This window comes from Odocoileus virginianus, chromosome 8 (genome assembly GCF_023699985.2).
Source record: "Odocoileus virginianus isolate 20LAN1187 ecotype Illinois chromosome 8, Ovbor_1.2, whole genome shotgun sequence".
Lineage (NCBI taxonomy): Eukaryota > Metazoa > Chordata > Mammalia > Artiodactyla > Cervidae > Odocoileus > Odocoileus virginianus.
The window spans coordinates 3904584-4048762 of record NC_069681.1 but is presented as its reverse complement, the minus strand read 5'-3'; positions in this window follow the sequence as shown (position 1 = coordinate 4048762).

Here is a 144179-nt window from a genome sequence, read left to right as displayed (position 1 = left end):
ATAGTTTCCAGCGAATCACTTAACTTCTGCACTCCCTAGGTTTCTCATTTACGTGAAGAGAGAACTATATCATCTCCAGGCACTATTTCAGTCCTAAATGAAGTCTGTGTCACAGTTCAACCCAAGGGCTGGTCCTATGTCTCAGAAACCATATTTCATTTGTTAACATCCCCTGTTAAATAAATTGCTTAATGGGAGAGATTGTGACATACCTACTTCTTATATCCACAGTTCCTGGCACAAGGTAGGCCTTAGAAAACACATTTACTGAAAAAGGCAAAATAAATAAATAGCATTAAATTGAAAAAAATAATTTTTTAAGTAAATAATTATATAACATATTTTCAACTTCAAAAATTTTACATTTTGAGGGAGGTAACAATAAATGACAGTGAGAAATACAAGGGGTGTTAATAAATAATAGGCAGGTTTTACTAAAAAGTAAAAAGTAGAATGACCTGTATCACAAAGCCTGTGAGGAAGAAAAGGCAATTTTATAAAAGAAAACTAGTCCACAATGGCCTCAGCTGCTGTCCTAAACTGCAGAATGCAGTTTAGTCTGTGTTTAATGGTCCACAAGTGGCAAATTATCATTTTTCATTTGTTTTTATTTCTTCCTGGTAATTGGAAAGATAATATAATAGCATCAAAAATAGCATTTATGACTTCTGACAATAAGAACTCAACGGAAAGCAACTATTTTGAGACTTAATGAAATATCCATGGGCAGTTCTAAGAAGAATGAGATAATCACTAAACAGAGCTGTTTGATGAAATATCCAATTTAGTTGTTTTGTATAGATGTTATCTCCTGCCACATAAGGAGGAGATTTTCATACAAAATGACTAATCAGCATTAATTTTGGCTGCCAAATTAGTCTACCCCTCCAGCTTCTTGCGTTAACTTTATAAATGGCACTCAATACAAAGTAACTTACCTACAACAGACTATTTCACATTCTTTCCTTAACTCTCTAGAATTTGTCTTTTTGTTTTTTATTTGTGTGTGTGTGTGTGTGTGTGTTTTAAATTCTTTCCTTCTTATCTGGTTTTTCTATTTCTTATATTCAAAATAGCATCATCTTCTTTCCCTATTTTCCTCTTGCTTCTGTTTACCTCTTCCTCCACTAAATCAATTTATTAATCTTTTCTACCTTTCTCTTCTTATCTGACAACCAATAGTCATGAATTTGATCTTAACACATTATGGCGTCAACTTTCCTGGTCTAGTTAAAGAATAATTTTCAATCTGTTACTGGTTGCCTTTGAATGTAACTGAAAAAAAAATATATCTTAAATGGATAATTTAAAATACAAGCTGGTCTTACATTTAGATCTTTAATCTATTTTGAGTTTACTTTTGTGTATGGTGTTAGAAAGTGTTCTAGTTTCATTCTTTTACAAGTGGTTGACCAGTTTCCCCAGCACCACTTGTTAAAGAGGTAGTCTTTTTTCCATTGTATATTCTTGCCTCCTTTGTCAAGATAAGGTGTCCATAGGTATGTGGATTTATCTCTGGGCTTTCTATTTTGTTCCATTGATCTACATTTCTGTCTTTGTGCCAGGACTATACTCTCTTGATAACTGTGGCTTTGTAGTAGAGACTGAAGTCAGGCAGGTTGATTCCTCCAGTTCCATTCTTCTTTCTCAAGATTACTTTGGCTATTCGAGGTTTTTTGTATTTCCATACAAATTGTGAAATTATTTGTTCTAGTTCTGTGAAAAATACCATTGGTAGCTTGATAGGGATTGCATTGAATCTATAGATTGCTTTGGGTAGTCATTTTGACAATATTGATTCTTTCAGTCCATGAACATGGTGTATTTCTCCATCTATTTGTGTCCTCTTTGATTTCTTTCATCAGTGTTTTATAGTTTTCTATGTATAGGTCTTTTGTTTCTTTAGGTAGATATATTCCTAAGTATTTCATTATTTGCATTGCAACGGTGAATGGTATTGTTTCCTTAATTTCTCTTTCTGTTTTCTCATTGTTAGTGTATAGGAATGCAAGGGATTTCTGTGTGTTAATTTTATATCCTTCAACTTTACTATAATCATTGATTAGCTCTAGTAATTTTCTGCTGGAGTCTTCAGGGTTTTCTATGTAGAGGATCATGTCATCTGCAAACAGTGAGCATTTTACTTCTTCTTTTCTTATCTGGATTCCATTTATTCCTTTTTCTGCTTTGATTGCTGTGGCCAAAACTTCCAAAACTATGTTGAATAGTAGCAGTGAGAGTGGGCATCTTTGCCTTGTTTCTGACTTTAGGGGAAATGTTTTCAATTTTTCACCATTGAGGATATTGTTTGCTGTGGGTTTGTCACATATATATAGCTTTTATTATATTGAGGTATGTTCCTTCCATTCCTGCTTTCTGGAGAGTTTTTATCATAAACAGATGTTGAATTTTGTCAAAGGCTTTTTCTGCATCTATTGAGATAATCATATGGTTTTTATCAATGGATTAAAGATCTAAATGTAAGACCAGAAATTATAAAACTCCTAGAGGAGAACACAAGCAAAACACTCTCTTACATAAATCACAGCAAGATCCTCTATGACCAACCTCCCAGAATATTGGAAATAAAAGCAAAAATAAACAAATGGGACCTAATTATACCTAAAAGCTTTTGCCCAACAAGGGAAACTATAACCAAGGTGAAAATACAGCCTTCAGAATGGGAGAAAATAATAGCAAATGAAGCAACAGACAAAGATTTAACCTCAAAAATATACAAGCAACTCCTGCAGCTCAATTCCAGAAAAAATAAATGAGCCAGTCAAAAATGGACCAAAGAACTAAACAGACATTTCTCCAAAGGAGACATACAGATGGCTAACAAACACATGAAAAGATGCTCAACATCGCTCATTATTAGAGAAATGCAAATCAAAACCACAAAGGGAACCCTCTTACATTGTTGGTGGGAATGCAAACTAGTACAGCCACTATAGAGAACAGTGTGGAGATTCCTTAAAAAACTGGAAATAGAACTGCCATATGACCCACAATCCCACTCCTGGGCATACACCCTGAGGAAACCAGAACTGAAAGAGACACGTGCACCCCAATGTTCATCGCAGCACTGTTTATAATAGACAGGACATGGAAGCAACCTAGATGTCCATCAGCAGACGAATGGATAAGAAAGCTGTGGTACATATACACAATGGAATATTACCAGCCATTAAAAAGAATACATTTGAATCAATTCTAATGAGGTGGATGAAACTGGAGCCCATTACATAGAGTGAAGCAAGCCAGAAAGAAAAACACCAATATGGTATACTAATGCATATATATGAAATTTAGAAAGATGGTAATGATAAAAGTATACGCAAGACAGAAGAAGGGATACAGATGTATAGAACAGACTTTTGGACTCTGTGGGAGAAGGCGAGGGTGGGATGATCTGAGAGAGTAGCATTGAAACATATATATTATCAATTGTGAAACATATCACCAATCCAGGTTGGATGCATGAGACAAGTACTTGGGGCTGGTGTACTGGGATGACCCAGAGGGGTGGGATGGGTAGGGAGGTGGAAGGGGGGCTCAGGATGGGGAACACATGTAAATCCATGGCTGATTCATATCAATGTATGGCAAAAAACACTACAGTATTGTAAAGTAATTAGCCTCCAACTAATATAAAATGAAAAAAAAAAAAAGACAAGCTAAATTTTATTACTGTTTAAGGACAAATAGTCACAATAAATATATATGATCATATCATATTAACTTAGCCCCTCACAGAATCACTTTCTCTAGGTTGAGTTGCAGTGTTAAGTCTTTGGGTTTATCTAAGGATGTTTAAAAAAGAAAAAAAAAAAAAAGGCTTGTGACAATGATGACAATCAAAATCCACTAAATACTTATACTTCTGGGAGAGATGAAGAGAAAGAAAGTCATTGCTTTTTCTCACAAATTGTTATTCTTCCTTTGCTTTTTCCCTTTTTTTCTTTTTTCTCTTTGACAGCTAGGAAACTCAACATCAAATTTTATATTCACTTCTAGCAACTGGTAACAAAACAATATAACCAGCTTAAGCCTGTAAACAGAATGCAGTTCTAAGTATGTCTGTTTTCTATTATTTAATTTTGTTATCATGCCTTCTAGACTGAGAAATGAACTTTGTGCTGAATCCAAAGTCTGATGAAGTATCCAACAAAGCTATTTTACAGAAATACTCTCTCCTGGCATGTCAGGAGGAGATCCTTATACAAAATGATTAATCAGCCTTACCTGTGTATAACACTTCCATTTGCTAACACCTATGAAGTATGATGTCACCCAATGTTACAGAGTTGATTCTATATTTAGAGAGATGCAAGTTGGTATTTGTACATGCTACTTACAAATATAGAATTTGAGTCCAGCTCAATAAAATACACAGTTGAGTTTTTAATGGTTAATTGATGGGCTTTATTTGAAATAAAATAGATATAGAGAATTTCTAAATTCAGTTTCAAAATTATGCTCTTAGTATGTGTAAGTTTAACCATATTAAGCTGCACTGGAAATATATTCCAATAAGGAAATTTGTAAGGAGGTGATATAGGTGCTTGAGAATCTCTTTGACAAATATTTTAATCAGTAAGCTAGATAATAGTTGCAATGAGATCAATGTACACTTTAGCTTTCTACTCTTATGGAATCAGTATGTTTGCATTTTAATCAACTTTCTTCTAAATAGACCACATAATGGTTACCTAATGCCTTCAAGTTGGCAAAAAATATCCTTCAGGAGAAAAACTGAATATACTCTTTGTTCATCTTTTTCAATCTCCACTAGTAATGTCAGAAAAAAGTACTGACACTGGGAGCCGTTATTCTATTACTGTTAAATGTTATTGATATTGTTCTAACCAGGTGTTCTATGGATTATACACAACCTCCTTCTCTAACTGCTGTGGATAGGACGTCTGGGAAAAGAATTGCCAGGGGACTCTCATTTTCTCTGTTACAATGATTCATACACCAATCTCATCTGATATCTTTAACCCTATTTCAAAAATCTTGATAAAAGTGCAAGCAGAGGGCCATAGTCAATGACTGTTTGCTTCACAGATTCAGAGTATAGTCGTGGGAAAACTAAATGAGGGTGAGAGATTAATGTGACAGTTTTGGCCATCATATCAGCTTAGCAATCTGTATAGTGAGGACACTTGTTGCTGTAGTGATGAGAAGATTGTTTGACATAGTTCTAATTCATATGCAAGCCAAACTCTACTGGACTTTAAATGTTTAAAAAGAAGTTAATTGCACATATTCAGGAATGACATAATAACATATAGAAGAATTTTTTTTTTTTTTTAAGCCACAGAATCCAAGTTTCTCTATTTCCTCTAGCTCAGGACCTGGTGTTTCTAAGAGCAAGTGAAGCAAATACCATAGGGATAACCAAGAATGAATTTGCTGTCATTTTATTTAAATTAACATTCTCACACTTCAGCTGCGTATTATTTGTGGTATAGTTCCTGTGACACAGCTCACAAACATTTGTGTCACAGTAGTGAGCACTACTGATCTAGATGCAGTTCAGAGAGGATGACTAACATCCCCCTCAGGTCTTTTTCAATTTGCACAGTTGCATAGAGTTTATTAAACATCACTTACTCTCTATCTTTCCCAACTAAATATCTGCTAGTACACAAAAGCCTCAAGTACTAGAAGGCAGTCTATTAAGAAATGAGTGTTTGACTAGGAGTTTCCTCATTGAATATCTTTTCTTATTCAGGTCACAAAAGTCATATGAAAAGAAAAGGAATACTTATTTTTTTCATATTGTGAGAAACACAGGTGACTAGATAAGAAAGAAAAAGTTCAATTTAGCATATCCGCATCCATCATTTCTATTTTTTTCTAAATAATAAGATATTTTTTTCTATCATTCAGCAAATCATTTCTGATTACCTCTGAATCAAATTCTGTTCTCAGAATTATATAGAATGACTGCTGATTTTTTTATTATCTGGACTAAGTGTCAATATACGGATTTGAATTTAACCACAATAGATTAGTTCAAATAGAAGGCTAACTCTTGCAAATTTGAAGAAAAAAAAAAAAAAAGAATTTTGTTCTATGCTCCATAAAGGCAATATGTTGAATTCACTTTCATGGGAGGTCACTGAGCCTGATACCATGGCTATATAGTTTTATGACTCTTAATAACATTTGTTGTATGCAAAGTATAGATAATGACAGAAGGAAGTGAACCTTATGCTTTGGTGCATATACTATTGTTCTTTGTGGTTCATGGAGAATAAAACAATATATTGAAAACCACAGCTAACTGCCAAAGGAAGAAATTGAGAAATAATATTAATAGATTTAATTTTTAGTTAAATTTCTAAGCCTGATGTATCATAATCTATTCTGCTATATTCTAATGTCTCCCTTGTATTTTTAAAAACAAATGTTAAGAAGTGTTAGTTGAGAAATGTGTTTGTGCCAAAATTGTACAAGAGAAGCTCTTTTTCCTGTCTGTAGTCTAATCTTATTTTTACTTTTTCTTTTTTCTACCTAACAAGGTACTCTCTAAGGTTGAAAGCATCTTCTCTAGTAAAATAATGAAAAAAGAAAATCATGTTAGATATAAATGGAACTCAGATACAAATGATTTGACACATTTTAACTTTTATTATAAGATAAACTCCATTTACCTTGGTTCGCATTATGCAAACCAAAAGCTTCTAGATGTCCAAGCTGGGTTTTCAAAAGGAAGAGGAACTAGAGATCAAATTGCCAACATTTTGTTGCATTATAGAGAAAGCAAGGTAACTTCAGAAAAACATCTATCTCTGTTTCATTGACTACGCTTAAACCTTTGACTGTGTAGATCATGACAAACTGTGGAAAGCTCTTAGAGAGATGGGAATACCAGACCATCTTACCTGTCTCCTGAGAAGCCTTTATGCAGGTCAAGAAGCAATAGTTAGAACACTGTATGGAACAACTGATTGGTTCAAGATCAAGAAAGGAGTATAACAGGGCTGTCTGTTGTTACCCTGTTTGTTTAACCTACACACTGAGCACATCATGAGAAATGTTGGTCTGGATGAATTATAAACTGGAGTCAAGATAAGTGAGAGAAACATCACCAACCTCATACATGAGGATGGTACCATTCTAATGGCAGAAATAGAAGACGGTGCCTTGCCTTTTGATGAGGGTGCAGCAGGAGGGTGAAAGTTCTGGGTTAAAAGTAATATTAAAACTAAGTTCATGGCATCTGGTCCCATTACTTCATGATAAATAGAAGGGGGAAAGGTGGAAGTAGTGATGGATTTCCTCTTCTTGGGCTCCAAAATCACTGATGATGCTGACTACAGACATGAAATCAGAAGATGATTGCTTCTTGGCAGGAAGATGATGACAAACCTAGACAGTGTGTTGAAAAGCAGACATTACTTTGCTGACAAAGGTCCGTATAGTCAAGGATATGGTCTACCTAGTGGTCATGAATGTTTGTGAGATCTGGATTGTAAAAAAGGCAGAATGTCAAAGAATTGATGCTTTCAAACTGTGGTGCTGGAAAAGACGCCTGAAAGTCCCTTGGACAGCAATGAGATCCAACCAGTCAATTTTAAGAGAGATCAGCCCTGAATATTCACTCTAAGGACTGATTCTGAAGCTGAAACTTTAGTATTTTAGTTATGTGATATGAACAAACTACTCATTAGAAAAGTCCCTGACGCTGCAAAAGATTGAGGGAAGAAGCAGAGGGCATCAGAGGAGGAGATGGCTGCACAGTATCACCTATGCAATGAACATGAACTTGAGCAAAATCCGGGAAATGGTGAGGGAAAGGGAAGCCTGGCGTGGTTCCCTGTCCATGGAGTATTAAAGAGTCAGACAGGACTGGGCGACTGAACAGCAACAAATTCCACTTATAAGGAAATCATGATTAAACGAGGTTTCAGGAGTTTCCAAGACTTTATTCTTAGGACAACTTTTTGCGGGATTCGTCAAGACCTTTTAGCGTGCCATGAGGATCACCCTCTATCCAGAATATATTTACTTTAGAATGATTATATATTATTAAATACTTTCAAGATAGAAGAGAATTTAATTAGAAAAGTCCCCACTTACAAATGATTGAAAGACATCTCAGAACTAGTGAGTGACAAAGCAGATCCTAGAAATCAGTTCCTATGATGGTTAAGAAGGACATTTGGAAAATAAAATTCCTCTTCAAAAGAATAAAATACTATTTTCGTTGTACAGTGAGATAAACTGTGAATTCATTCTTTGTGAGCTCAGACAAATGAAGCTCAAATGAAAAAGCAAAACTAGATTGGAAAATCCATTGACTTAATGTACAATGTCCATCCTCTTGACACTTTAGTTTAAAAATGAAAAGAGGTAAAAAAAAAAAAAAAAAAGTAGTCTATGGAGAGTGCTCATTTATAACACAAAGAAAGATTTGCATGCTGCAGAAACTGATGGGGACTTTTGATTTGTTGAATGGAGCTTATTAATTTCCTTCTTTAGATAATTAAACATTTGGTAGTCAAAATAATTGAAATCATTGAAAATAAAAGATTTAACCTTGACAGTACATTCAGTCTGATGGGTGAAGCTCATCTCAGTAAGGAAAAAAGTATTCTCTTAAATTTTATAATGATACTTATGATGATTTCTGGGTGCATAATACACTTTCTATTTAAACAAATCAGCTATGCTACTCAGTATGACTCCTTTGGTTTTGAGTTCAGTAAAAGCAACACAGAGTGGCAATGTCCTCCTTTGTTTAAACTTTAGGTAATGAATCAGACACAAAAACTGAGGGAAAATACATTGTTTAAGTCCATGTGTTGGAATGTGTGGCAATGGCAGTGGAATTGGGGTTAAGAAAATGGATTTTAATGTAGAATAAATTCTTACTGATTTTTTTTTTAAGAAAATTAAGTGCTAACTTGAAGAATTGTGAGCGTACTGGAAATTCGAACATTTATTTACTACACATTTTTTCTTATATGTGTTCAATAAATGGAAAAATAAGGAAATTTTTTAGATAAAATATCTAATGCCTGAAAATCTCAATTCAGTGGTAGGTATTGATACATTTTAACTTTATATCAGAAACAATTGAAGGCTTCTGTATAAAGCAACTACTTCATTTTCTAAAATAATCCTCAGTTAGTTTCAGTGAAAGTCTTGGTTGAATTTGTTCTGAGCCCATTTGTGCCCAGGTATGTAGATTAACCACATAGCTGGTCACAAATTTTTGAAATGAAGATAAATCCTTACTTTTTGTGAAGAATGTTCAAACCATGAAACAAAATTATTGCATTTTAATCCCTGAGTTCTTAAGACCTGGTTTCAAGTTTTAACTTTAGAAATTGTCAGGTGTATGACATTAACTGGTAAATTGCCTCTCATTTTTTACATGTAGGAAATGAGAATAAGTATGGCTGCTTACTTACATAACATCTTGTTGTGAAGATCAGGCTACATTGATGCCCATAGAAGTACAGTAGGAAATCATAGTGGAAATTGTATTTGTTATCTTTTGAATGATAAAGAAGAGATAAGAATGAATTTGAATGAGAAACAGAGGAACGTGTCTATAAATAACTCTATTTAGAAACTACACAAAGAAAAAGAAAACCTGAGAAGACAACAGAAAACTGGCTAGCACAAATGCTAAAGTCTCTGAATGTCTATTATAACTGTATTTATTTTGCATTGTTTCCAATATTCCTATAGCTCCTGCTTTCAGGTTCCTCTGCTGTTTCTCAAGACAATTCTTGATTTAAAATAAATATAGGGTTTTCTATGTAGAGGATCATAGAAAACCCTAAAGACTCTACCAGAAAATTACTAGAGCTAATCAACGAATATAGTAAAGTTGCAGGATATAAAATTAACACACAGAAATCCCTTGCATTCCTATACACTAACAATGAGAAAACAGAAAGAGAAATTAAGGAAACAATATCATTCACCATTGCAACAAAAAGAATAAAATACTTAGGAGTATATCTACCTAAAGAAACAAAAGACCTATACATAGAAAACTATAAAACACTGATGAAAGAAATCAAAGAGGACACAAATAGATGGAGAAATATACCATGTTCATGGATTGGAAGAATCAATATTGTCAAAATGACTACCCAAAGCAATCTATAGATTCAATGCAATCCCTATCAAACTACCAATGGTATTTTTCACAGAACTAGAACAAATAATTTCACAATTTGTATGGAAATACAAAAAACCTCGAATAGCCAAAGTAATCTTGAGAAAGAAGAATGGAACTGGAGGAATCAACCTGCCTGACTTCAGTCTCTACTACAAAGCCACAGTCATCAAGACAGTATGATACTGGCACAAAGACAGAAATATAGATCAATAGAACAGAATAGAAATCCCAGAGATAAATCCACGAACCTATGGATACCTTATCTTTGACAAAGGAGGCAAGGATATACAATGGAAAAAAAGACAACCTCTTTAACAAGTGGTGCTGGGAAAACTGGTCAACCACTTGTAAAAGAATGAAACTAGAACACTTTCTAACACCATACACAAAAATAAACTCAAAATGGATTAAAGATCTAAATGTAAGACCAGAAACTATAAAACTCCTAGAAGAGAACATAGGCAAAACATTCTCTGACATGAATCACAGCAGGATCCTCTATGACCCACCTCCCAGAATATTGGAAATAAAAGCAAAAATAAACAAATGGGACCTAATGAAACTTAAAAGCATTTGCACAACAAAGGAAACTATAAGCAAGGTGAAAAGACAGCCCTCAGATTGGGAGAAAATAATAGCAAATGAAGCAACAGACAAAGGATTAATCTCAAAAATATACAAGCAACTCCTGAAGCTCAATTCCAGAAAAATAAATGACCCCATCAAAAAATGGGCCAAAGAACTAAAAAGACATTTCTCCAAAGAAGACATACAGATGGCTAACAAACACATGAAAAGATGCTCAACATCACTCATTATCAGAGAAATGCAAATCAAAACCACAATGTGGTACCATTACACGCCAGTCAGGATGGCTGCTATTCAAATGTCTACAAGCAATAAATGCTGGAGAGGGTGTGGAGAAAAGGGAACCCTCTTACAATGTTGGTGGGAATGCAAACTAGTACAGCCACTATGGAGAACACTGTGGAGATTCCTTAAAAAACTGGAAATAGAACTGCCATATGACCAGCAATACCACTTCTGGGCATACACACCAAGGAAACCAGATCTGAAAGAGACATGTGCACCCCAATGTTCATCGCAGCACTGTTTATAATAGCCAGGACATGGAAGCAACCTAGATGCCCATCAGCAGATGAATGTATAAGGAAGCTGTGGTACATATACACCATGGAATATTATTCAGCCAATAAACAGAATTCATTTGAATCAGTTCTAATGAGAGGGATGAAACTGGAGCCCATTATATAGAGTGAAGTGAGCCAGAAAGATAAAGAACATTACAGCATACTAACACATACATACGGAATTTAGAAAGATGGTAATGATAACCCTATATGCAAAACAGAAAAAGAGACACAGATGTACAGAATAGACTTTTGGACTCTGTGGGAGAAGGCGAGGGTGGGATGTTTCAAAAGAACAGCATCAAAACATGTATATTATCTATGGTGAAACAGATCGCCAGCCCAGGTTGGATGCATAAGACAAGTGCTCGGGCCTGGTGCACTGGGAAGACCCAGAAGAATCGGGTGGAGAGGGAGGTGGGAGGGGGGATCGGGATCGGGAATACATGTAACTCCATGGCTGATTCACGTCAATGTGTGACAAAACCCACTTCAATATTGTAAAGTAATTAGCCTCCAACTAATAAAAATAAATGAAAAATAAATAAATAAATAAATGAAAGTACTTTGATCTTCTCTCTTTGGCTTCCACATCTTCTGTTCCTTCTTTAGACTCCCTTGCTTTCCCCTGGACCTCTGTTAGGAAACGATCTGAAGCAAGATCTATAAGTGATGCTTACATCCACAAAGACACACGTTTTCACTTTCTGACCAAACTGAAGACCGAGACTGTGCAGAACTTTGCAATTCGAAAAGTACGTTTCAAAGAAAGTTTAAATTTGGTATTTTATTTACAATGTGAGTGGCCTTTATCTAAAATAATCATGATTTCTCATGTGGATTCATTTTTTTAAATGTTGACATTTATTTTAATAAAGTGATCTTCATTTCAATACGAGTTTTTACTAAAATTATTTACTGCTTCATACTTTTAATTCAAAATGTTTGAAAAACAAAGTTAAATATTTTAGTATTTGATAATGATACACTAATTTCATTTCATGTTCTCTGGGAATTAAGACCTCAGTATGCTAGCAAGATTGATTCATTGAACCTTTCTTTTTAGTGTTTTAGGCAAATCATCCAGAGAAGGCAATGGCATCCCACTCCAGTACTCTTGCCTGGAAAATCCCATAGACGGAGGAGCCTGGTAGGCTGCAGTCCATGGGGTCGCAAACAGCCAGACACAACTGAGTGACTTCACTTTCACTTTTCACTTTCCTGCATTGGAGAAGGAAATGGAAACCCACTCCAGTGTTCTTGCCTGGAGAATCCCAGGGACGGGGGAGCCTGGTGGGCTGCCGTCTATGGGGTCACACAGAGTCAGACACGACTGAAGTGACTTAGCAGCAGCAGCAGCAGCAGCAGCAAGCAAATCATCTAATCATTTCATAAATCTTTATTTCATAGGTAAAATCAATCATGTTTATAACAATCAAACCCAAAAGGATAATACTAACTGAATTTTTGGTCTACCTATTTTTAATTAGCTTTATGGGGGTATAATTTTTTTTGAAGTGTAAGTTTTATGATACAATTCACTCATTTTAAGTGTTGAATATTCAAATACTGAATATTTCAGTTGAACATTTTCAATTGACTATTTATTTATTTATTTATTTTAATTTTCAGTGGTGTGCTCACCAACATAATGCAATTTGGAGCATTTCTATAACCTTCATGTCCATTTTCAATTACAATTCTCACTTCTAGCCCCTTGCAATCACTAATTTACTTTCTTATTTTATGGATTTGTCTTTTGTGGATATTTCATATAAATGGAATTATATAATACCTGGTTTCTTTCTCATGTTGCTTCAAAACTTATTCATGTTTGAGTGCATATTAATATTTCATACTTCAACTGATTAATAGTATTTCAATGTTTCAATATACACCATTTTGCTTAGCTATTCATCTGATGTTAAAAATTGTGTTGCTTATACTTTTTTTTGGCTATTGGAAATAATGTTGCTATGAACATCATATATGTGTCTTGTGTGGCCGTATGTTTTCCTTTATCTTAGATAGTTACCCAGAAGTAGCATTGCTGGATTACATGATAAGTGTATATTAACTTTTTAAGAAACTGTTAAATTTCTTTCAAAGCGACTGCATTATTTTGCATTTCTACTAATGGTGTATGAGATTCTAATTTATCCACATTCCTACCAGTAGAATTGTAGGTGTGAGGTGGTATCTCATTTTGTTTTAAATTTACCTTTCTCTAATGTGAAATAATGTCAAGCATTAAGTTATGTGTTTATTGATCATTCATATATCTCCTCTGTTGAAATATTTTCACTGGTGAAACTGGATATTTGTCTTTTTATTATTGAGTAATAGCTTGTTTAATCTTCTGGCTATATATTGTTTATTAAGGACTTATTATAAGGTATACAATTTGCAAATATTCTCTTCTAATCTGTGATATGAATTTTAATTTTCTTAATGGTGTCCTGTGTGGTGTAGAGATATCTTATGTCTGTCATTTTACTATTTGTTTTCTATTTATTTTCCATAAAACAATCAAGAAATTTATCAAAATGAGAAATATTTAGCAGATGTTATTGTCAAATATATCAGAAAATTAATGTGTAGTTTAAACGCTAGCTATAAAGCCTGAACGAACATTTAGGATAAATCAGACTGTAAATATTCAGTCAACAAATGAAAAGAATATCCAATCTCAATATTTAAATAAATGTAAACCCTAAAGTCATGATCACGTATTTTGCTTATTATATCAGTAAAATGAAAAAACCAATTAATCATGACATCTCTTGAAGAGGTTAAGAAGAGGGCAATTGATAGCACACCTATTATCTCATCCTCAATCTTTAGCAACTGAGACTGACAAGTCCACAGATGGAGAACAAATGTCACCTTTTACAGACAAAAAACTGCCTGGTGAACACAGCTTAGTGTGAGAACCAACATGGGTTTGCTGATGCAATGTTCAACTCCTAAGGAGGGAAGTTGGATTTTTCAGAGTACCAACACTTACCCAAGTTACTGTCTCTCATTGATCCATGTGGAGAGAGAAAGAATCAAGCAAGGTTTAGCGGGGAGGAGTTATCAGTCAAGGGATCTATTATAGAAACGAAACATCACCCAACTGTTGAAAATGCTGAGAAGATGAATGTCCAAAATGGAGGAGTATCAGAGAAGTTACTAACCAACAGATCTGAGAAACCATGTATGTCTAGCCAATAATGAGGGACCGTTAAGGGGTGCTAGCAAAGTGTTTCTTCTGTGGTTGTGCAACCAAATATTCTATATTCTGTGAAAGTGTGATGACTGTCTCACTCAGAAAGGCCAACAATTTGGAAGAGAGCTGGTCATGAAGTAAAAGTCAATAAGAGGCACCTCTGTGATCACTGGCATGGTCTCCAACTGCATGATTTTAAATAGGAAATAGATTCTGAATTTAGTTTTAAAATCTCACCTAAACTTTCTGTTGGACAACTATAGCCTGGAATCTACAGGAAAGAGTGTTCTGAGAAATGTAATTCTAGTTTAACTAATTAGCAGTACAAAGCATCAAAGGATCCCTTTGCCCCCACATTATCTTCTCTTCAAGAAAGACAGCCCAGTGACTGTTAGCTTCAAACTGAACTCACGTCTCTGTGGGATAGAGTAGGAAGTTGGTCAAGAGTTCAAAGTGCTTATGGAAAACACTTATTAATAAACATAAAGAGTGGGTAAAAGAACTTCCCTTGGCTATTTCCAGTACATTGATGAAGATATTTGAAAAGTGACATTCTCCTATGCTATTGGGGAAAACATGTTGCATTTCTAAAATGTAATTTCAAAATATGTATTAAATATGTATTCAATGAAACATGTATTAAAAAGTTTAAAATATGAATGGTCTTTAATACACTATTTTCATTTATAAGCATGTATCCAAAAGGAGTAATTGGAAATGTGTGAAAAGATATATTTATAATATTTGCAGCCTTGTTTATAATAGGAGAAATCTAAAAGGCAACTTCAAGTTCCATTAGTATGTAATTGCTTAAAAATCATGATGCTAACATCGTTGTCGTTAAGAATTTTTAGGTCTACCATATGTGATTATATGTATAAGAAGAATATGATTTTATAATGATGAATAATGGCAATGTGTAGTGTGTAAATATGTTAATAAGATTATTTAATAGAGTCATAGGAATTCAGCTAATATTATTTCTTCATATTATTAAAAGCTATTTGAATTTTTGCAATGGATATGCATACACTATAAAGGAAAATATAGTGATAGTATAACATTCTGAGAGGAAACAATTATGTAAACACTATCCATTCAAGTAAATACTCTGGACAAGCTCAAGGGTTTTGTTTTTGCTTTTGTTTTATTCTAAGAGAATTGAATTTATTTTGGATGACTACAGTAAAATACTGGTTCAAAGACCTACCCTTGTCATGCTTGTTTGAAAATTTTGAATTATGAAACTGAAAAACGTGGATGCATTTAAACCTCCTGAAATTTTAATGAAATTGAGAATTGTATTATTTCTTTATGCCTATTGAAATATTTTCAATGTAATTCTTTTCGTAAAAGTTTACTACATTTAATGGGAACATCAGAAACACTTTCACTTCCTTTCCATACAAGACTATAAGAAGATACAGCTTTATGTTGCTATTCTACTCTTCATTCTTCCTTTGGTTTTGAATGTAAAGACAGAACACCCTTTTCTTCTTGCTACAGATATGACTGCATAAATCTCGAAGGAGAGCTCTCTATGCAGGAAATGATATGGTGAAAAATGTTCTTCGTCCTTTCTATATAATTTTTCCCTCTGTGAGCTTGTGGTCTGACCCTGAGTTTTACTATGAAAACCCAGTCGCCGACCAACTTCCTTTTGTGAATTATAATCACTGACTTCTCTTTGTTAGAGGCATAGACATTTAAACTTTAAGGGCTCCCTTGTATAAGCATTCCTGCCATACTCTTGTGTCTTCTCTCAGCTATTTCCTGTGAATAAAAAGGCTTTTAGAGTGAAGCTAAAAGTCACATTTGTGGACAAATATTTTCTTTGAGCTGACTGAAGGTCAAACTCTCTGATTTACATTGGTTAAATACCATTAAGACACAAGTGCATTAGCTAGTGGAGAGAAGAATATAAGTATGGAATTAAGCTTGATAAAAGCCTTCACATCAAATGAATGAGTGACAAAGCATATCTTGAGAAATCCACAGAGTGATGGACATCTTAACAACAGGACTGTGGCTTAAGGTCATGACCGCAGATTCTGGTCATGACCAGACTTACTAAACAGCAACATTCAGCTCCACTCTGTATCCTTATGCAGGTTTCTAAGCCTCTCTGGGTTTCAGTTTTCCACTGATAAGACAAAATAATAATAACAGCTACCATGTGAAACAGTTGTAAGGATTCAATTAGTTAATATATGTCACATGTTGAGAAAATGCCAGTTGCTATCAAGTACTAGCATCTATACAATGATTATTACTTTTGATATTTTTATAAAAGTAACAGAAGAATCAGTAGTGTGGGTTAGTATTGTAGTCCCAATGTTAGAGAGCTTTTGCACTCTGTGTATATATGGCTGTCATTTTCATAATAATATAATAACTATAGCATCAAGGGCTTACTATGAGATATACTTTAGTGTATTATCTCATTTAGATTGGCTTAATGTAGATTGGATTGGTCAACATAGATTGGATTGGCTTGAGGTCAGTTAATGAATGATAGAACTGATTTGCCTGATGGTTTTTAAAGTCCCTGCTTTTAAACCTATGCTATATGCCTCCAGAACTAAAGTTGAAGGTAAGAGACAGACATGGTTTTTATATCTAACTTCTTTAAACCTTGTTGATAAATTATTTTAAGCCTTATTTAACAATCTCTATGGGTGGGGTGGAGAGGAAGAAGGGATGTTCAAATGGGAAGGGACATGGGTAAACCTATGGCTGATTCATGCTGATGTTTGGTAGAAACTGATGCAATACTGTAAAGCAATTATCCTTCAATTAAAAATGAATTTTAAAAAAATCCAGCCATAAACATGATCTACCCTTATCCAATAAATTATTTATGTGTTATTTATAACCAACTTTTAAAAAATACATTTCCTGAATTGATTCAAGATACACTTATTGTTTACCCAATTAAAATAAATCAAAGATTCTTAGGGTTCTAAAGGGCATATTTTATATAAACTTTGATTAAAGTGAATATGAACAAAACTATCCAGAGTTAACATGGTAAGATTTAATAAGCAAGGTTTAATCCATCAACATTTTTATCAACAATTTTTATCAACATAAAACAAGGTTTAATCCATCAACATTTTTATAGTCATGCATTTTATCAGTTCCCCAGTAAGATAGAATCTGACATTATATGTTATCTTAGGGATCTGAAATTTTAAACAAGTATATTTTCCCTTACTTTGTATCTTGCATTTGATGTCATCTTATTTATTTTTTTCCTCGCAACTCTGAGAATTATAGCAATCTAAATTCCATTCTTATTTTTTTTCTTCAGATACTGAAGAATCTCTGAAGGCTCAGAACTGGAAATCTTGAATTTGTCTAAGTCAAAGAAAAATAGGTAAACAGTGGCTAATGGAAGGGAGTAGATTTTCTAAACAGGATTTTCAGTTTACGTCTTAAGCTGCCCTTCCTCTGTCTTTTCTCTCCAGGTCCAAACAAGGTCTAAATCAAAACTGAGAAAACAGCCCTGTTCTGGTGAGGTGTTATTGGTATCTTAACATAAATCAAAAGAGACCTATTTTTCTTGAGGAATTTTACTGTCTGTTGACCACAAAAGTGTCATAACACATATGCAAATTTAAAAGTACTTTGTTGTAAATAGAACCTGCTACAGTTGCCCATTTCCCAACCACACATGCAATCCTGCCCCTTTCTCATATCCATCATGTCTAAGGGTGGATAAGGACTCAAGTGGCTCAAATGGAACTGCTCTATAAATGAAGAACCAGCATTCAAAATGAAGACATCATATTTTAAGGTAAAAACACATTTCACATTTTTTTTTTTTCTAAATTGTCTTGACACTAGCCTTGAAGTCTGTTGAGTGCTGGTCAATATCGCATTAATTTCACTCATCAATTTCAGGATTATGAACGATTCCAACATCACTGTTCTATTTGTGTGTAAGTTGTACCCCAAGATACATAGTTAATGAGGTTGAATATTATTGAATTATTTGCAAATTTACCATTATCTTATTATTTAATGAGATGGATATTTAGATGCCAGGTATATTCATTTCCTAGGGCTGTTATAACGAAGTACCACAAGCTCTATGGCTTAAACCAACTGAAATCTACTGTCTCCCAGATTGGGAGGCCAGCAGTTCACAATCAGCCCCCGTGTCTCTAGTCATGTCTGAAATCCACAGGGGAGGAGTCTTTCTTTTTCTCCTTCTTTGGTGGGTTTGGTTTGCTTGTAATTTTGGTGTCTCTTGGCTTGTAACTGCAACACTTGGGTCTCAGCCTTTATCATCACATGGTGTTCTCCTCTCTCGTGACTGGGTCTCAGAGTCTCTTTCTAGAAGAACATCAGTCATATTAAATTAGAGACTGTGCTATTTCTTCTTAACTTGATTACATTTGTAAGGTCCCTATTTCCAAATAAGGTCACTTCTGAGATCCTGGAAATTAGTTTGACAGTTATGCTCTGCTATCCTCACTTATCACTGTTTTCACATGGTTGCTTCTGTCTCAAACAGAGTTCTGCTAAATTAAGAGCATGCAAATTGGAACAATTTTTCAGGTATTATGACTTCGGAGCTGGGCCATACTTCAACAGATTAACTGATCATTTCGACCAGCCCCTGACTTTATGTAGTATGTTAGCTTTATTCCAATTTCTGATTAGGTTACCATGCAATTAATTATTTTATGCAGTTATATGGCTAGGAATGCATCAAAACTCCACGCCAAATTAGTAAAAGTAATGAAGCCAGATCCATCTTCTGTTACTCCAACTCCAAATTAAATCTTAGAGGCAGAGTTTTGGATGAAGTAGAAAAGGATAGCTTTATTGCTTTGCCAGGTAAAGGGAGTGACAGTGGGCTAATTGTCTTCAAAACCATGTGTCCCAATGCTGGGCATTCAAAAGGAGTTTTATAATCAAGTGGATGGGGGTGCTAATACCAATCAGAGTGTGTCCAGGGCACTCATTTTTTCCAATCCAGAGATCATCTGGCGTTAGATGATGATGGGTAAACTGTGACCTTCTCTGGAATGATGAGTGTTTCATCTAGTAGTTAGCATCTTCCATTTGATGAAGTTTTAGTTCTGCAGAACAGCTCAAAGATATCATTGCATGTATCCTTTAAGGGAGAACCAGGATTTTGTCCCAAGGCTGAACTAGTGTTTCTCCTCTGCTCCTCCTTTATACCTGCATGCCTTCCCTTCTCTGATTAGCAGCTGTTTCAACCTGCCCTTTGGAATCCTGGGTAAAGGCCACAAAAGGCTTTTGGGCCTAGGAGCCCCACAGGGTCCTGCTTGGTTTCACTGTTAATCTTACATTGTTCTTAATATCTATATTTAAAATCTTATGATTCCTTTTTAAAGTATAAACCCCAGTGTGAGTAATTAAAATTAAAAACAGAAAAAAAAAAGAACAGTTTTAAGGCAATAAATTTTGCTGCAGATAAGCACCTAGCTCAGGCTTCCTTCCGAGTCTGAAAATACTACAAAACAAGAATTTTGTAATAAATCTATTCATTAGCAGTGTTTGGTACTCTCTCTCTGTTAGAACTCCTTCTGTACCTGAACTTTCTGGGGTTTAGTTTCAGTTATGTTCACTATTCTAGGAAGTTCCTTGCTGGGTATTTCTTACTTGTCTGATGAAGCTTGATCCTTCTTCCTGACCTTGTTTTAGAAGTAGTTGCTTAAAAGTGGTGAATCCCTCCATGTATCACTAAAAAGTTTTCCCTGACAAAACTGAGCTAAATTCACTTCCTTTGGGACTGCATCCATTGTGTTAAGTAAGGTAAGCCCCCAAGCAAAATTGTGTTCCTTCTCCAGGGTGGTCTGCTGGGGAAACACGCACGCCTTCCTTCAGTGTAGCGGAGACCGCTTCAGGCGGCCAGCTCCTCGTGTGCACCTTTCAGCCTCGCTTCCTGTGTCTTCCTCTCTATAAAACCGCTGCTGCCCAATGTGCCTGCGGGCCTTACGCTCGGCCTCTGGTTGAAGCCCAGAATGCTGTCTCCTCGTATTGACATCTCTTTCTTGCTCCCAATACAAATACTTAAATATTTTCAGTGTCAGAGTTTTGTTGTTAATATGGTGCTCGTGTGCTTGCAAAGTCTCTTCAATCATGTCTGACTCTGTGCAACCCTATGAACTGTAGCCCACCAGGCTTCTCTGTCCATGGGATTCTCCAGGCAAGAATACTGGGGTGAATTACCATGCCCTCATCCAGGGGATCTTCCCAACCCAGGAAATGAACCCATGTCTCCTGAGTCTCCTGCATTGCAGGGAAATTCTTTACTGCTGAGCCACCAGGGAAACCCAGTAAGGTACTTGCAAAGGTTCTATCTATCTCTATATATCTATCTATAGTACATATATATATCTATCTATAGTACAGCAAAGTTAAAAATTGAAAACTGCCGTCATACTATGATATTTGTCTTTGACCAGAAGCTTCTGATCTACTTTCTGCTAAATGCTGCAGCAGGGGTCCTATTTTCCTCCTGTCTGACCCCTGCTTTGTATTATAACATGCTGGTTAAAAAAAAAAAAAAGCTTGAAATTTCAATTAAGATTAAGTAATATTTAATTTTTAATAGGCTCTCACACTGACACAGTTAACATAGAAAAAAAATCAACACATTCAAAAATTTGGAACAATAAATCAGAAAGTGAAAATATTTTTCAGATAAAGGGCCATCTTTCTATATTAAGAAGCTACTCAATGTATTAAATGTTTTGGTAACTGTTATTTGAAACAGCCCCCTTGCCCCCAACACAAGCACGTCTTACCCTTCATCTTCTTCCCAGTATTCTGCACTCCAGATTTGTTGTAAAAATGAAAATGCAACTGAAAATGAAAATATTTTTTCACGTTCATATGACCATTCTATAGTATATATCTTCAAGTGGCTGAGCCAAATATAGGAGACAGAGTAAACCAATGGCTTTCTTTCTTTCTTTTAATTTTTTTTTTTTTGTGTGTGTGTGTGTGTTTAATAGATTTCAAATATTGTAATGGTGATTCCATACTTACACACACATTATCTGGGAAAACTTGGAAACAACGTCACTGAAAATTTTTGATCTTAGTTTCTAATTTGTCAAAGTAAAGTTAAAGAGAATTTGGGTAGATAATAGTAAATTAATTGTACAGTTTTTAAATAGTATGTTTCAATATATAATTCACTTGAGAATTAAACTTTATAGTTATTACTCACAGAAGACTTTCTTCACTATAAAGTTGAGCAAGAGAGAAGGCAAGTTACAGATTCTTGGTAAATTTAGAGTAACTTTAGCAACACTGTTTTTTCATCTGAGATCCCCTAGAACTCATCCACTCATTACTCACTCATAATCTTGTCCATTTATAAACTATGCAAACTACTAGAACCTACCTCTTAACTCTGAAATCAGACAACAATAAATCTTGTAGTTGATTACCAGGTGACTTTGGATAAGCTGCTAAATCTCTCTGAACCCCAGCTTTCTCCACAAGTTGAAAACTGTAGCTAAAACAAAAGAGGAATATAGGAACAAAATAAGGAATAAATACCAATGAAAATGTAAGAATATATGTTAGAAACTGTAAAAAATGTATTGATTACTGTAAGAGCACCGGAGTATTAAGAGGCTTTATTGGGCAATTGCTCCCGGGCAGAGCTCGCCAGGCGCCAGGAGGGGGAAAGTGGGAGTCTGCAACCTGCGGGAAGGGGGGCGACACTTATATACCCTGGCGGATGCGGAATTGGCGGGACCTTTCCATATATGGTTAGAATTGGGCTCCAGGATGCTGATTGGACTTTTCGGTCTCGTGTCAGTTTTTGATTGGCTGTAGTCTTGGCGCCTTCGCGTCCATCAGTCTGCCTGGCAACGGGCTGTTGATTGGTGGATGTCTGTCCCTGGGACTTATCGGGACTTTCCGGCGGGGGCTTCTCTGTCAACATTTTCCGGCTGGCGTTTTCCAGCCTGTGGTCAGCGTGACCTTTCATCTACTAGTACCTTTTCCATTGACTAAAAAAGCAAAAATAAAAACCTGCGGAATGAATTATGATTTTGTTTACCTAAATTACCTATTCAATAAAGAGTCTGAAGTCTTTAAGTAACAATGAAGTGGACAATACAGTGCCTACATCATTCAACTTGCAATAGTGTAAAGGATGTGTTTTAATTAACAAAATATATAAGTTAAAGTAAAATGTGTGGTAATCCCCACCAACATATCTGTCTATATTGATACTGATAGCAGTACAGATGTACATATGTATTTATTCATGTAGATAATACTCTAGATGGATATACTGCAAAAGCCACATGATAGTTATATATAAAATTTATGTATTTTGATTATTTAAATTTTTTTACTAAATAAAATGCACCAATTTCATAATAAAAGGAAAATCACATTTGAAACAAAAAACTATGTCTGAAAGACAAAAAATAAAAAAATACACCCTCTTGAAAATGGGAGCCAAATGATGGTTCTGAGAAACTAATCCAATAAGAAATAAAGCCAATCCAAACAATCAAAATATTTGAGAGAGAAACATTTTTAAATTATACATGTAATTGACAACAGCTCCCTTTCCTTTTGGATTTGCAGCTGAGGAAAGGGAGAAATGAATTCAGCTACAGGTGATTCATAATTCATATAAATTCATTTTTAGGGAACTGAGCTCTAGCAGTTATTAATTATTAGAAGATTTACAGTATATTTAAGAATGATGCATAGCCATGTCTGCTAGAAAAGAATGGATCCTCTCCAAAGAGCATGGAAATAAGTGTTGCATTTATACATAGGAAAGAGGATTTAATTCCATCATTATTATTGCCATTTTTAACCACGATACAACTCTGCAGCAGCCATCATAATTGTTGTCATAGGTTGGGAGGTTGTGGGAGGGCATGATTTTTAGAGATTAATGATCTCTTGAGGTTGTGATGCACCTAATGTGTTTCTTCTCCACTAAGAGGAGGGGCAAGCAAGGGATCTGAGTCTGATTAAATATGAGATCCTTGGATTTCTGTATGAAGATCTTAATAAGGAAATGAGATCGAGCAGCTTTAAAACTCATCCCATTCAACTACAGTAAATACTGTTTGGTGGCAGTGAAATCTTAATTAGTATTCCCCTCCTGTTAAATAATTTCAGTGGCTTAGAGACACTGAAATAGTGGTGGTGCTTCTCCTGAAATGTCCTTCTTTTTCAAATATATTTTTTCATCTCATATTTTCAGAGGAAAGACAGTCTATAAACTGACCCTGCATTTTAATGCCTTTTACCATTGCCTTATATCCACCTGCCTATTTTTTTTTCATTTCCCATTTAAAATTTACTTTGTTAAACACAGCATAAGAAGCTACTTCTCTAAGGTCAGGTCAGTCATCTCAGTTTTTATTACAACAAAGATATCTCCGCAAAAAAAGGCTAAGCTGAAAAGTGAATTATGTAAGTAGTTCGCCTATTTTTAGAGACAAATAATTTCAGATGGTTTTGTGAATTCTTATTACTAGAATAATGTCATAACTCTCATATTTAATTATGATACAACATAATTTAAAGAAAATGAAGTTGCTCAGTCATGTCCCACTCTTTGCAACCCCATGGACTGTATAGTCTACCATGCTCCTCCGTCCTTGGAATTTTCTAGGCCAGGGTACTGGACCTGGTTGCCATTTCCTTCTCCAGGGGATCTTGCCAACCCAGGAATTGAACCCGGGTCTTCCACATTGCAGGCAGACACGTTACCATCTGAACGACCAGGGCAGCCCCAATATAATTTAAAAACACGGACAACTCTTATGAAGCTGAGACTGATTTTTTTTCCGGATTTTACTAAATTTCTAATAAAATTTTCACTCATTTTTCATTCATCTTCATTCATTGATTTACTGTTCATTTAGAAAATATAAATGTGTTGAGAGGTTTAAATATGGATCTTATCCTCAGAGAAATATCAAACTATTTGGTGAAGATATATTATGTACAAGAGAAATAAATATGTTTCTAAAAGTTTAGTTGATTTATATGGTGAAACTTTTACAAGTGTTCATAAAACAAAATTTAAAAAAATTAAACTAATTTTGGTAGATAAATTTCTTCAACTAGTTTAATTTTTTTTTCTTTCCTATAAATTGACCAAGCAATATATTCTTTGAACATCTTAATCCCAAATCAGTATAATTCTGTTAAGTCAAAAAGATATACAATGTTGGAACAATACTGTAAAATAAGACTGTCTCCAATAAAATAGGACACATAGTTTTTTTAGACTCAAGAATATTAATGTCTGCTCTATTCTGCTTACTATTGTTTCTACAGATTGACAACAGAAGTACTTAAGTCTTATCAGATAAGAAAAGTGGTGTGGCTAAGATAGAGTTGACTAGTCTTTACATTTAAAGTTGATAGAGTTGAATAGCCTTTACATTTTCAAACAAGAAATGATATGCAAAATGGATAAAATGGTAAACTTAGATCAGAATAGTTTCTTCTGTTAATCTAGTATTGCAGCTCTCTTATCACTTAGCAAGCTCATGGAAATCTGCACAAATATTAAGCAAATGAAATGAAATCTAGTTCTCTCTGCTCTTTGGTTAATGTAAATTCAGATCAGTTCAGTCACTCAGTCGTGTCCGACTGTTTGAGACCCCATGGATCACAGCACCCTAGGCCTCCCTGTCCATCACCAACTCCCGGAGTTCACTCAAACTCATGTCCATCGAGTCGGTGATGCCATCCAGCCATCTCATCCTCTGTCATCCCCTTCTCCTCCTGCCCTCAATCTTTGCAAATATCAGGGTCTTCTCCAGTGAATCAACTCTTCGTATGAGGTGGCCAAAGTATTGGAGTTTCAGCTTCAGCATTAGTCCTTCCAATGAACACTCAGGACTGATCTCCTTTAGGATGGGCTGGCTGGATCTCCTTGCAGTCCAAGGGACTCTCAAGAGTTTTCTCCAACACCACAGTTCAAAAGCATCCATTCTTTGGCACACAGCTTTCTTTATAGTCCAACTCTCACATCCATACATGACCACTGGAAAAACCATAGCCTTGACCAGACAGACCTTTGTTGGCAAATAATGTCTCTGCTTTTTAATATGTTGTCTAGGTTGGTCATAACTTTCCTTCCAAGGAGTAAGCGTCTTTTAATTTCATAGCTGCAATCACCATCTGCTGTGATTTTGGAGCACAAAAAAATAAAATCTGACACTGTTTTCACTGTCTCCCCATCTGTTTGCCATGAAGTGATGCGACCAGATGCCATGATCTTAGTTTTCTGAATGTTGAGCTTTAAGCCATCTTTTTCACTCTCTTCTTTCATTTTCATCAAGAGGCTCTTTAGTTCCTCTTCACTTTCTGCCATAAGAGTGGTGTCATCTGCATATCTGAGGTTATTGATATTTCTCCTGGCAATCTTGATTCCAGCTTGTGCTTCTTCCAGCCCAGCATTTCTCATGATGTACTCTGCATATAAGTTTAATAAGCAGGGTGACAATATACAGCCTTGATGTTCTCCTTTTCCTATTTGGAACCAGTCTGTTGTTCCATGTCCAGTTCTAACTGTTGCTTCCTGATCTGCATACAGGTTTCTCAAGAGGCAGGTCAGGTGGTCTGGTACTCCCATCTCTTGAAGAATTTTCCACAGTTTATTGTGATCCACACAGTCAAAGGCTTTGGCATAGTCAATAAAGCAGAAATAGATTTTTTTCTGGAACTCTCTAGCTTTTTCTATAATCCAGCAGATGTTGGCAGTTTGATCTCTGGTTCCTCTGCCTTTTCTAATACCAGCTTGAATATCTGGAATATCACGGTTCACCTATTGCTGAAGCCTGGCTTGGAGAATTTTGAGCAGTACTTTACTAGCATGTGAGATGAGTGCAATTGTGCAGTAGTTTGAGTACTCTTTTGCATTCCCTTCCTTTGGGATTGGAATGAAAACTGACATTTTCAAGTCCTGAGTTTTCCAAATTTTCTGGCATATTGAGTGTAGCGCTTTCACTGCATCATCTTTCAGGATTTGAAATAGTTCAACTGGGATTCCATCACCTCCATTAGCTTTCTTCATAGTGATGCTTTCTAAGGCCCACTTGCCTTCACATTCTAGGATGTCTGACTCTAGGTGAGTGATCACACCATCGTGATTATCTGGGTCGTGAAGATCTTTTTTGTATAGTTCTTCTGTGTATTCTTGCCACCTCTTCTAAATATCTTCTGCTTCTGTTAGGCCCTTACCATTTCTGTCCTTTATCAAACCCATCTTTGTATGGAATGTTCCCTTGGTATCTCTAATTTTCTTGAAGAGATTGCTAGTCTTTCCCATTCTGTTGTTTTCCTCTATTTCTTTGCATTGATCGCTGAGGAAGGCTTTCTTATCTCTCCTTGCTATTCTTTGGAACTCTGCATTCAAATGGGAATATCTTTCTTTTTCTCCTTTGCTTCTCACTGCTCTTCTTTTCACAGCTATTTGTAAGGACTCCTCAGACAGCCATTTCACTCTTTTGCATTTCTTTTCCCTGGGATGGTCTTAATCCCTGCCTCCTGTACAATGTCAGGAACCTCCATCCACAGTTCATCAGGCACTTTGTCTACCAGATCTAGTCCCTTAAATCTATTTCTCACTTCCACTGTATAATCATAAGGGATTTGATTTAGGTCATACCTCTATGGTCTAGTGGTTTTCCCTACTTTCTTCAATTTAATTCTGAATTTGGCAAAAAGGAGTTCATGATCTGAGCCACAATCAGCTACTGGTCTTGCTTTTGCTGACTCTATAGAGCTTCTCCATCTTTGGCTGCAAAGAATATAAACTCAATGTTTTTCAATTGGTAGTTTGAAGAGAATCATCCCATTATATATGGTTTGACATTGTCTCAATCGCTATCCAGGGAGGGCAATGGCAACCCACTCCAGTACTCTTGCCTGTAAAATCCCATGGCTGGAAGAGCCTGTAGACTGCAGTCCATGGAATAGCGAAGAGTCGGACATGACTGAAGCTACTTAGCCCCAGCAGCAGCAATCACTATCGAATACTAGATTTACTTTGTTAAACTTCTTGGCCACAGGTGAATAATACAAATATAAATATGTATTTTCTTAATTGAGAGAGAGGGTCCCAAAATTCTCACTCACGATGCATTGATATTTTGCAAAACATTCAGCTGCAGGAAATATATGAAATTTGCTAATTTAAATCTTTTTTTATGAGATGATTAAGCAGCAAAACTAGCAGTTGCAAAACTATAAGTTTCTAAAACATGTGATATTTTAAGATTCTGTCTTAATATACTATCTGTTTTGGCTTTAAAATAATCTGAAAAGGATGCTAGGTATATACTATCCTCTTTTTGTATGTGAAAAATTAAATTCGAAGAGGGTGAATAACTTTATTCAAAGAATAGATTCACAGACTTTTATATTTGGAAAAAAATCTTTTGGGTATTGTGGCTATATTTTTATTTTATTATAAGAATTCTTTTGAAAATGAAAGGAAAGCTAAAACATCCTTGGATAACTGAGGTATATGTTTTAAAGTTCATGGGTTAATTACATTCTTCCAATTCCATCCATGACAATTTAATTTTGGCTTGAATGGTTCCAATGATGGGGAAAAAAATACTTTGTGTGACAGGTTATTCCTTAACAGACATTTTTTTCTTATTAGATATTTTATTTATAGTCATCCAAAATCTTCACCCATTTATCTTTTACTCATTGATTTTAATTTGAACTTGGAAAATGATCTATCTTCCACATAAGAATACTTTAAATATCTGAGTACATTAATCATGTCCCTCCTTCCATTATCTGTCAATCTTTTCCCCACCATCAATTTTTTCCATTGTCAGTTATTAAGCATGGTTTTCTATAGTTCTTTCTAAAATATATAATTTGGAAATGAATGTATAGTATATAGTATAGTGTTGGTCACTCAATCCTGTCCTACTCTTTGTGAGTCCATAGATTATAGCCCGATGGGCTCCTCTGTTCATGGGATTCTCCAGGCAAGAATACTGGAGTTGGTTGCCATTCCCTTCTCCAGGGGATCTTCCAGACCCAGGGATTGAATTCGGGTGTTCTGCATTACACACATTTTCTTTACTGTTTCAGGCACCAGGGAAGCCAAGAAATTAGCATAGACCATGGTTAAAAATAACCAACTGGTGGATTAGAACCAAGTGTATTTAAGCTTTGTTAGATTTAGGGCTGCTTCTAATTTCATGTTAGCTGATAATGACTGACATCAAGCTACATCCAAAGTCTGGTTCTTCTATGGGAGACATTGTGGACTGTAGAGACCCACCCTCAGTCATAATCATACTACAGTAACTCTCTCCCTCACAGGAGAAGCACTTCCCTGTTGCCTCCTAACTTCCACTCCTTCTGACTCTGAGGCAAATTTTCTTATTTCCTAGATTACTTGTCCTGTATAGTCAAAAAAATCTCAAGATAAGTTGATGGCTTTGATAGCCCCACAAGATCTCATGCATCTTTGGCTCAGCAAGTGGGAAAATTTCTATCTCCCTTATAGCACTTTTGTCTTGATTTCCTCAGCCACACCCCTGTCTTAAATCTCTGGCAAAAGAGAGCAGGCATCAGTTTCTATGTTCACCTGTGTGCCAATCCCTACTGAGCCCACATAAGTCTGCTATAAGGATTATCTGCTGCAAAACTTTGAAGTTGCAATGCCATGGCATAGTCAAAATCCTGACAGGCAGGGAGACATCAGCCTTACCCTCCTGCAAGAAATCCCCATCTCTACTCTAAAAATTCACTTGAAAGAATCTCTTTTACTTCCATCTTATAATTCTTTTGAAATTGGATTTTTGACCAGTTGTGCTCAGTTCAGTTCAGTTCAATTCAGTCGCTCAGTTGTGTCCGACTCTTTGCGACCCCATGAATTGCAACATGCCAGGCCTCCCTGTCCATCACCAACTCCCGGAGTTTACTCAAACTCATTCCCATCGAGTCAGTGATGCCATCCAGCCATCTCATCCTTTGCCATCCCCTTCTCCTCCTGCCCCCAATCCCTCCCAGCATCAGGGTCTTTTCCAATGAGTCAGCTCTTTGCATGAGGTGGCCAATGTATTGGAGTTTCAGCTTCAGCATCAGTCCTTCCAATGTTCAACCAGGACTGGTCTCCTTTAGGATGGACTAGTTGGATCTCCTTTCAGTCCAAGGGACTCTCAAGAGTCTTCTCCAACACCACAGTTCAAAAGCATCAATTTGTAGGCACTCAGCTTTCTTCACAGTCCAACTCTCACATTCATACATGACCACTGGAAAAACAGTAGCCTTGACCAGACAGACCTTTGTTGGCAAAGTAATGTCCCTGCTCTGTAATATGCTATCTAGGTTGGTCATAACTTTCCTTCCAATGAGTAAGCGTCTTTAAATTTCATGGCTGCAGTCACCATCTGCACTGATTTTGGAGCCCGAAAAAATAAAGTCTGATACTGTTTCCACTGTCTCCCCATCTATTTCCCATGAGGTGGTGGGACCAGCTGCCATGATCTTAGTTTTCTGAATGTTGAGCTTTAAGCCAAATTTTTCACTCTCTTCTTTCACTTTCATCAAGAGGCTTCTTAGTTCCTCTTCACTTTCTGCCATAAGGGTGGTGTCATCTGCATATCTGAGGTTATTGATATTTCTCCTGGCAATCTTGATTCCAGCTTGTGCTTCTTCCAGCACAGCGTTTCTCATGATGTACTCTGCATATAAGTTAAATAAGTAGGGTGACAATATACAGTCTTGATGTACTCCCCCCCACCCCCACCCCTGCCCAGGTCGGTAGGTGCCCAATATGCTACTGGAGATCAGTGGAGAAATAACTTCAGAAAGAATGAAGGAATGGAGCCAAAGCAAAAACAATACCCAGTTGTGGATGGGACTGGTGATAGAAGCAAGGTCCGATGCTGTAAAGAGCAATGTTACATAGGAACCTACAATGTTAGGTCCATGAATCAAGGCAAATTGGAAGTGGTCAAACAGGAGATGGCAAGAGTGAATGTCGACACTCTAGGAATCAGTGAACTAAAATGGACTGGAATGGTGAATTTAACTCAGATAACCATTATATCTACTACTGTGGGCAGGAATCCCATAGAAGAAATGGAGTAGCCATTATGGTCAACAAGAGAGTCCAAAATGCAGTACTTGGGTGCAATCTTAAAAATGACAGAATGATCTCTGTTCATTTCCAAGGCAAACCATTCAATATCACGGTAATCCAAGCCTATGCCCCAACCAGTAACGCTGAAGAAGCCAAAGTTGAACAGTTCTATGAAGACCTACAAGACCTTTTCAAATTAACACCCAAAAAAGATGTCCTTTTCATTATAGGGGACTGGAATGCAAAAGTAGGAAGTCAAGAAACACCTTGAGTAACAGGCAAATTTGGCCTTGGTGTACGGAATGTAGCAGGGCAAAGGCTAATAAAGTTTTGCCACTGATTATAGCAAACACCCTCTTCCAACAACACAAGAGAGGACTTTACTCATGGACATCACCAGATGGCCAACACCAAAATCAGATTGATCTTTTACTAGAGGATCTTTTTGGGGGTGAATAAACAGCCAATCTCTCCTTAACTCCACTTTTACAGTTAAGATTTTCTTAAATTGCCCATACCTGCTTATGTGTATGAACATGCCTTGTTAATGCAGAGGGAGCATAAAAAGAGAGCAGGAGCCCTGGAGATCCATTTATTTTTGCATAGATATTAAGGGACTTCTTGGAAAGAAACCACCCATTTAAAATCTGGTCATTCTTGCAATTCCATTTTCTTGTCCCTGATATTTAGCATTTTCCATATAGTTTCCTTTATTTTTAAAATTGATGAACAAACATATTCTGTGCTTTTGGGTGATGGCTATGAACTCTGCAATAATACGTAACAGTAATTTTGAACAGCTGTTAACCTCACTCATGACATTAGAAACACTGGAAAGCCATTGGCTGTGCTGTATGATGTGTGTGTGTGTGTGTGCGTGTGTTAAGTTGTATCTGACCCTTTGAGACTGCATGGGTCTCTAGGATCCTCTGTCCATGGAATTTTCCAGGAAAAAAATTCTAGAACTGGTTGTCATTTCTTACTCCAGGAGATTGTCCTGACCCAGAGATTGTACCTGCATCTCTTGCATCTGTGATACCCAGGAAGCCCACTATATATGATCTAGTCATCATCATATGATCTATTCATCATTACATCCTAGCACCTAGCATTCATAGCATTCATTTACTAACAACACATATCTATCAAATACTTGCATGTGTCTAAGGTTACAAAACAAAAATGCTTCCCCTCAAGGAGTTTGCATTCCAACTGTATGATACATGGAAATACTCAATAATCAATAGGTTTCTTGATTGAATAAATGAATAAGTAAATGAATTAGTGCTTCCAGAAACGATTCTCATGTTTATAAAATAATAGTTTAAAATAGCTACATATATTTAATCAATAAAGACAATCACTAATTAGTGGCATAAGGTCTCTGTGAGGATTTTATACTGCTTTTTTTTAGTGTTTCCCTCATTTAACTCATTTTCCTTTCTTTATGTGGCCATTGAAAGGTGCAATTAATTATGATCTTAATAATTTGAGATCTCAACAATTTAATAATTTGAGATTTTGTAACATATGTTAAATATATGTAAATGAGAGGCTTATATAGAGCACCTATTTCACTAAACTGACATTTACTTTGTTTTGGTTTATATTCATTTTCATTCCTTAACTTGTTCTCCCCTTTTTTTTAAACATATATATTTCTTTTCCAATTTATCTATGTCACACTAATCTCTGTCCGTGAAGTGTGTTCAAACATAGAGGAAAATATTCATTAAAATAACAGCTATTGTTAATAGGGTCAACAGCAGTTTCCTTTGTGACGAATGTGCTAAACTCAATATAAATTATTCACTTTTCGTATTTACTTATATTTTAATATGTAGCTTTCACTTTTATGTAATTGGAATATTTTTGTATTAATTGGAATTAATATTCTTTGGAATACTTAATTCCAATTTAAGTATAAATTGAAAATTTTGTATTATTATAAATTATTTAATATAACTATAAAATTGTTTTATTAATTGTATAGATTTATTAACATTTAGGGTTATAAATACTAGAAAAATTTAGTCAGGAAGATGTATGAAGGCTGTCATTAAGTCTAGCTATTTTATTTTTAGGTGAAATCTCACTCATTAGTATAACTAAACATCCAGTTGCTTTTAGTTACATAAGCTTTGATAAAGTAAAGGGTATATTATGGATTTGTTTCTATGTAATTATTCACTAGTTTGCAAATTAGAATTTTCAAACTTTATAAATATCACTAATGTCTTTATAGCCTCTTTCTTTAACAATCCAAATTTCAGATTATTCACATGTTATACAGGGTTTTAGTAGCTTCATGTTATAAATCAAAACCCTTGAGATACCTTTCTGTAGATATAATGAGGGTCAGAATTATTTATAGCCTATGCTACATATAGCACAACAAGTGATTTAAGATTGACCTACAGTTCTTTACTGAAGAGTAGACTTTTGAAATAACAGAAAAGTCAGCTTCCAATCATCCAGTACATATATTTTCACGAGTGCTCTCATGTTCAACATATAAACTGTCAAGGGTGATCATTTAGCATGGACGATTCTGATGGATGAATTACTTGTTTCTGCCTAATGGACCACTCAACATTTCAATAGAATGAAAACTAAGCATATTCTTTATAGTTTTCAATCATCAAATGCCTAGTATATAGCTAAGTCCTTGGGAGTACTCAGTGGTTCTTTGATGACCATTTTACTTTTGAGTCAAGTGGATTAGGGAACCAGAAAAAAGAAAAACAATCAATGGAAAAATCTTACATATTTTAGTACTCCATTGTTAACTTTGAAATCAGTGAGCACATTTGTCTTCTAAAAGTGAAAGGAAAGTGAAAGTGTTAGTAACTCATTCATGTCCAACTCTTTGCCACCCCATGGACTGTAGCTTGTCCTGATCCTCTGTCCATGGAATTCTCCAGGCAAGAATACTGGAGTAGGTAGCCATTTCCTACTCCAATGGGTCTTCTTGACCCAGGGACTGAACCCCCTGCATTGCAGGTGGATTCTTCATTGTCTGAGCTATCAGGGAAACTTGTGACTGTAATAAAAAACTGTTCAAAGTAAATTAATTGATATAGTTATCTGTGTGTACAATATATGGTTAAATTCCACCGTTTGCCTATGTTAAATATGTCAGGGAGAGAGAAGGGCAAATATCTCTTCAGTTTCTTCTTAATGGTAGATTATTAATCATATCTACTCATAACCAACTTTGACATGGTATAGACCTAATCAGGCTGGTGAATATATAAGCAATGTCACTTTTAATTAGCAAATGTCATTCTTGAGTGGGGCTTTTCAGGTGGAAAAGATCCCCCTGCCAGTGCAGGAGGCATAAGAGATGCTGGTTTGATCCCTGGGTAGGGAAAATACCCTGGAGGAGGGCATGACAACCCACTCCTATATTCTTGCCTGAAAATTCCTGTGGACAGAGGAGCCTGGTGGGCTACAGTCCATGGAGTCACCAAGAGTCGTACACAACTGAAGTGACTTAGTACACTCACATTCTTGAGTAGAAAATTGTGAAAATTTAAAGATATGAAGATATCTTTAAGTTCTCTATATTTCTTTAGTCCTTATTTTCATTGTACACATAGAATAACACAGAATTCTATTTTGTCCATTTAATTCCATGAGTTAGCTTTATATATTTTGCACTTGTGAATATATACTTTACATTTTATAGAAGCAGAACTAACCTATAGTGTAATATGAAACACTGAAATGCAAAAATAAGTAAATAAATAAAATAACATTGCCAAGAAATATTCCCTACAGCCTGCTATTTACATCACTTCACCCATATTATAGACTGTAAATTCTTGGCAACACACAAATTGGCTACACAATTTGTGCACACATTTTTTTTTTTAATACTTGTAAAGTTTCTATTCCTTCACATATTATAATATAACTATATTGTTTTTTTTCTAGATAGTGACTAAACCCATATAACTAAAAATGAAGCCTAATATATACTTTACCATAAAAGCAACTAAGGCATTTATACATTCAATATATTGTAAATGATGTGAAAATTATAATTTAATATTAATTTCTAGTTTTTCTATACTACTAAAATAAATATATGAAAATTCTTAGTCAGTGGTGGAACATATACCCATTCTGGATTTTGCTTTCACTTTTTTCAGGTGTCTTTTGGGTCTACACCCAAAAATATTGATTTGTTACAGAGACCTATTGCCATATGAAATTTTGTTGCAGTATCAGCTGAAGGCAGTATTTAAAATGTGTTTCATATACCACCTTTGTATGGGTTGCTCTTTGTATGGTGTCTATCTATGCTGATGGCCTGGGTTATACACTATATAGATTTATTTTGACAGCCTTAACAAAATACCATAAACTGAGTGGATAAAACAATAGAAATATATCAGTCTTACAGTTTTAGAGGCTGAAAGTCTGAAATATGGCCCTGCTGACAGTTTAGTCAGGACTAGATTTTCTCTGAGAATGGTTAGAATTCTTCCCTGTCTCCTGCTATCTTCTAATGATGCCTTTCAATTCTTGGTGTTCCTTGGCCATTTTACTTCTATTGCAGCCACTATCATCACATTTGCCACCTCCCCTTTATGTGTCTTTGTCTCTTTTTCTTATTTTTATAGGGACACCAATCATATAGGATTATATATAGAGTTTGGGCAAAACTTAGTTGAATTATCTCATCTTGATTATATTTATAAATACCCTATTTTAAAATAAGTTCATATTTATAGGTAAGAGTCTTTAGGACTTCAACACCTTTTTTTTTTGGAGCGGGGAGGGCAGGGGCGCTTGTGAGAACAAAGCTCAATCAACAAGACTTGACTCCTCTTGTGTTAAGCTAAGAGGCTCTGACTCCACATTGGATGCTATGTATCTTCATGTTGTATCTTGATGAGGGTGAAAGAAGAGAGTGAAAAAGCTGGCTAGAAACTAAACATTCAAAAAACTGAGATCATGGCATCTGGTCCCATCACTTCATGGCACATAGAAAGGGAAAATGTGGAAGCAGTGACAGATTTTATTTAATATTACTGGATTCCAAAATTACTGCAGATGGTGACTGCAGCCATGAAATTAAAAGACCTTTGCTCCTTGTAAGAAAACTATGACAAACCTAGATAGCATGTTAAAAAACAGAGACATCACTTTGCTAAAAAAAAAAGCATGGATAGTCAAAGCTATGCTTTTTCCAGTAGTCATGTATGGATGTGAGAGTTGGACTATAAAGAAGACTGAGCACGGAAGAATTGATGCTTTCAAATCGTGGTGCTGAAGACTCTAGAGAGCATCTTGGACTGCAAGGAGATCAAACCAGTCAGTTCTAAAGGGAATCAACCCTAAATATTCACTGGAAGGACTATTACTGAAGCTGAAACTCCAATATGTTAGCCTCCTGATGCCAAGAACATTGGAAAAGACCCTGATGCCAGGAAAGATTGAAGGCAAAATGAGAGAGAGGCTGCAAAGGATGACATGGTTAGATAGCATCACCAACTCAATGGACATGACTTTGAGCAAACTCTGGGAGATAGTGGACAGAGGAGCCTAATGTGCTGCAGTTCATAGGAGTCTGAGTCTGACATGGTTTAGTGACTCAACAATAACAACAAAACCTTCATTCTGCCTTCTGTTTCATGGAATCATTTCCCAATTTGAGAACAACCTGAAGATGTGGTGCTATGGTCTGTCTGGAATTTTCCAAGCAAGAATACTGAGGAGGGTTACCATTTGCTGCTCCTGAGTATCTTCCTGACCCAGGGATTGAACCTGTGTCTCTTGCTTCTCCCATATTAGCAGGCAGATTCTTTACCACTGCACCACCTGGGAAGTCCTTAATGGGATTAGTGTCTTTAGAGGATCCAGAAAGATGTCTTACTGAAAAGTTAAAATTTTACATAATCTCCTTCTCCTTCTGTAACTCATCTTGCCCCTTGCAAAGTTTAGATAACATAGGTCATGTGGTCTCAGAAGGTGGGGACTTGCAATACTAGGAACTGGAGTTTATCTCACTCACCTTTGTCCTGCTCTTTGCAATCGCCCAGCCCCTGAAAACTGCTTCATCATACCTGTCCAGGCCAGGCATCCCCCTCCGCATCCTGACCACTGTTCTCACATGTGAAACCCCTTTGTTAAAACCAGCCTATTAACAGCTAGTCTTGCCCACTGCAGCCTGTCTATAAAAACTCTGTAATCCCTTTGTTAGGGCTCAGAGCTTGGAGTGTTAACTCTCTGGGCCCGCCAGCATAACAAACCTGAGTTCTCCAACTCTCCCAGTGTGGTGCTTTGTTTGCCGAGTACTGGTTTCTGCAACATTTCTGGAGACCCCAGCGAGATTCCAACCACACCGGCCCCTTGAGCTGCCAGACTGGTGGCTCTGTCCGGCTGGAGTGAAGGAACCCCGAGATAAACGAGGAGGTGGGCCACCTGACGGTGTTCAGGGTTCCCTTTCGGACTGGTGTTCCGACTCCCCAGATGGCCGAGCCCCGACTGGACTCATTGGAGGGATGGACCATCTCACCACGAGTGGCCACAGGATAAGGTAAGGCCCTGGGGCTGGTCCCCAGGCAGGAACCTACCCCGGCTGGCAGAAGAGGAGACTGATCACCTCCCTGGGCTCCCAAGGAAGGGAGCATCAGATAAGGAGACCTGGGGACTCGGGTAGAAGGGAGGCATCGTGAATGATAACTTCCTTGAGGTTCTCAGGAAGGGAGCAACAGTTAAGGAAACCTGGGGACTCGGGAGAAGCGAGGCATTGTGATACCCTCTGAATGATTGTGAGTGCATAATTGCTGACTGAACGGAGTGAGATAAATTTTTCTTTTTGGAAACTACAAAATCAATTTGTTTTACATATGCAATTAAAAACAACTAACTTGTTAAAAAGACCTGCCCAGGAAAAAGCTTAACGTTAACCCTTTCCTTGTCCTTGAAATACAAAGCCAGCTTCGTCTGAGACCTCAGCCTTGGGCAAATTAGAACTTCAGGAGAAAGAAATAAACGAGGTCAAAGAGACATTTTAAATCTCAGACAGAAAACTGTAAGATCTCTGTCAGTCTCTCTGTATGTATTTATGGATTTATGTATATCTCAGTATATGTTTTTTTTTTCTTCTGATAACATTGTTGAAGTTGTAAATGAGTTTCTAATTTAATTAGCCTAAAGAAAAGTAAGTGCTTATAAACCAAACAATTCTAAATACAATAAAAATTAACCTAAACAAATTTCAGATTCAAGTGAACTGGGAAATAGTCAATATCAAATATCTAGTATTAATGTTTGTTTGCTAATCTAATAAGAAAGTAGGATGTATGTTTTTAATAAAGAAGATATAAAAATAAAATTACATTTTATAAAGGGAAAAGAAAGTAGGTCTGACTTACAGGTAATGGTACAGAAAGTGACTACAAGGTTTGCGGAAGGAGGACCCTGAAAAAGTTGTGTGCATGGTTAGGACTAAGTTTAAAATAATTTAATTAAGTTTACCAAAATGGGTTTAAAGTAAACTGGTGCAAAAACTTAAATTCAGCCTTTCTCGCTGTTAAGAGGACATACTTTCTTCAAATGTTGAACTGCTTTTAATAATAAATTTGTTTCTTTTCTTTTTTTTTAAACTCTTAATTGATCTGTTTTATATTTACCTTTGAAATCTTTTGTTAACTTTGGCTAAGTAAATGACTATTATTTCACAGTAACTTATATGATCCTCTTTGACTTATAAACCTTCTTGATATTTATTGACAAAACTTCCTAAATAACGACTTCTAGCCAACTTTGGGATGTTCAGAGGGCCCCTGAGACATCCCAAAGAGTTATTAAGCTACCTGAGTTCATTGGACTTGTTAAATTACATGGGAAGTACTGTTAAAGGGGTGAAAAGTCTTTTCAGGTTATACTATATTGTTGATGTTACTAATATAGTATTCTAAAATTATGTGAAATTCATATAGATCTGATATGCGCTGATATAATATGGTCGATTATAATTCTAGTTATTATACTAAAGTGTTATGATCAGGTTTCTTTGTCAATTGCAATAGAATCAGATTTTAAACATGCCTTCTATGGTTTTACTCATGCCTTTAGAAGAATACTGCTGGTTCTTTAAGATTTATGGAAAAAACTTTCTAAGATTAAACAGATAAACAAATTTTGCTATTAACAGTAAGTTTGTACCAGACTGGAATTTGGTCTTCTCTCTCTAAAGAGAACAAAGTTTTCTTAAAATGCAGCTTTTGATAACAGATTATAAGTTTATTTGCCTGTAAGTTATTTATATTTGTTTTAAAATATTTTCGTTACTTTGATGAAGTAAATAAACATTATTTAGGATTATGGTATATGTAGACAAAGCTCATTCTGCTTCTACAAAAAATAACCCCTCGTGGTTATACTTTTGCTATCTTAATGTCCTTAAAACATGGTGATAGTCTTCTCTTAAACCAGGAAATTAAAAATAAATAGACAACAGCTAAAAATCAAAGAGCCAGGGCTATGGAAGATCCAAGACAGCTGCTTGGCTTTTCCTGGCTCCCTCACGGACCTCATTTTTATTTGATGGGTTAAAGCCTTCCCTGGCTACAGTGTTAATGCCTTCACAATGAGTTCTCAAAAAAAAAAAAAAAAAAAAAGAGAGAGAGAGAAAGAAAAAATTATGTTTCACTAAATATTAAGTTCTAGTTTTAATTAAGTTCTGTGCTTACTTAGACTCACCTCTGAGATAGATCCTTGTTATGTTTTATTGCTAAAAGGTTTAATTAAGTTATTAAAAAGGACACTCTAAGATTGTTTCCGAAGCTTATCTCAGTAACCAATCTTTGCATAAAAGGTCAGATGCTCCATGATGTACAACCAGGAGATTAACACTTGGCTATAATCATTTAACTGAGTCAGGTGACCTAGGGTATACTGGGCTATACCCAATGAAAGTTCTTGACTTAAATTCTTGCTTGTGACCTTACTAATAACTACTAGCTGTATTATTTTCTATGTAGCTTGCTTTAGATAATTATTTCTTATGTTACCAAATGTGTGACTGGGCCTGTGATAAAATGTTGATATGCAGTTCCATATGAGATCAATAACTGTAATAATGTAACTCTAGATATGGCAAGAAGCAATAAGAGGAAATATTTTCCTGGACCAAGAGGCTAGACAGGTATGGTCCAGAGGCTTTTGCCACTTGCAAGGCCTGGTCTAGTAATAGCACATTGAGTGGCCTGTCAGTGGAATCTTTGTTAGACCTGGGAATGAGCCTTCCCAGCACCATAGGACAGAATGACCATAAAGTGCCCCCAAAACATGGTCAAATATGACTATGAAGGGGCCCTGCTGACTGGAAGTTGGCCCTTGCCAGCTGCCTCTACAAAGATTAAGTCATGACTGCTATAAGATGCTGACCTTCAACACTCCCTTGAAAGGAGTTCAGGGTGGAAACAAAAAATAAGGTGCTCTGTGCTCTGGGAAAACCCAGAAAAACAGGCCTTCAGATGTTTTCAGGTAAAGATTTTTATGAGTCCAAATTCTTGCATCTTCTCATACCTAGAGCAGCAATAATGTCACAAACCAATGTATGGACCTGGTTCTCCTAGCCAGCGCCTGAGAAGCTTTCCTACTTCTATTAATCTTTAGGCCATATATCTTTAACTTGTTAAGTTTGTTTCTCCAAGTAGTAGTACAATAAGAATATTCTCCAGCCAACACACAGACAGTGCTGGAACAAGCTGCCTTTTCATTCTGTGGACGTCACTTCCCTCCGTAAATGCACCCTGAGGTCCTCAGGCTATTCTTCCTTTGAGATCTTATATGGGAGACCACCCCAGTGATAAAAAAGCTCAAGGGAGACCACCAACAACTAGCTGACCTGGAATGTCCCAACACCTCCAAGCCCTGGGAACAGTCTTCCGCCATATTGCCTGGGAAACTTGAAAAAGGACACCCATTCCAGTGGGCATTTGGGTTCATCCCTATCAGCCAGGAGATGAGGTATGGGAAAAGGAACCACTTCAGCCAGTTTGGACAGGCCCTCACATGGTTGTCCTGGCAACTCCTACTGCTGTTAGAGTTATAGGTGTCATCCCTTGGATCCAGCACACCAGAGTCAAGAAGGCAGTGACTTCCTGTGATGAGGACACCTGGAAAGCAGTTCAGGACCCCTAAAACCCCCTCAAGGTCTGGTTCCAAAAACAACGACCCTCACCCTTGAAGGAGGCTAAGCCCTACTCTAGTCATTCTGGACTGACTAGTCCACACATGGCAGAAGCTTAAGGATTCTTCAGCCTCACTCTAGCCATACTGTGGCAGCTGGCTGCTCAATGCACAGCAGAAGCTTCAGGATCTGGCTATCAAAATATCGGTGGATTTTCATTGTCAACCCTGGACCCTATCCCTGATTGCTATGATCAATTCTCACTACTAACTAAACTGCTCCACAGTATGGCTGACCCCCTTTCATGATGGGCTCAGTTGCCACAGCCGTGACAATGCAAAGACGGGGAGAAAGCCTTTTGCTGGTGTTCAGTTATCTCTTATGTGCAGGCTGTTTGCAGCCTTTCAGTGTCCCTTGCTGTAACAGATGGTGCCACCCCCATCAAGGCCTTTTCTTTGTTTGTGGGACAGATGCTTACTTATGTCTACCTGTCAATTAGATGGGGTCTGCGCGTTAGCTTTCCTCACTCCCCAGATGAACATTGTCCCTAACAACCAGACTCTCACCGTACCTCTCACAGCACATAAGCGGTCAAAAAGAGCCATCCAGTTTATACCCCTACTAGTTGGTCTGGGAATCATGGCTGGGATAGGTATGGGAGAGGGAGGAGGTTGCTTCATCAACCACCTTCTACCATACACTATCCAAGGACTTCACAGACAACATTGAGAGAGTGGCCAAACCTTTAGTGGCCTCACAGGACCAACTTGACTCCCTGGCTGAGGTGGTTTTACAGAATAGGAGAGGGCTAGACCTACTGACTTCCCTGGTGGCTCAGAGGTTAAAGCATCTGCCTCCAATGCCAGAGACCCGGGTTCAATCCCTGGGTTCGATCCCTGGGTCGGAAAGATCCCCTGGAGAAGGAAATGGCAACCCACTCCAGTATTCTTGCCTGGAGAATCCCATGGTCGGAGGAGCCTAGTCGGCTACAGTCCACAGGGTCGCAAAGAGTCGGACACGACTGAGCAACTTCACTTCACTTCAGACCTGCTGACAGTTGAAAAAGGAGGACTCCACCTCTTCTCGAATGAAAATACTGCTTTAATGTAAACCAATCAGGAATGGTCAGGGACATGGCCCAACAATTAAGGGAACAAATCATAAAAAGGAGAGAAAAACTAGTTTATTCCTGGGTAACTGGAACAAAACTTGGAGCTGGGCATCGTGGCTTCTCCCTTTACCAGGTCCTCCCTTCATGCTCTTTGCAGCGCTCTTGTTTGGCCCTTGTATTCTCAGTACTGTTACCCAGTTCATAAAGTTACAAGTGGTAATAGTTCAATGTAGCCCCCTAAATGAGAGGGAGCTCTGAATGTCCTACCAAAAACATGAGGTGATGCTTTCTACAAAGGGCAATAGAAGTATCAAGAGGGAGGGAATGAAGAGGAAAAGTTAAAATTTTACAAAACCTCCTTCTCCTTCTGCCTCTGTAACTCAGCTTGCCCCTTGCAAAGTCTAGATTACATAGTCAGGTAGTCTCAGAAGGTGGGGACTTGCAATACTAGGAACTGGAGTTTATCTCACTCACCCTTGTCCTGCTCTTTGCAGTCACCCAACCCCTGCAAACTGCTTCATCATACCTGTCCAGGCCAGGCATCCCCCTCTGCATCTTGACCTCTGTTCCTGCATGCACAAAACCCCGTTGTTAAAACCAGCCTGCCAGCAGCTAGTGTTGCCCACCAGAGTTTGTCTATAAAAACCCTGTAAGCCCTTTGTCGGGACTCAGAGCTTGGAGTGTTAACCCTCTGGGTTAACAAACCTGAATTCTCGAGCTCTCCGAGTGTGGTATTTGGTTTCTCGAGTACTGGTTTCTGCAACATTACCATTTCTGCCATGTGAGGACACAGCAAAAGATGACTGACCATGAACCAGAAAGTCCTCACAGACAGGATTCTATTGACCACATGACTTTGAATTTCCAACCTCCAGCACTATAAGAAATAAATATTTATTGTTTATAAGTAACAAAACTCAGTCAGTATCTGTTAAAGCAGCTGGAATAAACTAAGACAGCTGTCTTCCATCTTACTATGTCATTGCACTTCCTATAAGATTTACAGTCCATCAAATTTGGAAGTGCCATGCCTTACTGACACCTTGATTTTTAAAATTACACTGAAATATAAGGTCCACAGCTTTAAGAAAGAATATGGTCAAAGGGATTCACATATCCTTTTACTTCCTTAAAAAAATAAAAAAAATAAAAAATCTAGACAATAGCCACATCATCGGCCTTGTTTTTTAGCGTTGTAAGATCAGAAACTTCAATGACTTGATGGAATTTAGGAACAGGAGCTGACATTGCTAAAAGATTGGTGATGTCTGCAATAGAAAATATCTTAAACAAAGCTCCAGTAAGGAACCTTCCATACACCATTCTATCAAGAAGGAATTTGTGTTCTGACCTTTCTATTATATTCTCAAGGCAGGGATGTCAGCTCTTATATTTTTTCCCTAGGGCAAGTTGGCGGGTCTCTGGTGAAATTTAATTACAAACCCTGCCTTATCATCGTGAAAACCAATCTGGTTGAAGAGTTACTCTTTAATGGATTTAGGAATACATACATATCAAAAAGAGCTACACAAAGTGCCTCAAGCAGGGAATGTCTAGGCTATTCATTCTCCTTTATCTGGATATGCATATACTTAGGTTAAGAGCAGCACACTTAGGTTGCTCAAGAAGTTATGCTGAACTCTTTTTCCTGGCACTGTTATGTGACTGGAAGTGTACTATTCAGGAGATGTTCGCAGTTGTTTTCCCGGTGTAATTCCTTCTTATCATATCACATGTTGTGGTAGTAGGAGCTATTTCTACTTATCCATTTTGATATAGACTAAAAAGGCTTGCATGGCTTCCCTCCTGGCTCAGTGATAAAGAATCTGCCTCCCAGTGCAGGACATGAGATTTCAATCCCTGGGTCAGGAAGACCCCCTGGAGAAGGAAATGGCAACGCAATCAATTATCCTTGCCTGGGAAATCCCATGGACAGGAGAGGTGGAGGGCTACAGTTTCTGGGGTTGCAAAAGAATCAGACACCACTGAGTGACTAAACAATAAGTATGAGCTGCAGTGTATCCTAAAATGAGGCCCACTGTTTTAAATGTCTGTAGATAAAAAGTTTCAATTTTGGAATTCATGAGTTTAATGCTGAAAATTAAATGAATTTAAATGCAACACAGTGATATTTGTATGAACTTCAGAGCTGGACAAACTGTGTTAGAATTCTTGTTTTAATACTTATTAGAGGAGAGATTTGAGGCAGATTAATTGAGTCGAATTAAGAGAAGTACCTCACATACATGGAACTCATTTCAGCAGTCCTATTAAAGGCCTTGACTTCTACTTTTTAAAATGTGAACTTAGAATCCTATTGAAGAAGGAATTCATAGGGCCTGGACTCCATCTCAGGCCTGTCCATGCTGATCCTGATCTTGCTAGGCCGCCTCTCCCATGGACTCTGAACTCTGTGCTTAGCACCTGTGGGAATGACAATGGAAGGATAAGAACCCCTCCGGACAGGGGAATCTTGAAGATCACATCCAGGTTACTCAATGCCTAAGAGAAAACAGACACTAATCACGCCTGCCTCCGGACAGTATCTATGGGAATGTAACCACAGGCTTATCGGTTATTAACTGGTTGGAATGTAACCCCAGGCTTATTGATTATTAACTGTTTGAACACATAACACGTGAATGATGGGGTTATTGTGATTGTATTTACCCTTCCTTTGTAAGCCTCAGGGATTTGGGCTGGTGGGTTTGGACACGTACACATGGGGTATAAAAGATTTTCAAAAATGCTGGTCGGGGTCCTTGGCTAAGAGGAGACTCTGCCTTGGGCCCACCTGTGTAAACTGCACTCCACTATCTGCATTGTCCTTCTGAGTGAGTTTGTTTTCCAGAAAGCATGGCTATAACATTATAAGAAATACAATTTGGGCTGTACATGTATATTCTCGAAAAGAAGATATGCCAGAAAACTAATTGTAACAAAAGTCAAAGGATGTGTGAAAATAGAACATGAGATTCTTAATCCAAAAGCCACTTGCCTTTCTTAATCTTTCTCTGCGTCTAGAAAATACTTGACAGTCCTACAGCTTTTTCACATACCAAACGTTACAGATTACATTGGCATAAACTGTTTACAAATTTTAAATAAAATTAATTTTAAAAATTAAATATTTTATTTAATTTTAATTAAACTTAAATTCTTAAAATATGTAATAAATATATATAATCAATAATATACAATACAATATATAATATATGTAAATTTGATATTATATATCTATATAACATATATAATAGTCTATTATATATATGATTTATATAAATATAATATATAAATATAAAATTAATATAATATATGTATATATTAAAACATATAATGTTATAATATATTATAATATTACAAATAATATATAAAAAAATATATTGGATAAAATATATAATTACACTGATATATAAATATGTAGAAAATAATATATTAAATGATATATACATTGACTTAATTATATTTATATATTAAATAATACATAAAACATGTAACATATAATGTATAATTACTATATATTTTAACTGTATAATATATATTATATATGATACATATTAATATAATATTAGTATATATTATATTTATTATATATATGATATATATTACATAATTATTAACACACATAAACTGAGAGAGATAGAAAAACACACACTTTGAGAGAGATAAATATGATATATATTATATACATTATATGTATACATATAGCAATTATATAATATATGATTATATATATAATTATATATTATTGTATAAATATTGTATCATTATTATATAATTACAGAATTATATATTATTATATATGTCAACTATAATATAATATATTATATATTATATAATATATATTTATATAATAAATATATACATGTATTATATAATTATTATATATATTATGCATAATTTACATATAAAACATATCATAAGTGAATGTATATATTTGTATTTTGTTTATATCAATATCTATTATGAATATATATAAATATATAATAAATATATGTATATTCAATATATCTAATTGATTTATATATATTATACATTCACTATATTATAGAATATATTATATAATATATATAATATTATCATATAATATATATGAAAATATAATACACCATACCATATATATCATATAACATATCATGCTATATCAAATCATATGATAATATATATTACATAATATCAACTATGATATAATGGAGGCTATAATATAATAATCTTTTAACATACTTATATATTAACATATTCTATATTATTTACATATTATAATTATACAATTATGTTTATTCTATATTATAGGAAATTATAATTATAAAATTATTCTAATTAGCCATTGATTGATTATTAAGTATTACGATAATTTGGGCTTCCCTGGTGGCTCAGATGGTAAACTGTCTGTCTGCAATGTAGGAGACCTGGGTTCCATCCCTGGGTAGGGAAAGTTCCCTGGAGAAGAAAATGGCAATCCACTCCAGTACTCTTGCCTGGAGCTTGCTGCAGGCTACAGTCCATGGGGTGGCAAAGAGTCGGGCATGATGGAGTGACTTCACTTTCTTTCACTATTATGATAATTAATGTTATATTTTAATAATTATAAATAATAATAATAATATTCAAATGATACATTAAAATTATAATATAAATTTAAAATCATACAAAATTATAAGTGATATATAATTGTATATAATTATAATCATAGTTATATAATTATAAAATGATTATATATAATTATATTTATATAATAAATATAATCAGATTATAAAATAATAATTATATAATTATGTTTATGGTTATGAAATATATACAATTATATATTTTACATGTTATATAGATCATATATTGATATATATTATATATTTATGTGTATGTAAATATAATAATTAATTACTTATATAATTATACAATATAATGTATCATTATATATTTTAGTTATAGTTATATATATTTATATAAAGACATTTATGTATTTATATATGGTCATATATTTATATATATTTAATTATATCATATGTGCATATAGCTAAATGGTACAGCATTTGACTGCAAATCAAGATATAATATATAATATAAACTATATAATTTATAATGATCATACAATAATATAATACATTAAATTATATTATTATAGATTATAAAGTAGGTATATATGATAATATTTATATACATTATATATATTATACTTATATATATGTATCAATTATATTTATAGATAATATAAACATATACAATATATAATATGCAATATACACATATAATATATAAAATATATATGTACTATATACGCATGTATTGAAATCAATTATGCATTATATATAATATATATACATATGTATGTATCTAAATATATATATGTAAATACCTGTGTGTATATACATATATTTGATACATATATATTATTATAAGGTAATTTTACATTTTATAAAATATTACATATATAAGTATATATTATGTGTATTATATATTAATATATAACTTAAAATTATATATGAATATACAACAGATATATATTTATACATATATGTGTTATTTATATATTATACTATATCCTATATTATAGATTATTGTATATTGTATATAATGTATTATGTATTATATTATATATAGTATGTTATATATGTATTCTATATATAATTTTATATATTAAATGCATCGTGTTATAAAATATTGTGTAATATATAGTGTAATACATATTATATATTATATATTATATATTATATAATACATAAACATATAGTATAAATTATATATTAAGATATAATTTTATATATTATATAAACAGTGAGATGTAACTCGCTATTACATAACTACTCCGCAGAGTTGGAAATTGGAGTTCCAGTACACCCTGTGGTAGAACTGTTTGAGCTTTGCCAGCTGCAACTGGTACTCATGTTGGTATCATGCTGGATTATTTATAGATATATTTATATTATTTTAATATGCATATTTCTGGATATATTATATATTATTATAGTATATATGTTAATATTACACTATATTTTAATATATAATACAGAAAATATATATTTAACATATAATATGAATATAATATATTGTATATTATATATAAACAAATATGTGTTAATATTTATCTCTACATGTTTAAATATTAATATATATTCACATATATATGCATATATATTAATAGACACAGAAAATTAATTATATTATATATTTATAAATATATAAAATATGTAAATATACTTTGTACATTATACACAATTATTTATATATATTCATACACTTTTATATAAATATATATATATTTACTGATTCATAATTTATATATATTTTAAGTTATATATATTAAAAATTGTGTATATATATGTTTATATATGTACATATGTATATATGAACAGATATATATGACACATCTACACATATATTATGCAAATATACATATGAATATGTATATGTATTAATTATATATTTATATATTTATTTTGTATGTATATTAATAATGTATCATATTTAATATATAATATTATGTTTAGTATATGTTATATGTATTAATATATAAATATTTACTGATAAATATACATTGCACATAAATATAAATTTATATATTATGTTACTTATTAGTAACATATATATGGATATATTTATATAATATGTAATATAATATAAATAAAAATATATAAACTATGTTTATATCATTTTATTATATTATTATATTATAATATATTATTATTTATTATCATAATGATATATATATTGTATGTGATATATATTGTATGTGATATGTATTATATTAATATATTAATGGAATTTAGATATAATTATATTAATATAATGTAATATATAAATATAAAAATTATATAAAACTTCTATATATAGTTGCATATATTATATTATTTATATATTATATATATTATTTATAGATATATATTTTTTTGGATTCTTTTACATTATAGGTTGTCACAACATATTGAAAATAGTTTCTTGTTCTGTGAAGTATGCCCCTGATTATCTATTTTATGGATTATAAAGTTTATCGGTTAATCCTCATGTTCTAATTTATCCCTCTCCCCATTTTCCACTGTGGTAACCATATGTTTTTTTTCAATGTCTGTGAGTGTATTTCTTCTTTGTAAATAAGTTTGGTTATACCATTCGTTTAATTCCACATATATGTGATATCATGATTTTTTCTTTATTTACTTCACTTAGTACAGTAATGTCTAGGTCCAATTTTGCTGCTGCAAATAAAATATTTTTATCTAAATGTAAGATTTTGATATTACAAATTATGCTTACTCTAAATAAACTGCTTTAAAAGTGAAGTATAACTAACACTCATTAGGGCAAAATCATATGCATAGACTTTCACAAAATACAAAAAAGAAATCTGTGTAATCATGTAAATGAATAAGGTTTAGAATCCGTTTTTTCACTTTTTCTTAGTAACAATATCCCTTGGCTCACCGAAGGTTAGCATTTGTCTGACTTCTTTCATCAATAATTATTTTTGCTTATTTCTGAAATTCATGCAAATAGAATCCTGTGAATGGTGCCATTTTGTTTCTTTTGATGAACATTGTGTGTTCTAGACACACAAAATTGTGTGTAATAGTCCACAATTTTCATTGCTATATATTTTTCCATTATATGACAAAACCAGTATGTATCCAGTGTATTTTTAATGGATATTTAAGTTATTACCATTTGGGAAAGAGTATAAATAAATAATGCTGCAAGAGCCTCTTTTGTTTACAGCTCTTGCATTTTTATTGGCATTTTGTTGCATATGTAAAGGTACTACAGTTTTCTATTCTAGACTAGGGTTATTTTGGATATTACAAATAATCATTTGGGCATGTATATTTATTCCATTTTTGTTAGGACTATAACAAACATTCTAATTTGCACTAAACACTTTAGTAGGTACTGCCAAACAAATTTTTTTGAGTATTTCAATTATTCTGTAACCTCATCAGGACCCTTGTCATCAGTTTTTTTGACTTTCACCATGTTGGTTGTCCTTATTGTAATTTAAAGTTTCATCACCTTTTGCTTAAGAAAGCTGAGAACATTTCATGTGTTTATTAGCCCTTTGTACATCCCCTTTTATAATTTTTTTGAAGTAAGATTTTAGTAACTTTTTAATATCTACATTATTCATACTATTCTGAAAGTAAATATGAGGTTTCTGGAGCAGGAAAGGATTATTATTACTTCCAGCAATAATTGAAGCAATACTCATTGCCCTATTTTTCTACAACAATGCAGATCCAGACAGACAAATCTGTTTGTAAATCAGGGACTTTTATTTTATTTTTATTTATTTTTTTAAGGGAAAGATTTATTCATTCATTTATTTATTTGCTTGTTTATTTAGCTTTCTTAATTTTATTGTAATTAGGCCACTTAATATAAGATATATGCTCCACAAATTTCAAATGCACATTATTGTTGACTAAAAGTACAATGTTGTGCAGCAGATCTCTGGAAGTTATTCATCTTACTTGAATATTCCCTGGAAGAGGAAGCGGCAACCCACTCCAGTGTTCTTGCCTGGAAAATTCCATGGACGGAGGAGCCTGGCGGGCTACAAGTCATGGGGTCGCAAAGGGCCAAACATTGCTGAGCAACTTCACTTTCATTTTTGTTCATGGTCATTTGTTTCCACATCTTAGCTACTGTGAATAGTGCGATAGTGAAAATGGGAGTGGTACTATCTCTTCAGGATAAAAGAGAGTTTCTAAAGTCACAGGAAGGAACACCGAAGTTAGGAACCTCGTGTAGTTTATATGTATGCTTTCCAGCTTTTACCGTCCTCTTCTGAGAGATAAAAGGAATCTCATCTCCTTAATGTGGAGCTTCCCAGGTGGCACTACCGGTAAAGAACCTGCCTGCCAGTGCGGGAGTCCTAAGAGATGCAGGTTTGATCCCTGGGGTTGGGAAGATACCCTGGAGGAATGCATGCAACCCACTCTGGTATTCCTGCCTGGAGAATCCGATAGGCAGAGGGGCCTGGTGGGCTAGAGTCCACAGGGTCACAAAGAGCCAGACAGGACTGAAGCAACTTGGCAAAGCACACAGCACATCACTTTAACGTAAAACACTTCCTCTGAGAACAAAACGGGAGGTGTCTGGATTTTCATCTTCTGGAACATAAATAAATGTCTATTTATATTGGGAGAGGGAAATAAATCAAACAATGTTTCCAAAGTTTTAGATTTTAATCCTACTTTGAAATGCAAATAACATGCTAGAGTGGTTATGTCTCAGTATTTATTGTTATTTTTTAACTTTTAAGAAATGTCCATTAGCCCAAGTTGTAGGGTTTTTTGCTTAAAAAGCTCTTTCTGAAATATGAAAATATTTATGTTACTTCCAGCTTTTTTTTGTCCAATTTTTTAAATTTTTTTAATATGGATATATTCTTCATATACATATGTTCTTCACATACTGTTCTTCATATGTTCTTCATATATTCATATATATGTTCATATATTTTGAAAACAGTTGTTATGTTTTGTGTCTCTTTTGTCAATTTTCAAAATCTTATTGTTTTATATATTTGTATTTCTGTGGTTTAATATACTTTATTGTAACATCTTCTGTTTACTAATCCTTTCAACATCAGTGTATAATCTATTACTAAATTTGTTTACTGCAATCCTAGTGATACTTTTTATATCATTAGATTATAGCATTTCCACCTCATTATTATTTTCTATTATTGATCTGTGGTGATATTCTCTACCTTGTCATTCATTTTCTTGAGGATATTAATCACAGTTAGGTGGGTCAGTGGTAAAGAATCCACCTGCCAATGCAGGAGACATGGGAGATGTGGGTTCTATCCTTGGGTTGGGAAGGTCCCCTGGAGGAAGAGATGACAATTCCCTCCAGTATTGTTGCCTGGGAAATCCCATGGACAGAGGAGCCTAGCAGCTTACAGTGCATGAGGTTGCAGAGTCAGACAGGACTTAGTGACTGAGCGCTCACATCAGTGTAAAGATAGCATCTGAACCCTTTGATGGCTGAGTCTTCCGTGGGCCTATGTCAATTGTCTCTTTCCTCTTGGTTGTGTTTCTCGATCTTTTTTGACTGAATGCTCTAAACTATGTAAGGAAATTGTGGATGCTTGATGTGATGGTATCTTCTCCACAGAGAATTTAATTTTGCTTTTGACAAAGAGTTAGAATAAAGGCAGATCGCGTTGTATCTTAATCCTCTCTCAGATGGGGGTGTTTGGACACTGTGATCTTTTCTCGTTCCATCATACCCCTCTCCTAGAAGTTAGCAAGTCAGGGTTCTCTTCTGACATCCTAGGTCATAAAAATATCCGTTCTTCCCCTGAAATCCAAATTTTGTGTCCCAGGACTCTTTGACAGGGGATACTGAAAATTCTACTACAGAAAACTTTGTCAAGACTCTCAGTCTCTAGGCATCATGCTATTTATAAATAAGCAAGTATCAGTTTCCCCTCAGTGAACTGTCTCATCTCTCTAGGATCATTGTCCCCCAAAATCTGGGTGTCTTTGTAGCTCCCTAGTACTTTAAGAATATATTTTGGTGTTTTGTTTTGTTTTTATTTCTTTTGCTTCTTTTGTTTTGATATTTAAATCCATGCTTCCAGTTATTCTTGGAAAGAAAATTCCTTCTCCAAAACTTGGTCCATTATAGCCACAGTGTAAGTTCTATTTAAACTATAATGATTCCTAATGCCTACTTATAATTTAATACTGAGTAAAATTTTTATTTTTTATAAAATATTTTTCTGACATCACATATTGTCATGTTTCATTGTTTAACATTCTCAGAGCTCCAATATTTATCAAAACTTGTAATGAAGTAAATTTTTATTAATTTGATTTATGTCTTTATTTATCACTAAATTCTAAAAATGGAGGAGATATGCCAATTTGCTTACCAAGTTATCTCTAGTACCTAACATCCAGTAGATACAATAAATACTTTTAAATCCTAAATAAGCAAGTAAAAATTATTTGACATATATAAAAAGAAGTCTCCAAAATTCAGCCAACATTCAAATAATGGTTAAACTGGTCTAATTTCAATAGGTTATCATAGGTTAGTTTAACATATTTCATAGGAAAATGATTCTCCAGAATTAAAATGCAAATAAGCCTAAAATTTTACTTGAGATATTTTCTTTGTAATACTTATTTAAATTCCAAGTACATAATGTGTATACAGTAGTTTTAGAAAGACTTTAAAAAACAAAAACAAAAAATAAAACAGCATACTCTCTATTTCTAAAAATACTTGAAAGCTCCTGTGTGGGAAACAAACTCAAAAGTAAGTAATAAATACACATGGTTTTAATAAGTACTGATATCAGAGACTAATGCAATAAAGCTCTTTAAAATATTAGAAATGCAGTTAAATAAAACTTGCTTTTAAGAGGCATGTTCAATAGCAGTGCATTTTATGGATAATCTTTTAATAAATGAACACATTATAAAACTGAATTCACCATCCTAAGTTCTCAATTCAGTATATAATATTAGTTCTCTGGCAAAGTTTTCATCTTTGACATATGGTCTAAATATTCTCAGTAGATTTCTTCATTCTATAAACAATTTTTCTTTACTTACAGGGTCTTAATATCTTAGCATTAGCCCCTTAAATCTGCTATTCTGACTTGTTTTCTACTATTGCAATATTACTCTAGGCAGAAAAGTGTCTGTGAACACATTGGCTTAATATGCTTTCTAAACTTAGATTTTTTTTCCAAAGAAATTTTAAGTCAGAACTAAATAGATCAGTACCAGAGTCACATAGTTGTCACTTAGTTCCTATTAGCAACAAGAGATTAGAAATTGTAACTGTTACAACATCACCATCTAGTAAAGGATAAATATAAATTTGTCATCAGTAAGATATGAGAAGTAAAATTAACCTATTGTTTTTTAAAAAGGGATATAATCCTTTAGTGTGTTTACTGAGTTTAGTGTTACATGTATTCTTGTTCATATTTAACTGCCTAGAAGAGTGAGTAATATCAATAAAAAAGAGCAATGTGATTGGAGCCAGATAGTTTTGAGGTTGAATTCTGACTTTACAATTCATTACTTGCTTGCTGTCACATTTTTGTTTCTATATCTACAACATGGTGCCAATATTGTCTACCATTTAAATGACTAAGATAAAATATTCACAAAGTGCATATCAAAGTTTCTAACTCCAACTAAACATCCAGTATATGCTACTTTTTCTTTTCCCCTTGTATTAATGTTGTTAAATATCTTTTATCTCATATAATTTTTATTCAGTCTAATATGCATCTTGTAACCACTAGATCAGGTCTATAAACTGAATATACTTTCTACAATAGTTGTTATTGTTGTTCATTTGCTAAGTTGTGTCCAACTCTTTGCAACCAATGGACTGTAGCATTCCAGTCTCCTTTGCCCTCCATTGTGTCTTGGAGTTTGCTCAAATTCATATCCATTGAGTCAGTGATGCTATCTTAATATTTCTATCTAATTTTCTACAGAGTTTGACATAAACTATTTTCCTTTTACAGAAAAATTTCCCTTAATGGTTAAATCTTATAGAAAAAGTTGAAGTATAAATAAAATGTCTCATTGAGAAAAAATCATACAAATATTTTTGATCAGGGACTAAATTGCAACAAGTGTCTGTGCCTCTTAAAATCTAGGGGGGAAATGCTGATGACGGAGCTCAACCTGACTTGCAGAATTTTAGGGAGCATTATAATCAGATAATGGCTTCCCCGGTGGCTCAGCTACTAAAATATCCACCTACACTGCCGGAGACTTGAATTCCATCCCTGGGTCAGGAAGATCCCCTGGGGAAGGAAATGGCTACCCACTCCAGCATTCTTGCCTGGAGAATTCCATGGACAGAGAAGCCTGGCGGTCTACAGTTCATGGGGTCGCAAAGAATAGGACCATGACTGAGTGACTAACACACACAATCAGATAACATTCACTGTCTAAAACATAAATACAGGAAATATAGTTCATGAAATATAGCTCCAAAAGAGAAAACTTTATGAGGCTAAATATAAACTCTATTCATTTCCTTTTGTTAGGTAGTTAGAATAGGGGAAAAGAGTCCAAAATGGCAGTGGCTAAAAGACCTGGAAGGGAAAGCCTGCGAAAATAGAACAAAGGAAGGTCCGAGGACCCGAGTGAGAACCTCAGGTAAAACAAACAACACTCCTGGCCGGTCCAATTTACATAAGACAGGCCCAGGGACAGAGAAACATATAAAAAGAGGAGCCAAAGTCCTCTTCGCTCTCTCTCTCTCCCGCGTGATGGGGCGATCTCTTCACGTCTTTGGATCGACGTGCTCTCATGCCTCGAAGATGGATTTTCCTGCTATTATCTAAATAAATAGAGCTGTAATGCTGAGCTGTAACACTGATCTATTTAAGAGCTATAACACAGTCCATTCGAGACCTGAGAGCTCTAACACGGTCTGTCCTCCGAGAGCTGTGACCCGCCAAGGGGCTTTAATGTCCGTCACTCCAAATTTTTGTTGTGACGAGATAAAGAACCGAGGAGTATACACTCGCGTGACACTTTATCATGACCAATTGCTATTATTGATATGCTGTCAAGAACCATATGAAAAACTACAGAACGTATGCTAGTCACACTTCTAGTTTAAATGACATAATCCAGAATATGAAGTCAGAATTCAATATTGGCTTTTAAAAACTCAGTTCACCTTTCCAGGTTCCTCACAGTGGTATAGAAGATTGGCCTTCTAGGATCTCTACTCACGTGAAGATCCTCTTGTTGATGGCAGAGAGAAGTCCATTGCTTGCACTCAAATTCCTGCACCATTTTGGATTAACCACAGGTTTGTGCAGGCTCGTCTATTCAGACTCTTGGTAGAGAGGAGCAATACCACGAGGACTGAGTTTAGAGGATGAAAGCTCTGAAGAAGCCTTGCCCTGGTCTTAGAGATGAATTTCTAAAAGCCACACCTAAGGTCAATCTCGAATTTGCATTTTACTATGCATATTCACATGCATTCTTTCAAGATGTTCCTCTTTTCTTTTATCCTTGAGTTGCATTGACAAAGATGTCCTGTATTGATCCTAATTTCAGTTTAAAGCAGGATTAGGAGAGGAGAAAGGTGGGGGAAAGTGTGAGGAAGAAGAAATAAAATGTTTTAGCCTCTTGCCTTTACATATAGAGGGAGGTTAAGCTGATATTTTCATCAGCTTGTAGGTTCATTTCTTCTCCCAATCAGGGAAAACCATTTACCTTCTTTAGCAAGCAACCAGAAAGATAAACCTTGCAAATATCCTCATTTGTAAGTTTCAAATTACTTGTCCTTAAAGGAGTTTAACTAAGTGATCTTTACTTTTCATAGTGTGCTACAGATAGGGATCCTTCCATCAGTATTTCTAACCATCTCCCCATCTGCCCAAGTGTTCCATCTTCTCACACCACATGCTTCAGCCTCAACAATCAGCATCAGGAGAACCCAAAACCTTTGGGACACTGTAAAAGCAGTGCTAAGGAGAAGGTTCATCACAGCATCAGGAGAACACCACCACTTCTTTTGTCAGTTCCTCTATCTCGGACATAAAATGAGAATTTTAATCATTGTATCTTCCATTATAGATAGTTCATTGAACACTAATAAACATTACTCAAAGTGAAAGAGGAGAAAATGCAGGTAAGATGTGTTTGAAATATTCATAGAGTCATGACCTGAGGTCCTCAGGCTGGGCGTCAGGCAGGGCTTAACTTATTTTCAGTTGAAGACAAAATGTTTAAATCTCCCTCAACAATAGAGTATGTTCTTTTTCTCCAGTGAGAAACACAAGTTCAACAGAATTGGATTTTTTATTTTAACTTGTCACTTGACATTTTAGAAATATCATCCTGGTTAATTTTGTCCTTAATGATAAAATAACAGTGATGAGACTAATGTAATTAGAGAAGCAAAAATTATCATTTTTGAGGGCTTCTGCATCTCTTACATTTTGCTAAAAGCTCTGTGTGCATTATCACTAAACTGTCAGAATAACCCAGTGAGCTATTACTTTTTTCCCATTTTATAGATGAAGAAACTGAAGCTCAGCAATATTAAGTTGTCACATTTCTGTTAATATACAAACCTTGGCATGCCAGTTTACCATGATATGAGACCAAAACCCATGCCTCCAGTAACTGAGCTACATTGCCAGATATAAACTCAGAAGCTTTCCTAGTGTTTTACAATTTTCAAAATGTTTATCTTTTTTCATTAATGTAGCTCAAAATATCTTAAATAATTTAATGTATGATGTATTAAGATTTTTAGATGTCTTATTTGTTTAAATGTTGTTTTATTGTGATGAAAACACTAGACATGAGATCTACCCTCTCAACAAAATTTTAAGTGTATGATATAGTATGTTAGCTATAGGCACAATTTCTTGCAGTAGACCTCTAGGACTTATTTATCATATGTAATTGAGGCTTTATGACCACTGATGAGCAACTCTTCATTTTTCCCTTGACTAACTCATTGGAAGGACTGATGCTGAAGCTGAAACTCCAGTACTTTGGTCACCTCATGTGAAGAGTTGACTCATTGGAAAAGACCCTGATGCTGGGAGGGGTTGGGGGCAGGAGGAGAAGGGGGTGACAGAGGATGAAATGGCTGGATGGCATCACTGACTCGATGGGCATGAGTTTGGGTAAACTCTGGGAGTTGGTGATGGACAGGGAGACCTGGCGTGCTGTGATTCATGGGGTTGCAAAGAGTCAGACACGTCTGAGAGACTGAACTGAACTGAACTGAACTGAACCCTTGACAGGGCTTCCCTTGTAGCTCAGATGGTAAAGAATATGGTTGCAATGTGAGAAACCTGGGTTCAATCCCTGGGTTGGGAAGATCCCCTAGAGGAGGGCTTTGCAACCCACTCCATTGGTCTTACCTGGAAACTCCCATGGACTGAGGAGCCTGGCAGGCTGCAGTCCATGGGGTCACAAAGAGTCGGACATGACTGAGCACAGTACAGCACAACCCTTGACAACCAAAATTTCACTTTTTGATTCTATGAATGTGATTATTTCAGTGCACAAATGGAATTATCAATATTTGTCCCCCTGTGACTGGTTTATTTTACTTAGCATAGTGTCCTCAAAATTTCCCACATTTTCACATATTTCAGGATTTTCTTTTTCTTTTTTTAAAATCTGAATAGTTTCTCATTTTGTATATCTATTTTACATTTTTCCTGTTCATCCATTGATGGACAATTTCTACATCTTGGCTATTGTGAACTGTGCACAGTAATGTACTCAAGTGTGAATAACCCTTGAGATCTTAATTTTAAATATTTTGCAAAAATATACTGGAGTGAAATTGCTAGATCATATGGTAGTTCTATTTATAAATTTTTTGTGGAATCTCCATGCTGTTTTCCATAGCAGCTGCACTATTTTACATTCCCACCAACAGAATACAAAGGTTGGAGAAATGTCTATTCAAATCTTTAGCCGATTTTTAAATTGGATTATTAACCTTTTTTTGTCTGTCTTGGTTTGTCTTGTTTGATTTTTTTGCTATTGAGTTGTAACAGTTCCTTATATAGTTTGGAAATTAACCTGATAAATGATTTTCAAATAATTTCACACATTCTCAGGTTGCCTTTTCACTCTATTGATTGTTTCCTTTATTGTTCAAAAACATAAGAAAACAGAAAACAAAAGACTCCATGTAACTCCTTTGCCAAGAACCCAGAATTTTTAGAAGGCAAAATCAAAATTTGAATTCAATTATTCTCAATAATCATACCTCTTTGTGCAAAATAAATTGATAGATTTAATTAAAGCTTTTCTGAAAACAACACATGACACATTAACTATTTTATAGAACTTTAAAAAATAGACGAGAAATATCAGTATGAAATTCTAGTAATGAAGCCAAGAAGGAAATAGCAATACGTGACAGGCCCTCTGGGCAACAGCTGCTTTTGTTTTATAAAGTACTTTTTTTATGTTAAATTACTCTGGAAGAGATTTCTGGTATGTTTTATTCAAATCAATTCCATGCATAATATATAGTGAAAGTGTAGCATCTGAGCAAAAGGACCACCTAACAGTACTCTTATATGTTCACTGAATCTATCTACTCAATGGCATGGCCCATTTGTGGGTTGGTCCAACAGTTTCGGTTGTCACAGTGACCTGCTGGCTCATGAATACTTCATATGACCTCTTACCTTAGTGGCTTGTATTGCTGTCATCTAGTGCTTTATTTTATTCCTAACATATAAGATTTAGCTCACTGCTTGATAATTGAATGGAAAAATGAATCATTTTTTAAATAGTTCTAGTGACAGTATTTTGTAGTTCAACAGTATATGAGGAAATAAGAAACCTCTCTTCTCCTATTTTATTAAAATTTGGTACATAAAAGAAAATAAGGAAAAAGGGAAAAGGTTATCAATATGAGCATTCATCAGGTATTTTAGAATTTTTACTTTATTCATGGACATGAACATGTATATGAACTGACCAGTAATGTACCTTGGTGGGTGCAATTTAGAGGATATATTTCAATTGTGTTTTAATTTCACAACACTAGGAGGCTCTTATTTGAATTAGTCTCAATGGTGATTTGGGATGACAGCAATCCATTTAAAAACAACCTGTTATCCTTCTCAAATATAACATGATTATGAAATTCCTTGTGCAGAACTAGTTCTTTACTTCCTTACAAAATGTGAATGTTCTAATTACTCATTTTGGTTCAAAGACTATTATAATTCTTTAAATTTGATTCTTCTACAGAATACAGAGGTTGGGAAATTATTTTCTGATTGAAAAATGAGGGAAGTCAATTTACTGACTTTATACTCTTTCTTTGATGTCTAAATATTTATAGCAATTTTGAATGATTCTACATAAAGTATTTAATACTAATAGTGTTTAAGGATTATGTGGCACTTTAGTCATTATGAAGTGTTTAGAAATTGCAGTGTGTTTTTTTTTAACAGCATCATTTTTAGATAACTCAGTATTCAGCCCACATCTTTATGCATCTCATAAAAGTAAACCAAATAAGGTAAGACTGTCAGTGTAGTTTACCATGATCTAGCTTCAAAATGGATATGAACTGTTGCTGCCATATCAAGCATGTGCAATTCATCCAGATATTCGAACTACTTCAGTTAGCAACCTTGACTGATTTTGAAGTACTGGGGTCTTTTTCTCCCTAGTATGTATATAGCATAGCTAAGGTTTCCAAGATGGGATTCTAGAGGTCAGAGGATGCCAAAGCCATATCATCTTGCTCTGGTGTCTTGCACAAATTCATACTCAAGGTGAGCCTTCAGAAACTGTAAGTTTAATGAATGGATAAATGTTAGTAAGACCATTTTTGCATGAAGTAGCTAAACTAAATCAGTTTCAGATGGTCTAATTTAATCTGACAAGACCATTCTGTCTATACAAATCTGATCTAGGGAAAATCAGAAATTTTAGGCTTGACTGACATCACTGGCACTATGTCTTGTAAGCCAGTGCATATTTATGCTGAAAAAGCACCTTTACACTGAAGAACTGAGCAGATTATAAGAAAAATATCTCTTTTAATTTAGCAACAGTAGCATTTAACATGGTGCATCAATAGTCAACATTGAGGGGCCAATGGATCAGGAACTTTCCCAAGTAGTTTTTGCCTATGATTGCAATTAAGTGACCATAGCCTATAGTGATCAATTCAAAAGTAGAAAAGTGAAAGAAAAAAAGAAAAGAATGTAAAAACAGATGAAATGAAAGGAAAGGCAAATATAAAAAGAAGTGATATTTTGGTGGCATCCTGGGCACAGATTAAATCTTATCCTTTTTCAGATACATTCCACAGAGTACTTGTGTTCAGAGAACAAACAGAAAGAGGAGGGTTAGCCAGATGGATAGATTTATGCCTCCTTCCCCTTCTTACTCTTTCAATGGGAGTAGTTATACCTTTATATATGCTTTATAATATTTCTACAAGATATTTCATGTGAAGAAAGAATTCTGATATCTTTCAAAAATGTGTTATCATTACCTTTTATAGTCTTTAGGGGAAAAATAATAGGGAAAGATGTAAAGATTGAGGCAATTATCTTAATTCTATATTTGACAATTACCTACAGCAAACAAGTCTTCAGACATAAATCTTTTATGGCTCACTTTTCTATCTGTAAAATCATTCCTATCTATGTCACCTGTTTAATTCAAACTTTTCCTGAAGTTGCAACTTAGTCTCCTGACATGCCCTATACTTTCTCTCTTCCATAACCATACTCATCTGTTCTCTTCCTTACCTAAAGTACTCTTACTAATGTTTTAACCTGTCTATATACCTGCCTTTATATCTTTCAAACTCTCCTCAAATGGAAATATATTTCAATGCCTTTTTTTTTTGTAATTCCCATCTGGGTTGGAAATTTTCCTTCTCTGTATTTTAATACAGAGATATATAGTATATGTTTGCTTTTATTTTTTTGTTTAGATCAATTATAAAGTTAGCATCACATTGTACTGGTAAAGAGAGAATGCTCTGGGATTCTCAGTCAAATCTGTATTTTATCACTTTCTAGGTATATGAACCTAAAGTGTTAATGAGGGTATTCTTCGCTCAGTCGTGTCCAACTCTCTGAGACCTACAAACTGTAGCCCACCAGGCTCCTCTGTCCATGGAATTCTCCAGGCAAGAATACTGGAGTGCATAATCATTCCCTTCTCCAGAGAATCTTCTCGACTCAGGGATTGAACCTGAGTCCCCTGCATTGGGGATGGATTCTTTACTGTCTGAGCCAGCAGGGAACCTAAACTAATCACTGAAGCACTTGGTGCCCCAGTTTTCCCATTTTGCAGGTATTTTGTGAGGTTTAAATACAAGAAAACAAGCAAAATAGCATTTTGAACATGGTAAGCGTTCCATGTAGCTACTTATCAAGATCATTAGTAAATGTTTTACGAATATGCATAATTTCCCCAAAAGACAATGATGACTCTGCACTTTGTTCTATTCTGTCACTTATGCATTGTAGAATATATCAAGGTGGTTGATATGCAATAGATGAAGATTCTTTTGAATTGAACTGAAATAAACTAAATCAGTGTCCCTTTTAGAGTCCCTTTACAATAGAAGCTTACCATTTTTTCTTTCTTTTTCTCAGGTTTCCTGGTAAAGTTCCAACTTTGGTGATTACATTTGGCATATAACATTCCTGGTGTGCTTTAATTGGAAATGTGCCCTTCTTGTCTCCTACAAGGGTAGAAAACAAGAGGAAACATACAATAATTCCAACCATAAGTGTCTGCATTCCACTGTTATATGGAGGAGACTAAGTCCCTTCACCTTGCTGGACAGAACTCTGTGGAGACTCTATCCATGTATGCATATTTTGTAAATGGAAACTCTTCCTGAAGCACAATGGCTAATGCACATTAGGAATTTACTATACTCATGTCTATATGATACATTTCTCAGATGTATTTTGTGTTTATCCTTTCAACTGTCCTTAGAAGAGGGTTGTATGGTTAATCCCCCTTTTCCACTAAGACAATAAGTTCAAAAAGTTTGCATGATGTGCTTCAAGTTATGGGGCTTCCCTGGTGGCTCAGATGATAAAGAATCTGCCTTAAATGTGGGAGACCCAGGTTTGATCCCTGGGTCTTAAAGTTTCCCTGGAGAAGGAAATGGCTATCTACTCCAGTATCCTTGCCTGGAAAGTTCCATGGGCAGAGGAACCTGGCAGGCTACAGTCCTGCTGCTGCTGTTACTTTAGTTGTGTCCGATGCTGTGCGACCCCATCCATAGACGGCAGCCCACCAGGCTCCGCCATCCTTGGGATTCTCCAGGCAAGAACACTGGAGTGGGTTGCCATTTCCTTCTCCAATGCATGAAAGTGAAAAGTGAAAGTAAAGTCACTCAGGTGTGTTTGACTCTTAGCAACTCCGTGGATCGCAGCCTACCAGGCTCCTCCGTCCATGGGATTCTCCAGGCAAGGGTACTGAACGGGGTGCCATTGCCTTCTCTGAGGCTACAGTCCATGGGGTCACAAAGAGTTGGACACAACTGAATCAACTTAGCATGCACGCCTGCTCAAAGTTAAAGAGCTAATGAGATGGCAAAATCTGCATCTGAAGACAATTGATTCCAAAGAAGGTATCTTTTGCTAGATAGATTCTCTATATATTATAATAACATTGAGAGTCATCTTTGAAACATCTTAGCACTTGAAGAACATAAGAGTGACTGCTAGAAATTCCCATAAAATGGCACTATATGATTTTCTAAGGAACCCTAGAATAACTCAGAATAAAGGGTAGAATGGAAATTGAACTGGGAGTGCTCAAATTCTCCCATCCCAAGGAAGGAGGCTCATAAAAGAAAGTTAATTTCAGACACAGAAAATGAAGTTACATTTTATGCACAATTGAGTTTATAATCTGAAATCCATAGCTATTCATAAATATTTTAATTTCAATTATCCAATTTTAACCAATACTTTTAGAATTTAATTTTTCAAATTGTGTTGTTGTATCAGTTGTCACTCAGTCATGTCTGACTCTGCAACCCCATGGACCGCAGCACACCAGGCTTCCCTGTACATCACCATCTCCCAGAGCTTGATCAAACTTATGACCATCCAACCATCTCATTCTCTGTCATCCCCTTCTCCTTCTGCCTTCAATCTTTTCTAGCATCAGGGTCTTTTCTAATGAGTCAACTCTTTTCATTAGGTGAGTAAATTATTTTTAAAAGCATTATGAAATGTGTGCATAAACAGCATGGAGTGAGAGTTCTACAACTGCCTATCTTTTTATAGCATTCTTTTCCTTTTTTTTTTTAGAAATGAAACATCGTTAAAGGCATTTTTTTTGAAAATAACATAAAGCTCTTTCTTTATTGTCTACTCTTGGCTTGAAATCACTTCCAAATAATATAATTAAAATACTTAACCTTTATTGTATCTTCTTCAGAAAGTTTCTCAAAAGGTTATGTAACTTTAATGTCAGCAAACTTGTTTTAAGACCTTGCACTCCCAATTTTCTCTCACCAGTTTTGCAGATGATCCAAAGTCTCTTCCTTTTCCAAAACAAACTTCTAAAGTGTAAGTCCCCAGTTCCCAAATGGGCCACAATGGCTTCCGACTCCTCCACTACCCACTAAAGCTTTAAGATCCTGCTTTGGGCTTTCAACTAATAATGCTTTCTTGTCATTTTGTTTTTCTCTTACTTTGTAACAAATCGCTCCACAATTTAGAGTCTTAGAGCAACAACAGATGTTTATTTGCCTGTGGTTCTCTGACTAGGGCATCATGTGGAGGAAGCAAGTTTTCTGTGCTGTACGTGGCGTCAGCAGAGGAAGGCCAAATGGAGCTGGAAGGTTCTTTATCAAAATGGCCTCATTCAGGCAGCTGGCTAGTTTCTGCTGGTTGATGAATGGGAGCTCTGCTGGGGCTAATCAGGCAGGAGTCTTGCGTTTTCTCCATACATACAACATCTCTATGGGTCTAGATTGGGTTTGTAAAGTGTGGCCTAAGGTTACTAGGCCTTCTTACATGGTGGACGGTTTCCACCATGGATAGAAGGATAAATGTAAAAGTTAACAGGCCTTCTTACTTGTTAGGCTCAGAACTGGGGAGTACTACTTCTGAACAATTTATTGATTACAAATCCAAAGGGAATAGCTGCATAAGATCATGACTAGCAATGACTAGTAAAAGATATGGTTCACTGGGAGTTGGGGCAAGGGTGGGGGGTGAGAATGAAATAGGTTGGCGTGTCCTTCTACCTTCTGTCTCCAAACTCCCATGTATTTTAAAAATGATTTCATAATGAAGATGCAGAAGTGGTGAGGGACAGATGTTAGTCAAACATTCAAACAAGCAATCATAGAGTTAAGAGAAGAGAGCAAGAATAAATTTTCCAAGGAAAAAGCATAACCTATGCAAATTTCCTTTGATTTTGAGAAAATATGGTAACTATGAAGGAGGTCAATGTGGCTGGAATACAGAAAATGGGGAGGGCCAGGATGTAAGACGAGGCTGGGGGAGAGAGCGGTCTTGCAGGGCCTTTAGAGTGGCACTAAGGGAGTTTTCCCTTTATTCCAAGAACAGTGAAACACTATCTAAGAGTTCTAAGCTAGAAAATTACGTGGTAAGTTTTCCAATTTTCAAACAAATTACTTTGGCTGGTATGCAAAATTTATCCATTTATAATACTGGATAGTAATATCACTTCATAATGCTTAAGTGTTCCACATATTGTCAAGGATATATTAAATACTCCATAAAGGTTATTCGTTTCTAACTACAGTTATTATTACTGCTGTGTGTTGTTTCTAAGCTATATTTGTATTCACAAGAACCAAAGATGTTTGGCCAGAAAATCAAATGATGAGGGTTATTTGCTAGATATTCAGGAAGGGAAGAGAGTCCTTTTGAAGATGTAAGCCACATCTGGTGCAAATCTTAGCAGAAAGATAAAATGTCTCCTTTAAAATAATGTACACACTCACATACTGTGAGTGCTAAAGAGTAATTAACAGGAAATGGTATGATGACTAAGAGACCTAGTCAAAACAGGCCTGTGAGGCAAAGTTCTATCTAGTCAGAATAAAAAATGAAAATTCTAGTTAAGCATGTATTCATAGTCAGTATCCAATCATACAGTTTCACAGTATGAAAAGGAAAAAAGATATGAAGCTGAAAAATGAACTCCCCAGGTCAGTAGTAACCCAATATGCTACTGGAAAAGAGTGGAGAAATAACTTCAGAAAGAATGAAGAGATGGAGCCAAAGCAAAAAAAACACCCAGCTGTGGATGTGACTAGTGACGGGAGTAAAGTCCGATGCTGTAAGAACAATATTGTATAGGAACCTGGAATGTTAGGTCCATGAATCAAGGCAAAGTGGAAGTGGTCAAACAGGAGATGGCAAGAGTGAGCATCAACATTCTAGGAATCAGTGAACTAAAATGGACTGGAATGGGTGAACTTAACTCAGATGACCATTATATCTACTACTGGGGGCAAGAATCCCTTAGAAGAAAAGGAGTAGCCCTAATAGTCAACAAAAGAGTTCTAAATGCAATACTTGGGTACAATCTCAAAAATGACAGAACGATCTCTGTTCATTTCCAAGACAAACCATTCAATATCATAGTAATTCAAATCTATGCACCAACCACTAAAGCAGAAGAAGGTGAAGTTGATTGGTTCTGCAAGACCTTCTAGAACTAACACCAAAAAAGATGTTCTTTTCATCATAGGGGACTGGACTGAAAAAGTAGGAAGTCAAGAGATACATGGAATAACAGGCAAGTTTGCCCTTGTAGTACAAAACAAAGCAGGGCAAAGGCCAACAGGTTTTGACAAGAGAATTCATTGGTCACAACAAAAGCCCTCTTCCAATAACAAAAGAGATTAATTTACATGTAAATGTCAAGATATGGTCAGTACCAAAATCAGATTGATTGCGTTCTTTGCATCCAAAGATGGAGAAGTTATATTAAGTCAGCAAAATAAGACCAGGAGCTGAATGTGGCTCAGATCATGAACTCCTTATTGCAAAACTCACACTTAAATTGAATAAACTAGGGAAAATCACTAGGCCATTCAGGTATGACCTAAATCAAATCCCTTACAATTATACAATGGAAGTGATAAATAGATTCAAAGGATTAGATCTGATAGACACAGTGCCTGAAGAACTATGGCCAGAGAGTGCTTGAAGAACTATGACACTGTACAGGAGGCAGTGACCAAGATCATCCCCAAGAAAAAGAAATGCAAAAAGCCAAAATGGTTTTCTGAGGAGGCCTTCAGAATAGCTGAGAAAAGAAGAGAAGCTAAAGGCAAAGGATAAAAGGAAAGATATATTAATCTGAATGCAGAATTCCAAAGAATAGCAAGGAGATATAAGAAAGCCTTCCTCAGTGATCAATGAAAAGAAACAGAGAAAAACAATAGGATGGGAAAGACTAGAGAACTCTTCAAGAAGATTGGAGATACCAAGGGACATTTCATGAGAAGATGGGTACAATAAGGGACAGAAATGGTATGGAACTAACAGAAGCAGAAGATATAAAGAAGAGGTGGCAAGAATACACAGAAGAACTATACAAAAAAAGATCTAATGACCCAGAAATCATGATGGTATGATCACTCACCTGGAGCCAGACATCCTGAGTGGGAAGTCAAGTGGACCTTAGGAAGTATCACTATGAACAAAGCTTGAAGAGGTTATGGAAGTCCAGCTGAGCTATATCAAGTCCTAAAAGATGATGATAAAGTGCTGAACTCAATATGCCAGCAAATTTGGAAAGCTCAGCACTGGCCACAGGACTGGAAAAGGTCAGAATTAATTCCAGTCCTAAGGAAAGGTAATGCCAAAGAATGCTCAAACTATGGCAAAATTGTATTCATCTCTCACACTAGCAAAGTAATGCTCAAAATTATCTGCACTAGTCTTCAACAGTATGTGAACTGAGGACTTTCACATGTGCAAGGTGGATTTAGAAAAGGCAGTGAAACCAGAGATCAAATGGCCAACATCTGTTGGATCATAGAAAGAGCAAGAGAGTTCAGCAAAACATCTACTTCTGCTTCACTGACTATGCCAAAGCCTTTGATTGCATGGAAAACAACAAACTGTGGAAATTTTTTAAAGATATGTGAATACCAGAGTACTTTACTTGCCTCCTGAGAAATCAGTATGCAGGTCAAGAAGCAACAGTTAGAACCAGCATAGAACATTTGGAACCTGACTGGTTCCAAGTTGGGAAAGGAGTACATTAAGGCTGTATATTGTAACGCTGCTTATTTAAGGTATCTACAGAGTACATCATGCAAAATGCCAGGCTGGATGAAGCACAAGCTGGAATCAAGATTGCTGGGAGAAATATCAATGACCTCAGATATGCAGATGACACCACCATTATGGCAGAAAGCGAAGAGGAAATGAGGAAGCTCTTGATGAAAGTGAAATAGGAGAGTGAAAAAGTTGGCTTAAAATTCAACATTCAAAAAAACTAAGATCATGGCATCCATTCTCAACACTTCATGGCATATAGATGGGGAAACAATGTAAACAGTGACAGACTTAATTTTCTTGGGCTTCAAATTACTGCAGATGTTGACTGAAGCCATGAAATTAAAAGACGATTGATCCTTGGAAGAAAAGCTATGACAAACCTAGACAGCGTAAAAATGTAGAGACATTGTTTCGCCACCGAAGGTCCTTCTGATCAAAGCTATGGTGTTTTCAGTGGTCATGTATGGATGTGAAAGTTGGACTATAAAGAAAGCTGAGTGCTGAAGAATTGATGATTTTGAACTGTGGTGTTGGAGAAGACTCTTGAGAGTCCCTTGGACTGCAAGAAGATCCAACCAGTCCATCCTAAAGGAAATCAGTCCTGAATGTTCATTGAAAGGACTGATGTTGAAGCTGAAACTCCAATATTTTGGCCACCTGATGCAAAGAACTGACTCATTGGGAAAGACTCTGATGCTGGGAAAGAATGAGGGTGGGAGGAGAAGGGGATGACAGAGGATGAGATGGTTGGATGACATCACTGACTCAATGGACATGAGTTTGAGTAAACTCCAGGAGTTGGTGATGGACAGGGAGGCCTGGAGTGCTGCAGTCCACAGGGTCACAAAGAGTTGGACATGACTGAGTGACTGAGCTGACTTCCTGTCAGCTTCACAGCCCAGGGTTAGATTCGTTTCCTGCATTTTCAGTGAGCTCTGAGGAGAAAATTCCTCTTATAACATCAGCATCTCAAGCTAACATTTGCTGCTGGTCTTTTTTTGCCATTTGCTGTGAGAGCAGTCCTTGGTCTAGCTGTCTGGTCTGCCATATTTAGCCTCAGTGACAACCCGAAGCAACAACAGTAGTGAAGGAGACAGATTTTTATCTGGCAATTTATTCCTCAAATTAATTTATAAATTCATTTAAGATTTACTTATCAGGCATTTAATAAAAGCCTGCTATGTGCCAGACATTTCCCCATATTTTAGCAATCTAGAAAACTGACTCTCAGTAGCTTAGATTCTAGTAATTAGGACACAGGGGAAAAGGGAATAGGGCTTGCCAGGTGGCTCCGTGGTAAAAAATCTGCCTCCCAAACGGGAGATGAAGCTTCAATCCCTGGGTTAGGAAGATTTCTGGAGAAAGAACTGGCAACCCACTCCAGTTTCTTTCCTGGGAAATCCCATGGACAGAGAAACCTGGTGGGCTACAGTTCATGGGGTTGCAGGGTCAGATATGATTAAACAACAACAATAAGGGAATAAATAAATGAAAGGAAAGAAATTTCCCTTAGTGATAACTGTCAAGATAATATAAAAAAAATGATATAGTGGAAAATGACTGGGCTAGTGGGGGTGGAAAGTGTATATATTTTACTGGGTGATATAAAGAAGTTACAACCGAGATCTAAGTTTCTAGGAAGAATAAACAATAAATTCAAAAGTTCTAAAGATACAGACATGGAGGAACTGCTAGAAGCTTAGTATTATTGAGTCATGGTCTCATCAGCAAAGAGTAGTAGGGAATGATGTTGGAAATGCAAGCAGGCATGGATCATAAAGTGAGAACGTTGTGCCCATGCTAAAGTTTGAATTTTCTTGTATGTGCAATGAAAAGCCATGGAACTTTTAGCAGAAGAAATGTATGATCTGATTTACATTATGTTGCTACCATCATGGGTGCTTTGTGTTGAACAGATAGGAAGGATCCCAGGTAATTAATTCAGGATGCTGTTTTAAAGGAAAATGATGTTAGTTTAGATCACAGTGACAAAATTGAAGAAAGGGACATTTGGATATCAGACATAAAATTCTAACTTCCATCAGAATAAATAAGACTTCTGAGTCTATGGAAAACTTTGGAGTGAGGAGTATGACTTGCAGAAACTAAAGTGTTTGATAGTGAGACATGTCAGTGTACAGGAAGTAACAGGGAAATAAAAGATAAAATGGTGTATTCACCCTGCGTTTGTGGAGTATCTAATTTGGCTTCATAATGTTTAGTAAACAGTTGTTTATACTGGAGTATCTAATAATAAAGAACAGTTTAAGGCATTTCTTCCATGTGATTAGAACTCGGTAGAAAAATTCTAATGCCTTAAAAAAAAAAGGAGTTCCTTTTGTCTTGCCTCTTTTTATGTGGAAAGAATGGCTGCAAAGGAGGCTGAATACCGCCTCTGCCAGAGTGGTACCAAAAATACACAGATCCTTAATTTTCCCCTTGGAATATTTGACACAGTAAAAGACATGTAATCTTGATGTGCTGAGGAGCAATTCTTGCTATTTTGCTTCTGATTTCCATTAATGGAAATGATTTAATAAACAGAAATCCAGATTGAAGTTCAGCAGACATCTTGTTGGTGGGGGGAGAATGACGTGCAGGAAATGTTTTATTAATGACCTCTGTGATAAGTCACATGCATTGAGTATGTCTCATTTCCCAATTTACAGACTGATAATGTTTCTTCCTCCTCCAGGATTCAAATACAGTCATGCATATCATGTATAAGGAAAAGTACATTTGAAATACTCTCTCTAACAGTATAATCTTTGAATGTGAACTCAGACCACTAAGTGATTTAGAGACTTGCCTTAAGTATTACACATACTGAGTAACTAAGACTGGTTTATACAGTGAAGATACATTGAATTCCTAGCTTAAAATCCTTCATTCATGCCAAGAGTCAATCTAATTTTTAAAAACTCATGTTTTAATAACCAAAACCTAACACCCTTATCTTTAAATATCAATGAATTGAAGGTTTGGGTAATTTTCCAATTTCACTGTGAATGTGATAATACTTAAAGCTAGAGCATGTGAGAAAGATAATGTAGTTAATATAAAATTAGACTAAAATGTGTAATGTATGTTTTTCATATTCACCTTATTAAATCCTTTAAGTATAGATAAAATTGACTGTGAATAATTCTTTATTATGAGATTTACAAACTTTTGTTAAATTTCTATAGCTTGAAGGTAAAATATCATGAACAGTAAAAATCAAGAATACTTAACAATTGCTTAAGTGCATTGACTGATCTTTCTTATTATCTGTTATTAGTGTATAAGTGCATTAACACGACACTTCATCATACATATACCTATCATTTCAAACCTCTAGGACTGGTATATGGTAAACTTGATTCTTACATTAGTATGCAAGATATATTCATGAATAGTTTAATACACTGCTCAGAGTCAATTGCCGTGTTTCTCCAGAGTGATATATTTGGTTATACTGTGGTGGGTGTTTACATGAATGTTATTGATGATTTAAGCAACTTGGCTCAGAGGCTTTTTTAATAACTCCTGCTGAAGAAAAGGTAATAATAGTGGACAATACCATCATCTATCACACAATATTTCAGAATGTTCCCATTAGGAGAGAACCACTCAGCAGTTTTTCCAGGTGTTACCTATCAGCTACAAATACCTCCTTATTTTCAGTTTCACTCTGTGTCAACATAAAGTAATAGTGGTTTTGCAAGTTAATTTCTTTTACTATCCAATGCTTTCTCTGAGAGCTTATCATGAATTCACAAACAGCAGTGACACATCTCTCTTTTCTATAAAAGCACTTTCATTCAATTCATTTAATTTGTAAATTAGAAAGATATAAAATGATATAACCAAAAAACAAGCAAAATCATGTGGGATGCCTGCCTTATGCATCAATGTTATCTAGAATATGAAGTTAAAGGATATGAAAGTTGGTGTAATGTGTAGAAGGTACTACTGAAGAGAAAGTCCTCAGTCCTGGTAGAAATTCTCTCTCAGCCTTACTAGTAGTAAGACCATGGGAGACACTATGAACCTCTCTGAATGTCAGTCTTCATCTTTAAACTGAGGAAAATAATGTAGCTACTTTAAAAGATATATTGCAATGATACCTTAGTATGCCTGACATGTATTCAGTTCAGTTCAGTTCAGTCGTTCAGTCGTGTCTGACTCTTTGCGACCCCACGAATTGCAGCACGCCAGGCCTCCCTGTCCATCACAAACTCCCAGAGTCTACTCAAACTCATGCCCATCGAATTGGTGATGCCATCCAGCCATCTCGTCCTCTGTCGCCCCTTCTCCTCCTGTCACCAATCCCTCCCAGCATCAGGGTATTTTCCGATGAGTCAACTCTTCGCATGAGGTGGCCAAAGTATTGGAGTTTCAGCTTCAGCATCAGTCCTTCCAATGAACACCCAGGACTTATCTCTTTTAGGATGTACTGGTTCGATCTCCTTGCAGTCCAAGGGACTCTCAAGAATCTTCTCCAACACCATAGTTCAAAAGCATCAATTTTTCAGTGCTCAGCTTTCTTCACAGTCCAACTCTCACATCCATACATGACCACTGGAAAAATCATAGCCTTGACCAGATGGACCTTTGTTGGCAAAGTAATGTCTCTGCTTTTTAATATGCTATCTAGGTTGGTCATAACTTTCCTTCCAAGAGGTAAGCATCTTTTAATTTCATGGCTGCAATCACCATCTGCAGTGATTTTGGAGCCCAAAAAATAAAGTCTGAAACTGTTTCCGCCGTCTCCCTATCTATTTCCAATGAAGTGATGGGACCAGCTGCTGTGATCTTAGTTTTCTGAATGTTGAGCTTTAAGCCAACTTTTTCACTCTCCTCTTTCACTTTAATCAAGAGGCTTTTTAGTTCCTCTTCACTTTCTGCCATAAGGGTGGTGTCATCTGCATATCTGAGGTTATTGATATTTCTCCTGGCAATCTTGATTCCAGCTTGTGCTTCTTCCAGCCCAGCATTTCTCATGATGTACTCTGCATATAAATTAAATAAGTAGGGTGACAATATACAGCCTTGACGTACTCCTTTTCCGATTTGGAACCAGTCTGTTGGTCCATGTCCAGTTCTAACTGTTACTTCCTGTCCTGCATACAGGTTTCTCAAGAGGCAGGTCAGGTGGTCAGGTATTCCCATCTCTTTCAGAATTTTCCACAGTTTATTATGATCCAGACAGTCAAAGGCTTTGGAGTAGTCAATAAATCAGAAATAGATGTTTTTCTGTATTAAGCACTTGAAAAAATTAGATATGATTATTGTGGTTATTAATGTTAGAAATAGAAAATAGATGACATTTTTATTTCCATTTATTTTATTTTGGTTTTAAGACACATCTGCTAATTCTTTGACAACAACTCCTACTTTTTGTGGCATTTGTCCTCTGCCAGGTATGGATTGGCCTTAAAACTCACTTCTAACAAATGTGGTGGAAGTTGCTCTGTGCCTTCTAAGATTAGTTCATACATTGTGGTAGAGTTCCCTTCTGACTCTCTCTCTCTCTCGGTACACCGTCATTTTGAGCTCAGGAAGCAGTAGATTACACGAGTTTGAGCAACCTCCGGGAGGTAATGAAGGACGGGGAAGCCTGACATGCTGCAGTCCATGAGGTCTCAAAGAGTTGGACATGACCAAGTGACTGAACAGCAAAGATTACCAAAACACTATAAGTCACCTCATCCTATAGCTCTGCACTTTTTTCCTCTTTCTTTCAACATCACATTAATTTAATTTTATTCTTTTTTCCTCCATTTATTTCTATTAGTTGGAGGCTAATTACTTTACAATTTTGTAGTGGTTTTTGTCATACATTGACATGAATCAGCCATGGATTAACATGTATTCCCCATCCCGATCCCCCCCGCCACCTCCCTCTCCACCCGATTCCTCTGGGTCTTCCCAGTGCACCAGGTCAGAGCACTTGTCTCATGCATCCAGCCTGGGCTGGTGATCTGTTTCACCCTAGATAATATACATGTTTTGATGCTGTTCTCTCGAAACATCCCATCCTCGCCTTCTCCCACAGAGTCCAAGAGTCTGTTCTGTACATCTGTGTCTTTTTTTCTGTCTTGCATATAGGGTTATTATTACCATCTTTCTAAATTCCATATATATGTGTTAGTATACTGTATTGGTCTTTCTCTTTCTGGCTTAGTTCACTCTGTATAATGGACTACAGTTTCATCCATCTCATTAGAACTGATTCAAATGAATTCTTTCTAACAGCTGAGTAATATTCCATGGTGTATATGTACCACAGCTTCCTTATCCATTCATCTGCTGATGGGCATCTAGGTTGCTTCCATGTCCTGGCTATTATGAACAGTGCTGCGATGAACATTGGGGTGCACGTGTCTCTTTCAGATCTGGTTTCCTCAATGTGTATGCCCAGAAGTGGTATTGCTGGGTCATATGGCAGTTCTATTTCCAGTTTTTTAAGGAATCTCCACACTGTTCTCCATAGCGCTGTACTAGTTTGCATTATTCTTATGACCAGTATAAAAATGTTTTATTTTCAAATGGTAATTCTTTATTCCTTGTAGGTCCATGTGTAAGAAATTAGGGAATGTGGAGAGTAAAAGATGCTGAGCTATGCTAAACCACAGGTATGGAGAAAGGTAAACAGATTTTATGTGAGAGATGATGGTTTCATCTCTGTGAACTTATATGGAGGTATGAAGCAGCTGCATTATGGCAGCCTTCTTAGACTGTAGAGCTGGAAAAAAGACATGGATTTTGGAACAAGGGCCATCTGCATAGCCATTGCATCTCAGTTATGAAGCTCCACTCACAAACCACAACTTTCCTGAAAGTGGGCCACGATGGGAAGATACCAGTGAACGAGAATGACTGTCCACCTTTGGAAAACCTGCTACTTAAGAGTCTTAGACTATTAAACCTCACATGGGTACTCTAGGTTTCATCATAAAATATTCTAAAGGCTGTAAATGGATGAAAATGGCCTGAACTAAGTTAACTCTCCAAAGCATTATCAATTTTTTTTTCTGATGTTCATCATCAATGTTTAGTTGATTTACTAACTAAAGAGTGTAGCACACTGATGAGTTTGCTGTATTTGTTTCACAGACTAATTATTACACATGGCACTGAAACCCCATCAGAAGAAAGACTTATTCTGCAGTTTTGCTTTGGGAAATTTCATAGGAGTGAATCTTCCACAAATTTTCTCACCTCACAGTTTAATGAAACACTTCTCTATCTTAAAATTGAGTTCAGTTGCAGAGTCATAGATGCCTAGAAAACTGTAAGTTTGTGTCAGAAATTTGCCAAGATCTGTTTTCAGGCTTGTGCACTCTTCTTCAATGTGATGATACAATTTCATGTGTAGAGAAAAGGTGTGACCTTCTGATTCTCAGGAGTACCTTCAGTCTCCCATAGACACGTGTTGAAACTAAGAGATAATCTACATTAAAGAAATGTTAGCTTGCAAACTTCAGCAGAAGAGGAAACAATTATATTTAACATTCTTTTGACCTCTTTTCTCAGTATTACCACACTTTCATCCACTTGTCTTCCATCTTGGAAACTTCAAGTGCTTCCCTCTGCCCCTATTTTTGGTCTCTTTCTCTGGTATGACTCTAATGTGTGAGATTTTCAGGAGCCAACAATTCAAGGATGGGAAGAGATAAAGCAGATTTTTTTTTTTCTTGCTCCTAATACACTCTGAAAAAATGACAAGTCCTGCAGGAAATAACATTTTGGATGCCAGATTCTCATTACCACATTAATTGCCTCAGTCGTGACAGTCTGGGCTTGAGCAAATGTCTAGGAACCTGCTGGATCCTTGAGAGCAATACAGGCCAGGGGAAAGCAGCCTTGGAGCTCTACAAGTCACCAGCCAGGAGATGCTGTAATCAGAGCTTGCCTGAGATTCATCTTTACATGAGAGTCATTGTTACATTGGTGGGGGTGTGGCTGTCAGAAATCTTGGTCTCTTCCCTTGTGGCTCATCTGGTAAAGAATCCGCCTGCAATGTGGGAGACCTGAGTTTGATCCCTGGGTTAGGAAGATCCCCTGGAGAAGGGAAAGGCTACCCACTCCAGTATTCTGGCCTGGAGAATTCCATGAACTGAATAGTCCACAGGGTCACAAAGAGTCGGACATGACTGAGTGACTTTCACTTTCACTTTCAAAAGCTTATGACAAATATTCATGTAAGCAAAATTAAAATAGCACAAAATTACATTTTCCCAGCATAATGTATTTTGCAATAATAGTATTGTCCAAGCAACTGTGGAGGGCTTGAGGATAAAAGTTGCAAATGGGTTTTGAGCTTCCCTTCATCTGAAATGGAGTGGACAGTGTAATCAGAGCCTCACAAGGAGGGCCATTTGAACAGAGTCAACAGTAAGAAACATTCTAAGTCAAAGCAAAATCTAAAATAAATTTTTCTTAATATTTCCCCTTCCCAATATTATTCATCTTAACATAGCCTTTTAAATTGATGTGATTAGAGATTCTAATTACTGAAAGTCAGGTTGAAGATGAAAAGTACCATGTAATGAAGATGATTATTTTCTTCTAAGCCCCAAAGGAAAAGCAAATTCAGATTCTCTTTCCCAGCCCTCTCAACTACTGTGATAGTTTCTGTATTTAAATAATTCTAAGAGTTAAGGGAAAGAAGTGGCATGAATAGAGTATGTGAAAAATCCAATTAAACAAAAAGAGAAGATACCTGTGGCCTCTCTCAGGTCATAAACAAGTCTCATGGAATTAGGTTTCAATGATGTTGCTATTATTATAAACATAAGGTGGCAACACAAATGAATGCAATCTTTTCATGAAGTCATTTATATATATTTAAAAGTTTCTTAAATATCAAACATATCAAAAAAGTAAGATATATGCATCACATTACACATCACCTGTAAAATAAAAATTTTGGTAAAAAATAGCCATGAAATTAAAAGACACTTGATCCTTGGAAGAAAAGCTATGACAAACCTAGATAGCATATTAAAAAGCAGAGACATTGCTTTGCTAACAAATGTCCATCTGGTCAAAGGTATGGATTTTCCAGTAGTCATGTATGGATGTGAGAGTTGGACTATAAAGAAAGCTGAGTGCCAAAGAACTGATGCTTTTGAGCTGTGGTATTGGAGAAGACTCTTGAGAGTCCCTTGGACTGCAAGGAGATCCAACCAGTCCATCCTAAATGACATCAGTCTTCAATATTCATTGAAAGGATTGATGCTGAAGCTCCAACACTTTGGCCACCTAATGTGAAGAACTGACTCACTGGAAAAGACCCTAATGCTAGGAAAGATTGAAGGCTGGAGGAGAAGGGGATGACAGAGGATGAGATGGTTGGATGGCATCACCAACTCGGTGGACATGAGTTGAAGCAAGCTACAGGAGTTGGTGAAGGACAGGGAAGCCTGGTGTGCTACAGTCCCTGGGGTTGCAAAGAGTCAGATACAACTAAGAGACTGAACTTAACTGATACTTTTTTATTACTGGAATAAATACTATGATACAGTAGTAAAGAGATTGCAAACACCAGAGTAAAGAGACCAGTAAAGAGACCAGAACTTACTCACATTCTACATAAACATCTGCTTGACCTAGAAGACAGTGGGATAACTTGGTAGTGAGAGGTTATTTGGAGACCCTGATTCTTCACAATTTATTTTGCTCCATCTCCAACTGTAGTTTCTGTTTCTAGTTGGGTCACTCTCATTTCTGGTATCCAGTCTGAGGATAGTAGGAAGAGAGGGCAGGAGCAGTAAGTAACTGGACTTTTAAAGATGCAGACTGAAAGGTGCATACACTCTTTTCATTTGTATCTAGTTTACAAAATTCAATGAGCTCAAGATAACTATTTAGGGTTTTTAGGTTTTTAAGTGGGTAGCTATTGTTGTTGTTGTTGAGTCACTAAGTCATGTCTGACTCTTTGTGATCCCATGGACTGCAGCACTTGAGGCTTCCCTGTCCTTCACCATCTCCTAGAGTTTGCTCAAATTCATATCCATTGAGTTGGTGATGCCATCTAACCATCTGATTCTCTGACATTCCTTTCTTCTTTTGTCTTCGACCTTTCCCAACATCAGGGTCTTTTTCAGGGAGTCAGTTCTTCGCATCAAATGGCCAAAGTATTGGAGTTTCAGCCTCAGCATCGGTCCATCCAATGAGTATTTAGGACTTATTTCCTTTAGGATTGACTGGTTTGATCTCCTTGCAGTCCAAGGGACTCTCAGCAGTCTTCTCCAACACCATAGTTCAAAAATGTCAATTTGAGTGTAGTGTACCTATTTAAACGTGTTAGTCTTAGAGAAAGAATTTATGATTGCAGAGGGAAAAGAGAGGGGGAAGTGATATTTAGGGAGTGTATGATGGACATGTCCACACTGCTGTATTTAAAATGGATAACAAACAAGTACTGTATAACACATGGAACTCTGCTCAACAGTAAGTGGCAGTCTGGAGGTGAGGGGAGTTTGGGGGAGGTGAATACATGTATATGTATGCCTGAGTTCCTTTACTGTTCACCCGAAAGCATTACAACGTTGTTAATCGGTGACACCCCAATACAAAATAAAAACGTTCAAGAAAATGAATGGTGGTGCAATTGTTCTAAAACTGAAAGGAGGAAGTGGGGGGAATATTCTGGCATGATAGGAATGGATGCTGTCACATTTAACAACAGAGATGTCTTCAAGTATATTCTGAAGTACATATTTTTATGAGATAATGTAACATCAGTAGATTATTTTACTCCAAAATTTGTAACACTGAAAAGCATTTATGTCATACTTCACAGACACACACACACATACACACATATCTAAATTTAATGGCTGCTTTTATGTGTCAACTTGGTTAGGCCATAGTTTTCAGATACTTGGTCAAACACTAGTCTAAATTTTGTTGTGAGGTACTGATAGTTTTAAAAAAAAACTAGACTTTGAGATCCCTCTTTATAATATGTGTGGGCTTCATCCAATCACTTGCAGGCCTTAAGAGAAAACAGACCCAATCCCCCATCATCTGACTCTTGTGACCCCATGGACGGTAGCCTGTTGGGCTTCTCTGCTCAAGGGATTCTCCAGTCAAGAGTACTGGAGTGGGTTGCCAACCCTTTCTCCAGAGGATCTTCCTGACCCAGGGATCAAAACTGGGTCTCCTACATTGTAGACAGATTCTTTACCATTTGATCTACCAGGAAAGCCCCGAATCCCCCAGGGGAGAAATAATTCTGCCTCTGATGTCTTTGGACTAAAGCTGCAAGATCTGCTCATCCTAGGTCTACAGCCTTTCTGTCTTTGCTGCAGATTTTGTTCTTGTCAACCTTAACCACTGTATGAGACAATTCTTTAAAATCTCTATACACTTACACACACACACACACACACACACACACTATATATATATATATATACAAAATCTATTTAACATGCATATCTCATGGAGTTCAAAAAAAGAAGGTGCACTCCTTATTTATAGGCTACTGAAGTCAATATAGATTAAACCAGCTCTCTTTATAAATTATAGTATTAACCTTTTATATATTCTGGTTTATTTTGTCCTGTATAATCTATTTTGAAATTAGAGAAATTTATTAAAGTTATAATTCTTGTTATTTTTCCTTTTGCCTCCTGTATTTCTTGTTTGACCAAATTGCTGCCTTGTAGTTTGATATATAGATTTTCATAATTATTTTCTTCATTGTATATTATAAAGTGTTTTATTTGTCATTTTCGTTGCTTTTTAGCTGGAAGCATGTTCCTGAAACAACTTTGTTCAACCTTTCAAGATTTATATAACTGCTTTTCAATGGATCACTTTTATACTTTATGGCTTTAGGTTTTGCTTTGTAATATAAACTGAAGTATTTTCTCATTTATTTTAATAGATAAGTTATCATTTACATGTATTAATAAGAGGAATATGTCTGATCTTAACTTTAGCTGGTTATTTTATGTCTATGTTTGCAGCTCTTTTCCTTTTGAATATATTTTCTCTGTCCTATTTTCTGCTTCTTAAAAATATTTACAACATTTCAATGATTATTCCAGAGATTACCTTTATATCATGCCTTAGTTCTGTATATCTGTATAGAGTACATATTAGTTTCATCCTATGAAAAAACAATAGTATTTTCCCACTGTTTCTCTCTTTTTTCTATCATTTTTTTTTTATATTCAAACATTTGATTTATGGTTATGACCAACCTAGATAGCATATTAAAAAGCAGAGACATTACTTTGCCAACAAAGGTCCATCTAGTCAAGGTCATGGCTTTTCCAGTGGTCATGTATGGATGTGAGAGTTAGACTATAAAGAAAGCTGAGTGTCAAGAAATTGATGCTTTTGAACTGTGGTGTTGGAGAAGACTCTTGAGAGTCCCTTGGACTGCGAGGAAATCCAACCAGTCCATCCTAAAGGAGATCAGTCCTGGGTGTTCATTGGAAGGACTGATGCTGAAGCTGAAACTCCAATACTTTGGCCACCTCATGCAAAGAGTTGATTCATTGGAAAAGACCCTGATGCTGGGAAAGGTTGAGGGCAGGAGGAGAAGGGGACAACAGAGGATGAGATGACTGGATGGCATCACTGACTCGATGGGCATGAGTTTGAGTAAACTCCGGGAGTTGGTGATGGACAGGGAGGCCTGGCGTGCTGCGATTCATGGGGTTGCAAAGAGTTGGAGACGACTGAGCAACTGAACTGACTGAATTGACACTCTTTCTTAGTGTTCTGGTTTGTACAATTAAATATACTTCTGAAAGTATGAAAGTGTTCATTGCTCAGTCTCTGACTCTTTGCAACCCCATGGACTGTAGTCCACCAGACTCCCCTGTCCATGGAATTCTCTAGGCAAGAATACTGGAGTAGCTTTTCCCTTCTCCATGGGATCTTCCCAACCCAGGGTTCAAGCCAGGTATCCTGTACTACAGGCAGATTCTTTATTGTCTGATCCACCTGTGAAACCCCAAAATAATCCTACTTCTATTAATAGATTTGTCACATTTATGGTATAATATTTTGGCTGATGGCTGTAACACACAAGGCAATATGTGAGTTCTCAGTATTTCCCTTCACACTTTTCTCAATTATTTTTAGTTGTTAATAATGGTTTTCCTGTATCTTGCCACTCTGGCCTATGTTTTCCTTAAGAATTTAGTTTTATTGTTCAAGATACTTAATTCTTGTTCTTGTGGCTTTGACTAAATTTTCAACCACCAACTCTTGTCAAGTTGGATTCATTCTATTAGATTCCTCAGGATATTCTTGGAGGAAAAAAAAATGTCTATAGCTTTTATAATAGAAAGATCTTGGTTGGATATAAAATCTTTTGCTCAATCTTTATCTTCTTAGAAATATTTTGAGCCCAGTGTCTTTTGGAGTTGAATAACCGGGTAGAGTCACTTGAGGAAAAGTTCTTTTTTTTTTTTAACACATGAATTGATTTTTTTTGCCTTTACTGCCAACATGTTTATTTTAAAATTCCAATAAATTTACTAGAATACAACTTAATATTAACTATTGTATTTTGTTTGCATTGGTGCATAGTGGAACTTTCACTATGCATATGCAAGCCTTCCTTTTATGACATTTTGAATGATTTATTCCACTTTATTTGTGTGAAACATTCTCCTTTCACTGTCTTCTAACTCGTATTTTCTATCTTCCTTTGCTTCTTGAATGTGTGTGTGCATGTGTGTGTGTGTGTGTGCATGTGTGCACATATGTCTGTGTGTGTGTGTGTGTGTGTGTGTGTGCGCACATGTGTGTGTTTGGGAGGGGTTCCTAATTTCTATCTTCCATATTTTCCACTATATACCACCTCATCTCCTCTCTTGGACTTCAGGCAATTTCAAAATTCTTAAGAGTATTTTCTTTCATTTTCTTTCCTGAATTTTGCTACGTCACAATTTTGTCAGTTCTCATACCCTGCTTCTCTCAGGTTCAGGCCATATCTTGCCTGAGTTGTTGTACTGAGTTTTGTCTTTCTCTTTCCTATGTATAACTCATGGTGGAATCCTCAGTTAAATTTTTCTTCTAATATACAACAACATATTTACTGAGAAGCATGTTTCCTCTCTCCATAAATTTTACTGCACTTGTCCACAATTTTTATTAGAGTATTTCTGTGTGAGATCCCTTTTAGTTACTTTTGAACCAAATTCATTGTTTGCTTTCATTTTTTTTTTTTTTTAACTTTTGGTCTGGAGGTGAGGGTGATGGCATCTAAGATTGTCCTCTAGGTTCTCTTATCTCAAAAGCTACTTCTTCTGGACAAACAAATGTCTTATTAAAACATGGGACCTCTATTGGTTTTCATTTTGTCTTTTGAGGACAAATAGGTTTAGGAAGACTTCCTTGCCTGTATGTGCAGCCCAGTTTCCCACTGACTCCTGTAGCCAACATTTGGTGGACTCCAGAACAATTGATACACAATTAAGACGTGTCATTTTCCTAAAAATTCTACATTTTCCATCCTAGGACTCCTCCCCAATCCCTTCCACTGAAACCCTACCAGAAACATACTTTACAAGTCCTCATTCTCTTCCTTTCCTGGGCAGAAAATTTCCTGTTACATCTTGGCCCTCTGACATTTGCAATTCAGGATGGGTAACTGATCTCTGAGAACATATTTTTGCAATTTCCTTCTGGGATCTGCTGCTGCTTGGTCCCTCAGAACTTCACTCTGAAACACTTTCCCACTTCCTGCACAGGGTGCTCTAGCTCCACAGTTTCCTGCACGTATTTGATTATCAACAAATTCTCCACTTGTGTTGGCATTTATGCATTCACTTTGTCTTGTTACTTCAATCAGAATGTAGTTTGATTTTTTATTTTATGCAGAATTTTAAGTGGTGAACAAGAGAGATTCACATCTAAGATGCCACCAGCTATAAAAGCAGCACTTTTATGGCTGCTCTATTTTTAACTTCAGTAAGGAAAACAAACCCACAGTGGGTAAACTGCATGCTAACATTTTCAGGGCAAGTAGTACCAGTGAAGGTACTAGAACTCAGGTTCTTAGATTCTAGTATAATTGACATTTGCCATACCTATTACCTTTATCCCTTTTGGTAAACTATGCACTATTAAGGATCATTAATGTTTTGCTTTTGTACTTAATCTAATATTAATCTAGATTTAGTGATGTTATATAAATATTATTAATTTCTTGTGATAATGGTTTAAATTCCTTAAATTTAATTATTCCTTGGTTGTATCCTAGGTGTGTGATCAGCTATTTCACACCAGGGAACCCATACTGCTTATTGTTTGCAGATAAGCATTATGATTGCTCTGATCTACCAATTACTAAATACCTTATTGAACAATTGATATAATTTAGTTCAGTTGAGGGAAAGCAATATAAATGGTTATACCAGACCTGAATTTTATGTGTGTGTGTGTGTATATATATATATATATATATATATATATATGCATGTGTGCTAAGTTGCCTCAGTTGTGTCTGACTCATTGTGACCCTATTATAAACTGTAGCCCGCCAAGCTTCTCTGTCCATCAGATTCTTCAGGCAAGAAGGCAGAATACCTGAGTGGGTTGCCATGCCCTCCTCTAGGGAATCTTCCTGACCCAGGGATTGAAAGCGAATCTCTTATGTCTCCTGCATTGGCAGGTGGGTTTTTTACCACTAGTGACACCTGGGAAAAGTAAATCATATATAGTGACATTAAATCTTGATTAATATTAGATTAAGCACATATATATACATATAATGTATGTACACATAATTTCATGTAATTAATGTCATTTAAGGTTTTTTTTTCTCAGCTTAGAATGAAAAGTAAAAGAAAGAGTTCAGTAAAACAGAATCATTGAAATCTCCAGTAAGGTGGAGGAAATCTTGAACAATAAATCCTTGTTTTCATTTCCCATATAAACAAAGTCAGAGTTATGGGAAACAAAGGAAAATATTAATAGAACATACAGGCAAATTCCCATAATATGATATTATCTGGTATTGCAAGGGACTTTTAGAGATGATGAAAATACCACAAAACCATTTTATAATCAGCATTCTAAACACAAATTTGCTCTAAATATTGCAGGAGACCCTGAACAGTCATTTTTAATTTCAGAGGTCACAACATGTCTGGAGAATTCAGACGTCTCAACAAATGCTCACAAAAATTATTTCCCAGACTTTGATGACATAAAATAAAAAAATCCAAATGCTCATGGGCATGAGGTTGAGTCCAGAAACTTCTGTGTTGTCTAATCATTTAGGCCACTGGAGTTGTTCATTGCTCAAACCGCTTCAGAGACTGCAAAGGTTTTCATTCACTAACCAGTATCTACCAGTGAGTAGCAATCTACGTGTTCAGCTTTAAAAAATCTGCTGCTCTAATGAATGTGCGGCATGAGGTACATGACAAGACTACTGAGCAGTTCACCCCTTAGTTTCTTTTTCTCTTAGGTTTTTCTTTCCCAATAATAAGGTCTGAGCAAGCAAGATGCCACCTGAGATGGGCCACGTTTCACACACTTCTTTAATTGGATAGTATGTGATTTCTAAGTCTGCAAAGAGAATTTAGAAAACATTCAGATGTCTGCATCCAAATGCTTATGAGCTATTTCCTAGAGCCATCCCTGTTTATGCAAATAGTTGAAAATCAAAAGTCTAACATTAAGATAAAATTTCACTCTTTCCACAATAGAGGAATCCTTTGGGTCATATCCAATTAATAGGACAGGCTATTTTGAATGCAAGCCATTGCTCTTGAGCCTGAAGGAACAATACAGGCTCTGTCCTCCAGAAGCTGGTTGAAGTGGCCACTAATGTCACAGTAGTAATGGCCTGAGTCAAACCATCCATTTGCATGAGCCAGAGAAGAGCATGCTTTGTTTCCTCCAGCACTTTGCTGAGCTATTGCTGTGGCATCTCTAGCACTAGGTATAAATAAACCAAATCCTAATTTCAAGAACGACAAAGAACTAGAGGATAAAAGTTACCCAGAGAGAAGATGCAAGAGACAGATTAACCTTAACAAAATAGAACTACAAGACTTGAGGTTGTTTTTTTCTTACTGAGACATCATTTTCCCTTTCAAAAAAAGTTAACATTCCAGCCATTCACTTACTCATTAGCAATGAAAACAACAACAATGACAAAAATGCCTGTTAGCCTGGAACACACAAGATATGCAGATGAAAAATAGTTTCCCTTTGTTCAGGCACAATTCTAATTGGCCAATGTTTAGAGATTAAAAAATAGTTGCATAATTTAAGGAAGATATAGATGCTTCTTTCCTTATATGCTAAGAGTCTTAACAGATTGAGATTACCATGTATTCTAATTTTACAAATATCAGAGGCAGCTGATGTTTTATTACAAAGGAGATTCTCTTTTAATGTAAGAGTTCAGCATTAATCCATAAAACAGACTACTTGACACATGATGAAAAAATACTTGGTTAATCTTAGTGAGGTACATACAAAGAAAGGAATCTATGTTCCCAAATTTTATAATGTAGACATTTTCAAGGTCAAGTGGGACTTAGGAAGTATCACTACAAAACAAAACAACTAGTGGAGGTGATGGAATTCCAGCTGAGCTATTACAAATCCCAAAAGATGATGCTGTGAAAGTGTTGCACTCAATATGTCAGCAAATTTGGAAAACTCGGCAGTGGCCACAGGACTGAAAAAGGTCACTTTTCATTCCAAACCCAAAGGAAGGCATTGTCAAAGAATGTTTAAACTACTGCACAATTGCACTCAGCTCACATGCTAGCAGAGTAATGCTCAAAATTCTCCAAGCCAGGCTTCAACAAAACATGAACCGAGAACTTCCAGCTGTTCAAGGTAGACTGAGAAAAGCAGAAGAACCAGAGATCAAATGGCCAACATCTTTTGGGTCATTGAAATACCAAGAGAGTTCCAGAAAAACATCTACTTCTGCTTCATTGACTATGCTAAAGACTTTGTGTGGATCACAACAAACTGTGGAAAGTTTTTAAAGAGATAGCAATACAAGACCACCCGACATGCCTCCTGAGAATCCTGTATACAGGTCAAGAAGCAAGAGTTAGAATCAGACATGTAACAGTGGACTGGTTCCAAATTGGGAAAGGAGTGTGTCAAGGCTGTATATTGTCATCCTTCTTATTTAAGGTACATATAGAGTCCATCATGCAAAATGACAGTCTGGATGAAGCACAAGTTGGAATCAAGATTGCAGGGATAAATATCTATAACCTCAAGTATGCAGATGACACCACTTTATGGCAGAAAGCAAAGAGGAACTAAAGAGTCTCTTGATGAAAGTGGAAGAGGAGAGTTTAAAAGCTGGCTTAAAACTCAACATTCAGAAAACTAAGATCATGGTATCCGCTCCCATCACTTCATAGCAAATAGATGGGGAAACAATGAAAACAGTGACAGACTTTATTTTCTTGGGCTCCAAAATGAATGTAGATGGTGACTTTGCAGCCATGAAATTCTCCAAAGATTCTTGTTTCTTGGAAGAAAGGCTATGACAAACCTAGACAGCTTATTAAAAAGCACAGACATTACTTACCAACAAAGGTCCCTCTAGTCAAAGATATGATTTTTCCCAGTAGTCATGTATGGATGTGAGAGTTGGACCATAAAGAAAGTTGAACACCGAAGAACTGATGTTTTTGAACTGTGTTGTTGGAGGAGACTCTTAGGGTTCCTTGGACTGCAAGGAGATCAAACTAGTCAATCCAAAATGAGATCAGTCCTGAATATTCATTGGAAAGACTGATGCTGAAGCTTAATCTCCAATACTTTTCCACCTGATGGGAAGAACTGATTCATCAAAAAAGATTCTGATGTTGGAAAAGACTGAAGGCTGGAGAAGAAGGGATGACAGAGGACGAGATGGTTGGATAGCATCACTAACTCGATGGACATGAGTTTGAGCAAGCTCTGGTAGTGGGTGATAGCCAGGTAAGTCTGGCATGGTGTAGTCCATGGGGTCAGAAAGAGTCAGACGTGACTGAGTGACTGAACTGAGCTGAGAGGTTTCCAGAAATCTCATTTTTCTATTTTACTAGACAAATCAGGGTATTGTAATGGTCTCAGGAGGCTTAAAGTAAATTCGGACTCTGCTCATTGCGAACCTCTAAATCTTAGTCAAGTTATATAATTTATGATAATTCCATTTTCTTCACTTTAAAGAGAGAGAATAATCACAACCCTCTCCTTTATTATTCCTTTGATAAGTGAAAAGTTGATAGATATGTGAAAAAACTTCCTAACTATCTTGCAAAGGTTCTCATATTTATAATGACTGTGTTGCACTAACCCCTTTTGACTACTTTGGTAGGCTGGAAAGAGGAAAAGAATAAGATTTACATATCTGACAAAGTTTATAAATGTTGTCAACAGAAGATAAAATGCCAGAGTGAGGGATTATTTTTGCTCTTTAGACAGTTCTGAAGGGTGTGTGTTATTTCCTCAGTTGTATCTGACTCTTTGCGACCCTATGGACTGTAGTCCACCAGGCTCCTGTGTCCACGGAATTCTCCAGGCAAGAACACTGGAGGGGATCCTCATTCCCTTCTCCAGGGGATCTTCCTGACCTAGGGGTTGAACCTGGGTCTCCTGCATTGCAAGCAGATTCTTTACCATCTGAGCCACTGGGGCAGTTTATGTAAATCAGCAAATGTTTCCTTCAGCCTACAAGTATGGACATCCAGATGTGGTTCTCCCAAAGATATTGCTTATAAAATATAAATGTAGATTTGCTTTTCTCCCCATCTTGTGTATGTCAAGTTAATGTGTACCATTGCCTTAGGTGGCCATAGTTTATATTTTTCATCAGCTTTGAGAAGGGTATTTTGAAATATTCTGCTATCTGTTAGAAATACGTGAGTTTGCATCACATTTGAACATCCTGTCTACTGTGACCATGCTTTTCATTCTGCCGTGATGTAGGTAACATATAGATGTTTTGAATTTGACTGTATTCTTCTGTTGGGAACAATATTAGAAATGGTGAAAAGTGAAAGTGAAAATCACTCATTCGTGTCCGACTCTTTGCAGCCCATGGACTATGCAATCCATGGAATTCTCCAGACCAGAATACTGGAGTGCATAGCCTTTCCCTCCTCCAGGGGATATTCCCAACCCAGAGATCGAACCCAGGTCTCCTGCACTGCAGGTGATTTCTTTACCAGCTGAGACACAAGGGAAGGCCAAGAATGCTGGAGTGGATAGCCTATCCCTGCTCCAGCAGATCTTCCCAACCCAGGAATCGAACCGAGATCTCTAGCATTGCAGGCAGATTTCTTACCAACTATCTCATTCTTAATTCTAAACAGATGTACTTAAAATACGAATAAGCACCCATTTGAAATCAGAATTATTTTTATACATTGGGTAACGGGTATATTCTCTCTAAAACAGGATAACTTTTCATTCTCTTTTACCATGACAGCATGGCAAATCTGTTGAGAATTTCAAACACTTCATGCTGTTTTCTTCCTTCTTGGGAAATACAGAATGCAGAATGAGGGAAATGCAGAACTTACTTTCAATGTCATGTCTTTCTATTCACTTCAACATGCTTTGTAAAGCATCTATATGCTTTAAACATTAATGTCAGAAGAGGATTTTGATTTGAGTCATTTGAATTGATGTTAAACAAAGTAAGAACACAAAATGTAAGAAGAAAATAATTTGTTGTTCAGTCACTTAGAGGTGTCCAACATTTTGAGACCCCATGGACTGCAGCACACTAGGCTTACCTGTCCTTCGCCTTTCCCCGGAGCTTGCTCAAACCCATGTCCATTCAGTTGGTGATGCTATCCAACCACCTCATCCTCTGTCATCCCCTTCTCCTGCCTTCAATATTTCCCAACATCAGGGTCTTTTCTAATGAGTCAGTTCTTCGCATCAGGTGGCCAAAGTATTGGAGTTTCAGCTTCAGCATCAGTCCTTCCAATAATATCCAGGACACTGATTTCCTTTAAGATTGACTGATTTGATCCCCTGCAGGCCAGGGGACTCTCAAGAGTCTTCTCCAATACCACAGTTCAAAAACATAGTTTCTTCAGTGTTCAGCTTTCTTTATGGTCCAGCTCTCACATTCATACATGACTACTGGGAAAAATCATATCTTTGACTAGAGGGACTTTTGTTGGCAAAGTAATATCTGTGCTTTTTAATAAACTGTCTAGGTTTGTCATAGCCTTTCTTCCAAGGAACAAGAATCTTTGGAGAATTTCATGGCTGCAAGTCACCATCTACATTCATTTTGGAGCCCAAGAAAATAAAGTCTGTCACTGTTTCCATTGTTTCCCCATCTATTTGCAATGAAGTGATGGGAGTGGATACCATGATCTTAGTTTTTTGAATGCTGTTTTAAGCCAACTTTTTCACTCTCCTCTTTCATTTTCACCAAGAGGCTCTTTAGTTCCTCTTTGCTTTCTGACATAAGGGTGGTGTCATCTGCATATCTGAGGTTACTGATATTTCTCCTGGCATCTTGATTCCCGCTTGTACTTCATCCAGCCTGACATTTCACATGATATACTCTACATATACCTTAAATAAGCAAGGTGACAATATACAGCCTTGTGGTACTCATTTCCCAATTTTGTGCCAGTCCATTGTTCCATGTCTGGTTCTAACTCTTGCTTATTGACCTGCATACAGGTTTCTCAGAAGGCAAGTAAGGTGGTCTGGTATTCCCTTCTGTTGAAGAATTTTCTACAGTTTTTTGTTATTCACACAGTCACTTCTTGCAAATAGATGTGGAAGCAATGGAAACAATGGCAGACTTTATTTTCTGGTCTCCAAAATCACTGTAGATGGTGACTGCAGCCATGAAATTAAAAGACGCTTCCTCCTTGGAAGAAAAGCTATGACAAGCCTAGACAGCATGTTAAAAAGCAGAGACATTACTTGCTGACAAAGTTCCGTATAATCAAAGGTATTCTTTTTCCAGTTGTCATGTGTGGATATGAGAGTTGGACCATAAAGGAAGCTGAACATGGAAGAAATGATGCTTTTGAACTGTGGTGTTGGAGAAGACTTTTGAGAATCCCTTGGACAGCAAGGAGATCAAACTAGTCAATCCTAAAGGATATCAACCCTGAACATTCATTGAAAGGACTGATGCTGAAGCTGAATCTCCAATACGGGCCCCCTGATGTGAAGAACTGACTCAATGGAAAAGACCCTGATGCTGGAAAGATGGCAGAGGGCAAGGTGGTTGGATGGCATCACCAAATCAATGGGCATTAGTTTGAGTAACCTCAGGAGTTGATGATGGACAGGGATGCCTGGCATGCTGTCATCCACAGAGTCACAGAGTTGGACACAAATGAGTGACTGAACTGAACTGAACACAGTCAAGGGCTATGGCGTAGTCAATGAAGCAGAAGTAGATGTTTTTCCAGAATTCTCTTGCTCTTTCTGTGATCCAACAGATGTTTGCGAATTGATCTCTGGTTCCTCTGCCTTTTCTAAATCCAGCTTGTATATTTGTAAGTTCTGATTCACATACTTTTGGAGTCTAAAATAGAGAATTTTGAGCATTGAAGAAAATAATGCCTGTATACAATGGCAATCTGTATTTCCAAAAGGTAGGATAAGTTCAATTTAATTTGTAGGCTGTATCCTCACATTATATCCACCCAATAATCAGAGACAGATTACACTCTTTCTATAAAGGGAGTGCAAAAGTGCTCATTACTTAGATGTTTGAGTGATGTATGATTCTAAAAAATTAAAAAGAAAAACAAAATAACAATAATAACAAAAACCTAGATGTAACATCTTATAGCATATCTATGGGCATAAATTAACACAATGATAAGCAAAGAAAAGTAGTTTTATAGTTCAGTTTTTTAAAGTATAACACCAAAGAGTTTAAAATTAGAATCAAAGATTATGGCAGGAGCAGGGTATTGTCTAACATCCAACAAGGCAAATGTCTAAAATCTAAAATATTTAAAGCATTATTAAGCAGGCATTTTCCATTATAGGAATAAAAAAGATATTCTTCAAAATGATTGGTCCTCTGAAATGGAATTGATTTTCATTGTGTCTATCAAAAATGAAGAAAAGAAAAAAGTCCACAAAATAAAATGGCATTTGATACAAATGGTGCTATTATTACATATAAATTGAATATTGAGACTCCATACAATCTTCCTGCAAACTAGATATGCAGACATCTGAAAATGAAATCTGTAATAAGGAAATATAGTGAAGTAGTAAAGAAAAGTGAATTTCAGCATTAAAAATACAAGAACCCAATGGAATACAAGAGTAAATTATATGAAGTGACTTTTATTCTCAAAGATGGAAAGTCAGAGTTAATACTGGAATTTTCAACTTGGAAGAAACTTGGATACATTGTAGGCTAAGAAAATGGCCTTTTCTCTATAAGTGAGGGTTTTTAACTTACTACTGTTATTTCAACAGGTTATTTTAACCTGATTTCAAACCTACACATAATTTACTGAAATATAACTTATGCTATTTAGCTTTTTTTACAGCTATTGATGTTCAGCAAACCTTTGCATTTTCAATATGAGCTTTAAATGATATTGCATGAATATATACAATTGAATCCCTGGAGTTCTGTGCTTAGCTCAAAAATCAGAATCAACTAATGCAGAAAAGCTCTTGGTTGGCCACTGTAAATGCATTTTCTTATCCCTACTCAAAATGTGGAGAGCACCAAAATAAAAAGACATCTGCAGGTCACTGCAAAGGAAAAGATAACACTGCAACAACCTGAATAGTCTCGTCAATGTCTTTAAATGGATTATTATGTTTCCTGTAAGACTGGTGTATGCAGTGAAAAGAAAATGTAAGAGCAGTGATTCATGCAATGAGCAAGGTGCCTATGTCACCCAAGTCGAGGCTGCAACTGCGAGTTGGACTGAATAGTGAAGCTTGACATCATTTGCTAATCAAGTGAACTTTCTGACCAGGTTCCCAAAAAAAAATGTCAATGAGAGAAGTGAGGATAACTGTTGAATTTGAATGGATGCAGATGGAAAAAAAAAAAATGAGTAGATAGAATAACTTATTCCAATGTTAACTTAAATAGTAGGAAATGTAGAATAATTTGAATAATAAATTTGAGAATAAATTTCTTACAATTTGATAACATATACACATAAAATCATCATGGCCTGCACATCACCTTCTGGTTATATTTTTAAAGAATCAAGTTAACAACCATAGCTAAGCAAAAATTTAATTATATTTCTTTGCCTTCTTCTTTTCCAAATGCTTTTTGTTTGTCTTCAGAAGTCACATTCATGGGCTTCCCTAGAGACTCAGTGGTAAAGAATCCACCTGCTAATGCAGGAGATGTTAGGTTTTGATCCCTGATCCTAAAAGATCCCATGTGCCCCAGAGTAACTAAGCACGTTGCCACGACTATTGAGCCTCTGCTCCAGAGCCAGTGAGCCACAGCTACTGAACCCACATGTGCAGCTACTAAAGCCTGTGTGCCCTCGAGCCAATGCTCAGCAACAAGAGAAGACTCCATAATGAGGTGCTCACCCACTGCAACTAGGGAGTCACCCCCACTTGCCACAACTAGAGAAAACCCCACACAGCAACAAAACAAAGACCTAGCACAGCCAAAAATACATTAAAAATAAATAAACTTATTTTTGAAAGTCACATTCATAATCCTGGTCCTGATATTTTAAAACAAAACCAAAGTAAATATTACATAGATAGATAAAACTGAAGAACTTTAGAACTAGTAAGATACCCCAAAGTCAATAGTAAGACCCAGAGAGGAAGATGAAAGGACTCTATGGAAGAATAGGAATCCACACCACAAGCAAAGCTCTCATTCTAATCCTGACTGCTCCATGGAAGTTATATAGGCAGGCATCCAGGAGGAGCTAGAGACAGAACACACACAGAATGCAATACAGTGCTGCTGCTAAGTCACTTCAGTCGTGTCCGACTCTGTGCAACCCCATAATCGGCAGCCCACCAGGCTCCTCCGTTCCTGAGATTCTCCAGGCAAGAACACTGGAGTGGGATGCCATTGCCTTCTCCGAACAGAATGCAATTTCTCTAAATGTGTCTGCTTTGCTTATGTGAGTTCTTCCCAATGGTTCTAGCTCTCCCTCTGCACTTGGGGTAATTTGAACCAACATTAGATGTCAGTTTAACTTCTTACCACTGACCTTCTCTGTTTTATAATATTTCCTGTACCTAATTAGCTCTTCTTTGCTTAGAAATTCCCTGAAGCTAGGCATTCTATCAGCATTTAACATCTGTAGCCCAGCACAGTGATTTGAACTATGGCCACTCATTGAATACCTATTAAACACACACATACCCACACAAAGATGTGATAAATAAAATGGATATTTAGAAATTGTGGGAGTAGTTATTCAGAAAAAAATCCTCCTGAACATGTAATTTGAAAGCAGTCTGTACCCACATTATAAGACTTGACCACCTGAAAGCAAAACTTTGGGATCAGGGAATAGAAATTTGAATTTGTAACAAGCTCTTTGGTGATACTTTGGCCCCTTACAATTTGTGAAAAGCTATGACAAACTTAGACAGCATATTAAAAGGCAGAGACAGCACTTTGCTGACAAAGGTCTGTATAGTCAAAGCTTTGGTTTTTCCAACAGACATGTGTAGATGTGAGAATTGGACCATAAAGAAAGCTGAGTGCTGAAGAATTGCTTTTTTTGAACTGTGGTGCTGAAGACTTCTTTGGACAGCGAGGAGATCAAACCAGTCAATATTAAAGGAAATAATTCTGAATATTCATTAGAAGGACTGATGCTGAAGCTGAAGGTCCAATATTTTGGCCACCTGATATGAAGAGCTGACTTATTAGAAAAGACCCTGATGCAGGGAGAGATTGAGAGTAGGAGGAGAAAGGAGTAACAGAGGATGAGATGGTTGGATGGCATTATGACTCAACAGACATGAGTTTGAACAAACTCTAGGAGGTAGTGAAGGAAAAGGAAGCCTGGCTTGCTGCAGTTCATGGGGTTGCAAAGAGTCAGATATGGCTGAGTGACTGAACAACAGAAATGGGTGTGGAGGGAATGAGAATAAGAATTTTAATAGACTTCAATCACATTTACTTGTGCTTATGTGATTGAAGTCTGTTAAAATCTCTCATTATAATTCTTGTGCTTTTAATCACCTGTCCACTTCCCTGAAAGCTCAGTTGGTAAAGAATCCGCCTGCTATGCAGGAGGTCCTGTTTTGATTCCTGAAGATCCTCTGGAGCAGGAATAGTCTACCAACTTCAGTATTTTTGGGCTTCCCTTGTGACTCAGCTGGTAAAGAATCTGCCTGCAATGTGGGAGACCTGGGTTCGATCCCTGGGTTGAGAAGATCCCCTGGAGAAGGGAAAACTACCCACTCCAGTATTCTAGCCTGGAGAATTCCATGAACTATATAGTCCATGGGGTCACAAAGAGTTGGACACGACTGAGTGACTTTCACTTTCACCTTAATCATCTGTAATACATTATTCTACTACTATCTATTCCATACTCTGGTTTTTCCATAAACATCTAACCAATTCTCTGATTTAGAATGCTATTATTTAGCTTCTCCAGGGAGCAGATATAATCTAACTTAGAAGGAATGTTTAGTAATTTTCTAATACAGCTGAAACAGATTGTCCCTCATTTAGCAGTACTGTTGCTGCTGCTGCTAAGTCGCTTCAGTTGTGTCCGACTCTGTGTGACCCCTTAGATGGCAGCCCACAAGGCTTTGCCACCCCTGGGATTCTCCAGGCAAGAACACTGGAGTGGGCTGTCATTTCCTTCTCCAATGCATGAAAGTGAAAAGTGAAAGTGAAGTCGCTCAGTCGCGTTGGACTCTTCACAACCCCATGGACTGCAGCTCACCAGGCTACTCTGTCCGTGGGATTTTCCAGACAAGAGTACTGGAGTGGGGTGCCATTGCCTTCCCCGATTTAGCAGTACAGCCATACCCATTTGTTCTTTTACAGTTTCTGTGAGTTTGAGGTCTGGACTTGGCATCACTAGTTTGGGTCCCTATGGGGGCCACACAGAACTGAACTCAAGAAGACAGCCTTCTGCATTCCAGAAGCTGAGAACCTGCTTCTAAATTCACTCATGTTCTTGGCAGAACCATTTCTTGTATGACTAAGTCCACTGTTTTATTGTCAGATAAGGGCCGACTTGACTCCCTGAAGAGTTTTCTCTCTGCATTTGCATATGGACCAGTACATCTCATAGCCTCAGAGCGCACTCAGAATCCTTCTCAGACTTGTAGCTTCTCTGACTTACCTGTCTGTTGCATCTCTTTTGCCTCCCTCTTCTGATGCATCTGTCTTTTACTGGAGGTAGATCCAATTCTCTCTTTTAAGTTTTATATTACCACTTCAGATACATTCTGATAATCCAGTATAATTTCCCTATTTTGAAGCTGTATCTGCAAAGTCTTTTTTGCCTTTTAATATAAGATTCACATTTTTCAGGATTAAGGTATGGAAAGCTTTTGAGGTCATTAGCGGCCTTCTCTAAGATGTAAATAAAAGTCTTTAGTTCAAATTTCCTTCGGTTTCTTAAGATCCCAACTGAAACTTTTCCTTAAACTTCCATTCCCCCATGTATACTTTAGAGTATGCTGAGGACTCAGCTTCAATTAAGATTTTAATTCAGCTTCAATCACCGCTATGGGTCCTGTTAAAATATCTTTTAATGTCACCTGTAGGGAGAGTGTCTTTTCATGGACCTATATTTACATGTTGAATCATATAGGGCTTTTTTGATATGTAAAATTCCTGTCTTCTTGGCATATATAACTGCTAACCTCCACCTCAATTTTATCTGTATGGATGCAAGTTCTAGTGGTTGGGGTTTTATTCCAAAACCTAGATATGGTTCCTTGACACTATCTGATTCTGCCATGCTAGTATTTGCTACCTTCCCAGTGTTATCTTCTCCTGATACAATTTAGCTTTATTTGTTCAGAGGTTAACTTCTGAAATAGTAGTGTAGAAGCATCAGTAAGTAATGAGGTAGCTTAAATATTTTCAGCAAAGTAAAATGAAGCAGTCTGTTGTTTAAAGGGATAAACGACTAAAGAAGAGAGGCATTCCTAAAGAGAAAAATCTTTCCAGCTTTTGGTATGAAAAATGAAGACATGAACCAGACAAACATTGGCCTATTTAGACTTTTTGTTGCTGTTGTTATTTGTTTCCCCCATGTCCATGGAAGAAATGATTAGGACTAGAGTAGCTAACCACAATTTAGGAAAATTGAATTGTCTCTTCTGGTTTGGATTGAGTCCAGGAACAACTCTATATTATTTGCAATATTAGAGAAAGAAAAACATGTGAACTGTAAAGCAAAGGGATTTTCATGTGAGTCAAGGACTTTTGATATCCAAGAACCACGGAGAATTGTTCAGGATTTCACAAAGTGCTAAGAACTTTACAGAATTTAACCCATTTCATTTCAAGTGTACGTTAAAGAAAATTAAAACCTTATTTTAGATAACCAAACAGAATGCAGTGAGGATGGGAGTTAAATATTATTTTCTGAGATTGCATAATTTTTACAGAACTGTGATTTGTACAGTCAGTGTTGTACTTCAAAGCCCATGATCTCTTTGCTCTCAAGCATTTTTTCCATAGGAAGCAAAAATTTTAAACTGTGCTTATCAAACCCATGGAGGAAGGTTTAGTACTGACAACCAAAAAGGATGGTGAGATTGGTTTGTAAGTTGTGTATGTTTTCCATCTTAACTTTTGGTCAACATGTTTCACTATTCTTCAGTAATACATTTCTTCATCAAAATAGACAAGAAGTGGATAGTGAAATGGTAAAAACATGATAAAGCTCTAAACAATATAAACGGAATAGTGTAGAAGATCAATATCCTTCGTACTTTCACCCTGCAGATCTTGACATCCCATATTTAGAGGCTACCACTAATATGGATATACTTATTATGCATTCTCTCAGAAATATTCACACTTACACAATAAAAATGTGTAAGCTGTGTGTGCACATGTGTATACAGATCTTTAACCATAACACACACAGGAACATTAATAAAAAATATACCTTGAAGATTATTTTTCAACATATATGTAAATCTATTATATCTGTCTTGTCAATAACTGCATTAAGCTGTCAATGTATGGTCTTAATTACTAAATTAACTTGATATTGCTATAATTTATTTTATCAAGTCTTTTATTGTCACAGTGCAGTAGTTTACATAAGCATATATGCACCTTTACACATCTGCAAAATTCCATCTTAGAAATGCAATATCTAGGTAAGTGAACGTGTGTGTTTGAATTGTCAAATTTTTGCATTACTTTCAAAGAGCTTTTACCTATTTCCACTCTCATAGATAGTATATGAAGTGACTTATTTCCTCATCCCCTCACCTACATAACATTATCATGTATTTTTGATCTGTGCCAATGTGGAAAGTGAAAAATGATATTTCATTATTTGTTTAATTTGCATTTAATTATGTGCAAGATTATGTTTTCATATGCTTAAAAGTCATTTATCTTTGTTTTTATTTATTATAGTGAACAGCATTTTCATCCTGTGTCTCTTTCTTCTACATTTTGGTCATTTAGATCACCTTCTTACTGATTTAAAAATACTCTTATGATAAGGAAATTAGGTTTTCATCCATCATTTATGTTGCATACATTTTGTCCTGTTTATCTTTTGATGTAGTTTATGAATTATTTTCCAGCTTAGAATTGTTTTATTATGAGTCAAATTTATCATCAATCCTTTCCTTTACCATTTCTGGTTGCTTGCATCTTATTTTTAAAGTTATATACTTCTGCACATTTATTTAAAAGACTGTTGATGGCTACATTTGATGATAGACCAACAGCATTTCTTTTATTCTAGTCCAAATTTTTTCACAAATTATTTTAGTGACACTAATAGAAATCTAGCTTTATTTATTTATTTCCCAAATAGTTAGCCAATGTTCCAAGATTTGGATTTGAAACCTTATAATCATGATACATAAAAACTTTATAGATAGATGCACACATAGATTTGGTGTTTCTGTTTTGTATTATTAACCTATTTCTCAATTTAAATGGTAAATCCAAATTATCTCAGGTTGAAGAGAGTATTTTAGTGGCTGACAGACTAGGATAGTGTTGTGTATGTGCTCAATAGTTTCAGTCATGTCCGACTCTCTGCGACCCCGTGGACAGTAGCCTGCCAGGCCCCTCTGTCATGGGCTTCTCCAGGCAAGAATACTGGAGTGGGTTGCCAAGCCCTCCTCCAGGGAATCTTCCAGACCTGGGAATTGAACCCACATCTCCTGCATCTCCTGAATTGCAGGCAGATTCTTTACCTCTGAGCCACTGAGGAAGCCAAATCCAAATTCCATGTAAAGATTTAAATTTGAAAAAAAGAAAACTAATGAGGTTACATATTCTCATTAATTTTCTGTTTTATGTTTTTTTAAGATATGGATTTTTACATGGAATTTGGAAACAGCTGATCTGTGTTTGTAAAGAAACATCAAATTGAAAAATGTTTAAGAATAGTAAGATATAAAGTTATTGTCTAAAGGACAATGTGTCTTTCTGTGTATTTAATTCTTTATTTCCCCTCTATGACTGTAAGAGTTTTCTCTTCTTTTTTGCAAGTAAATCCTGAATATTCTTATTAATTTTATTAATAAGTATTTTATTTTATTTCCTTTAAATGAGCATAATTATAACATTATTATGAGAATTAAATTTCATACACATAGAAAATCTTATAAAAGTGATTTGCTCATAGAAAATACTCATTATGTTTGAGTTGTTATTCTTAGTAATAAGTAAAAATAATTTTATAAAATTTTACCACATGTAAAATGTATTATTAATCTCTAGGTCCATTCATGTTGGATAACACCTTTGATAGTACTCTGATGGCTAGAATTTTTGAAGTCAATCTTTTTCTATGATCCATAATAATAATAATAATACCTATTCATTTTCTGATGTCTTGAGTTAATTCTCCATCCTTGATTCTTCACTATGTATTAGAAAAAAAAAAAAAAAAGGATTCTTGGAAAGATCATTTAATCATTTTTCAAAATTTTAAATGAAAAACATCAGGAGAGGAAAATACACATATGAAATTGACAGAAGTCTTGGATTATTCAGACAGTACTAAAATGGTTTAGAATAATTAATTTGGATGAATAATCCATCACTAGGGAAAATGAAGGCCAGAGGATTAAGGAGAACATCTCTATTACTATCACTAATAACATCAACAAAAGCAATCAAAATTAATATTGCTTGACCACTGGACTAGGCTCTCTGCTCAATTAGGTATATGTCTTATTCATTCAAGTGTCCATATATTATAGAAAATATTATCGCTGATGACATTTTATGGTGTTGAACAACCTAAGTTCATATAATTAGTACATCTCAAATATAAGTCCAAGTCTCGTGATTTAAAAATGTTTTCCCCACAATGCTAAACTTCTTCCAATTATCATCATTTATTTCATTATTGCAAGTATTATTTACCTTGCTTTCATTATAAATTATAAAAACACCACTTTCAAATGTCTGTTTTAAAAGCATCTACTTCTGCTTCATTAAATATGTTAAAGCCTTTGACTGTGTAGATCACAACAAAATGTGGAAAATTCTTAAAGAGATGGGAATACCAGACCACCTTACCTGCCTCCTGACAACCTGTATGTAAGTCAAGAAGCAACTGTTAGAATCGGACATGAAACAATGAATCGGTTCAAAATTGAGAAAGGAGTATGTCAAGGCTGTATATTGTCACCTTGCTTATTTATATAGAATACATCATGTGAAATGCTGGGCTGGATGAAGCATAAGCTGGAATCAAGATTGCCCGGAGAAATATCAATAGCCTCAGATATGCAGATGCCACCCTAATGGCAGAAAGTGAAGGAGAAGTAAAGAGCCTCTTGAGGAAAGTGAAAGAGGACAGTGAAAAAGTTGGCTTAAAGCTCAGCATTCAGAAAACTAAGATCATGGCATCCAGTCTCATCACTTCATGGCAAATAGATGGGGATATAGTGGCAGACTTTATTTTGTGGGGCTTCAAAATCACTGTAGATGGTGACTGCATTCATGAGATTAAAAGATGCTTGTTCCTTGGAAGAAAAGTTATGACCAATATAGACAGCATATTAAGAAGCATATTACTTCGCCAACAAAGGTCCATCTAGTCAAGGCTATGGTTTTTCTAGTAGTCATGTATGGATGTGAGACGGACTATAAAGAAAGCTGAATGTCGAAGAATTGATGCTTTTGAGCTGTGGTGCTGGGGAAACTTTTTGAGAGTCCATTGGACTGCAAGGGGATCCAGCCAGTCCATCCTAAGGGAGATCAGTCCTGAGTGTTCACTGGAAGGACTGATGTTGAAATTCCAATACTTTGGCCACCTGATGAGAAGAACTGGCTCTTTGGAAAAGACCCTGATACTGGGAAAGATTGAAGGCAGGAGGAAAAGGTGGACGACAGAGGACGAGATGGTTGGATGGCATCACCAACTCAATGGACATGAGTTTGGGTAAATTCTGTGAGTGGGTGATGGACAGGGAGGCCTGGTGTGCTGCAGTCCATGGGGTCACAAAGAGTGGGACACAACTGAGTGACTGAACTTAACTGAACTGATAGAGGTGTGTGTTTTTGAATGATAAATATTGGGGGAAAACCATTTGGCATTAGAAGTTTGAATAAACTCTGATTTGATTTATTACCATTAAAAGAGCAGTTTCCTTGTCTGCCTTTGTAATATGTGCCAAAAGAAACTCCTTGCAGTCTTGAAGTCTTCACTGAATAGAAAGTAATATGAACAGACTTCACAACCTCATAGAGGAAATGAGAAAGTAATAGCTTCAGCAGTGAAATTCTTGCTTCATTTCTCATGACTACAGGTGAGCCACCTCTTCTTGCATCCTAACAGGTATACTACCTGTTAGATTGCCTATAATTAATTTTATTATTTTCAGGGCAGACAACTTGATATTTATGTATTGTTGGCTACTAACTTTAAGCTCTCTGTCTTAGGAGATACTGTTTTTGTTTGTTTGTTTGTTTTGTTTTGTTTTGAAGCACTCCAACATGAAATCAGCAATCTGTGACAGTCAGTGCACATTTGAAAAACATTAATAAGACACCCACACTCTGGAAGTGATCAGTACAACTGCCTCAGCTAACCTTAACTGCACCTTCATGAGGAGTTCATTAATTAGCATGAGCGGTATTAGAAACAAGTTTCCATTAATAAAGTGAGCAGCATTTAAATTTATAAGTTAGAGAGACATAGTTTACAAGTACTATCACAATTGGGTAATTGATGTCTAAGACCTGGGTGAGCACAGTTGACCAACACTGTGTGGGAGAAGCAGCCCTTTCCACTCAGAGACTCAAGTTGACTCTGGTTCTGCCAATTACAGCAGACTTTATCCCTCAGGTCTCACTTAGGAGATAATTCATGCAAAAGCTAGAATATCATTGCATCTGCTTCCAGTGAACCTTTGTATGAAGGTATATCACAGTGTCTAAAAGAGTTTTCTTGGACTTCATCAAGCTTAGAAAAAGGGCTGTCTTCCTATTTCTGTCTGAATGATGAATGAAGAGGGGATTTTGAATGTGTGAACTACCTTAGCATGAAACTTTCATTTGGTGTTGAAGTTGTTTTGACATTTCTAGATCTCTCATCTATCTTCAATCATAAGAGCTAATGTTTGACAGTTACTTACAAACAACAACAAAGTCAAATCATCAGAGGTCAACTTGATACCCTAATCTGTTATATCTTAGTAATATTTTTTCTTAAATTATAATAAGGCTGCTGTTTTTCAGACTTTGCCAAATACAAATCCTTACTGTAAGGTGAAGTTCAGAGAGTCTTAAGATATTGTGAAATTCTTTGCCATTATCCCTTGAAAGAGCATGCCAATCTTTTCATTATTGTTGTTGTTCAGTCACTAAGTCATATCTGATTCTTTGTGACCCCATGGACTGCATCACACCAGAATCCTCTGTCCTTCACTAATCTACCAGAAATTGCTCAAATTCGTGTCCATTGAGATGGTGATGCTATTTAACCATCTCATCCTCTGCCACCTCCTTCTCCTTTTATATTCATTAGGGTTTTTCCCAATGAATCAGCTCTTTGCATCAGGTGGCCAGAGTATTGGAGCTTCAGCTTTAGCATCAGTCCTTCCAATGAATATTCAAGACTGATTTCCTTTAGGATGGACTGGTTGTATCTCCTTACAGTCCAAGGGACTCTCAGGAATCTTCTCCAACATCACAATTCAAAAGCATCAGTTCTTCAGTGCTCAGCCTTTCTTATGCTCCAACTCTCACATCCACATGAGACTATTGGAAAAACCAAAGCTTTGGCTGTACAGAGCTTTGTCAGCAAAATGACATCTCTGCTTTTTAATATGCCCTCTAGGTTTGCCATAGCTTTCCTTCCCAGGAGCAAATGTCTTAGTTTTGTGGCCGCAGTCACTGTCTGCAGTGATTTTGCAGACAAAGGAGGTGAAATCTGTCACTGTTTCACATTTTTCCCGTTCTATTACCCATGAGGTGGTGGGACTGGACACTGCAATCTCAGGGATCTCCTTTACACAGCCAGGCTGCTTCACTTTCACGCTGGCTTCTCAGGTTCACCACACACTGCAGTCCCTGCAGAGAAGCCTTAATTAACTCACTAAGGGTTATCCTGTCCAGCCCACTCACTTGGGAGCCCTGTTTCAATTTGCTAGTCACTTAGAAATTTAAGGTCCAGCCTTTCAGGTCCAAGTGTTGGCAACTTCTAAAGCTCCACAAGCACGTCAAAATACTAGTATGGAGGCTGAAAATACCAGCTGAAATATCTAGATTTCTAAATAAAAGCTTTTAAAATGTTATGTTCTTTCGGTAAAAGCATGCTCATAATCGTATCCAGGAGCTTGCCATGTTAGATTCTCCTTCTTTTCTCTGTTTTTATAAGTTCCCTTTATCTGTGTTCTGTCCAGCAGTACTTCATCAAAAGAAAATAGCTCTCTTTTCTCCACCTATATTTCTTAATCAGAACTTTAACTGGTACTAGTCCCTTTAATATGACTTATTTACAGATGGAAACATCTTTCCTTACATGGAAAAGTTGAAGATCAGTATCACAATCCAGGAAAAGGTGTGTTTTCACAACTTGTATATAGTCTGTGGTCACTTACTAAGAATGGCTTGGTACAAATTAAGGTGCTAAAATATTTCACAAGAAAATATATTCATATTTTTTTTTCCACTCAATACTTAATCAACATACTATATATGAATACAGAATAGCTCTATTAGAATATCAGTTCAGTTCAGTCGCTCAGTCGTGTCCAACTCTTTGTGACCTCATGAACCGCAGCACACTGGGCCTCCCTGTCCATCACCAACTCCTGGAGTTCACCCAAACCCATGTCCATCGAGTCGGTGATGCCATCCAACCATCTCATCCTCTGTCGTCCCCTTCTCCTCCTGCGCTCAATCTTTCCCAGCATCAGGGTCTTTTCCAATGAGTCAGCTCTTCGCATCAGGTGGCCAAAGCATTGGAGTTTCAGCTTCAACATCAGTCCTTCCAATGAACACCCAGGACTGATCTCATTTAGGATGGACTGGTTGGATCTCCTTGCAGTCCAAGGGAGTCTCAAGAGTCTTCTCCAACACCACAATTCAAAAGCATCAATTATATAGAATAGCTATGTATAGCTGGTTAGCATATTCTCCTAATTAGATTATATTCACTTAATAGGGGGTAATCAATGTTTGCTTCTCTAATCAATTCACTTTAAGGATTACTTAAAGTTTCTATTTTCTAACATTTTTCAGAGGTATAATTATATATATGTAAAATGTTTTCCGCAGTCTGGGTCATATAGAGTATTTGAGTAATATCATGAACTACACTGAAGTCCACAAATGTTATAGTAAACAAGAACGTCACTAACAGGTTATAGGTAAGGAAAAAAAAAAAAAAACAAACAGGCAAAAGCAGTAATTTAGTGTCCAGTTTTCATTTTCAGCTTTAGCAATTACTGGCCAGGTGTCCTTGGGCATCTGACCTTGGGTACCTATCCTTGGGTTGCTGTGAGAATTAAAGAAAAATAACATGAAAAGACAACTAAGCCTTTTTGTAGAATACAGTGAATATTTACAAATGTACCTTACCATCTTTTATTATTAGTGTTTATTTTTTGAAAGACATAATGATCTAAAAAAACATGCTTCACTATCAAAGGATTCTCTAAATGAATGCAAATTCTCCACGAAAATTCTGACTTGTTGGTGGTTTTGAATAGAAAAACCAATTGAGTAATTGCTTAGAAAAATAGGACTATCAAATGTATAGTATTCATAGTATGAAAAACCTTGGTGTGAATACATTAAAAAGAAGCATGTTTTTAAACAGAGCAAAACTAGTTACCTAGAGGAAAAAAATTACCTTATATGAATAGATCCTGAAAATAAAAAATTAAGAGCAATCCCCCCAAAATGACAAAAGTACAAAAGCTAAAGTATGAACCATGTCTGAAAGGAACAATTAATTGTATGGGAAAATTCACAGCAGGTTTGATTCAGGATAACTTTTCACTACTTAATAGGAATTAAGAATACTCGTTTTCACTATAAAGCTAGTGTCCTATTTTTAACTGATTTATAATATGCAGACACTTTTTTAAAATATTAGGTCATTTCAAATTTCATTGCTAATATAGTATAATGTACATGACTTTTGAAAATGTTCAAATTTAAGTTTTCATGTGGGTGGTTGAACAATATTCCTTGTCCTACATAAAACAATGAAGAGGTACAGAAATGTCAGCAGCTCTCCTGCCTCCAAGACATCTTGCAGGGGATGCAATTTATCGTATGTGTTTATTGAAAATGTTAAATATACACAAAGAAAAGTATACAGATTTTTCCTTGATTCTCAATATGACGGTTGACCAATAAGGTTCATGAAGCATAACTAAACTCCAGACAAATTTTTTTCTGATTCTCTCCTTCCTACCTACCTCACCTCCCTTTTCTTAGGGCATTTACTTTAGAACAGCATGGCACTGTAAATTTCCTCTCCCCTTCTGAGATGTAAATCTTTAAAAAATCTCTTCTCAGTTTTACAACCCAGAATGTCTTTCTCAAGGACCTGGGGACCATCTCTAAAACTGTAAATATGAAGAGAGGTGACAGCTATATCTTCCAGTTTCCTGGGAGGGTTGGAGACTAAATTTGGAGGGCGTTTTGCTCCAAGTTGTGAAATGACTTCATGTCATGAAGACACAAGAAATTTATTTTTCCTGTGGGTCAGGCCAATTAGCCAACACAGAGGGCCAAGACTGTATCCTCCCTCTAGTGTTTAACAAGCACTCCACCCTTTGTTTCAGAGGAGTTGAGTTCAACCTGAGTTCTGCCTTCTCCCCTAAAGTAATAGCTTTGAAAACATTCATTTTTGCCAGTATGATTTTTGTCCAGTGCAATTTTTGCTTTGACAAGTGTTACTGCTAAAATAAAAAAAAAAAAAAAAAATTAGGCAATATAAAGAGACAGAGAAAAATGTACTATTTTTGTGTGGAATATTCAAACGTGTTCTCACTGATAATGAAATGTCTGAAGACATACTTGAAGGAAAGGACTGATTTAGATATATAGATAACATAGAAACTAAGTATATGGATATATGATTGAGTATATGGATATATTATATATATATGGATATGAATATATGAATTAGATAGAAATAAAAGAAATAGCAGTGTGAAAAATCCTTGATGTGTCATTGGACTTGAAAAGTCTGAGAAACATCAGGAAACTTTTTTCTCCATGGGATATCATTATGCATGAGGTCTTTTGAAAGTCAATTTCCTTCTTGCTCAGATGAGAAACTGAGGCCCAGAATAACTGATGTCTTCTGTAGATAACTGAAGATTTTTCAATTCAGAAAGCTATTCAATACTCAATCAATGTAGTTTGTTTTGTTGATCAGTATTTTTTCTTTAATAAAAATGCTAAGGAATTAGCAACTGGAGAATCAAATCAGTTCACATTAGAAAATATAAGCATTAAAAGAAAATTAGAAAATTTATGAAAATTCTTCAGGGGTAAATTATAATGAAAGACATCATTAGCAATGAAAACTGAAAACAAACAAGATATGAATTCTATACATTTTGAAAAATGAAGTTTCAGTTATTAACCAAGACTCCTTGGGAGAAAACTGGTTCATGCAGTATTTGTTTGAAAATGCCTTCAATAATATTAATTATAAAATAAGAAAGAGTCCAAACAGTAGTCAGATGGCCACACACTTCAAATATAGCGGTAGTAGAAGGGAATATAGACTCCTGGCTCCACCACTTGTCTGGTAAGTGATTTTGTTTCTGTGTTCAGTCACTCAGTCATGTCCATCTCTGCTATCTCCCAAGGACTGCAGCATGCCAACTTTCCCTGTCAGTAGCTATCTCTCGGAGTTTGCTCAAGCTCATGTCCATTGAGTCGGTGGTGCCATCCAACTATCTCATCGGCTGTCGCCCTCTTCTCCTCTTTTCTTGAATCTTTTCCAGCATCAGGGTCTTTTCCAATGAGTCAGCTCTTTGCATCAAGTGGTCTCTGGCTGTGGTTTCTGGGAAGCCTCTTTTCTTGCCACAACCACTTCTTCAGGCCACCACCCCCGTTTATACCACCACCATCGTTTTTTAATATTCTTTAATTCTTTACTGCTTTCATCTCATACTTAACTCTGTTTTAAGATCTCTTCTATACCTGGCAAGAAAATTTAATGGTGAAGGAGACTTATCTCTGGACCTTTTCTAGCAAACCATACACTGCTAACATTTTTTTCTCTATTGCAGTAATTCCACATTAGCATAGAACATTCCACAATGATTAATTTTTCCTGAGGTTCCAGAAAGTGTTTGTGGTAAATATTTCATCTATCCACAAATTCTCACATTTGTGAGTTTCCAACCTCCCTACTGGGTAATTACTGTGTGGTGGTGGTCGAGGCTGGCAAGGAAGGGAGTTCCACACTGGTGGTTAAAGTTTATTTCCTCTCTCAAACTTTGTGTACCTAACTACTGGAAAAACCATAGTTTTGATTACATGGACCTTAGTCAGTAAAGCGATGTCTCTGCTCTTTACTACACTGTCCAGTTTTATCATAGCTTTCCTTCCAAGGAGCAAGCATTTTTAAATTCCATGGTTGAAGTCACTGTCCACAGTGATTTTGGAATCCAAGAAAATAAAATCTGTGTTACTGCTTCCACTTCCACTTTCCCCCTTTTATTTGCCATAGGGTGATGCAGCAAAGGTCCATCTAGTAAGGCTATGGTTTTTCCAGTGATCGTGTATGGATGGGAGAGTCAGATGGTGAAGAAAGCTGAGCACCAAAAAATTGATGCTTTTGAACTGTGGGGTTGGAGAAGACTCTTGAGAGTCCCTTAGACTGAAAGGAGATCCAACCAGTCCATCCTGAAGGAGATCAGTCCTGGGAGGGACTGATGTTGAAGCTGAAACTCCAATACTTTGGCCACCTCATGTGAAGAGTTAACTCATTGGAAAAGACCCTGATGCTGGGAAGGACTGGGGGCAGGAGGAGAAGGGGATAACAGAGGATGAGATGGTTGGATGGCATCACTAACTTGATAGACATGAGTTTGGGTAAACTCCGGGAGTTGGTGATGGACAGCGAGGTCTAGCATGCTGCGATTCATGGGGTCACAAAGAGTTGGACACGACTGAGTGACTGAACTGAACTAAACTGAACTGATGGGGCTGGATGCTACGATCTTAGTTTTTTAATGTTTAGTTTCAAGTCAGCTTTTTCACTCTCCTATTTCACCCTCAACAGCAGGCTCTTTAAACAATTTCATAGTTCTAAATTCAACCTCTAATTTCTCTCTCTCCAGCAATGGATTATGAGAAAATAAATTTCAGTCATCCTGTCATTTAATCTGTAAATAATTCAGAATATATTTCTAAAAAATTAGGACTTTTACAAAATTACATGTTCTGTATATCATTCTCAGAGCTAAAACAAAAATGCCTTAATATCAAATGTAGTCAAAGTTCAAATTTCCCTATTGTCTCAAAATTTGTTTCAATTTGTTTTGAAATCAAGATGCATATAATATTCACACATTGAAACTGATTATGTCTCTTTAATCTGTTGCAATCTATAATCTTTCTGTGTGTGTGTCTTCTTTAAGAATCCAGTCTTTCTTTAAGTCTAGGTGCAATTAAGGCTAATATTCTATCCTATTCTACCTATTGAAACTGCTGACGAGATGTCTTTTGGTAAAGGAAGTAAGTAATTAATTGGTCTCTAGGCTTTGATAGAGACTGGAAAGGTAGTGGATGACTTCTTCTGTACTAGATGGGAAAAGCTCAAGAGAGAGGGCGTGGTCCTTACAAGGCAGTTTGGAGCCCTGGTGAAGCAGTCAGTCAGACTTAGCAGTAAAATCAATAAAGGCAAATTGTTTGCAGCTGCTCACAGAGTTCTTCTCGATAAACAAGATTTTGCCATTAGAGATTACAGAATAAGAGGCTGCTACAAAATAGTCTACGGTTCTCACTAGATAATCCCAAATGAGGTAATCATTTCACTCGCACCCTCTGATCCTATCATGTTAAACCCTTAAAAAAGAATTTTGTGGTATATAGCCATGATTGAAGTCACTTTCCAAAACTTCTCAGATATGTCGAGTTTTCTGTTTGTTTTTTTTTCCCGGAAGTAATAAAGCAATAGAAATAAAATCAATATGGAAGGAACAATGATGTTCATGTGCAGATGTTAATTGAAAGAACTCTAAAAAGTAAATATTCCAATCTGTGGGAAAGCAATTGTACAAACACATCCGTTCCAGAAAATCATTTTGGATGGCTGGGAGAACTCAGCCGATTAAGAGGGATGTGATTAAATTTAGCCGGAATACTAATAATTCAAGAAAGAAGGCAGAAATGTGCAGACTGTGAATTGAATGAGAATTTCCAGCACGTTAATGTGCACAGATAAACCTGATTTCCCAACACCCAGATGAACAAATGACTGTGAGGTGTAAAGTTGTAAAGGAATTAGAAGCATTTCAGTAGTAGGAAGAGAGATGACAAAGCCAGAAGTCAAACACTTCATGGAAGGAGGCCATAACCATGTGCCATGGTCTAAATATACCACAGAGAGATCAGAAAACATCTGACTCTGACAATAACTATTGTGTGCACTTGGGCAAATCATTTGACTTCTCTGAGCCAAGCTTCCATTTTTCCTTCGGTGAAATGAATCAGAAATAACTGGAAGCAGTGCTGTGAACAGTAAATTATAAAATATATACAAATGGTCTAGCACAATGCTTGCCATTTGTTTACAAAAGAATGACAAGTTTTCTTCATGTACAGTACTAGATTCTCCAGACTGTACAGCACTTCAAGCTCAAGTGTTCTAATCATAATGTTTGAAATTTGAAAATGGAAGCCATCATTAATATTATTATTATTTTTAAACCTTTGTGACTTCTCTGCCAAGGATTCATTCAGTTGATAATTACATGCTTCTGTTGATGGAGAGTTCATTTCCTTTTGAGTTTCACCGAAGTGCTTTCAAATACACAATCACTTCTTGTGAAACTGGAGTTTTGCTTCTGTTTCAATCTGAGTTAGGAACTGCTTTTGCTTTCTGGCTAAGCATATCAAATTAGAATATAAGTCACTGCTCTTTGGTAGACTGGATCATATACTTTTATTGAAGAAGGTGGAGACAAGTGCATTTTAAAATCATAACCAGCACAATGTCCAATGTATAATGTGTCTTCCATAAATGTTTGCTATTGGTGCTAAACATGCTCATAAATCTGTTTCTGATTTCTGTGCTTATGACAATCATTTTGAAGTTATTTCAAACTTTTGTATAAAATTCTCCCTTCTGTTGTATCTTCAAAATATACGGCTGGTCACCGTCATCTCAGACATGCCTTTGTGGCCTGTGTGTTTTCTGTTGGTTTTTGTTTCTTTCTCTGCCTACTCATCTGTTTTCCTGGCTGTGACTTTTAGCCTCCTCATTTGTCTAAGTAAGTGTTGTCCTTGGCTGCTCCCCTTCTACCATTTCTATTGTTTCTTGCTTTCTGGTCACTTTCTTTGATGGCATCTATGCAACACTTCACACTCATTAATATCCTCCACAAGTTGTTTAATGATAGAGGAACCCTGTTGAGTGCATAGTTAAGAAAGAAACTTGTCCAGCTTTTGATAAAAACCTGTACACAGATTATTCTTAAGAAATTGTCAGAAATGAATGACAAGGAAATAAAGGCAGATGCAAACATTCAGTAATTACTTTGAAATGTGGTGTGTGTGTCTGTGTGGTGTGTGAAAGAGAGATATTTAACTAGCTCAGTGAAGAATATTCAGGTACATAGACAAAATGCACTTATGAGAGGTGGATCATCTAAGTATTACTAATGCTTAATACTGTTTTGTTAAAACATGCCAATGATAATTATCATTGGAGAAAACATTTAGATAAGCTTAAATATACAAACTGCCTAGTTTCTTCACTGCATATTGTATGTGCCTAATATATTTCAAATGAAAACTCTCTCATATTATTTTATAAGATATATAAATACTTCACTTCTTCAATGATAATAAGAATGTTCTAAAATAAGCTTGTATATCTTGTCCAATGCTTAGTTCTGACAAGGGATATAGATAGTAATCCAATGTCATGTTGTTCAAGATGACCAACTTATCACCATTTGACCTCAAAGATTCAGGCTGTTTTCTTTTTGCCTGTCTATAGCTGCTGTTGACTTTTTTATCCTAGAATTTTCTGTGGGAGAAGGTGTTTAAAATCAAGTGCTCACAAACTAAGGAGTCCCTACAATAGTTATAACTTGTGGAGTAAAAAAATATATATAAAAGATCATTTACAGTTCAATCAAGATTTCTGCAGATGAGGTGGCTGTTAGGTAGATGAAGAACATGTAAGCTAATATTAAGAAAGACATAAACAGTGTGTTCACCCATAACTTGAAGTCAGAGCACAAAGGATAACATAAAATCCTTTCATATGGAAATTCAACCGCGAAGTGGGAATCTTGGTGGAAGGCCAGGGATTTTACTTCTTCACCCACCACTTCCCCCAGGGTGAACTGAAGTGTGAAAGGAGCTCTAGGTTCACTCTGATTTTCCTCCTCCTAAAATGGTAACTGTTCTCTAAGTCTTCAAATGTCTTTGTTGTTCAGACAAGAACAAGAATTAAATTTTCTTACATTTCCTGTCTTGAAAGAGTGCCTGGTTACTTTGAAAATCCCCAGCAGTCTTTCTTTCTCCTTATAAAATAAAAACTTTTTTCTTTCATATTTAACTTTTTCACATTGTTTTAGTTAATAGTAAAAGACAGACTTTTAGGCACCTCAGCAGATAAGAATATTTACAAAGTATCTTGTTGCTGAATTAATAAAAGCGATTCCAACATATCTTCATTACTTCATTACTTCATTATTCCGTTAGTCCCAAACACACATACATATACACCAAGGACTCATTGGGTACCAATATCTGGATAAGTGAACTTTATTCTACTTGTCTACTTTATTCTACTTTGTCTACTTGTAAGGATACTACTTACATTTCAGTTGGGACTGGTTGCCTAGGAACAAGGTCCTTCTTCTGGACCCTAGGAGTGCTTGTCCTACTAACAGTGAGAGAAGCTTATTGGCTCCATTAATTCTAATCTCTAGAGTTTGCACCAAGGGACCAAGGGGGATGTTGTCTTTCTAAATCTTTACTTGTCATTGGCAGAGATCACATACAACACAAACTGGGAATATATTCTAAAGAATTTGTTACAAATCAGCTAATCTGCTCAGAATAATGTTTACACAGAGGTCTTTTTGATTTAACTGGCCATAGATGTTTTTTGGTTATTATCATCATACTAATTGAATGTGGCAGAAAATAGACAATATTAAAAATTAAATCCCATTTACGTGCTTTCCAAGGGTAATTAAATCATCTAGGCAAGTATTCACGTGCCAGATAGGGAAAAGACAATAGACTATAGAAAATATCTGGCCCGTTGGTAATTTTCTGCAAATCTATTCCATCCTCTCTCCCTTTCACATCTCTCTTATATCATTTAATTTAAAATAAGCCAGATCTGAGAAACCATCTGAGGTTTGGCCATGGAGAGGTTCTGACCAGGTTTATTCTGCCCTGGGGACTGTATGTAGAAAATATCTTTATTTCTAATGGAATCTCAGTTTTAGAGACAAAAATATCAACACAAAACCTTACTGAATACTCTCAGCAGCCCCCAAATTATAAAGCCTTCTAAATTATCGTGTTATCTCAAACTTTCAAAAGGCTCTAAGAGCTCATATGGGGCAATCTTCTCTAGCTTCAAACTGCTGTGCATAGTAGATATATTTTCAGAACTTCACAGAATCACACATGTTTGAAGGCATTGAACATTTGAAAGCAGTTTACACTGGTACTGCTTATGAGGGTCAGAAGGAGAAAAGAACTGTCCGTGAATGCATCTGCATCAGGGTGTCTTCAACTGGGGCCAGTGTTCATGTGCCTGTGTTTCCCAAACTATTTGTAGAATTACATGGCAGTGTGCATTTCTCTTCTAACCTATTTCTTTCCAAGTATGTTTTTGCTATTCCCTAAAAGTAATTATTATTTTCAAATGCCAAGCCAATATTTTCACTGCAATATATGAGAACTAATGCTTGTGACCGAAAGCTATATGTGCACTTTGGGACATGGAAAAATATAGATTAGGTATGTATTATATATTGTGTGAGTTAGATGTGTATGTTTTCATTTTATTTTCATGTGGTGAAATTCAGTATCTTTTAAATGAGTTAATAATGGCTAAAATATACTTAACATTCACAAATAACTAGCTAGTCAATCCTAATGAAAATCAACCCTGAATATTCATTGAAAGGACTGATGCTAAAGCTGAAACTCTGATACATTGGCTACCAGATGCAAAGAGCCAACTCTACTGGAAAAAACCTGATGCTGGGAAAGAATGAAGGCAAATGGTGAAAAGGTTGGCAGAGGATATGATGGTTTGATAGCATCACTGACTCAATGGACATGAATTTGAGCAAATCTGGGAGATACTGAAGGACAGGGAAGGCTGGCATGCTGTAGTCCATGGGGGTCACAAAAAGTTTACTTAGTGACTAAACAACAAAAATAATTAGCCATAATAACCTTATTTTGATCACTTCAAAAATTATTTAATTATTATTTATTTGATAAGCTTCTATGTACAAAGAAAATACCAACACAAAGGAATACTTACTTTTGTGAGGCAGACACAAGATATATTTACTGAGAAAATTAGGAATATTTGCATAAAAGATTTTTTATATTGCATGAAATGTAAACTTAATAATGTAATATTGTTACTAGGCTTTTTTCTTCAGAAGGAAAATTTAAATATAAATGTGGATATAAATTTCTAGAGTATGAGGCTGTTCACTGAACTCTCCTCTATCTAATCACTATGAATCATATACATGCATTTTTTTTCAGACTTTCTTTTATACAGTCTTGAAAGAAAATGCAAGAGAAATAAACTGAGTCATAAAGAACATCACCATCCAGTCACGAGGCATGGTGTTCATTTCTGCATGAAATATTGAGGCCACAGAACATGCATTAATCATAAGATGATTTTATGTGCTTTTATTGTATGTTTTTCTATAAAGGTTATGGAAACAAAAATATTTACAGAAATAATGTCTTCCCAATAAGCCACCTGAGAGTACTATGTTAGAAAGTGAAATAATGAAGAATATTTGATTTAAATAGAAATCTAGCTTTAAAATTGCCAAAGAAAGCCTTTATGTCAGTTCTCAGGTACCAAGGCACATATAAAGAGGTGCAAATATTCAAAATAAATCTAGAAATACAGTTGAGGCAACTCCTTTCAGAAAACAGTGAAATATCAATAGCTGAACCACTTGTGAGTCAATGACAGATAAATACAAGGTAATGTGTGCTCATTTGGACATATTCAGAAAAGGAAATTCTTTACATTGTCATAAGTTTTAGAGTAACTTAATTATTAAAAATGTATTGACCAAAGGAGTCAATTGGAAGTCGTTGGAAAATGGCTGATTCTAGGGCTTGGACATGAAGAATGTGAAATGGTTCTGAGACAAGTCATTCCACAAGAAAGTAAAGGAATGTTCAAGATTAGAGAATAGAGACCTGTCAAAGAGACACCAGAGCTAGTCAGAGGACGTCTTAGTGGCCAGAGCTGGGACACACTGAACAATGAAATTAATATTCTAGTATCAGCTCATAAGTCAAGATAGAAAATAAATATCCAGGTGTTCACATTGATGTAAATTAATAATAAGTCAATTAATACATCAATAAATGAGGAACACTAGACACATTTTTCTGGCAGAAGATCCCAGTGATTTATGCACACATTTCCCACCGTATGAAATGGCTCATACAGACGTCCACCTGCCCACTCTCACTCCCTGGCCTTGAGCACTGGCAGGACTCAGTGGTTCATTGCCAAGAATGTAGAGTAAGAAAGGAAAAAAATAGTGCAAATCCAGCAGATGCTATCTTGACCAAGGGATGGAGTTACATCCTCAGGGATGACATGTGGATGTCCTGACATGACATGATGAAGAGGATACTTCTTTTCTGTGGTATGATATCTACATTCTGAATCATTAAACAAACATACATACCAAATGTGAAGGATGTTCTTGACCAGCATTCTTCAAAACTGTCAAGGTAACTACAGAAGTCAAGGAAAAGCTAAGAAACTCTCACAGATCTGCAGTCTAAAGAGACGTAATAACTGAATGCAGTATTGATCCTGAAACAGAAAATTATGTATAAACATTAATAGAAAAACTGGTGAAATTTGAATAAATTCTGGAGGTTAGTTAGTGTAATGCACTAATACCGGTTTCTTAATTTTGGCAAGTGAGCCAACAGTGAAAGATGATAACTTTAGAGAAAATGTAAACTGAGTGAGAACTCTGCAGAAAATCACTGTAAATCTCTTGAAACTTTTCTGTAAATCAAGCAGTTTTTTTCCCCAAAATGAGAAGTTTCTTAAAAGAAATGCCTGTTGACCTACGTTTTTAAATTAACATCATGAAAGTGAAAGTGAAATTCGCTCAGCAGTGTCCAACTCTTTGGAACCCCATGGACTATATAGTTCATGGAATTCTCCAGGCCAGAATGCTAGAGTGGGTAGCCTTTCCCTTCTCCAGGTCATCTTCCCAATCCAGGGATCGAAATGAGGTCTCCCATATTGCAGGAGGATTCTTAACCAGCTGAGCCACAGGGAAACCCAAGTATACTGGAGCGGATAGCCTATCCATCTCCAGTGGATCTTACCCACCCAGGAATCAAACCCAGTTCCTTGGTTGTGCAGGCAGATTCTTTACCGACTGAGCTAACATAATAAATGCCAATTAATGGAATTTTCTTTCTAATTTCTATTTATACTAAGGAGAAATCCAATATACTTTCTTGATTTCCTCCATAGTTTCTCCCTGCTCTATTCTTAGTTATCTTACAGTTAGATGTTATTTTCAATATCATATAGTCCAGAAAAGAAGACAAAAATATACAAAGGAGAGTAACTCTCTTCAATAAGTATTTCTGGGAAAACTGGACAGGTACATGCAAAAGAATGAAATTAGAACACTGTACTATCATACACACACACACACACACACACACACAAACCAAAAACCAAAAACCAAAACAAAACCAAAAACCCCTCAAAGTAGATTGAATGTCTAAATGTAAGGCCAAACACTATAAAACTATGTGAGGAAAGCATAAGCGGAATACTCTTTGACATAAATCACGGCAAGATCTTTTTTGATTTACCCACAGAGTAATGAAAATAAAAACAAAAATAAACAAGTGGGACCTAATAAAACTTAAAAGCTTTTGTACAGCAAAGGAAACCATCATATGAAAAGAGAGTCCTCAGAATGGGAGAAAATGTTTGTAAATGAAACATCTGACAAAGTATTAATCTCCAAAATATACAAACAGCTTATATAGCTCAATATCAAAACAAGCAAATAATATGATCAAGAAATGATTGGAAGAAGTAAATGGGCATTTCTCCAAAGAAGATGTGCAGATGGCCAATAACCACATGAAAAGATTCTCAACATCATTAATTATTGGAGAAATGCAAATCTTCCCAGGTGGCCCAGTTGCAAAGAATAGACCTGCCAAGCAGGGGACATAGGTTCGATCCCTGGATCAGGAAGATCCCCTGGAAAAGGAAATGGCAAGCCTCTCCATTATTCTTACCTGGGGATTACCATGGACAGAGGAGCCTGGTGGGCTCCAGTCCATGGGTTGGCAGGGTTAAATACAACTTAGTGACTAAACAGCAAGAACAAACAACAAATCAAAACCGCACTGGTCAAAATAACTATTCTCAAAAAATCTACAAAGAATAAATGTTAGAGAAAGTATGGAGAAAAGGGAGTCCTCTTACACTGCTGGTGGAATGTAAACTGATACAGCTACTATGGAGAACAATCACAGAGTTTCCTTAAAAATTTAAAAATAGAACTATGATATGACCCAGTAATCCCATTCCTGAGTCTGCATGCAGATAAAATCATAACTCAAAAATCTACATGCACCCCAGTGTTCATGGCAGCACTATTTGCATAAAGCCAGGACATGGAAGAAGTGTAAAATGTCCATCAACAGAGAAATGGATAAAGAAGATGGGGTGCACATATACAGTGGAATATTATTAAGCCATGAAAATGAACAAAATTGTGCCATTTACAGAAAAGTGGATGTGCCTTGAGACTGTCATATAGAATGAAGTAAGTCAGAAAGAGAAAAACAAATAGTGTATAATATAATTTATAAGTGGAGTCTCAAAAAATTCTACAGATGAACTTATTTGCAAAGCAGAAATAGAGAAATAGATGCAGAAAACAAATGTATGGATGTCAAGGGGAGAAGAAGAAGGGGGTGAATTGGGAGATTTGGGATTGACATATATACACTATTATGTATAAAATAGATAATTAATGAAGGCTTACTTTATATCACAGGGAACTCTATACTGTGCTCTGTGGTGACCAAAATGGGAAAGGAATTCAAAAACATATGTATATATGTATACATAGAGCTGATTCACTTCACAGTACAGCAGAAATGAACACAACACTGTAAAGCAACTGTACTCCAAAAAAAATTAATAACAATATTTCTAGGAAATAGGGTTAGTATATATGATTCAACTATATATATTCATTTCTTAAAATAAATTATTGTGCTTAATATTTAAGTTGAGTGATGGTAAACTTCCTAGGTGGTGTATTGGCAAGGAATCCGCCTGCCAATGCAGGACACTCAGAAGATGCTGCTTCATCTTTGGATCAAGAAGATCCCCTGGAGTAGGAAATGGCATCCCACTCCAATTATTCTTGCCTGGAAAATTCCATGGTCAGTGGAGCCTGGCAGGCTGTCGTCTATGGAATAGCAAAGAGTCAATCACAATGGAGCAAACATTCACGCACAAATATAGCACATGGCCAAAGCTTTATTAGAAGTTTATTTTGTTAATGAGATATCAGGAGATCATGGATAATTTAGGACATACATTATAATATTACAAATTGACCATGTAGATAAAATCAATATATGGTTAAAGAAATATTATCCATTAGCTGCACATTTATCAACACATAAAGTGACAAGGGGTAACAAACAAAAAATCAGTTTGTAAGCTAGTTTCACATATACATAGTGCTGTATATTGTTTTCCCTTAGGTACTGAGAAAGTTATGCTGTGTATTTGGATCAGCAACACAAGATGTTTCATATAGAAAATGTAGAAAATGACCTCTTTTCTTCCGTTGCTATATGTGTGAAAATTACTCAGAAGAAATGCTTGAAATGATGAGATTCTGGGATTGTTTGTTTTGATCCAAACCCTTTTGGTCTGGTTTCATTATATTCCAGGATTCACAACATTGTTATGAGCATGCAATTGCAAATCCACATAAATAGATACAGTAAACTCATAAGAACTACAGAATTGAATTCAATACCCAATTGACAGACTCTCCTTCTGAAAAAAAGAAAAGGACTCAATGGCCACCAAGTTTTCATGTAAGAGAAGAATTTTCTATTTTCTTTTTCCAGATTATAGTAACAATTCTACTTCCATACTTTCTCTACTTTCTTTTTAGAGGACTAAAAGAAAATCAAAGAAAAAGATTTTTGATCAAGATTAGCAATCTTATTTTTCTTGTCCTTATGTATGTTGCAAACTTTTCTCATTTGCCAGATAAATTCTTGAGTCAAGAATAAAAAACCAAGAAAGGGAACAAGACAACCCACTTTCTTTTTGAACCCACGGTCAAGGTACAATTAGAGATTCCCTTGAATATGAATAAATTATGTTTTTATTATATATTTTACATATAGTATCATGTATTATTTGCATACTATTACATACATATATGACTCAAGGAAGAGTTAGAACATATTTCAAGGACCATTTTCAGTAAATTATGTTGTTTATCTGAAATATTTTGTCAGCACTCTTTACAGTCCTCAATGGATTGCAGTAAAAGAAATTCTGTTAAGATGCCTAATGCCAGGACATTATTCCCCAAAAACTTCTGTTTTGGCAATTTCTCTACCTACTACTCTTGCTGTTTGGAAGGAGGAAGGGTATACCAAGGAATTCTGAGAGAATACCAAAGCAGAACTCCTTCAGAGTTACCACTCCATACCATCCCTTACCAGAAAAATCCTTTTCATCTCTTTGCCTTTCATGCATATAACTGTCCTGCTTTAAGGAAAAGCTCTCATCTCTCTGTGAAGCTCATACTTATAAAAATAGTAATAATGATGATATCCTTCTCCCTACTCTCACTGTGTATGTTCACAACCCTATCTTAGTGTGGATTACATAGTTGTAAGCACATGCCTATATGCTCCTCTCTCCCATTAGAAAGTGGCTGATAGCCTCCAGGGCTCCATGTTATTTAGATACTTTCCCACTGGTGCTTACAAAGTATGCCATGTGATTATTTATGGTTTTTGAATATAAATGACACTTAGAACAGAAAATGCATACCTTCTTTCTTATTGGTCTCCACATGCAAAGAAAAATTGGTTACTTCTGGCAATTAAACATGTCAAATACTGTTGTTACTCTTTATCTGAAGTACTGAGAAGGGATGTTTTGCCCACCAGAAAGTTTTCAGCTGCACAATTGCCACAGTTAAAAACCCAGAGTCAAGTGCCAATACTCTGCCATTTGACTGAGTATATAGCATTTATAGAAAGAAAATGTTTGTAGGTTGCTGGGTAAAAGTGTGAAATGATGAATGTATTTCTACTTGAGGCACTTTTTCCTCAACAATGACATATAAACATGCTTTTGTCATTTCCAAATATAGACACTTAGTTTCTGTTCAGAGTAACTCTGCCTCTCTACCCCATAACATTTAGAATTTAAATTTGGTAGCTTGGGGTTGAAAACAGTACCTGCTTAAGACAGGTAAAACAGGAGTCGTCACAGCCGTACCTCTAAGCACACCAGAAGGTACAAGGTTTATTGTTCCACTGCATGATTCAGCTTTTATTATTTCTAGAGTGAAATCTACAAACATAATGAAATTGAATTGAATATCTAAAGGTGGATATGTACCTTGAGGGTACTTCAAAAATTCTCACACTGAGGGAAAAAAGAAAAAGCATATAAGGAAAAGGCAGAAAAATATATATAACCTAAACTGAAAACTACTGAGAAGAATAAGAAATAATAAAATTGGAGAATTGCTAGCATAACGAACTGGGAATTCCCTCTCTACTCTGTATCCAGGGCAAAGGATTCATTATGCATAGCTCTTTCTTGAACAAAGTAACCTGAATTTTATTATAACAACAAATGTGTTATATAGTCATCCACTTTATAAGTAGTACACATGTAAGAAATATATCTCAATCAATATTGAAAAATTAGCCTTAACCCTAAAAGCACAACTTAACACAGAGCTTCTTTCTCTTAACTGTTTTGTATTTTTGTCTGAATTAGGAAAAATAGTTTTGAATCTTCTACTTTTTTCTGTACTGATATTACTTAGATCCACGTAGAAATTCTCTAGTATCCTTAAATGCAGGAAAACTGCATTTAAGGATGAAATTAGAAAATAAATGAAAATAAGTGAAATTAGAAAATAAGTAATATAGCTGAAATTTGTGCTTGTGTAGGGAATGTGAACACCCCATTTTCAGAAGAGCATATATAGCTGAACAGGAAAAGATATTGTGTTGGTTGCTAATAAACTGCCATTTAGACCAGTTTGGGACATATAGTAGCTATTGCTTTAGGAAGGGTTTATCTACCAGGTCTGCTTATAAAATTCAGTCTAGACATTTTCTAGGTATTCCTGTATTATCTTTGATCTCTATAGTCATTTATCACCTTTGTGTTCTCATAAAAATTTTGAATCTCCTATGGTTCCCATTGACTTTATATTAAGATCCACCAGATGGAAGAACAGCAGTGGCATGTATAATGAGATGACGGGACAATGTCAAGACAGAGTTCTTTATTTCAGAGAGAAAATGGTCAATGTGATGTTCTCAAAGGCCTGAAGAAAATGGGTGACGATTCTACTGACATTTGAAATGTTGGTATCACATTAACTGGGATAAAATTTCTAAGAAAGACCATCACTTTAACTCTTGTTCATATGATATAAAACAACATCATTTGCAGAGTATCAATAAGTTATCATCATCTGTACTACATTCACCGTACTACATTTTCTATTCACATGAGGGGATGGTGTCCTGAAAAATAATTCAAAAAGACATTGTGAATATGTTTTAACTTGGTATGAGAATTATCGATGATAATAAGTTATATACCAAAAGATTAAAAATGAGTAATTAAGAATACAAATAAGAAAGAAAAATGGTATGTACTTTCAGCAGTAGGTGAGTGAAAATTTGAAATATAATAAAATTGGGGTGCCAAGTAGTAGGCATATTTTGCCTTCTTATCAGAGAGGTAAAAATCAACAGTGTCACACAGGTTTAACTAAACATGTCAGAAATCTGTGGGGAAATTATATAAAATATCTTCTTAATTAAACTCAAGTGCATAAAGCTGACCCTATGCAAATTTGTAAGCTAGAATACCTTAACTCTCTGTGATTCTACACTAATTTCAATATTTTAATCATCTGACGGTACCTATACTTAATATTGATTAGGCTGAAAAATCACTTTCCATTACATGGTGGATTTTCACATTACTCAGATTATATCTGATTAAAAGAATCCTCCTCGAGAGGGTAATATCAGTCCCAAAGTAAAGAATCTCTAATGATAAACAGGTAGGTATTATGGCAAATGAATAGGAAAACTATTCTAAGATATCAAAATTTTGAGAAAATACAAGTCCTAAAATTTTATTTCACTTAAACAGTTTTTGAATTCTCAGGTACTCTATTAGGGAGCAAAAATAGAGAAATAGAGTCTCCTTAAACAAGGATCTTTTCCATTGATTTGAAATAGTAGTATACACACACACACACACATACTTCACAAATAGATGAACAAATAATCCTTACTTCACAATCTGTGGTTTAATCATGAACCAATATGGGAGTTACTTTTAATACATAAGCTTAGTAAGAAGCAAAAACATTGTTTGAGTGTAAATCAGATTTTTGAGTAGTAGCTCGATTCTCTATGCAATTACTCAGTTCCTTTGTTCCATCTGTTAGATTGCTACCATTACTTGGTTAATACATGGTTTTCAATCTGATGCCAAGATTCTACAATGGAACTAAGGACCTTACTTTCTTGTACACTATTGGAACAGAAGAATTTGGTTGTATAGTTATACTCAGAGTACAGTCTGTAGAACACCAACATTGATTTATGTTTTCTTGTCATAGAATCATACAGTCTTAACTGTTTGTTGAGCTTTTATTGAGTCTTCAGGTATTCAAGAAAAGCGATAATCATAAGTCATTGTTATATTTAAAGGTAAAGTCTCAAAGTAGAGATAGGTTTACACATTTTAATATTAATCTATAAAAATATATTTAAATTAAATAAAAATTATTACATTCACAGCTAGTTGATTCTTAAAATTGTGTGCATATACAAGTAAAAGGGAAAATATGTGTACATTTTGACACATTGGAGAACTGAAGATAATGATGTGTATACAGACATATGTGTTATATATTGTTTATATATACAATTACATATAATTTCTCAAACTAGATATAACTACTAATATCAAGTTTGTGGATTGTTATAAATATAGACAAACACAAATATACATACCATTCATATTTACCAACAGACTTGTATATATAGATAAAGATAATGTTTTAGTCACATGAATTCTATGACTCATTATAGTCTATGTAATAAGTTCCAAATAGAGAAAAAGCACACTTAGTATGCTATTAAAACACAATTGATGTTTCTCTTTTAGACAACTTTCAGTTGTATATGTTTCAGTGATTTTAATTTTAATTTGAAACTCTAGTCTCCAGAGAGGGACTGAGACCCTCTTTTCTGAGAGAAAATGTCTATCATTATTCACCTGCTCTTGGAGAAAGAGCAGTCAGAGAAAAAGAAACATAAGTAGTTACCCGACACGCTTTTGTTTTGACTGTAAGAGCCCTTTCCTGGGGTCAGTGTTCGCACCTTGTAGAAGTATGACTTGCATGCTGCCGCTGCAGTATGGGTCAAGAAATCAATGCAACACTAGGTGCTTCCACCCCCGTTCCGTTGCCTAGGGTTGCCACGACCATGCACTCTTTAATGTTCAGATTGAATTTGGATTCATTCCAGAGATGCCTTAAAGAAATTGATTTTTGACTGTAAATGGCTTACATTGTGCACAATGTTTGGAACTGATGTAGCAACCACAGGTAGTTGGCACAAAAATCTCATGTTATCTTTGCCAGGTGCTACCTTTCAGGAGCAGAAATTTTTGCCCTTTAATGAGCTTTATCATTTACCATTTTTATATACTAATTTTGATCTAACTGATTTTAATAAACTGAGTTCTTGATATGAACTTAGGTTAAAACAGATTACCTTCAATTTTTCTCAATTTAATATTTTATATTCTTAGATAGTACCTGGTTTCCTTTTCTATGTAATTGAAGTTTGATAAAGTATTTACTAAGAATAGTCAATTAGGAAGTGAACAAACTGTGAAATTATAATCAGTTACTATTGCAAATATAAAGCATTCACCTAGAATGATGGATTCTTTCTATGGAGATATTTCAGGCAATATATAACTTTTCCCTTGAGATTTCTTTTATAATAAGTTTACAAAGAAATCAAGTTTTAGTTCTTAACTGAAAATATAGACAGTATTTCAGGATTTTGTGGTGTCTTAGGTTTTCAAAGAGTCATTAATCATCATTGTGCAATTTCTAAATAGGTTGAAAGTATAGATATGGTTTTGAATTTCACCTAATTCTATGATACTCTGGATATACATTATTTTTCTTTCAAAATGCACTTTTTTCCCAGAAAAGATTAAAATATTAAAATCAATATATGGTATAAAAGGATATTTAAATTCATATTTACATATGAATGAATATAAGCATGCTCACTTATATTATTGTAAAGAATATAAACTGATATAGATAAACATTTGGGGAAGCATACTGGTTATGTGAAAAAATAATAAAATGTTAATAGTTTTGAAAATTATTTTTGATTCTATAAATGACCCTAGTGAATAATGCAAAAGTAGAAAAATCTTGTATGACATGTGCTGTGCTTAGTCGCTCAGTTGTGTCCAACTCTTTGCACCCCCATGGACTGTAGCCTGCCAGGCTCCTCTGTCCATGGGGATTCTCCAGACAAGAACACTGGAATGGGTTGCCATGCCTTCCCCCAAGGGATCTTCCCATCCAGGGACTGAACCCAGGTCTCCCACATTGCAGGTGGATTCTTTACCATCTGAGTCACCAGGATGCCCAAGAATACTGGAATGGGTAGCCTGTACCTTCTGCAGGGGAACTTCCTGACCCAGGAATCAAACTGGGGACTCCTGCATTGCAGGCATATTCTTTACCAGCTGAGCTACCCGGGAAGACATAGGCATTTATAAGGATACAGTCCATGGCTGCAAAGAGTTGGACACGACTGAACTACTGAGCTAACTAAATAAAACTTGAAAGTAAACTAAATATACTAAAGAGAGGGACTAAGTTAAGGAAACTTTGATACAAACTTAAAACATGAGCCAGGTCATGAGAGAGTTGGATTTGAAGATAAAAGAAATGCATAAATACATTAAGTCAAAAATCAAGGTATATGCATATATTCTTATAAACATATGAGAATGCATGGGTATATTCCTACATATGTATGTGGTAATCACTTAGTTGTGTCCAACTCTTTGCAACCCGTGAACTGTAACCTGCCAGCCTCCTCTGGCAGGTTATTTATAATTTTATAAATATTCCTCCAGGCAAGAATACTGCAGTGGGTTGCCATTCCTTCTTCAGAGGATCTTCCTGGCCCAGGGATCAAGTCCAGGTCTCCGGCATTGCAGGCAGATGCTTTACTGTCTGAGCCTCCTGGGAAGACCATGCCTACATATGCATATAGATGCATGTCTATTATGTTCACAACTATGTAACAGAACATTAGGAGAAATTTTTAAAGCACAATGGAAAAAGTACCTGTACAATATTAATTACTGAGTTAGATTGATTTACAACTATAGGTTTGATCATTAACACAGCTTTTATTTTCTAATCTGGTAAATTTACTATAACAGTGATATCTAATGAAGGTATTGATAAGAGAAGAAAATGGAAAAGCCATCAATCAGTGTAAGTTTTTCAGATTATTGCACCCCAAGTGTACCTCTCAATTACCCACAATTACTGTGCATGGAAGAGATTGGGCCGCTGCGGGCAATAAACACACCCAGCTGCTGTAATCCAGTTCCTTTCACTGCATCATTCTCCTTTTATTTTAGTTTTTGTAACTTACACTTCCAAGCCCACAATGTTAAAATTCTTCTCCTTTGATCTTTCTATTATCCTAATTGGTAAGGAATACATTTTCTTTAACCTCTGTTTGTAAACTCCTTCATGTTTAATTGTTTGCTTACTCTATTATTGAAAGGAACAAGTCAATCACCTAACATTTTGAGAGTTTTTTTTCCCCAACTAAAATAGAAAAAGTAAAAAGGCAACTACTAAATAAAAAGAGTATTTTTACCATAACTTAAAATAGCCATTTTAATTGCAATAGTTTGTATCAATGAGAACAATAAAGAACTCAGCTATCTAAGTACAGACAATAATTAAAAAAATAATTTTATAAATATTGCAGCTAGAATTATTTCTAGGCTGATTTATATAGTCTGAGTAATATTCTTCTCAGCCTCCTTCCTTTCTAACATTACATACACTACATATCTACATTTGTTAAGAAAATAATGCTTTTTAAACCTCACTGACAAGAGGAATTAGAAGTTATTAACAATTTCAACAAGGTAATGGCTTGTGAGAATTAAATAAATCACAGCGAAAGAAACCTCAGTATTTGATACATTGATTTGATATTTGATACATTGATTCTATGATAATGTTGAAAGGTCACTAGTCCCTTTCAATGACCTTTTAATGATCCTCTTTTAGTAATGTAACAATGGATTTATCAAGACTACCTGCTGAGGAGTCATCAACCACCAGAACACAATGAATGCTTACTCCTAGCAGAGATTATTAGACACTGGTATTACCCACCTCTTTATCTGTGTCCAGGCATGTTCCCTTAGGAAGAGTCAAAAATGGCTCTGCTATGTAACTGATTCTCTCTCTGTTTTTGACTTGGATGCTAGCTTGTGGTCATCCATGATGGCCTAACATGTAGAGTTTAGGAGCTAACCTGTATGTGCACTTTGACCCATTAACTACATCCCACCAGTATCATTTTCACACAGCATTCCATAATTTTGGGTTACAACATATGTCAACAATTTTTTTCTTCTGTTTATACTTTTTTTTTTTTAATGATTCAGCAACTCCACGACATTTATCTACTTGGAAAATGTGCCCTTTTTTCCAACATCCCATTATTGCCATATGCCGATCTACTAAACATAATCCACTGAAGAAGGGAATGGTAAACCACTTCAGTATTCTTGCCTTGAGAAACCCATGAACCATATGAAAAAGCAATACTATATGACATTGAAAGATGAACTCCCCAGGTGAGTAGCTACCCAATATGCTAATGAAGAGGAGTGGAGAAATAGCTCCAGAAAGAATGAAGAGATGTAGCCAAAGCAAGTAAACACCCAGTTGTGGATGTGACTGGTGATGGAAGTAAAGTTTGATGCTGTAAAGAACAATATTGCATAGGAACCTGAAATGTTAGGTTAATGAATCAAGGTAAATTGGAAGTGGTCAAACAAGAGATGGCAAGAGTGCATATCAACATTTTAGGATCAGTGAGATAGTATGGACTGGAATGGGTGAATTTAACATAGATGATCATTATATTTACTACTGCGGACAAGAATCCCTTAAAAGAAATGCAGTAGCCTTCATAATCAACAAAGGAGTCTGAAATGAAGTACTTGGGTGCAATCTCAAAAATGACAGAATGATCTCTTCTCGTTTCCAAGGCAAACCATTAATATCAGAGTAATCCACTCTATGCCACAACCAGTAATGTTGAAGAGGCAGAAATTGAATGGTTCTAAGAGAGTTCCAGAAAAAACATCTATTTCTGCTTTATTGACTATGCCAAAGCCTTTGACTGTGTGGATCACAATAAACTGTGGAAAATTCTGAAAGAGATGGGAATACCAGACCACCTGACCTGCCTCTTGAGAAACCTGTATGCAGGTCAGTAAGCAACAGTGAGAACTGGACATGGAACAACAGATTGGTTCCAAATAGGAAAAGGAGTACGTCAAGGCTGTATATTGTCATCCTGCATATTTAACTTATATGCAGAGTACACCATGAGCAACGCTGGGCTGGAAGAAGCACAAGCTGGAATCAAGATTGCTGGGAGAAATATCAATAACCTCAGATATGCAGATGACACCACCCTTATGGCAGAAAGTGAAGAGGAATTAAAAAGCCTCTTGATGAAAGTGAAAGAGGAGAGTGAAAAAGTTGACTTAAAGCTCAACATTCAGAAAACTAAGATAATGGCAGCTGGTCCCATCACCTCATGGGAAATAGATGGGGAGACAGTGGAAACAGTGTCTGACTTTATTTTTTTGTGCTCCAAAATCACTGCACATGGTGACTGCAGCCATAGAATTAAAAGACACTTACTCCTTGGAAAGAAAGTTATGACCAAACTAGATAGCATATTAAAAAGCAGAGATATTACTTTTCCAACAAAGGCCCATCTGGTCAAGGCTATAGTGTTTCCAGCAGTCATGTATGGATGTGAGAGTTGGACTGTGAAGAAAGCTGAGCACCGAAAAATTGATGCTTTTGAACTGTGGTGTTGGAGAAGATTCTTGAGAGTCCCTTGGACTTCAAGGAGGTCCAACCAGTCCATCCTAAAAGAGATCAGTCCTGGGTGTTCATTGGAAGGACTGATGCTGAAGTTGAAACTCCAATACTTTGGCTGCCTCATGCAAAGAGTTGACTCATTGGAAAAGACCCTGATGCTGGGAAAGGTTGTGGGCAGGAGGAGAAGGGGACGACAGAGGATGAGATGGCTGGATGGCATCACCGACTCTATGGATATGAGTTGAGTAAACTCTGGGAGTTTGTGATGGACAGGGAGGCCTGGCATGCTGCGATTCATGGAGTTCCAAAGAGTCAGACACGACTGAGCAACTGAACTGAACTGATGAAGATCTATAAGACCTTCTAGAATTGACACCCAAAAAAAGATGTGCTTTTCATCATAGAGGACTGGAATGCAAAAGTAGGAAGTCAAAAGATACCTGGAGTACCAACCAAGTTTGGCCTTGGAGTAAAAAATGCAGCAGGGCAAAGGCTAACAGTGTTATCAAGATAATGCACTGGTCATAACAAACACCCTCTTCTAACAACACAAGAGGCGACTATGTACATGGACATCACAGATGGTCGACACTGAAATCAGGTTGATTATATTCTTTGCAGTCAAAGATGGAGAAGCTCTATATAGTCAGCAAAAACAAGACTGGGAGACGACTGTGGCTCAGATCATGAAGTTCTTATTGCAAAATTCAGACTTAAATTGAAGAAAGTAAGGAAAACTACTAGACCATTCAGGTAGGACTTAAATCAAATCACTTACAATTATACAGTGAAAATGACAAATAGATCAAAGGATTAGATCTGATAGACACAGTGCCTGAAGATCTATGGACGGAGATTCATAACATTGTACAAGAAGCTGTAATAAAAACCATCCCCAAGAAAAAGAAATGCAAAATGACAAGATGGTTGTCTGAGCAGGCCTTACAAATAACTGAGAAAAGAAGAGAAGCAAAAGGCAAAGGAGAAAAGGAAAGGTATACCCATCTGAATGCAGAGTTTCAAAGAACAGCAAAGAGAGATAAGAAAGACTTCCTCAATGGTTAATGCAAAGAAATAAAGGAAAACAGTAGAATGAGAAAGACTAGAGATCTCTTCAAGAAAGTTAGAGATACCAAGGGAATATTTCATGCAAAGATTAGCACAATAAAGGACAGAAACTGTATGGACCTAACAGAAACAGAAGATATTAAGAAGGGGTTCCAAGAATACACAGAAAAACTGTACAAAAAAGATCTTCATGATCCAGATAATCACGATGGTGTGATCACTCACCTAGAGCCAGACATCCTGGAATGCCAGCTCAAGTGGGCCTTAGGAAGCATCATGATGAAAAAAACTAGTGGAGATTATAGAATTTCAGCTGAGATATTTCAAGTCCTAAAAGCTGATGCTGTGAAAGTGCTGCACTCAATATGCCAGCAAATTTGGAAAACTCAGAAGTGGCCCCAGGACTGGAAAAGGCCAGTTTTCATTCTGATCCCAAAGAAAGGCAGTGCCAAAGAATATTCAAACTACCACACAATTGCATTCATCTCACATGCTAGCAAAGTAATGCTCAAAATTCTCCTAGCTAGGCTTTAACAGTGCATGAATGGATAACTTCGATGTTGAAGGTGGATTTAGAAAAGGCAGAGGAACTAGAGATCAAATTGCCGACATCTGTTGGATCATTGAAAAAGCAAGACAGTTCCAGAAAAACATCTACTTCTACTTTATTGCCTATGCCAAAGCCTTTGACTCTGTGAATCACAACAAACTATGGAAAACTTTTAAAGAGATGGGGATACTAGGACACCTTACCTGCCTCCTGAGAAATCTTTATGCAAATCAAGAAGCAACAGTAGGAACTGGACATGGAACAATGAACTGGTTCAAAATTGGGAAAGGAGTACCTCAAGGCTGTATAGTGTCACCATGCTTATTTAAATTATATTCAGAGTACATCATGTGAAAGGCCAGGCTGAAAGAAATGGAAGTCGGAATCAAGATTGCCAGGAAAAATATCAATAACCTCAAATATTGCAGATGATACCACCTTTATGGCAGAAAGTGAAGACTAACTAAAGAGACATTTGATGAAAATAAAAGAGAAGAGTGAAAAAGCTAACTTTAAATTCAACATTCAAAGAACTTAGATCATGGCCTCTGGTCCCATCACTTCATGGCAAATAGATGGGGAAACAAAGAAAACAGTGACAGATTTTATTTTCTTGGGCTTCAAAATCACTGCAGATGGTGATTGCAGCCAGGAAATTCAAAGGTATTTGCTCCTTGAAAGAAAAGCTATGGCCAACCTAGGCAGTGTTTTAAAAAGTAGAAACATTTCTTTGCCAACAGAGGGCCGTAGCAGAAGCTATAATTTTTCCAGTAGTCATGTACGGATGTGACAGCTGGACCATAAAGACGGCTGAGCACAGAAGAACTGATGCTTTTGAACTGTGGTGTTGGAGAAGACATTTAAGAGTCACTTGCACTACAAGGAGATCAAACCAGTCAATCCTAAAGGAAATCAGTCCTGAATACTCATTGGAAGGACTGATGTTGAAGCTGAAACTCCAATACTTTGGCCACCTGATGGGAAGAACTGACTCATTTGAAAAGACCCTGATGCTGGGAAAGATTGAAGGCAGGAGGAGAAAGGGGTGACAGAGGATGAGATGGTTGCATGCCATCACTGACTCAATGGGTATGCATTTAAGCAAGCTCTGGGAGTTGGTGATGGACTGGGAAGCTTGGCCTGCTGCAGTTCAAGGGATCGAGAAGGATCAGACATGACTAAGCAACTGGACTGAACTGCATTAAGCTATTTTGTTCTCCATTTGTTCCTCTCCTCCTTTTTTTTTTTTTAAACAGATATTTCTCTTCCATAATAAACTCCAGTGAAAATTAAATTGAAACTAGAAAGACGAATAGGAATTTGAAAGGTAAACTGTGTAAGGGAGGGATATTGGTTCCACTGAAATGTGCTCAAATAATATTTTGTAATTCCATAACACAAGAAAGTGTTAATTTCTCTTATATGATTGGTGATGATGATGCTAAGATCAAGTCCTTATATGTATACCCTTGTTCTAAGGACCTTATATATAAGAAATAATTTATTTCTCATTAACAACACCATAATGACAAAAGAGTTAACTCCCTTTTACACTGAAAGAAACAGAGAAGTGAACTACTTTGTTTACAGACACCCCTCTGGTAAGCATTCAAGCTGAAGTGCAGTAGGAATTATGCCATCTAAGTCCATAGTCATTACCAATATAAAGTGCTGCTTCTTACAGAAAGTTAGAGGCTGTTCTAGACAGTTTGAGGTGTAAGCAAAGGGTGAACCATTATAAGACTCAATTTAAAGTAGAACTTTTTCTTTCCATGAATGGAAAACAGAATTCTCAAGGATGGGCAAGTTTGGGTGACCATTAAACCATGAATGAATCCTCTGTATTGATCTAAAATGATACTTATCAGTCAACTAGATGAGGACTTGTTTATTTTACTGTGACCTCTTTCTTCTACCAGTTCTGCTTTACTGATTACACCAAAGTCTTTGACTGTGTGGATCACAACAAACTGTGGAAAATTCTTAAAAAGACGGGAATACCAGACCACCTTACCTGCCTCCTGAGAAATCTGTATGCAAGTCAAGAAGCAATGTTTAGAACTGGACATGGAACAACAGACTGGTTCCAAATAGGAAAAGGAGTATGTCAAGGCTGTATATTGTCACCCTGCTTATTTAACTTATATACAGAGTACACCATGAGAAATACTGGGCTCGATGAATAACAAGCTGGAATCCAGATTGCTGAGATAAATATCAATAACCTCAGATATGCAGATGACACCACCCTTATGGAGGAAAGCAAAGAACTAAAGAGCCTCTTGAAGAAAGTGAAGGAGGAGAGTGAAAAAGTTGGCTTAAAACTCAAAATTTAGAAAACTAAGATCATGGCATCTGGTCCCATCACCATGGCAAATAGATGGGGAAACAATGGAACCTGTGAGAGACTTTGTTTTGGGGGCTCCAAAATCACTGCAGATGGTGACTGCAACAAGGGAATTAAAAGACATTTATTCCTTGGAAGAAAAGCTATGATCAACCTAGACAACATATTAAAAAGCAGACACATTACTTTGCCAACAAAGGTCCGTCTAGTCAAAGCTGTGGTTTTTCCAGTAGTTATGTATGGATGTTGAGAGTTGGACTATAAAGAAAGTTGAGTGCCAAAGAAATGATGCTTTTGAACTGTTGTGTGGGAGAAGACTCTTGAGAGTCCCTTGGACAGCAAGGAGATCCAACCAGTCCATCCTAAAGGAGATCAGTACTGAATATTCATCAGAAAGACTGATGTTGAGGTTGAAGCTCAAATACTTTGGCCACCTGATACAAAGAACTGACTCATTGGAAAAGACCCTGATGCTGGGAAAGATTGAAGGCAGAGGGAGAAGGGGATAACAGAGGAGGAGATGGTTGGATGGCATCACCAACTCTATGGACATGAGTTTGAGTAAGTTCTGGGAATTGGTGACAGACAGGGAAGCCTGGAGTGTTGCAGTCCCTGGGGTTGCAAAGAGTCAGACATCACTGAGTGGCTGAACTGAACTGACCTCTTTCTTTTGTCTACCATATCCACTGTTTCTCAGATTGCATTTCCTTGGCAGTTGGAACTCTTTTATTTTGTTATATGATCCTTAGCACGTGTTTGTTTTTTTTTTTTTTTTTCTCCCAAAGGAACTCTGTTTATCAATGGAAGACTACTTAGGAGTCCTAAAAAATGGTTCAGTTAAGAGTTGATGAGGTTCTAGATTATAGTTATACAAAAGGGGATGGATATTGGGGAATATACTGTTGAAATGTTTAGGACATAATGATTGTGAAGATATGGATTAAAAGAGAGGGGGTCTCTAATATGACTGACTAACACCTAACTAAAAAGCCTCTTGATGAAAGTGAAAGAGGAGAGTGAAAAAGTTGGCTTATAGCTTAACATTCAGAAAACTAAGATCATGGCATCTGGTCCTATCACTTCATGGCAAATAGATGAGGAGACAGTGGAAACAGTGTCAGACTTTATTTTTTGGGGGCTCCAAAATCACTGCAGATGGTAATTGAAGCCATGAAATTAAAAGACGGTTTCTCCTTGGAAGGAAAGTTATGACTGACCTAGATAGCGTATTAAAAAGCAGAGACATTACTTTGCCAATGAAGGTCCATGTGCTCAAGGCTATGGTTTTGCCAGTGGTCATGTACAGATGTGAGAGTTGAAGTGTGAAGAAAGCTGAGCACCGAAGAATTGATGCTTTTGAACTGTGGTGTTGGAGAAGACTCTTGAGAGTCCCTTGGACTTCAAGGAGGTCCAACCAGTCCATCCTAAAGGAGATCAGTCCTGGGTGTTCATTGGAAGGACTGATGCTGAAGCTGAAACTCCAATACTTTGGCCACCTCATGCGAAGAGTTAGTTGACTCATTGGAAAAGACCCTGAGGCTGGGAGGGATTGGGGGCAGGAGGAGAAGGGGACGACAGGGGATGAGATGGTTTGATGGCATCACTGACTTGATGGACATGAGTTTGAGTAAACTCCAGGAGTTGATGATGGACAAGCAGGCCTGGCATGCTGCAATTCATGGGGTCACAAAGATTCGGACATGACTGAATGACTGACCTGACCTGAACTGAACATCTGGGGACTGGGGATTGTGAATGGGTGGGATCATTCACAAAAAGAGGGATTTTAGGAGCTAAATTTAATACATATTGGATGTGATTTGTGTGTTGTTTTTAAATAGAGAGGAGTAGTCCAGGAGGCAGCTGAATACAAAAGTTGAGGTATTCAGATTTGGTGTTATCATTTATGGATTCCTATGAAAAATACATAAACTCCAGGGAGAAGATGGGAATTGGGATTCTCTCACAATGTTATGGCTATGTTCTTGACTGGGGCTGGGAGCTGGGGGAGGGGTTAGGGTGAGTGTGTCTCAGCCTTTCCTTTCCATTTCACTGTTGATATTTTCTCAGTCACCTGAAGTGTAGGAACTATTCAGCTAGTTTCTGGGTTTCTTTTAAGGGGGATTGTTAAGTGTAACCCCATATGTAGCAGTGTATGTACAGCATGAAACATAGAACTGAATAAACATTTTCCCAAAGAAGATATGTAATTTGTCTATAGGTACATGAAAAGGTGTTCAATATCTCTAATCTGCACAGAAATGCAAATCAAATCCACAATAAACAGACTTACCTGGTGGTTTAGTGATTAGGACTCCTGGCTTCCACTGCAGGGCCCTTAGGTCCCATCCCTGATTAGGGAACCAAGACACCTGAAAGATCAAAAACAAGCAGCAATGAGATATTACCTCATACCTGTCAGAAAGACTGTTATCAAAAAGACAAGAGATTAGTGTTGGTGAGGATTTGGAAAAATGGAAAACTTTGTGCACTGTTGGTAAAAATACAAATTGCAGCCACTGTGCAAAACAGTATGGAGAATCCTCAGAAAATTAAAAATAGAGTTAATAATACAATCTACCAATGCCACTTCTGGTTAATACAAAGGAATGAAATCAGAATCTCCTTGAGGGAATATATGCAATCCATTATTCACAATAGCTAAGGTATGAAAATAATATCCATAGAGGGGTAAATGCATAAATGTGTATATATATATATATACACATGTATGTGTGCATGCTAAACTGCTTCAGTTGAGTCCAACTCTTGTAGCGACCCCATGGACTGTAGGCCGCCAGGCTCCTCTGTCCATGTGATTCTCCAGGCAAGAATACTGGAGTGGGTTGCCATTCCCCACTCCAGGGGCTCTTTCAAACCCAGGGATAGAACTCACATTTCTTACACCTCCTGAATTGTAGGCTGATTCTTTACTGCTGAGACACATGGGAAATGTGTGTGTGTGTATGTTATGCAGTCTTGAAAAGAAGAAATCCTCATATTTGAGACAACATGGATGAAACTGGATGGCATTATGCCACATGAAAAATACCAACAGAGAAAGAAAAGTACTACATGCATCACTTATAGGAGGAATCTAAAAAATAGTCAAACTCATAGAAATTGAGAGTAGAATAGTGGTTGTCCAGGATTCAGTTGAGTTCAGGTCAGTTCAGTCACTCAGTCATGTCTGATTCTTTGCGACCACATGAATCACAACATGCCAGGCCTCCCTGTCCATCACCAGCTCCCAGAGTCCACCCAAACCCATGTCTATTGAGTCGGTGATGCCATCCAACCATCTCATCCTCTGTTGTCCCCTTCTCCTCCTGCCCCAATCCCTCTCAGCATCAGGGTCTTTTCCAATGAGTCAACTCTTCACATGAGGTGGCCAAAGTATTGGAGTTTCAGCTTCAGCATCAGTCCTCCCAATGAACACCCAAGACTGCTCTCCTTTAGAATGTCCAGGATTAGAGGGTAGAAAAGATAGAGTTTGCTAAAAGGATACAAACTTTCAGTTATAAAATGAATAAGGTTTGATGATCTAATGTATAGCATGATGCTTATAGTTGATAACACTATGCTGTATACTTAAAATTGGCTAAAATAATGCAATTTAAGTGTTCTCATGAGAAAGGAAGAAAACGTAAGCAGGTGAGGTAACGGTTATGTCAATTAGGTTGATGGAGGAATTCTTTCACACTATATGTTTATCAAATCACCTGGACATGCACTTTTAACATGTAACAATTCTGTCAATTATATCTCAAAAGCTGAAAAGAAGAGACTTATTGTAAAGCATGTACAAGTCAATTCCTAATATTAATTTAGCATCTGTTGGATTTCTTAGCAAAAATAAAAGTATTACATTTAAAAACTGGCATATGTTTGTGACAAGTGTTACTTCGGGATATCACCCAAAGTGAACAATTCAATCAAATCTTTTGTGTGTTGTTATTTTCACAAACAGATGACATCAAGAGTTCAATTTTCATTCTTCAACTGTCATTTGACTGTGTTCCTTGATTTGAAAACTTAGCTGATAGCTGTTCATCCTGATTCAATTGGTCTGTTTTGGTTTTTTTTCCTCTTTTGCTGCAGCTCCAGACTATAAACTTGTAAAGGACTTAGGCTGAAGCCCAGAGTCAGCCAGTCCATTAGTAGTTTCTTTCTTTGATCTATTTCTTCTTTTAATATTTTTTTTTCAATTTTCAGAGAGTGTATTTTCAGATAAAGAAGTGTCTTCCAGTGTGTGTGTGTGCCAGGGTGAGAGAGACCAAAGCAATTGACCAAGGATGCCCGTGTCATCGGGTCGCCGGGCTCATGTGTTCCCCTTGCTGATAGAATCCAGCCTAAAACACTCCTTTCCAATCCTATTCTATTTCCGTTGAGCAAGAGTGACTTCCTCTTATTCATCCTCATTCTGGCTTTTCCATCCCAGGGGAGTAAACCAGACCCTCCGGAGGTTTCTCACTTACAGCAATCACCTAGCACTTTAGAGAGTTTCTGGGAATGTGATCTTCACCCTCCTGGCCACCCTAGTTACAATTTCTAATTCTTATCCCTACACCTCAAATTCTTATCCCTGCACTCATCAGTGCTGCATGTTTATTCAGTAGACCTTATCATTTTCAAGTGTGCTATATATTTATTATCTATCTATCTCTTTTCCCCTGACCGGAATGGTTGTTTTGTTTCTTGCTTTGTCCCTGACATTTTGGAAACAGTGAGACTTCAATATATAAGTATTCTTACTGTGGTTAGAGGTACTCTGAGACTTATTTTGCTACTGATAAGAAGCACCACAAGGGTAGAACATTTTTCTGTTCCTGCTTGTTCTTTGAAAGTAGATGAAAGCCAGGGTTCATGCGAATCCCTCAGCTCAGTTTGCAACTGAAATTTCTCCAGGGACCCTGGACATTGCAGGAATTGTGTTATATTACACTTCCTTAGCTTGCTGTTTAATTACTTGACTGAGATGGCTTCATGAATAAAAACAGAGCTTTCAGAAGACAGTTACACTTCTCAGACAAGTTAGGAGAAAAAAGAAAACTACTGCAGTTCATTCAGAAAATAAAATATGCATGATTCCCTCCTCCTACCAGTTTATGCAATCTGGGTGACCTGCTTTCTCCTGTAATTTCAGGTTTTCTACAAGGAAAACACAAGGCCATGGCAGGAGACCTTTTACAACTCTGGAGTTATCATGGCTTTGGCTTTTCTTGGTATAGAAATATCTCTAATGTTTTGCAAACATTGTCTCCACCAGTCCAAGGCTTTGTTCACCCTGGACTGCCTCCCCATTTACCCTGCTTTCTTTCTTTCTTTTTTTTTTTTTTTTAATTTTAGATGAGTTGAACCCCTCCTTTTTGGGAAGTAGAGAAGCAATGTACCCCACAGTTTTGAAAACTTCTTCTCTGATAGCGGTAGAACTAACAGCTTGATCCTTTAGAAAAATTCAAGAAAACCACGTCCATGACAAGGGGATAGCTATTGCTTGCTGGAGTGAGAGCAGCTTCAGAGTATCTTCTGATCTCATCATTAGCAATGATACTGGTAACCTACATCTGCAAATTGGCAGATTGAGTTGGGAGTCGAGCAGCAAAGTGGCAGCCTTCTCTTTGTCTGCATTCCAGAGTTAAGAGCGGTTTCATCCTTTTTCCCCCAGTATTGCTGTGGAGCAGCAGTGAGAAATCTTAACAGAAAAAGACAGTTAGCTAATGATGAAAAGTCTCTCTGAAGTTACTACAGAGATGGGCCTATACTATATTGGGGGACTTATCTGGAAATGGTTGAAGTGGCTCCCCCAAAATACAAAAAAAAAAAAAAAAGCAGTTTTTTGGTTATCATTTACTATTATTTACAAATATGAGTCTTAAAAATATCAATCAGTAAATTAATATCTGATCTTAATATTTGAAATACTCTAAGAATCCATCACTAAAGTTTCTTTAAAAAAAGGAAAAATCTTTGTTTCTCTCTCAGTATTTTGTTCAACTGTCCTACATGAAGCAGGAGAAAGAAGTAAAACCATAAGAAAGGTGGTTTGTTTGTTTTTTCCCCTAAAAAGAAGCACAGAAATTCAACCCAGTCAAATTTTTGTTTGTCTTTTTTATATCGATGTCCAAATAAGTAAATTTTTGGTACCGTGTTTACTCCCACTTTGGGGACAACTACAATTAAAACACACTTACGTATCCTAGCAAACTTCGGAACATACCTACAGATCTCATGGCCAACGTATAAGCAGCCACGTGAGACTGTAGGATCCCAGCTCTTGATGTCATCTGCTGGGCAGACTTCCGCATCCTGGTCGGCCAGCCTGCTGCAGGCTTTGCATGGGGCTCTCATTCCTCTGACACACAGACTTCAGTCTCCAGCACTCAGAATGGTCTTTTTTAATTTATTTTTTCCTTGAGCTAACTCCCAAGAATGAAGGGTAAGAATGTCTTTTTCATGTGTTAGCAGTACATGAATTTAAAGCAACTGGTCTGGGAGGTTGATAAGCCAGAAGAAAAGTCCTTTGCCAAAGGTAATTTAGTTTATTTCTTTAACCTAACAGAATGTAATGTCCGGACTGTTGTATCAGGAATCACCTATGATTGTCATGGGGTCGCGAAGAGTCAGACATGACTGAGCGACTTCACTTTCACTTTTCACCTTTATGCATTGGAGGAGGAAAGGGCAACCCACGCCAGTGTTCTTGCCTGGAGAATCCCAGGGACGGGGCCACACCGAGTCGGACACGACTGAGGTGACTTAGCAGCAGCAGCAGCAGTACCTGTTCCACACACCCTCTCTGCCTCCCCACTTCACCATTCCTCTGTTCTTCACTCACCTGGGCTTAACTAAGCATCTTCTCTATCACGACCTTGAAACTGGCAAGGCCAGTTTTGCCTCAAGATCAGTGCGTTTGCTTTTCCCTTGTGTTTAATGCTTCTCTCAGACTTTTGCACGGCTACTGCCACTTTTCAGGTGAGAGTACAGCATTTACCTTTCCTGAGCCTGGTAGTTAAGCCAGTCTGTAGATGCAGACAATTTCTCACATGATTCTGCTGTGTAGTATTCACTTAGACGTTCTAGTGGTGATCATCCAACGTGTACCTAGTTGTATCCTGGATAATTTCTCTTCACTACATTGGAAGAGAAATGTGCTCTCTCTGGAGACCAGAATATATGTTCACTGACTGGAACAGTTTGGGCATGTTAGCACATAATTTTGAATTAATTAATTGATTTAAACATGGTAGTTCAGTTCAGTTCAGTTCAGTCATTCAGTCGTGTCCGACTCTGCGACCCCATGAATCGCAGCATGCAAGGCCTCCCTGTCCATCACCAACTCCTGGAGTTTACTCAAACTTATGTCCTTCGAGTCAGTGATGCCATCCAACCATGTCATCCTCTGTCACCCTCTGCTCCTCCTGCCCCCAATCCCCGCATCAGGGTCTTTTCCAATGAGTCAACTCTTCGCATGAGGTGGCCAAAGTATTGGAGTTTCAGCTTCAGCATTAGTTCTTCCAATGAACACCCAGGACTGATCTCCTTCAGGATGGACTGGTTGGATCTCCTTGCAGTCCAAGGGACTCTCAAGAGTCTTCGCCAACACCACAGTTCAAAAGCATCAATTTTTCGGCGCTCAGCTTTCTTCACAGTCCAACTCTCACATCCATACATGACCGCTGGAAAAACCATAGCCTTGACTAGATGGATCTTTGTTGGCAAAGTAATGTCTCTGCTTTTTAATATGCTATCTAGGCTGGTCAACTTTCCTTCCAAGGAGTAAGTGTCTTTTAATTTCATGGCTGCAATCACAATCTGCAGTGATTTTGGAGCACAAAAAAATAAAGTCTGACACTGCTTACACTATTTCCCCATCTATTTCCCATGAAGTGATAGGACCAGATGCCATGATCTTAGTTTTCTGAATGTTAAGCTTTAAGCCAACTTTTTCATTCTCCTCTTTCACTTTCATCAAGAGGCTTTTTAGTTCCTCTTCACTTTCTGCCACAAGGGTGGTGTCATCTGCGTATCTGAGGTTATTGATATTTCTCTCAACAATCTTGATTCCAGCTTGTGCTTCTTCCAGCCCAGAGTTTCTCATCATGTACTCTGCATATAAGTTAAATAAGCAGGGTGACAATATACAGCCTTGACATACTCCTTTTCCTATTTGGAACCAGTCTGTTGTTCCATGTCCAGTTTTAACTTTTGCTTCCTGAATTGCATATAGGTTTCTCAAGAGGTGGGTCAAAAAAAAAAAAAAAGTTGGCTCATGCTGTCAATAATTGCCAAATGATAAAGCTTCATCATTGAAATCAAATGATTTTAAATACAAGTCATAAGTGACTTAAAAACATCAATACAAAATCAAATCTTATGAAAGAAACCTGAAGATTACTTCAGTTGGATAACTTATCAGACAACAGTGTTTATCTAGTTTATTTACTAAACACTCACTCAGTGAAGTCTTTATCCTAGCACACATCAAAAATATGGAGGCCCCAGAATCTCTTTATATAATACTTGGCAAATAAAATATTATTGTATGGTTACTTATGATCTCTATACCTTTATGGGAAACATTAATTAGAATACCACTTGTCCTTGGGTTTTCTTCACCTTTTAGAGAAATGCATAATGCGTAATGTTCAGTTTAGTTCAGTTGCTCAGTTGTGTCTGGCTCTTTGTAACCCAATGGACTGCAGCACGCCAGGCCTCCCTGTCCATCGTCAACTCCCAGAGTTTACACAAACTCATGTCCATTGAGTCGGTGATGTCATCCAGCCATCTCATCCTCTATTGCCCCCTTCTCCTGCCTTCAATCTTTCCCAGCATCAGGGTCTTTTCCAGTGAGTCGGCTTTTCTCATCAAGTGGCCAAAGTTTTGGAGCTTCAGCTTCAGAATCAGTCCTTCCATTGAATTTTCAGGACTGATTTCCTTTAGGATGGACTGGTTGCATCTCCCTGCAGTCAAAGGAACTCTCAAGAGTCTACTCCAACACCACAGTTCAAAAGCATCAATTCTTCAGCACTCAGCTTTCTTTATAGTCCAACTCTCACACCCATACATGACTACTGGAAAAACCATAGCTTTGACTAGATAGACCTTTGTTGGCAAAGTAATGTCTCTGCTTTTTAATATGCTGTCTAGGTTGATCATAACTTTTCTTCCAAGGAGTAAACTTCTTTTAATTTCATGACTGCAGTCACCATCTGTGGTGATTTTGGAGCCCAAGAAAATAAAATCTGTCACTGTTTCCACTGTTTCCCCATCTACTTGCCATGAAGTGATGGGACCAGATGCCATGATCTTAGTTTTCTGAATGTTGAGTTTTAAGCCAACTTTTTCACTCTCCTCTTTCACTTTCATCAAGAGGCTCTTCAGGTGTTACAATATTTGGGGATCTATAACCAAAGATTTTTCCTAATGAAAGTGAACATACAAATTTATAGTGGGTAAATAGAAGACATAAGTCCAAACACAAAAACATTTCTAAATTTACAAAAGTGAGTTGTGGCTAATGGGTACACACAATCCAAGAATTCCTTTGCCAAGTCTATTGCACATCCCAGCACTTCTATGTAATAATGATGTTGGAAAAGGCACAAGTGAGAGCAGAAATGATGGGGGCTCCTCATTCAGCTCTGGCTGATGAACTGGCAGCGTTTACAGGACAGGGACTAGGAGGAGTAGCGATAGCCAATTTTCTGTGCAGCTAATACAACATTTTCTTTAGCAGAGAAAATTAGCTGAAAGGTCTCTCCATTTTCAGATGCCTATTGTTCAGTGCTTCATAAGTGCAGTTTGCCAGGGCATATTTCTATTTGCTGGAAAGTTTTGATAATTAGAAAGAGCTCTAGCAAAGTAGATATAGTTTTCTTGGCACTGAAGTCAGGTTTGATGAGCACTCGGACAATTTTGAGCCGTTGCACTGATGATTTGACAATTTCAAAAGGTTTCCGGTAGACGACCTGATGGATCAGATTGTGTGCCTAGGCCGATTGATTCTAACTCAGCTTCTTCAAGGTACCTGCAGCGCAAGGATGGGAAATTGAAAATGAGAGTGAGGGAGTGAAGACTGAGTGTTTGATCCCATTTAACCTTCTGGTTAATCTACCGTGAATTAGTACTAACCAAAGCTAAGGGCAAGACTTTTGTGAATTCCCTCTCCACAGGCTAGAAGTAAACATACATTTTGGCAAGCATTTTTAATGGCTTATATTTTTTATAGTTTCTTTTTATGGAACACAACATCACCACACTTTACTATTCTTTTCAAAAAGACTTACTACACTGGCAAATTTCTAACTAATGATATAATTACTTCATTAGGTAGCATAATTAGAAATTACTTGAAGTATAAAGAGTGCCTGGTAAAGAAATGTTTAATTTACTAAATAATTTTGATTCAAATGATCATTAAGTTAAAATCAGAAGTTGCTGAAAACCTTAAGTAATGGGTTTTACCAGTGCCACATGATAAAGTAATTGCTCAATTAGCAATTAGTTACAAACAGCAGTACCCTTTATTTCTACTTAAAATAAATAAAGCTGATTTGCACTTTTCAAAAATGAATATTAATTAGGTGGAAAGGTAGAAAATATCACACCTTGTTAGTAGAATCTGCAGTCATACAGAAACCCTGTCTATTCAAATGAATTAGGTACAAAGCTAACAAAGCTTTTACTTTATATTCTTTACTGCAGAAGCATAAGAGAGACAGAGAAATTTTGGCTTAAGCTTGATTTTTTGGACTGCCTTTACTAAAGTTATTCACATGAATTTTTATAACTCAGAAAATAGGAGGATTACTGCCCAGGTCTTCTAATTTTTAAATTATTAATGTTTGTGGAAATATATGATTAAATAATATTTTAAAACACTGATTTTAAATAATCATGCTTACCTTTTATACTGAGATGTACATAACTCAACTTTTTCTCCTTGGCATTAACTTATATAATATGTAGGAAAGTTCAAACATAGTCTGTACTGTACACCTATATTATTTTTATTTTTGAAATTCACCTGTTTCAACTGTTAAATTTATAGCTTTTTTTTATGGTTGTGTATGTTTCTGTTATTTGAAAGGTAGTGAATATTGAGGAAAGATTAGGGCTTTGCAGGCAAGTAGATGTATGTTTCATTCTTTCAGTTCACAGTTCTGCCCCTTATGACACATAAAGCAATTAAACTATTTCAGACTGTTTTCTCATCTCAGAAATGGGGGTCAGGAAAGAAAAAAAAGGGAAAAAAAGAAAAGGAAAAAAAAAAAAGAAGAAAAAAAAAAAGAAATGGGGGTCATGAGGGCTCCCTCCTAAAGATGTGTAGGGATGAAATAGTCTTATACAATACACTGCTATGCGTACAACATTCGGTGTACACTACATCCTCTCTGTTTCAACCACGGCTTTCCAACTACTGAGAAGGTACAGCTAGATATGGAATGATTATAAAACTAAAATATTGTGTAAGAGTTTTCTATATTGTGGTAAAGGCTGGATGATGTCTCCTCTATCTCTACATTTCTGTGTTCTGAGTGAAATCAAAGTAACTCTAGAGGTAATATTTGCATGTTGAGGCCAAGGCAAGTAAATATGTTTTTTTTAATAGCAGAAAATATAAGATAAGGAAAATGTATAAGCTAAGTACCTTTATTTATTGTAATAACAGTCTTCAGAGTGGGAACAGACTAAATCCAGAGAGACCTGAATGGTGCTTCCAAGTCCCTGTTGCAGAATTTAACATGTAGTCTCCGGACAGTCACACAACACCACAAGGGCTCTTTATTAGCAAGTATTTTTGATAGCACTTCTCAGCTTTGGTTTCCATCCACATCTGTTATAGGCTGAACTGTGTTTCCTGGAAAGGTATATTGAATTTCTAATCCTAGAACCTCAAAATGTAACTTTATTTGGAAATCTTCATTGCAAATGTAATGAGTTAAGTAAAGATGAAATTATACTTGAGAAAGATGGGCCCTTAATCCATTATGACAAGAACCCTTATAAGAAAAGGAGAGTTAGGCCTGGGAAGAAAACACCATTTGGCAATAGAGGCAGAGCTTAAAGAGTGACGCATTAGTACAGCAAAGATTAACGTCACCGCTGGAGGTTATCAGAGGTGAGAAAAGGGTTCAGTAGAGTCTCAGAGGGAGCATGGCTGGAGACTTTATTTTGGGCTTCTAACTCCTAGAACTCTGAAAGAATAGATTTCTGTTATTTTAAGTCACTCAGTTTGTAGTCCTTGATTCCAACAGCCCCAGGAAACTAACCTAGTAAAATATTAGGAAAAAAAATAAAAGTATCTCAAGAGCAGTTATAGGAAGTAACATTCAAATCAGTCAGAATGGCATTAGGAGGGGGAACAGCTAGGTTTAAGAAGCTGGAGGAATGGCAGGGAAAAGTTAAACACTAGAACTGCGTGCTAGTTTTTAGTTATGTTGTTACTTTATAGTCAGAATAGGTCTGAAATGAAAGCAGTTATCATTGCTTGTGCACAAGCTTCTAAAGGTCAAGGACTAATTAACTGTATATCCCTGGGCCCGTTGAGCAATGCTTGCTTTTTGCAGCTGTTAAGTGAAGGGGAAAAGGAGGAACTGAAGGAAGAGAAGGGGAAAAGAAGAGAGGGAGGGCAGGTGGGCGGATGAAGAGAGTAAGGACAACTCGGGAAAAGGAAAGTGAAGGAAAAAGAGAACATAAATGACTTTTGTCTGCTATGCAAAACTTAGAATTCATGAAAACTGGAGACTAAATTTTAGATATTAAAAGGGTATTAATGTAACATCCTCTAAAGAAACCATCTCAGTAAAATATTGCTCTAGCTTCTCCAAGTCTATACTGAGCTTTGAATTATTATTACAAAAGAAATATGGCATTGGCATTTATATTTAATTAATACATACAATTTTGCACTAAAATTAAATGCATTCTTTATAAGAATTAACTTCAAAGTTGGAAACAAATAGTTTTATGAATAATGCAT